At 38.4% G+C, this 144,179-nt stretch overlaps 6 protein-coding genes and 2 long non-coding RNA genes across 11 annotated transcripts; 4 read left to right on the forward strand and 4 right to left on the reverse strand.

Annotated features, from left to right (window-relative positions):
• The first annotated feature begins 3,897 nt into the window (after nucleotides 1-3,897).
• On the forward strand, nucleotides 3,898-13,875 carry LOC104107190 (tobamovirus multiplication protein 1-like). 2 transcript variants are annotated; one of them, XM_070182128.1, is made up of 11 exons: nucleotides 3,898-4,174; nucleotides 4,700-4,790; nucleotides 4,871-4,923; nucleotides 5,779-5,871; nucleotides 5,949-6,020; nucleotides 11,218-11,290; nucleotides 11,391-11,436; nucleotides 11,563-11,626; nucleotides 12,120-12,173; nucleotides 13,335-13,412; nucleotides 13,506-13,875. In XM_070182128.1, the coding sequence occupies exons 1-11, from the start codon at nucleotides 4,043-4,045 to the stop codon at nucleotides 13,596-13,598; spliced, it is 849 nt and encodes a 282-aa protein (XP_070038229.1). In that variant the 5' UTR covers nucleotides 3,898-4,042; the 3' UTR covers nucleotides 13,599-13,875. The 2 variants fall into 2 exon arrangements, with proteins under 2 accessions (XP_070038229.1, XP_070038230.1); XM_070182129.1 differs by lacking the exons at nucleotides 13,335-13,412; nucleotides 13,506-13,875 and adding an exon at nucleotides 12,298-12,464.
• A 3,666-nt stretch (nucleotides 13,876-17,541) lies between these two features.
• LOC104107183 (polyadenylate-binding protein RBP45-like) lies at nucleotides 17,542-22,566 on the forward strand. Of its 2 annotated transcripts, none has more exons than XM_009615920.4 (7): nucleotides 17,542-17,997; nucleotides 19,145-19,613; nucleotides 21,241-21,296; nucleotides 21,372-21,502; nucleotides 21,578-21,674; nucleotides 21,760-21,936; nucleotides 22,214-22,566. In XM_009615920.4, exons 1-7 carry the CDS (start codon nucleotides 17,683-17,685, stop codon nucleotides 22,214-22,216), a joined length of 1,248 nt encoding a protein of 415 aa, XP_009614215.1. In that variant the 5' UTR covers nucleotides 17,542-17,682; the 3' UTR covers nucleotides 22,217-22,566. The 2 variants fall into 2 exon arrangements, with proteins under 2 accessions (XP_009614215.1, XP_018629945.1); XM_018774429.3 differs by having other exon boundaries at nucleotides 17,575-17,997; nucleotides 21,763-21,936.
• A 17,119-nt stretch (nucleotides 22,567-39,685) lies between these two features.
• LOC138896799 (uncharacterized) lies at nucleotides 39,686-42,729 on the forward strand. Its single transcript, XR_011410217.1, has 2 exons — nucleotides 39,686-39,825; nucleotides 42,101-42,729. It is a non-coding gene; the product is annotated as an uncharacterized lncRNA (long non-coding RNA).
• LOC104117370 (uncharacterized) lies at nucleotides 40,696-44,074 on the reverse strand. Of its 2 annotated transcripts, none has more exons than XM_070182130.1 (2): nucleotides 43,922-44,074; nucleotides 40,696-42,683 (listed from the first exon to the last, which is right to left on the reverse strand). In XM_070182130.1, exon 2 carries the CDS (start codon nucleotides 42,680-42,682, stop codon nucleotides 41,096-41,098), a length of 1,587 nt encoding a protein of 528 aa, XP_070038231.1. In that variant the 5' UTR covers nucleotide 42,683; nucleotides 43,922-44,074; the 3' UTR covers nucleotides 40,696-41,095. The 2 variants fall into 2 exon arrangements, with proteins under 2 accessions (XP_070038231.1, XP_070038232.1); XM_070182131.1 differs by lacking the exon at nucleotides 43,922-44,074 and adding an exon at nucleotides 43,532-43,834.
• Nucleotides 44,075-66,364: 22,290 nt separating this feature from the next.
• Nucleotides 66,365-73,657, reverse strand: LOC138896800 (uncharacterized). Its single transcript, XM_070182132.1, has 2 exons — nucleotides 73,145-73,657; nucleotides 66,365-72,919 (listed from the first exon to the last, which is right to left on the reverse strand). Exons 1-2 carry the CDS (start codon nucleotides 73,307-73,309, stop codon nucleotides 71,645-71,647), a joined length of 1,440 nt encoding a protein of 479 aa, XP_070038233.1. The 5' UTR covers nucleotides 73,310-73,657; the 3' UTR covers nucleotides 66,365-71,644.
• A 4,783-nt stretch (nucleotides 73,658-78,440) lies between these two features.
• On the forward strand, nucleotides 78,441-78,948 carry LOC138896801 (uncharacterized). The gene is made up of 2 exons (XR_011410218.1): nucleotides 78,441-78,570; nucleotides 78,723-78,948. It is a non-coding gene; the product is annotated as an uncharacterized lncRNA (long non-coding RNA).
• A 2,963-nt stretch (nucleotides 78,949-81,911) lies between these two features.
• LOC138897126 (uncharacterized) lies at nucleotides 81,912-82,571 on the reverse strand. Its single transcript, XM_070183084.1, has one exon. The coding sequence runs from the start codon at nucleotides 82,569-82,571 to the stop codon at nucleotides 81,912-81,914; it is 660 nt and encodes a 219-aa protein (XP_070039185.1).
• Nucleotides 82,572-85,694: 3,123 nt separating this feature from the next.
• On the reverse strand, nucleotides 85,695-94,629 carry LOC138896802 (uncharacterized). Its single transcript, XM_070182133.1, has 2 exons — nucleotides 92,613-94,629; nucleotides 85,695-92,387 (listed from the first exon to the last, which is right to left on the reverse strand). The coding sequence occupies exons 1-2, from the start codon at nucleotides 92,775-92,777 to the stop codon at nucleotides 90,867-90,869; spliced, it is 1,686 nt and encodes a 561-aa protein (XP_070038234.1). The 5' UTR covers nucleotides 92,778-94,629; the 3' UTR covers nucleotides 85,695-90,866.
• Nucleotides 94,630-144,179: the final 49,550 nt, after the last annotated feature.

The raw sequence follows: 144,179 nt of genomic DNA on the forward strand, positions 1-144,179 counted from the left end.
AATTCGGAATATGAATCTGGTTCAAGTTTCTGGTTTTTTGATAAAGTTGCAGAGAGGAGAGGAGATCTTCGACCACGGTTGAAGGAGATCTTTTGAGGAGGGACGGAGTGATGGAGGGGATCTTTTTTCACGAATGAGGTTGCAGATCACGCGATTAATGCGTGATGCAACTTTTATATTTTTCGTCAGGGGGTATAATTGTCATATTATTATGAATTTTTTCTCAGGTGGCTACCAAATCAATAATTTTAAAAAATAAGGTATAAGTTAAATGATGGCACAAATATAGGGTACGGCTGCAAATCCCAAAAGAATTGTGCTCAATATAAAAGGAATATTTCCATATTTGTTTATTTGCAAACGAAAAGTGTGTATCTTTGAGTATCTGTGTATTTGTTCTTTTTCCGATAATGTTTGATGCATAATATCTGTATAGTAGATAATTACTTGTTCATTTATGGGCGGTATACAAAATTTTAAGTTACCATTTTATTTGGAAATAAATCACATATATGATGTGTATGGTAAACATAAATGATGACACCAAAAGGATAAATAGTTTATTACAATTGATTAAATAACACTTATATAAAAACAACATATCTTTAATCTTAGTCACATGTAGTTAGTTATAAAACCTTTTTTTGCCTAAATTATAAATGCATTGACAGTCAATAGATCCAACACTACTTTGCGGAAAATATTCATTAAGTGTATATAAAAGTTGAAATATATTATATAATACATCACTTGAAAATAATATAAAATAAATTTTATTTAAATAAAAAATGTCTGAAAATCTGTACAGCCTCAGATCTAAAACCTGCAAATGAAAGTCAAACTACGATGATAGCTTGCGCAAGATTGTGCTTATGATATGTAATATGTTGAGTCTTTTAGTTGATTCCGCAAGTGTGACATATAGCACTTTTGATAATTAAAAAAAAAGCACTTTTGCTTCAAAAAGGTTTAGTCAAACGGGCTAATAGTTCAGAGATAAATATTACTCCATCCCTTTTTATATAGATGATACAATTCGCTTATCGAAAGTAAAACTGTGTGAAATTTGATCAATATTTTAAAGTATATTTTTTCTTAGCATATTCACATAAGAATAATTTCAATTTATAGTATTTTTCATATAATTTTTGAATATCTAAATTATAGTTTTAAAATATTGAGTTAAACTAATTCAATTTAGCTTCAAAATTTAGTCAAACTAACTCTCGATAAGCGAAATGTGTAATCTAAATTAAAACAGAGGGAGTATTTATTTATTTTTCCTGCATTCTCTAACCTAAAACAAGCTCTTTTTATCTTCTTAATACGATAGTGTTCGGGTTAGTTTGTATGCGATTTGACTATTTCCTTGTATACTTGTCACTTTTTGCGAACTCTCTACATTTTTCATTGAATTGTATATTTGTTAGCTTCCACGATATAGGTATCGAGTAACTCTATTTAGAATTATTTCATTGACAATTTGAGTACTTGCTACCTACTGCGAGCATATGTATTAAATAACTCCTCCTAATAAGGTTTAGGCATATAAAAAAAATCTCCTACTCCTATTTTTCATATCGATTAGATTTTGAACTCTTATTTTTAAAATTTACACTCACTTAATTAACTTTTAGGGGCGATACCCATGTTTTTCAATAAGTGAATTTCAAGAAAACATGCAGTAAGGTATTATGACAATTTTCAATATCGTACTACTACATCAAGCTAGTACGTTGATGACAATTTTCAATATCGTACTACTACATCAAGCTAGTACGGAGTAATAAATAAAAATAAAAAAACAGCTAAACAAAAGACTTCCATGTTGTTGTTATTTACGGCTTGTTTGGATGATTGTTACATTTTTTATTATATCGTATTGTTGCTTTAAATACAATGTTTATTTTAATCGTTACTTAAATTTTATTGTATCGTATCATTAAATTCGTCGTTATGTAACGGCGAAAAATGTTACTTTATGGAACGATCGATTTGCTGTGGTTGCGCTGTTTCCTTATTTTTTTCTCTCATCTTGTTCTTTGTTATTATTAAATACGGCAAAGGGCCAAATATATTCATGTACTTTCGAAAATGATCTAAGAATACCTCTCGTTATACTATTGGGTTATCTATACCCCTGCCGTCATACTTTGGAACAAAAATACCCTTATTTTGGATGGAGTGCCACGTGGCGACACCAGATTTAAAACGACCCATTTTTTTTATCCGATCCGTTTTAAAGAAACCCACCACCCGACCCATTTTTAGGAGGGGTTTAATTGATGAGGAAGGAGGAGGTCCAATCGAAGAAGACATTAATCTATTATCTGTTATCTGTCAGCTTCCCCCCCCCCCCCAAAAAAAAAAAAACACTCACAAGATAGGCAAAACAACACTTGTGTATTTATGCCTACTCCAGGATTGCAAAACAGTCAAGGTTCATTTCCAGACTTTGAGAACCCTTACTCTAAGCAGGAAGCAGACCCTGATTTAAGGCCTAAGGTTATACATCTCATAAACACTTACTAGACTCCAACAGAGGCAGCAAAAACTTATACCAACTGGGACCAGGCAAATTAGCTTCAGAGGTTACCATACGGGAATTAGTATTCCAACAAATCTTCCATATACACCAGACAACTTAATTTGGAAGGGCAAAGCTGCTATGACTACAAATCAGTTGGAAGTTGAACGTCAAAAAAGGATTGGAAAGTTGAAGCCAATGAAGGGACATTTTCAGTAGTTTATTAATTTATGGACAATAGTCTTGTTTTGGTTGGTTAATTTGGTGATGTAATTACTGCTTATGACAGTACATTTTTATTGTTCTTAACTTGGTGATGTGATTACTGCTTATGACAGTACTCTTTTATTGTTTTAAACTGAGATCTTCAATTATTTTTGCAGTTTCTACCTTGGTTCTTGACTATTTTTGCAGTCATACTCCAGTTTTCCCTTTAATATGATCTTTGCAGCTCTTTTTTTTTTGTCCTTTTTTTCTTTGCTTTGTGTAAGATTATGCAAATCTTTTTTATTGTTATCTACGTCTAAAAGAGTTGTAATAGCTGCTCGGATTACAGTTGGTATAGCTCTTGTGCTAGTTGAATCATTTGCTTCTTAGCAAAGAGATGAAAATATAAGGTTCATTAAGTCTGAAAAATAAAGGCACTGAAGATAGAAAGGCATATCCATTAGTGTTAAGATTTCACCATGTTAAGATGGTAGAAAAGCATATTCATTACAAATAGACAACTTAATGTTTCATACACAAGATACAAAATTACATAAACAAACGATTCTCGTCAACTAATATTACAAAGACTTGAGAATTCATAAAATGAGGGCTTTTTACGTTAGGTTGTATTTTTAAGTGGGGTGAAAATTGGGTCGGGTGATGACTTCTTTAAAACGGATCGGGTAAAAAAAAAAGTGTTGTTTTAATCTGGTGCTGCCACGTGGCACTCCAGAAAGTTATTTTTGTTCCAAAGTATGACGACATGAGTAAAGATAACCCAATAGTATAACGAGGGGTATTTTTAAACTATTTTTGAAAGTATAAGTATATATTTAACCTTTAACGTATTAAAGATTCATATTTTATCCTTTATCATACTTTTTATATAATAATTATACTCCATATCATTTTTTTTTTTATTTTTTTTTTTTTAGTAATCTTAGTAAGTTTATTCTTGCAATCTATGGAAACTTTGTATTCTATTGAACAATACAACACAATACCTATTATCATCACCAAAATCTAGAAACAACTCATAAATCCTCCGCAAACAAACTGAACCTCCATTCTTCCTTTTTTCCACCATCCCTTCTTCCCCCTGTACCCCCCCCCCCCCCCCAAAATTGTTCTTTTTCTAGTTGTCATATCATTCAATCTATAGCACGTGAACACGTTCTTCAGTTTTCTCTCTAAAATCTTTCACTCTTGTTCTTTCAAATCTTTGTAGTAATTCGCATCAAAATTCTCTGTTTATATCTGTTTTTTACTTTGTGGGAAGACAAGAGGGAATACCCAGAAGCTGAAATGACAAGAATACCACTTGAATTTGGTTTGAGGCCAAAGTGGTGGGAAGAGATCAATGAATCAGTTGAATGGCAAGATGGAATTTTCTACTCTCTATGTTCTGCCTTTGCTCTTGTCTCCTCCGTTGCCCTTGTAATTATTCTCTCTTTCTCTTTCTCTTTCTCTCTGTATTATGATTACAAGAAAGATTATGTTTTGAATTTAAATTGGACGTGGGTAATTTTTTTGATAAGGAAATTGGACGTGGGTAATTGTCAAGAATTTGTTTTTTTTTTTCCTGGATTTATCAATCTCAGTGAAGTTGGGGAGTTAAAAAGATAACGTCTTTTTGATTAAATTGCTGTTTAGTTGATGATACAAAGTTCAATACTTGCTGCAGATAGGGATGTTTGGTAGGTAAGGTCTTGGGATTCTGTGGAAACTGAATACTGGGGTTTAATTTTTGGTTTTGGTTTTGTTTGTTGGCTTGTTTAGTTTACTGTTGTTATTATCGTTATTATTATTATTATGGGGTTTGGGGGGGGGGGGAGGGGGGCTTGGTTTCATTAGTTGATGGATGTATTTTACCTACTTTTGTGGTGTATCAGATTTACTTTCTCCATGATTCTCAGTCGGTTGTAGAACTTCTGGTTGAGTATATGTGTTGACCATGTGCAGATTCAATTAATTAGAATACAGTTGAGAGTACCTGAATATGGTTGGACTACACAAAAGGTTTTCCATCTCATGAACTTTGTTGTAAATGGAGGTAAGACATAGTTAGCTAAATAATATGTTGTAATTTTTGCATCAGTGAATTGATTTTAAATATAAATCTACTTTCCTCAGTTCGCGCTATTGTCTTTGGATTTCACAAACAAGTGTTTTTGTTCCATCCCAAGGTAAGTTCTTTGGATTATCCGTGATGTTTTTTGTTGTGACTTTAACAACTATAGTTCTGCTGTGTTCATGTTCTGTTTCAATAGCATTTGACAATGTATAGTTACTTGAATAAATTGCCTGTTTTTATATTCAATTTCCTCCCAAGTTTCTTTACCTATTTTAATTTTGTTGTTTCTGAAGTTAATATCCCGCTGACTGACTAATCTTATAGTCTACTAGCAATATACTGTCAATAATGGCCGGCTTTTAATGTTTAATCTGTGAGCTTATTTAATTAAAATTTGTTTAGATTCTTTATTTCATATTACTTCTGAAGATTATCGTAACTACTCCATCTTCTTCAGGTCTCAACTATTGGGAATAGTTGACTGCTAAAATTGGACAAGCACTTTAAGTTTGTGGATTCTTTCGCGAACTTTAGCAATTTAGTTGCTACCTTCAACATTTAGCTTTAAAACCTATTAGTCCCCTATGAGCTCTATACTAGGAAAACATTTAGTCCACGGATAGCACCTTGATAACCACATGACTGTTGTTTTCTATCACTTTACTTAAAATTATCTTTTTTCTTTGTCTTGATTATATTGATGCATAAATTAGTAGCTATCACCAAATTAGCTGGGATCAAAGTGTTAGATGGACCTAAAGGCAAGAAAATACGAAAATTTACATAGAATAAGACTGCAGTTTGCAAATGTAACTCCAGGACTCATTGTGGTGACAGCTGTTTTACCCATTATGTTTTTGGTGTTAATGATGTGAGAAGAAGAATTTAATACATACCACTACTGCCTCTTGAGCTGCTTCGCTATTGTTTCCCGGTCGACGTTAACATTTACTCCATGTTCAACCAGGTGCTTACTTTGGTATTATTGGATTTACCGGGCCTACTTTTCTTCTCAGCATATACACTTCTTGTTCTATTTTGGGCTGAGATATATCACCAGGCAAGTGAATCTGTAGCATCCTGCAGGCATAATATTGACCTGTCAATTCTAAAATTTGCGCTTGTATAAATGAGCAGGCTAGAAGTTTACCAACAGATAAGCTGAGGACCTTCTATATTTCAGTAAATGGTGTAATATACTTCATACAGGTTTGCTATATGCTTCGCCTCTTCATTTAATAGTAGCCTTTCTTTGTTACTTAGTAAGGATATATACTGGATTAGACGACAACAACAACAACAACAACAAACTCAGTGCAATCCCACAAGTGGGGTTTGGGGAGGGTAGTGTGTACGCAAGCCTTACCCCTACCTTGTGAGGGTAGAGAGATTGTTTCCGATAGACCCTCGGCTTAAGAAACACAAACAGGAAGCAACCAACAATGGCAACACAAGAAAAAACAAAGACACTATGTGTAATAACAAAGATCTAAAAGTAAGAAGTACAAGAATACTACTAACAAAACTGGTAAGAATAACAAAGATCTAGGAGCATGAAAATGTAAGAATAGTACTTAGGGGTGGCAAGTGGGTCGGGCCCTAAACGGGCCGGTCTCGTGGGTCGCGGTTCCGGTCCGGTCCTTAAATAACGGGCTAAACGGCCTTTTGTAGGAACCGGCCCAGGACTGGGCCCACAAACTCATGGTCCCGGGCTAAACGGGGCGGTCCCGCGATCCCAACGGGATAAATGGGCCCAACGGCTAAGCAGTGATTTTAAAAATAAAAAAAAATAGAAATTAAAGACAAAAAGATGTTAAAAAATATTTAAGGCAATGCCTTGTAAATTTATTATAGAATTGTGATCTAATTTTTTAAATCAAATTTAAAGACAAAATATTGTAAAAAGATATTCAAAGCCATGCCTTATAATTTTATTATAGCAATAGAAAACATGGCAATATCTTTCTTAGTGTTCCTCCCCTATGGAATGAGCACAACAACCTCAATATTTTTTGACAAATTGTAACAACCTCAATATTTTTTGACTATTTTTTGGAATAAAATGAGCAATAGTAGCAAGTATAGAAGAAAATTAGAGAGTGATTGTGATAGATTAATATTAATTTTGTAAGAAAATGAAAGAATGAGGGGGTATTTATAGTTGAAAATAGGGAAAAAGTGTAATAATAAAAATTTTGGGGTTAAATAGCTATTTTTTAAATAGCCAACGGCTATTTTTTAAACCCCCAACAACTCTTTTTTTCAAAAGCCAAACGACTATTTTTTTAAAAAAAAAATATCTGTTGGGCTCGTTTGGCCCGCCAAGGGACCGAACCGGTCCCGGTCTCTTGGCGGGCCAAACGGGCCCGGTCGGTTCCTAGCTAAGAACCGGCCCACGAGACCGGCACGAGCCCACCTCTAGCGGACCCACTTAGCCCGCGAGCCTGGGCCGGTCCCGGTCCGGCCCACTTTCCACCCTTAATAGTACTAATACTACTGGTACGATTAGGAGAAACTCTCAACTACCTATCAACCTACAATCCTAATTCTCGACCTCCACACTTTTCTATCGAGGGTCATGTCCTCGGTAAGCTGAAGCAATGTCATGTCCTGCCTAATCACCTCTTCCCGTTACTTCTTTGGCCTACCTCTACCCTTCCTCAAACCTGTCATGGTCAACCTCTCACACCTCCTAATCGGGACATCGATGTCTCTCCTCATCACGTGCCTGAACCATCTCAGCCTCGATTCCCGCAATTTGTCTTCCATAGGGGCCACTCCCACCTTGTCCCTAATAACTTCATTCCTAATCTTATCTTTCCTGGTATGCCCACACATCCATCTCAACATACTCATTTCTGCTAGTCTCATCTTTTGGATATGGATTTCTTGACTGCCCAACACTCAGCACCATACAGCATAGTCGGTCTAACTACCACTCTGTAGAACTTGCCCTTAAGTCTTGGTGGTACATTCTTATCACACAAAACACCAGATGCGAGCCTCTATTTCATTCATCCCGCTCCAATACGATGTGTAACATTCTCGTCAATCTCCTTGTTGCCTTGGATAACAGACCTAAGGTGCTTGAAACTATCTCTCTTGGGAATGACTTGTGTAACAAGCTTCACGTCCACTTCTTCTTCATGCGTCCCCTTACTGAACTTGCACTCCAAGTATTCTGTTTTCGTCTTACTCAACTTAAAACCTTTAGACTACAGGGTCTGTTTCCAAACCTCCAGCCTAGCATTAACCCCGCAACGTGTCTCGTCAATCAGCACTATATCATCTGCAAATAACATACACCATGGCACCTCCCCTTGGATTTGTCGCGTCAACACATGAGCAAATAAAAATGGGCTAAAAGTTGATCCCTGATGTAACCCCATCAACACTGGGAAGTAGTCCGAGTCTCCTCCCACAGTCCTCACCCGAGTTTTAGCACCATCGTACATATCCCTAATTATCCTAGTGTACGCTACTAAGATGCCACTAACTTGCAAACATCTCCATAGAACCTCCCTCAGGACGTTGTCGTAGGTTTTCTCTAGGTCAATGAACACCATATGCAACTCTTTCTTCCACAAGATGAATGGCTTCTGTAGTTGACCACCCTGGCATGAATCCGAACTGGTTCTCCGAAATAGACACACTTTTCCTCACCCTCCTCTCCGCCACCCGCTCCCAAACTTTCATAGTGTGACTCAACAACTTGATACCCCTATAGTTGTTGCAATTCTGGACATCCCATTTATTCTTGTACACCGGGACCATCAAGCTCCACCTCCATTCATCGGGCATCTTCTGCGTCCTAAAAATGACATTAAACAATTCAGTAAGCCACTCCAAGCCTGCCCGACCCACATCCTTCCAAAATTCTACCGAAAATTCGTTTGACCCAATCGTTTTACCCCTACTCATCATCCGCATCACCTTAAAGCGCCTATAAAAACCAAAATCTCGTTGGCTCTCTGAGTTCTCCAACTCCCCAAGCACGATGTTCCTGTCCCCATCCTTGTTCAAGAATTTATGGAAATATGTCCGCCACCTAAGCCTAATAGACGCCTCATCCACCAAAACCTTACTATCCTCGTCTTTAATACACCTCACTTGATCCTGGTCACGAGCCTTCCTCTCTCTAACCTTAGCTAACCTATATAGTCTCTTGTCACCGCCTTTACTCTCCATCTCTTCATACAAGCGCCCAAATGCTGCAGTTTTAGCCGTCGTGACCGCTAATTTCGCCTCTTTCTTAGCCTTGTTTTAGCACTCCCTATTCGTCCTCCTCGCCTCCTCGACTGCGCTCTCCACAAGCTTCAGATATGCTGCTTTCTTGACTCCTACTTTTTCTTGGACTTCTTTATTCCACCACAAGTCCCCTTTGTGACCTACCGCATATGCATTTGTGACCCCTAACACCTCTCTAGCAGCTTCACTAATACAATTCGTTGTCGTGGTCCACATACTACTCGCGTTCACTACTCCTCCAGACCCCCCATAACCACCAACTTCTCCCCTAACTCATGAGCTTTGTCCTTAGTCAAGGCTCCCCACTTGATCTTGGGTTGACCATAAGATGTTCTCTTCTTCCTCTTTCTCTTAGTCTCCAGGTCCATTACTAAGAGCCTATGTTATGTCGATAGACACTCACTCGGGATAACCTTGCAATCAGTGCACATGCCTCTATCATACTTCCTGCAGAGAAGGTAATCAATCTGAGTCTTGGCCACCGTACTCCGGAAAGTGACCTAGTGGTCTTCCCTCTTCTGAAAACACGTGCTAGCTATCACCAAATCAAAAGTTTTAGCGAACTCCAACAATGAAATTCCTGCCTCGTTCCTACCTCCAAAGCCGAACCCGCCATGCACATCGTCATAGCCCCTAGCAGACTCCCCAATATGGCTATTAAATCACCTCATATGAAAAGCTTCTCGGTAAGTGGGACACCACGAGCCACCTCGTCCAAATTCTCCCGGAAGTGCCTCTTGACCTCCTCGTCCAAGCCCGCTTGAGGCGCGTATGCACTAATCCCATTTAAAGTGAACCCACCAGCCACTAGCTTAATAGTCATTAGCCTATCGTTCACTCTCCTAAAATCTGCCACTAGCAACCTGAGATCCCTATCAACTAAAATATCTACTCCGTTCTTGCCCCTAACACCTCCTGAATACCACAATTTAAATCCGTTAACTTCACGTGCCCTAGTACCCAACCATCTAGTCTCCTGGAGGACCTGGACACACGCTATATTAATCCTCCTTTTCTGGCTGCCCCACCCAAGGACATGACCTCACTCTACCATCACTCGCTCCAGCCTCAATAATCTAAGGGATACTAAGCTAGTACTACTACAACACGCAACAAGGTAACTAAAAGAATATAGTCTTCAACTTAAGGCACTAGTAGAAAGCAATTACAGAAAAGCAAGTAATTGATGCAAGTGAATGCGTTGTAAACGATAAAGACAAAGAAACAATACAAAATAAATCAAATTATATAAAGAGAGAAAGATACGGAATAAAATCAAAATATATGATGACAGAGATACAGAATAAATCAAATTATATAAAGAAAAAGAAATCAAAATATATGATGACAAAAAGATACAAAATAAATCAAAATATGTAAAGATGGAAAGTATTGGAAGATGTCTAGCCGCTGCCTCCACCCACACTGAACTTTGTTTCAGTGGGGACCGCTACTGAAGCCTGCTGTAACGCCTCCTTGTTGGGTACGTCGCCGGATTATGCGCCGGCAGTGACGGTAATGGGAAGGCCAGGAGGGGTTGCCGGATATGATGCCGGCAGTAGTGCCTTGGGGAGAGAGAAACAGGGGGAAAGAAAGAGAAAAGCGGTGGGTAATAGGGGAAAGGCAAGGAGAAGCCGGCGGTGGGTTCTTGACTGCCCTTATTTAGGGCTTAGAGAGTCAGAGGGGAGAGGGGAAAGGGGAAAGAAAAGGTGGAGGGGAGAGAGAAGAGAGAGAGAGAGATGAAAGAGGAGAGAGGAGAGGGCTTACCTGCAGGAGAGTGCTGGTCGTCGTCGGCGAGTTTAGCCGGAGCTGCTAATAGCAGATAGAGAAGTCGAAGAGAGAAAGACCGGGTTTCAGAGATCTTTCTATACTGGATTAGATATTGGTAATTAATTTTTTTAATGTATTTATTTTGCTTCCGAGAATGTTAATAATACTGGACTAAATTTAGCCTTGAAACAGGGATTACATATTATCCTAATTCCCGGTATCTTCCATTCTGTTAGGAATAGAGCGGTTATAAAGATAAAGTAGTCCGTTATTCTTGATTTCTAGGTGAATAGCCTAACCGACTCCCTTGCACCAAAGTTGACGCGCTACTCGAGTCTCTTAGACTTCTGTCTTAGTATATAAAACTAAAAAAATGGTTTTGCATCAGGCTTGTATCTGGGCGTACCTCTGGATAAACGACAATAGCACTGTGGAATTCGTTGGGAAGATATTTATAGCAGGTGAATCTTTATATTCAGTTTCTTATATATACTGAAGGTTAGAACTGTTTTCAGAGTTTACTTTCTCATTAATCTTATCATTTCATTACATTTGGTGCAGTTGTATCATTTATTGCTGCATTAAGCTTTTTGCTGTATGGAGGAAGGTGAACTAACTGCTAATTTCTTGGTGTATTTATCTTCCTAAGCCATACAACCGTGCTACATTGACCTTAGTCCTTAGACATAACTGATTTTGTATACTTTTCCTTATGGACTTGTACTATCATCAGGTTATTTTCTATGCTGAGACGCTTCCCCATTGAATCTAAAGGGAGAAGAAAGAAGCTTCATGAGGTTTGCGCTTCACCATTTATCTTCTTACTAGGTGGATGCTTGGTGTTTTCTGGATCGATGTAGTGCAGTAAATGCATGCATGTAATTTTGAATTCTTTCCTCAAAAACAAAATTCTCCCCTGTTCCCACCAGTTGGAAAAATTTGCTTAAAATTTGGAAGTCTAGGAGTAGTGATGGTTTTCTCAATCTCTTCTGGGACTTTCAGCTATATCATAAATGTTAACTTGCTGTAAAGCCATATTTTATCGAAGTATCTTCCTAAGTGGAATAGAATAAGATTTAGAAGTCCCACCGCTATTCTCTTTAATCTGATGCACTTTTGTCAGTTGTGAAGTCTCACTTAGGTCAATTGAGTTGAATGCATGCATATATATTAGTATAGATTATCCTTCTCAAAGAAAATATTAGTATAGATTGTGCATGGCGTTACAGTTCTCAAGATCTCTTACTCTATGGTGGTTCTCATGGACATGACATATGCGTATGATTGCAGGTTGGATCTGTAACTGCCATTTGTTTCACATGTTTCCTCATTAGATGCTTTGTGGTAAGGCTCTTTTTCCCTCTCCTTTTCTCTCCTAAATACTATTAGCCTTTTATTTTTGTGCCATTTAATGGCCTCCTAGTGCCATTTTAATTTGCAAAATTGTGAATCAAAACCACTCTCTCAGCTCGCACAGGGCGCCGAGGTTTAATTGGTTGCTTTTGCAAGTCAGAGGTGAAATGTGTGGCTATTTTAATAGGGAAGAGATCCAAAGTTACCCCTGTACTATTCGAAATTGCTCAATTTTACTCTCCGCTACACTTTTGGTTCATTCATACACTTGCCGTTAGAAAATTGTTTCGTTATTTGCCTTTGCCAGTAACAGATTTCAGAGGTGAAATGGATATCTCTTGATCGAAGTGTTCAAACGACTAAAGGATAAATTGCTGCCTCTTCAGCTGAAGCCTTTTTTTATATATAATTGTGGTGTCCGGGCCAGCTTGCGCGCACCTTGACTAATTTTACGGGATACTTGCTCAGGTGACTCTATTCACCAAGGCTTGGACAGATGGGTAGAATCACCTAGTATTTTTTATCTCCACTGGGAATTGAACTTGAGACCTCATCGGCTGAAGCCTTGTGGATTGATTGTAGGGGATTTTGGCTTGTCAGACCAACCATCTTCCCGTTCCTGAATAATCGTTTCCGCTCGTCAGAGAAAAAAGGTCCAAATTTATCCAGCAACTTTTGACTGCGGTTTAAAATTACCCTCAGGTTGGAGCTTCATTAGGCATCAAGGGCAAAACTGAGACCTAATCCTAATGGCAAGGGTAATATTAGATAAAAAATTTAACGGATGCCAAAGTTGCTCAATTTCGGATGTAATTTTGACCCTTTTCCCCATTTTAATATTATAAGAGGTGAGTTATGCTCACCCTCACCACCAATCTCACCTCCTGGAGAAAAGAAAAATTAGGACACTATCACATAAAGGCGCCAAGAGTACAAATTTGAGATAGAAAATGGTTAGGTTCAATAGCCACTGTTGCTTTGAGCTTTAGAGTCAAACTCCCCTTAATCCTTTAGTAGCAGTTCCTTACTTTCTGAAGTATTATATCCAGCCAATGATCAAATCCTCTTTCAAATGCCCCCGAGTTTTAATCTATATGACACCTGCTTTAATGAATGCATAGCTTCTTTATTGCTGAATCTTTCTCACTGCAGGTTGTGTTATCGGCTTTTGATGCTGATGCGTCACTAGATGTCTTGGATCATCCAGTTCTAAATCTGATATACTACATGGTATGCAATGTTTCATTTTCCAGGCTCCTTGGATACACTCTATCCCTCCTTGAGTCTCTCTCTCTCTAAGATCACGTTATTCTGTGGTTTCAGCTCGTGGAAATTCTTCCATCAGCTCTTGTGCTGTACATCCTGCGGAAACTGCCTCCAAAAAGAGTATCTGCTCAATACCACCCTATCCGTTAGCTGCAGCAGAATTATATCTTCTGTCCTATAATTTCCCGATGGTTGCAGCAATCGAAGTTAGTGGAATTCTGCTGGAGGCATGGAGCTGGAGAAGAGGATCAAGGAGTGTAAATCGTGGAAAGTCATAGAATATCTCAATTCTTTCGCCAGTTACAGAGAGCTGTCGTCCTTACAGTTTTGTTACTTTGTGGTTTTGAGGTTTTTGAAGACGGAAACTTTAGACTTTTGTATATTTGTGGAACAAAGAAGATTAAGAAAATTAGTCTCGTCACTTCAATGTGGTTGATTTTGTCCTTGGTTTCATTAAGAAAATGCTAGTTTTTCATAAAAATTCGAAATTTAGCTCAAAAATCGTTCGTGGGGCCCACGTCTCGGAACCCGATAAAAGTTACAAAATATGAACGCTCATTCAACCACGAGTCCAACCATATAAATTTTACTCAAATCCGACATCAACTCGACCCTCAAATCTCCAAATTAAATCAGGAGGGGTTTCAAACTTTTCCAACTTAATTCACCAATTAAATGATAAAAACAATCATGGATTCAGGTAATTTAACAAATATTGAGTTAAGAACACTTACCCCATTGTTTTCCTTGAAAAACTCTCGAAAATCACCTCTTCCCGAGCTCTAATCCGTCAAAAATTGAAAATTCAGAACTTAAACTCTCTGCCCAGACATTTGCTTTACGCGATCGCGAATATTCCCACGCGATCGCGAAGAACAATTTTCCATCGCCCAGATTTAACTCTACGCGATCGCGGATTTTCTCACGCGATCGCGATGCACAACATCACAGACCTACGCGATCGCGAAGTACAACCGAGTGATTTCCATTTCTGCCCAATTTCCTCTACGCAAACACGATCTTCTTCATGCGTTCGCGAATAACAAACTCACATGACTACGTGATCGCGTCCCGCTTCACGCGACCGCGAAGCACAAAATGTCACTGCCTCACATTAACCCTACGCAATCGCAGATATCCCTACGTGATCGCGTAGAACAAAACCCCCACTGACCAACCAAGCCTACGCGATCGCAGACGCATTCACGCGATCGCGTAGAAGGAAAACAACATCAGATATCAGAAAATTCCAACAGTTGTTCAAGTCCAAATTTTTGATCCGTTAACCATCCAAAACTCACCTGAGCCCCTCGGGACCTCAATCAAATATACCAACAAGTCCTAAAATATCATACGAACTTAGTCGAACCCTCAAATCACCTTAAACAACGCTAAAACCATGAATTACACCCAATTCAAACCTAATGAACTTTGAAATTTCTAATTTCTACAAATGACTCCGGAACCAAATATACAAATCACGTTCGTATGACCTCAAATTTTGCATACAAGTCATAAATGACATAACAGAGGTGTTCAAATTTTCAGAATCGGATTCCGACCCCGATATCAAAAAGTCACCCACCGGTCAAACTTCCCAAAAATTAAACGTTCGGCATTTCAAGCCTAATTCCACCACAGACCTCTAAATAATTTTTCGAACACGCTCCTAAGTCCAAATCACCATACGGAGCTATAGAAACCATTAAAATTCAAATCCGAGGTCGTTTACACATAGGTCCATATCCGGCCCACTTTTCTAACTTAAATTTTCAATTATGAGACTAAGTGTCTCATTTCACTTCGAATTCCTTTCGGACCCGAACCAACTAATCCGGTAAGTCATAAAAATAACTATAGAGAATAAATTGAGTAGTAAATGGGGGAATATGATTATAATACTCAAAACGATCGGCCGGGTCGTTACAGAACATAATTGCATATGATTTTAACATATCTATGAACATAATTACATATGATTTTAACATAACTAGTTTTGAATCAACAATCCATTCTTAATCAAGGTCTCGAGTTTGAACTTGAGAGTGGAAAAAATATTAGTAGGGTGCAAATCCATATTAATCCAATAAGGCAGAATGGCGTGATAGACACTTGTACTTATTCGCGTTTGTCATCCTGATCCTTGTACTCAACGAAGTTTCATCCAGACACTTATAGTTGTTCAAAATCAATGTTTTAAACCCCTCTCATCTCGCGTGTTCTTCAAATCCCTGACATAAATGACACATCAGTGTCCCAGTCACATTTTTTTTGACACATCATCATGAATTTATTTTTCATATTTTTGAAAAATAAAAATTATTCCACCATCTCCTCTACCACCTTCCTCCTCCCTCACCATCTTTATTCCCCACCATTCCCTTTATCTTTACCAACACCTTCAAAACGACCCACAAGTAATAATGTTATGTTACAAATAATCAAGAGAATAAACTGATAAAATTTTATGTATTTAGCCCCAAATCGTAAAAATTGCCTAACCACTAAAAGAATAGTCCATTAGAAAATAACCATCCAAAAGACTTTCATCACCAAAAACTTCACCCAAAACTTTGTCGAAAACATGTTTTATCGACAATCTTCTTCCACTATTTTTATTAATTTTCTTTGCAAAAGCTTGTGTTAAAAAGTTGGGGAATGGGGATGTGGGAAAGAATTTTTTCCAAAAAATGCTGCAAATCTGGCGGTGATTTCGGATGTCTAGGGATATTATTGGTTGATGAAGAGGTGGAGGAGGAGGACTGCGTTGCAATGGGTTTAATGGAGAAGGAGGGATAACGTGCAGATATGTTTAAAATACTGAGGCAGAACGTGAAAGAGAAGAAGCACCCTTCTTTCACTTTTTAATTTAATGTTTGTATTTTTTTTTTCTTTCCTTTTTTTAATTATTTTCGATTTAAATATAAATATTCACGCTCTTTACATGTGTGCAATACACGTATTTTGTCAAATTCAGCTGTTAAGTTGCCACATAGACTTGGTCAACGGTCAGATATGTTTAAAATACTGAGGCAGAACGTGAAAGAGAAGAAGCACCCTTCTTTCACTTTTTAATTTAATGTTTGTATTTTTTTTCTTTCCCTTTTTTAATTATTTTTAATTTAAATATTAATATTCACGCTCCTTACATGTGTGCAATACACGTATTTTGTCAAATTCAGCCGTTAAGTTGCCACATAGACTTGGTCAACGGTCAGAGATGTTTAAAATACTGACTTTGAACACTTATAAGTGTCTGGATGAAACTTTGTTTAGTACAGGAACCGAGATGACAAACACGAACAAGTATAAGTGTCTACAAGACTGTTCTCCCATCCAATAATCCAGATTTTAAGAGCCCGTTTGGACATAAGAAATTTTTCCCTTTTTTTTCAAATTTTTTTTTTTTTTTTCGAAACCAGCGTTTGTTCATACAATTTTTAATTTTCACTTGAAGATACATTCTGGAAATTTTCGAAAATTTAAAAAACTCCAAAAAGTCATTTTTTAAAATTTTCACTCAAATCACTCACAAAACTTCAAAAATAACCCAAAATTATATTCATGTCCAAACACAACTCTAAGAGCCCATTTGGGCATAAGAAACTTTTTCCTTTTTTCAAAAAAAATTCACTTTTTTTCGAAATGAGCGTGTGCTCATAAAAATTCTAATTTTCACTTGAAGATGCATTTTGAAAATTTTCGAAAATTTGAAAAACTCCAAAAAGCTATTTTTAAATTTTTTACTCAAATCACTCACAAAACTTCAAAAACAACCAAAAATTATATTCATGTCTAAACACAACTCTAAATTTCAAATACCATTTTCACTTAAAAAAAATTTTCCCCCTATTTTGGAATTTTATAATTCTTATGTCCAAACGCCCATTAAATTTCAAATACTATTTTCACTTGAAATTTTTTTTTCACCTATTTTGGAATTTTATAATTGTTATGTCCAAACGCCCACTAAAACGGATATGGAAACGGAGTGAAAAACAAAAAAAAAAAAAAAAGAGAAGAAAAAGCCTTAATTATTGTGAGAATTTATACGTATTTCCATATTTAGAAGTTGATATGGGTCAAAACTATCACATCACCAAGGAACAAAAGCCGCGCATGCCCATAATACCCTTTCACTTGCATCATACAAAAATCTCTCTCCCTTCATTATCTCTTTTGTCCCCCTTTCTCACATCATCCACACATAGGGTTCCGCTAGGGTTTGAACAAAATGCAACCCGCAAGTTCAATGGTTCCACCACCAATGGCGGCGGCGCCACAGTACCAACAACAGTGGATGGCTCAGCAGCCGCAACAGGCGCAGCCAGCGTACCAGGTTCCGCCGCCTCAGCAATCCGGTTACTATTATCAGCAACCGCCGCAGCAAGGCGGAGCACCACCACCTCAACAACAACAACAATCTCAATATACGGCATCTGCGGCTCAGCCGACCAGTGCTGATGAGATCCGTACACTTTGGATTGGAGATCTACAGTTTTGGATGGACGAGCAGTACCTCTATAACTGCTTCGCACAGACTGGAGAGGTATTCTATGTGTACTCAAAGCTTGTGAAATTACATTGCTGTCCACTTTTCGTTATTGTTATTAGTTACATTACAAGTTAGTATTGACATGTTTATATGCTTGCTAATGATTCTGTTCAGATTATGTTAGATATTAAAATAAGTGCTCAATCTGAACTAGCTGGCAGCCTATATGAATGATAGAACTTACCTGCACCGGGTGTTTACACTGATCCAATTAATGCAAGACACGTGTCTTTAATGTGAAAACTACTATACGTTTTATGGGGAAGATTGAATCTTTTTTATAATTTTGAGAATTGATAAGTGTTTGCTGTGGTCATATGCTTTTGGATTGATTATTACTGAGTGTCTTGTATATTTATTTGAGGAAAGTGAATACTCTGCAGTAGAGTTTATATGCAGTAACCTTTTCCCCAAAAAGTTTAATTTTCAGTAAAATTTTCTCAATAAAGTTTATATACAGTACTAACTTGTATTCTGTTGTTTGCTAAATGGTAGTTAACTTTAAGACAACTTTAAGCAGAGTTTGTTGTGAGAGAACCTTCTTTTGTAATTTCCTCTAATCATGTAACTGGTGTGAGGGAAAATATTCTTAGAAAATGCTAGTGGTTTGGGTGGTAATGACTAAAAAGGGCACATCTTTTTTTGATAACCAATTGCTGTTGATTTTGTGAAAAGGCTAGTCCATTGGTTTTGATGTCCTTGTATGCTGTTATTGGACCAAAAAAACATTGAGCCTTAAGTTATTTATATGATATTAGTGCTATCATTAGTTGGTATCTTTGATTCAATAATTGAGTAGTTTACTTACTGGTACCAGCCAATGTGGACTCCCTTGGGGAATTGACAGTTACATCTCACCAAAAATTATTTTTGTAAATGTTTTACCACTAAATTGGAGATTTTGATAATTGGGGGCTTACACTTTGATATACACCTTGTGCTGCAAATTTGTGCTTGCCTCCCATAGTGGATACCTTTACGTTCATGCTTGTAAGCATATGCAGAATTAGTTTTCTTCTTTTGCTATACCGTGCACAGAAGTTTTGCAACTATTAGCAGTCTTCTTCTTTCCCCTTTCTCTGCTTTTTCCCCTTTGGTGGTGGTTGAGTGAGAAAGCATTAACTGTTAGCTGGTTATGCAGGTGGTCTCTGCTAAAGTTATTCGTAACAAGCAAACTCAACAATCAGAGGGTTATGGCTTTATTGAGTTTAATAGTCATGCAGCTGCTGAAAGGAATCTACAAGCATACAATGGCACCTTGATGCCTAATATTGAGCAAAATTTTAGGCTCAACTGGGCATCACTCGGTTCGGGTGAAAAACGTTCAGATAATGGTCCTGAATACACCATATTTGTTGGAGATTTGGCAGCTGATGTCACTGATTACATGCTTCAGGAGACATTCAGGGCCAACTATCCCTCAGTCAAGGGTGCCAAGATTGTAACAGATAGGGCAACTGGACACACAAAGGGTTATGGATTTGTTAGATTCGGAGATGAGAGCGAGCAATTACGTGCTATGACTGAGATGAATGGAAAGTTTTGCTCCACTAGGCCCATGCGCATTGGTCCAGCAGCTAACAAGAAGAGTGCGGGTGGTCAGATGCAAGGTATTTCCATGGCCATGTTGTAATGTGCTTGAGTAGTTAAGAACAATGCATCTCATCCACCTTGCTTGATACTTGTGTTATTCCTAGCGTCTGAATCTTTGATTTTGTGCTAATTTGTCATAAAGAGCTCGAATTTTGAATTTTGCTAGCTTGAAGATGCTGTTGGTTTATTTCGGGATCGCTAGTTCTCTGTTTTGGTCTTACTCAGCTAAATGGTGTTTGTATGTTTGCTGTCATTCGGTTATGCTCTTGAGTTTTTGAAGAGAAGTCCAGCGTATAATTTCATTTCCTTCAAGTACTAAAAAAAACTTCTCTTTGAAGTATTTAATCTTATAAAACTCCGGTTGTCTCGAAGCAGGGTAATGGAAGGTTCTATCGTTTAGAGCCTGGAGCTTGTTTCAGCTGAACTGATTACCTTTTAGGGCCTGGTGTTGTGTAGGTCAGTCATCTAAATGTGGTTAAATTTTCTCTTTGCCGGATCCTCTCAGTGTTGACTTTTTTACAACTCCAGTTTTTTCTGTTTACTCGGGTCTCGTTCTTCGGATTATTTTGTCTTTACTATTCAGCCATTTTATTCTTGTATATTGATATACTTTAATCAGCCACTACTGTCATTTTTATTTTCACTGTACGGTACCCTCTAAGCATTGTGTCGGTCTCAATTGTCAAATTAAGATGTTCTGGTCCTTTATCTACAGACATCTTAATTTTGCTTCATTTACCTCATGAATTTGTCCTAGAGAAAACCCCTCACGAAGGATGGTGTTAGGGATGTTTTCAAATATCTCTCAATTGCCCGCAATTGTTCTTTGAATGGATTGCAAACGTTGTATTTCAAAAGCACCTTTAGATCCCTAATTTATTGTGTGTTTGACATAAAAACGATGCTGATATTTGAATTTGCAGAGAATGAAGAGATGATTGGCATCTTTGTGTCCTTCCTCACATAGGACATCTACTTCATGTGATTATTCCTCTCTTTTCCAATCTCTGTTGTGTTAGGCAAGCAGGACATTTAATTCATGTGATTATGCATGTTTCTCTTCCATCCAATCCCCACTCTTCCCCCAAGCAAACTCAAAAAAAAAAATAAAAAAAAATCGAGTATATACTTGAGAAAGTTGAGATGTTAATTTTACTTTTCTTATCCAGATTATCAGACCTTGTGTCTGTTTAATATTGAATGCAGAGTGGAGTACCACAATTTTGATATATATGACGAAACCATGTTGAATTAGCCTGACCTTTGATGAACTAAATATGTGTCTAGCATGTGTGTTGCACATCTGATGCAATTTCTGCCTTATTGGGTTTGAGGGGGTTATTAAGTTGCTATCCCTTCTCAAAATTTTGGTTGCAATACAATTTGTTCCTTTGATTCCTGGTCTTTGTACATGTCAAAGGACAATCACATATGCCATATCTTCAATCCCATGCAATACTGTTCTTTAAGATTTGTGGGTGCTCCTAGGTGAAGAAAATCTTAATCCCATATTTTCTGAGACAGTTGCTTTTACTTTTGTTTTTCAACTGCTTATTTTTTTGCTTTGGTGTACAATGTTTATCTCATGTTACACATCATTAAAGTTCTCCACCCTACCCCTCACCTTTGCTCTTTCATTTGCAGCTTCATATCAAAGTCCCCTTGGAACTCAAAATGAGGATGACCCTACTAATACGACCGTCAGTACATCTCTTTATATCAGCATTCAACGTTTTCTCTCAAACTGTACTCATATTAAACAATATCAATTGCAGATTTTCGTTGGAAACTTGGATTCCAATGTAACAGATGATCATCTCAGGCAGGTTTTTGGACACTATGGGCAATTGCTTCATGTTAAAATACCAGTAGGCAAGCGTTGTGGTTTTGTTCAATTTGCTGACAGGTACAGTAACACACCTTCTGAAGTTTGTCAATTTCGGTGATAAGAAAACTAACATACTTGCCATTATTATGGCAGAAGTTGTGCTGAGGAAGCTCTACGAGCTTTAAGTGGAACTCAGCTGGGCGGACAAAGCATCCGCCTTTCATGGGGTCGTAGTCCTTCAAACAAGCAGGTTAATAATTTTGTCCGAGTGTTACTTTCTGATTTCTGCTGTATCCATTGTGCTGGCATCTGATATAAGATATTCACTTTTTCAGCAGCCTCAGGTTGATCCGAACCAGTATGGTGGTTATTATGGGTATACACCAGGATATGAAGCCTATGGTTATGCCCCACCTGCCCAGGATCCAAATATGTACTATGCCGGCTATGCAGGGTATGGAAATTATGCCCAACCTCCACAGCAACAGCAGCAAATGTCGCAGCAGCCCCAGGTACTTGCCAAAACATTTGAGCTCTTTATCTTGTATGCCTATGTTGATGTAGGGAATGACATTGAATATATGCACATGCTACTAGGAGTGTGAAGACATACCTTGTATGTTATATCATAGTTTGTAGTCTCCTATTCGATTTCTTAACCTCCGTGTAACACTAGGTGAAGAAAATGAGGTGCTAGAGAAATAGAATCTAAGAAGTTACTCAGCAGCAATTTGTTCATCATATTGCATTTGAATCCTCATTGCTATAAAATTGAATTATATTTTGCAGTAATTTGCTGGTCAAATGATTGCTGAGAGCTTCCCGTCATGGTAAATCATTGTTGTTGAAAAGCGGAGAACATGTCAGTTGAATGCAGAGGTAGTATAGTTTGTTATCTGTAGGTTGGTTCTTGGAGATGCATTTATGTTCTGGCCAGCTGTCTGTTTCAATAGCTGGCTTCTTTTCTATTTCTTTTTTCTCGCTATATTGCACATGTGCCATTTTTGGTTATATGTGTGATCTAGCTATGTTAAAGACCTCAGAGAGATCAAGGGCATCTTTTTATTCTTACGTGGTTTTGGTACGTCAGATGGTGTGTATTTTGATCTGTTATGGTACTTGTATTTCTAATTTTTGTTCTAGATTTGGTCTTGTTTACCATTTCTTTTAAATCATAACATCTTGCTGGTTTATTGCCATCTTTTACTTTAGATGGCTTGTCAGTTTTATTCTGGTATCTGCTTTAGATGACATCATTAAAGATGTGTGATTATGAATTTGCAGTCATCTTCTACATTAAGGTCGGTTACTCTAGTTTGAGACGATGTTGTGTATTTAGATGGTACTTATTTTGTTTTTATCCCTGGTGCAACATAAATTTCATGGATTTCTAAATGCTGTGACATGTCATGGAAGTAGTAGAAAAGGTTCAGTAGTTCCCGTGCTTGTAATTTTATGGAATAAACTAGTAAATTTGCCCGCTCGGTCGTATATGATACCAATAGTTTAAGTGTTATCTAATTAAGAAAAATTCAATTATTAAGAATATAAAATATCAAAGTAAAATTTAAATTAGATAAATTTTATCTTAAGACTACTAATTATGAAATAAAACATATTTCGATTATAATTATTCGTATATTAAAAGATGAGATTATATATAAATGAAATGCAAACTTTTTTTTATTAGCAACAAAATGTCTCGTATATGATATCAAAATAAATTTAAGTTTTATCTAGTTAAGAAAAATTCAAATATTAAGAATATAAAAAGTTCAAACTAAAATTAAAATTGGATAAATTTCATCTTAAGACTACTAATTTCGAAAACAAACTTATTTAAATTATAATTATTCGTATATTAAAAGATGAAAAATATATAAATGAAATACAAACTTTTTTAGTAACAACAAAAAGTCATTTGAGAAAAGACCCTTGCTCTATCAACATAATTGTCTTGTTCTTGGGTAGTACATACCTTGTATTTAAAATAAACAGTCAAATTACTAATATAAACATCTAAAAATAGATTGTATAAATTTAAATAGTTCAAATTAAAACTTACGATGAAACCTAGAGGTAAAACAAAGGAACACAATTGCAGCTTATCTTGATGAAAACAAACCTCTTTGGTTGCAAGGGTATTAGAGAAAACAAAGAACTTTTTTCTAGTAAAAAGAAGATGTTTACTCTTGCCCAAACAATTAGCACTCGTACAAGAAGTATGCTCTAGCAACCATTCTTTCGGTTCATTATATGAACTTATTTCTTTTACAAACCAAAAATCAATGAAAAATGTATCTATATTTTTCTCGATAAGCAAATTAAAGAATTAAAATAAAAAGAGATAACCCATCAACACAACAAAATAAATGCCTAAAGTAAAAGTACCGAATTATTCATGTACTTAAAAAAAATGATTTAACCGGTGATGCCTTTTGACCATACTTCCCACCATCGATTTCATCAGCCTTTTTTCATGCATCTTCTTATTATAAACTTATGTGTATATTTATTCATACGTATGTTGCAATCATCATATTCACACAAAAACCTTAAGTTTGAATGAATTAATAGCATCTAACATGGTTTAAGATTAATTCCGGATAGCCTCTTGATGTGTGGCTATAATTCCATAGTTTCGTATATTATGTACCTTGCATTTACATGCTTTAATGATAAATTACACTTTATTTGTGCATAATGGAGTCTATTTTATGTGTAGGTGAATTGGAGATGAAAGTAGAGCAAAAGGGATACTTAAACGTTGAAAGTGTGCTCGAGAACAGTGAAAAGGAGAGACCAGGCTTTAGCCTGGCGAGGCCAGCCTAAGGCCAGGCTGGACCAGGCTTTAGCCTGGCGAGGCCAGCCCAATTCCAGGTGTTAGGCTGGCGATGCCAGGCCTAACGCCAGGTCCAATCTGAGTTTTGAAGACTTAATTCATTCCGGGTTTGACTAGGACCCGGCCCACACGTTTAGGGTTTCTTCTACACATATAAATAAACCTAAAACACCACTTGGAGACCAGTTTTTGGAGCAGCCAAAACGTTTTTAGGAAGCTAGAGGCAAGAAGAGCTTGTGGAATCACTCCTTGGAGTTAGAATCATCATTTTTACATCTTTTCACCTTTACTCTCTATTTTGATTATGCACAATATTTGGGATATTGTTATTATGAGTATGAGTAGCTAAATTCCTAATCTAAGGTTTTGATGGAACCTATTGAAGGATGATTTTCTTGTTATGTTAATATAGATTTGCCGTAGTATTTTCTCTATTTGTTCAACTATATTATTCTTGTGGTTGATTGAAAGGCCTTCAATTAGCTGTGCCTATTTAGTATGTATTACTCGGGAAAGAGTGCATATTTAGGTAGTTATTGAACAACATCACTCCTAAACGTATATGAGGGATCAATACGGAGGTTTAAAGGTGGGTTTAGGGATAACGAAACCTTGGTGCGATCTGAGTGAGCTGTGCTTAATACTAGCTAGCGTAATTCGGGAGAATATATCTAGTAATTGTGGTAATTACTCGGGAGAGAGTTACAACAGTTAGAGTGCTCATGATCGGTAGAGAAGACTTAGGCAAACTTGTAAAAAACGTAGCGGAAAAGATTCCGACAATACGGGAAATCACAACCTTAGGTCATTCCAATTCTTGTTTACAACCTGTTCGTAGTTAGTTGTTAATTATTATATTTTAATTACGTGATATTTAGTTAGTAAAACCTAATCCGTTACTTAAATCCTTTTGAAGATTGATTGTGTGAATTTGTGCGAGTCTAGTAGCTGTATTTGATAGGTTAATTCCTTGTGGGATTCGACTCCGGACTTGTTAGCCGGAATATATTTGCAACGACCGCTTAGTCCTTTTTATAAGGCATAGTTGGGCGTGATCAAATTTTGGCGCCGTTGCCGGGGAGTTAACGGTATTAATTACAGCTAAAAGAAGTGCTAGAATTCTTAGTGTAGTCAATTTTCCCTATTCTAAACCAAATACATTGAAATTTAAACGTTTGTAGTCTTGGGTGTTACAGGTGCATGCCTAGGTATTCCTCAAGAACTGGTGAACTGCTTGAAGCGATATCAGATCCTGAGAAAGTTTTCAAGGCACTAAATCGTGCAAACAAGATAAGCAAACAACAACGAAACTCGAGAGAACAAATCGAACCAAACATGGCTGACGGAATAGAAAATCCAATAAACAACAGAAACAATAAGAATGAACCAAACATTCGGGGTGTGGTGCCTCTTGTACCAGAAACAACATTATATGATTGGGCACAACCTACCGCCGACAATCTGGCAACCGCAATTGCAGTCCCTCAGATACAAGCAGAATCATTCCAAATCACAAATAACGTGCTACATTTGTTTTAGAACAAGGGACTGTTTTCTGGGTCACACATTGAAGATCCTCAGCAGCACTTGAAGAATTTCATGTCAATATGTTTAACGCAAAGGCAACCCAACGTAACACCGGATGCAATAAAGCTTTTGTTGTTCCCATTCTCGCTGACAGGAGAAGCTCAGACTTGGCTTAATTCGCTCCCCATAAATTCCATCACTACTTGGGAGGAATTAGTCAAGCAATTTTTGAACAAATTCTACCTACCAAATAAAACTGCCCAACAGATTGATGATATATTGAGCTACAGGCAGAGACCAACAGAATCACTACAAGAAACATGGGAGAGATTCAAGGGCATGTTGGTTAAGTGTCCACATCATGGTATCCCAGATCAGATGTTGGGGCAGAGATTCTACATGGGACTGGCTGACAGCTTAAATGACAATGTTGATGCTTCAGCGGGTAGAGCATTTCTGAGTAAAACATTCCCAGAATGCAAGATCCTACTTGATAAGATGGCACAAAACTCAGGATGGATGACTAGAGCTTCCACGATCACTCCGGTAGTTCACTCAGTGGCGTTGGATCCAAACAACTCCATAGCTGAGAATGTGGCCACCCTAATGACACAAATGAGTATCCTCACCAAAAAGATTGATGAATCGGGCCAGAAGCAGCAAGTTCACATAGTTGACACAACTAATGGGGGCTTATGTACACCATGCATTAACCAACCATATGTTTGCTCGTGGAATGCGGAAGGTGACAACCAGCAATATCATGAAGATATGAATTATGTAGCCAACTATGGGGGACAGAGGCAAGGTGGTTTAAATTGGGGTCAACATAATCAACAATATAGACCAACGCAGCAGTAGTACAATAACAACAACAATGCTGGAGCTATGAGACCAATGGGTCAAGTTGCGCCTTACCAAAGGCAACAAGGTTACATCCAGCAAAATCAGCAGCTGACTTATCAACAACCTCAACAACAACAGATTATGAGACTAGAGGATGGGTTTACTAAACTTGAGGGAATGCTGCAATAATTGATTGGGTCCACGGGAAAAATGCAACAGAGGGTAGACTCGCATGAATCAGCAATAAAGGGTATTGAGATTCAATTAGGACAGATTTCTATGGCCCTAAACAATCATCCCTAAGGGGCGTTACCTACAGATACACAAGTCAATCCAAAAGAACAGGGCCCAAAACAGCTTATGGCAGTGAGTATACGAAATGGTAGAGACCTAGATCTGGAGCAAGAGATGGCTCACGAAAGCCGGCCTATTGAAACACTTGTGCCTGTACCCATTGAGATATATGACTCAACAGGGTTAACAGAGGTAATGGTACAACATGCGCCAGCCGAAACAAGCAAGGAAAAAGAAGTCGCGAAGGAAACTGAGTCAGAGCAAGAGAAGGCAGCAGAAACAGTGCCAGAGCAGCTTCAAAATCAAAGCACATTAAAGAAGCGGCTTCCAGCACCCTTCCCCCAAAGATTGGCCAAATATCAAAAAGATGAGCAATATAAGAAATTCTTGGAGATGTTGAAGCAAATTCAGGTAAACATTCCATTGATTGATGCCTTAAAGGAAATGCCTGGTTATGCAAAAATGATGAAGGACTTGATGTCTCGTAAGTTCGACTTTCAAGACTTGGCCACGATTACAGTGACTCAGACATGTAGTGCTGTTGTGACAAGACTCATAGCTGAGAAGTTATCTGATCCAGGGAGTTTCACAATCCCATGCACAATAGGCAACTATGCGTTTGCTAAGGCACTTTATGATTTGGGGGCAAGCATAAACTTGATGCCCTTGACTATCTACAAAAGGTTAGGCATTGGAAGAGCTAGACCCACGTCTATGTTGTTACAGCTGGCCGAGACAGTGAAGAGGCCCTCTGGTATCATTGATGATGTATTAGTACAGATAGGGAAGTTTGTTTTCCCAGCAGATTTTGTCATTTTAGACTGCCGGGTTGACGAGGAGATTCCCATAATTTTGGGAAGGCCATTCTTGGCCACTGGGAGAGCCCTAATTGATTGTGAAACTGGAGAGCTAAAGATGAGATTGAACGATGAAGAGATAACGTTTAATGTGCAAAAATCTATGCGGCGACCTAGTGAGTTTGCTAACTGCTCTATGATAGAAGCTGTGGATGTGATCTTGGAGGAGGAAGATGAGACTCTGAATGCAAAAGACCCTCTAGCAGCATGTCTTATGAACTTAGAAGAAATTAATGGTGAAAACTCGACAGAGTGGGTTTTGGCCCTTGAAAGGCGAGGGTACTGGAAAAGAGAGCTCTAATTCGAGCCCTTACACTTAGAAGAAAGAAAAACACCTCCAGCTAAGCCGTCAATTGAAGAGCCACCCCAGTTGGAACTAAAACCGTTACATTTTCACCTTAGGTACGCTTTCTTGGGACCTAAATCCACTTTACCTGTTATTATCTCATCCAGTTTGTTAGATGTGCAAGAAGAACAACTTTTGCAGGTGTTAATGGAATGCAGGACTGCAATTGGTTGGACCATTGCAGATATTAAGGGGATCAGCCCGACATTTTGTATGCATAAGATTCTATTGGAAGATGGGCACAAACCTTCCAGAGAACATCAAAGAAGGCTGAACCCCAACATGAAAGAAGTGGTGAAGAAAGAAGTGATCAAGTGGTTAGATGCGGGAATCATCTTCCCAATCTCTGACAGTAATTGGGTTAGCCCAGTTCAGTGTGTGCCAAAGAAGGGTGGAATGACTGTAGTGCCCAATGAGAATAATGAGTTGATCTCAACTCGTACAGTTACGGGTTGGAGAATTTGTATGGATTATAGAAAACTGAACACAGCCACTCGGAAAGACCATTTTCCTTTACCATTCATTGACCAAATGTTTGATGGACTAGCATGGAGGTCTCACTTCTATTTTTTGGATGGTTATTCGGGGTACAATCAGATTTCTATAGCCCCTGAGGATAGAGAGAAGACATCATTCACTTGCCCGTATGGTATCTTTGCCTTTTGGAGAATGTCGTTTGGCCTATGCAATGCACCGGCCACCTTTCAGAGGTGTATATTAGCTATTTTTACTGACATGGTTGAAGATATTATGGAAGTCTTTATGGATGATTTCTCTGTGGTAGGGGATTCATTTGAAGACTGTCCGCACAATTTAAGAAGAGTATTAAAAAGGTGTGTGGAGACAAATTTAGTGTTGAACTGGGAGAAGTGCCATTTTATGGTACAAGAAGGTATAGTGCTGGGGCATCGAGTGTCCAATAAGGGTATTGAAGTTGACCATGCTAAGGTTGAGGTGATTGAGAAGTTGCCACCGCCCACTTCAGTTAAGGCAGTAAGAAGTTTCCTTGGGCACGCCGGGTTCTACAGGCGATTTATAAAGGATTTCTCAAAAATTGCTAACCCCTTATGTAAACTCCTTGAAAAGGATCATTCTTTTGTGTTTTCTGATGACTGCAGGTTAGCCTTCGAGGAGCTGAAAAGGAGACTGGTGACTGCACCAATCATTATTGCACCCAACTGGGAATAACCATTTGAGCTCATGTGTGATGCAAGTGACTATGCTATAGGAGCAGTCATGGGGCAGCGGAAGGACAAACTGGTGCACCTAATTTACTATGCAAGCAGAACGCTGAGCGGTGCACAACTCAATTATACCGTGACTGAGAAAGAGATGTTGGCTGTGGTGTTTGCATTCGACAAATTCAGGTCTTATTTGATTGGTTCAAAAGTGATTATTCATACTGACCATGCAGCACTTAGGTACCTGATAGCAAAGAAGGAGTCAAAGCCACGCTTGATCCGTTGGGTTCTTTTGCTACAAGAATTTGATTTGGAGATTCGCGATAGAAAAGGGGCAGAGAACCAAGTGGCAGACCACCTTTCAAGGTTGGAGGGAGCTGAAAAGAAAGTCGAGGTAGAAGATATAACTGAGACATTCCCAGATGAACAACTGCTAGTAGTGATATTGGAGGAAGCGCCATGGTATGCAGACATTGCAAACTATCTAGCAAGCGGTATTATCCCCTATGATCTTTCCTCTGTTCAAAAGAAAAAGTTCTTTCGTGACTGTCACATGTATTATTGGGATGAGCCTTACCTGTTCAGAATTTGTGTTGATAACATAATCCGGAGATGTATCCCCGATATAGATCAATCTTCTGTTTTGCAGGCTTGTCATGCATCACCAGATAGTGGCCACTTCGAAGGAGTAAGGACCGCCACGAAAGTGCTATAATCAGGCTTCTACTGGCCGACAATGTTCAAGGATGCACACTTATGGGTGAAAGGTTGTGACGAATGCCAACGAACTGGGAATATTTCCCGTCGACATGAGATGCCTATGAACCCAATTCAAGAGGTAGAAGTGTTTGACGTGTGGGGAATCGATTTCATGGGGCCTTTCATCAGCTCATATAGAAACAAATACATACTCGTAGCTGTGGACTACGTGTCAAAATGGGTGGAGGCTGCAGTGCTCCCGACGAATGATGCTAAGGGAGTAATTGGCTTTTTGAGAAAGAATATATTCACCCAATTTGGCACTCCAAGGGCGATAATCAGTGACGGAGGCACTCATTTCTATAATCGAGCCTTCGCAAAGCTATTAGAAAAGTATGGTGTACGTCACAAAGTTGCCACCCCATATCATCCTCAAATGAGTGGGCATGTAGAAGTGTCGAACAGAGAGAGAAAGAATGTTTTGACAAAGACTGTGAATGCTACAAGAACAGATTGGGCAAGAAAGTTAGATGATGCACTCTGGGCCTATCGTACAGCTTTCAAAACTCCGATTGGTATGACGCCATATAAATTGGTATTTGGGAAGGCATGTCACCTACCAGTGGAGTTGGAGCATAGAGCTTTATGGGCACTGCGACAGTTGAATCTTGATATAGAAGCTGCGGGCACAAGTAGAGTCACAGAGCTGCACGAGCTTGATGAATTTCGTTACCACGCTTTTGAGAGCACAAGATTATACAAGGAGAGAATGAAAATAATGCATGATAAAAATATTCTTGAGCGGAGTTTTAAACCCGGAGATAGGCTATTGCTATACAACTCGAGGTTGAGGTTATTCCCGGGTAAGTTAAAGTCACGATGGTCAGGACCATTTAGTGTGGTGAAGATTCACCCCACCGGAGCCATAGAGATTGCTGCATCAAATGACTCTCGCACGTTTAGAGTCAATGGGCACATGTTAAAACATTATTTGGGCATGGAAGATGTGAAGGTAGTGTTGGTGACTCATTTGCTCGAGCCACCAAGGTTAAGTGAGCCTTAAGTGCAATAATTTGCGTCGTGCCACGACATTAAATCAGGCGCTCGTTGGGAGGCAACCCAATTCGTAGTTGATTTTTAGTGTAGTTAGAATTTTTCCTTGTTTTGGTTTTGTTTTTAGGTACTAACAAGTTTGCAGGCGAGTTGGGCAAGTCGAACAGTGTTTCAGCATCACCTGACGGACAACAGGCGCTGGGCTGGCGACGCCTGGCTAACGCCAGGGTTTGCTTCGACTTAGGCTGGCGACGCCTGGCTAACGCCAGGTACTGGGCCAGGTGACGCCAGGTAAGTTATTTCGGCCGATCTCACGTTATTTTAGTCGTACCTCCTCACATTACACCTCCCTTAAACACTGAACACAATACTCACAACCCTAACCTCACTTAAACCAAAACATATGAAGCTTTAGAAAAGAAATTCACAAACACACATCTTCTCATCAATGATGCTCTCAACCAAACACACTGCATGAATTGCCCTCACCCACAAACACTCAACAACAAATTGCCATAGTGGTGTCCCCCATCCCCATTGAAGTCAAGTTTAGTCTTGCTATTCTTTCACACTAATCAGAAATTCTCAGGCAGCTTCTTCCATTCAAAAGGTTCAAAGGTATGATTTCACTTCTTCCCTTTGCAATTTCGACAGAGGTACATGTATAATATTACACAAAAAATAAAAAAAATTAAAAAAATTGGTGGTTGTTCTTCATTGTGGTATTGAGTTTGTGTACCCCAACCCCATGAAACCTCATAGGAATGGTGCTGCGATTATGAAAACATGTGGTAGTACGGAACCCCCAAGCCGATTTGGGAGGATGATGCAATCCCTCATGTACGTAAGAAATACCATGGCACTATTGCACATTAAGTGTTTGATATAATGCCTCAATCGCATTCCTTGTCCCCATTGGAGCCCGAGCCTCCGGAATTAATAGACTAGTGTTATGAAGTCATACACCACGATAAAATCTTAAGTGTGGGGTGGCTCGCGGGTAACCCATGTATTGTTCTTTGATTCTAATATTAAGGAAAGACGAGGTGAAGTCTGAGTAACCTCGGGAAGTCGGGACTTATGTGTGTAGTGTGTAATGCAGTTTTATCTGACTACTGCTTATTTGTGTAGGAACAACGATGCCTCCCAGAAAAGACACCAAAAAATCCAAGGCTACTCCCACTGCGCCGGCTAAAGTAAAGGCGACCTCAGTACCTCCCCCAAAGAAGAGAAGGGGGGGGGGAGCTACCTCCAATCTAAGTGGAATACAAGCTGTGGCAGCTATAGCAGCTATGCGTCAACAATCACAAGGCCAAAGGGAGTTTGGCATCAACAGCATACCACCACACACTAAGGATTGGTACAAGCGTTGTAGGCCTAAACATGTACACCCGGAAGCAGCTATCAATGAACACAGCTTGAAAGCAAAGTATCAGGCAATTTGGAGAGGTATTCAAGATATGGGGTTGAGCTATGTATTCAAGAACACATGGAACATTAATCTCAACTTAGTCCGAGAATTTTATGCAGGGTTTGATCCGCAGAGTACTAAAAAACTGGTGCCGATTCGTGGACGATTGATAGATTTCTCACCCACGGCTATATGTAACTTTTTAGGTGCTCCGGATATTCCTGTGGAGCCATTAGACCACTTCATTCGCCGGCCTACATACAGAGAGTTAAGACACATGCTTTGTGGTGCCGATTCTACGGCAGCATGGGTCCGGGATAAGATAACTAATCGGCATAAGAGGTTTCCCAAAAAGAAGATGAGGGCGGAGGCTCAAGTGTGGCTTAAACTGATAAATGCACGGCTCCTACCGTGCAATCATGACACACTCATTAGCCGTGAGAGGACTTGTGTACTCTACTTCCTCGTGACGGGTCAAAGAGTAAATGTGGGTCATCGGATCCGCTACCAGATGTCTGTAGTCAGAACGAGTAAAAAGATCGATCAAATGTCATTTGTCAATTTTCTAACTCAGTACTTAAGACACGAGGAGGTTGAGGAGGAGCTAGAGTTTGACCACACCATTGATCAGCCCCTACGACAAACAGACATCACTAGCCTCCGACTGAAAGAAGAGATTGCCATGACTTCATTGACAATTACCGAGCGCAACGCTCGGGATGATAGTTTTATGGCCCATCTCTATGGGATGATGGATTTGCAGCTAAGGATAGGAGGTCGACAAGCCACATCTGAGGAGAGGACTGAATTGGAGCACCGGTACCCGCTAAATGCTCATGCCCAGCAACTGGTTGGGTTAGGAGATGGATATAGACTACCCAATGATGAGGATATCAACACACCAGAGCAGTCTGAAGCTGAGCTAGAGCAGTCCGATGGTGAGGGAGATGATGATAATGAGGAGGACGAACATGATGAGGAGTGGAGAGCTTCAGAGGATGAAGAGGTTGCTTGATCAGGGAGTCTCTTCACACCCTACTCATTTTTTGTGTTTTGTCATTTTGTGCATGCAGTGAGGACATTGCATGATCTAAGTGTGGGGTGGGGACTTGTACATGGTTAATTTTAGTCATTTAGTTATTTAATGTTAATTGTGTTAGTATGTGTTGTTAGTAGTTTAGTAATTGATTTGGCTGAATTTTTTTTTTTTGTGTGTGTGTGCAGGTAGTGTAGTAATTCCCCCTTGGTTTTTCTTTGGGCCGCGGTTCTTTTCCAGGGGCTTTTAGTTGAACTGGGCGTAGTTAGTTTTAACTTTCAGGAGTAGGAACAACGAAGCTGTGCATTTAATTGTAGAAATATCTCTTAGCTTTGTTATGCCTTGAGAATAGTTAGCACTAAGGTTGTGACGCTTAGGCTCGGTTTTTGACTCTCGCATAAGTACCTTAAATCGTAGATTCCTAATTTTGCTTAGCTTCTTTGACTGGAGTGTCACGATAAAACCAATCCTGAATTAGTTATGTGCCATGCGTGTGTGAGTTTTGTATGTATTCTGTGCATTGCATTTGATGTCTAGAACTTATCCTCTGTGTGTGCAAAGCGAAATAGTAGTCTTGTTCAGTCTGAGAAGTGATATAGGCATTTCTTTGTTAAGCCAGATATATATAGTTTACCCACCTAAAAGTTATGTAACGTAGTTAACCCCTTTGAGCCTGTAATCCTGTTTCTTTGGCAACCACCACACTACAAGCCTTACCCAATTGTTTGAATTAACCGTCTATTTGAACCTTTTCACCTCGAATGAGCACCTGAATTGTTATGAACTTTGTAAAAGTTAAAGTATGGGGTGATTGGTTTGATTTTTGAGTGGAACCAATGAAATAAGGAGAAAGGTGAATTGTTTTGAAAAAGTAAGAGCTGCTTGAATCGAGAAAAAAAAAAGAAAAAAAGAAAAAGAAAAGAAGAATAAGAGAATATTCGTTGAAAAGCGGCGAATCTTAATGTAATTATGCTTAAAGAAATATGGGGTAATATAAATTGAAGTGAAGGTGGAATGTTTGGTTTGGCACAAGTATGGGATGTATGTTAAAGTATATGTATTAAAGTGCTAAGGGAGGTGTAGTCACTCATATCCAAATGTATCATACCCGACCCGCAGCCTACATTACAACCAATGAAAGTCCTACTTGATCTTAGACTGAATGAACTCGATTCGTAGAGTATTACACTACGGGCAAGCCTATGGTGCATCATTTGTAGCATATGAATGTTATTTCTGAGAGTGAATGAATTTTGTCTATCTTGAGTTCCTATGTTCTTAAAAATTCATTGTGTGTGGAACTAAGCTCTTTGATTGGGTAAGGGCACATGACTCATAAAGGAAAGGTAATGTTGTTGATATCCATGTCAGAGTAAGTAAGTGAATTGTAAATAAGGCATGGTATTTGTGAGTCGAATCTTGAGGCGAAGATGTCACACTTGTGTGATTAAACTGTTTTAAAAATTTCTTGGTATAATGAGTTAGGAGAATTGCTTAAAAAGGCAGTATCTATAAGTGTAGTTTGATTGCTCGAGGACGAGCAATGTTTAAGTGTGGGGTATTGATGTGTGGCTATAATTCCATAGTTTCGTACATTATGTGCCTTGCATTTACATGCTTTAATGATAAATTATACTTTATTTGTACATAATGGAGTCTATTTTATGTGTAGGTAAATTGGAGATGAAAGTAGAGCAAAAGGGATACTTAAACATTGAAAGTGTGCTCGAGAACAGTGAAAAGGAGAGACCAGGCTTTAGCCTGGCGAGGCCAGCCCAATTCCAGGCGTTAGGTTGGCGACGCCAGGCCTAACGCCAGGTCCAATCTGAGTTTTGAAGACTTAATTCATTTCGGGTTTGACTAGGACCCGACCCACACGTTTAGGGTTTCTTCTACACATATAAATAGACCTAAAACACCACTTGGAGACCAGTTTTTGGAGCAGCCAAAACGTTTTTGGGAAGCTAGAGGCAAGAAGAGCTTGTGGAATCACTCCTTGGAGTTAGAATCATCATTTTTACATCTTTTCACCTTTGCTCTCTATTTTGATTATGCACAATATTTGGGATATTGTTATTATGAGTATGAGTAGCTAAATTCCTAATCTAAGGTTTTGATGGAACCTATTGAAGGATGATTTTCTTGTTATGTTAATATAGATTTGCCGTAATATTTTCTCTATTTGTTCAACTATATTATTCTTGTGGTTGATTGAAATGCCTTCAATTAGCTGTGCCTATTTAGTATGTATTACTCGGGAGAGAGTGCATATTTAGGTAGTTGTTGAATAACATCACTCCTAAACGTATATGAGGGATCAATACGGAGGTTTAAAGGTGGGTTTAGGGATAACGAAACCTTGGTGCGATCTGAGTGAGCTGTGCTTAATGCTAGCTAGCGTAATTCGGGAGAATATGTCTAGTAATTGTGGTAATTACTCGGGAGAGAGTTAGAATAGTTAAAGTGCTCATGATCGGTAGAGAAGATTTAGGCAAACTTGTAGAAAACGTAGCGAAAAAGATTCCGACAATAGGGAAAATCACAACCTTAGGTCATTCCAATTCTTGTTTATAACATGTTCGTAGTTAGTTGTTAATTATTATATTTTAATTACGTGATATTTAGTTAGTAAAACCCAATCCGTTACTTAAATCCTTCTGAAGATTGATTGTGTGAATTTGTGCGAGTCTAGTAGCTGTATTTGATAGGTTAATTCCTTGTGGGATTCGACTCCGGACTTATTAGCCGGAATATATTTGCAATGACCGCTTAATGCTTTTTATAAGGCATAGTTGGGCATGATCACCTCTCTAATTAATTGCTTATTAGAAGAGGAAAAATTAGTTTGTTAAAATCCAAGAAACATTACTTTATGAGTTTAACCCGTCCATAAAGTTTGTTAGAATCCAAAAAATATTACAAAATGAGTTTATTATAGTACTGATCTCTGCACTAAACGTCAAATACAAAAAATAAAGTTTTTTTTGTCATTATGTCAACAAAAAAAATATCAACAGGGAAATTTGAACCAATATGAAATTAGCCACACAAAAAGGAAAAATGAAAAAAAACACATCGAGAGTCTTGTGTTAAGTCGACCCCTTCATGACTTGCCTCAATACTGCTAACATTCTCATTGCAATGCGTCTCTTTATGTTGTGCTTCATCTGCATCCAAAAAACCAACCAAAATAGTCAACTTTCACTATTTGTATAATAAGCAGAGTAGATAGAAAAGAGAGAAACCAAGAAAACCTTGAAGTATCAAAACTGCCAAAACGAGCTTTGTGTTTCATTTTGTACTAACAACAACAACAACCCAGTATAATCCCACTAGTGGGGTCTGGAGAGGGTAGTGTGTACGCAGACCTTACCCCTACCCTGAGGTAGAGAGGCTGTTTTCGATAGACACTCGGCTCCCTCCCTCCAAGAACTCCCCACCTTGCTATTGGGGTGACTCGAACTCACAACTTCTTGGTTGGAACATAAATAAATAAATAAAACTAACCAGAGTAGTCAATTTTCACTATTCTCAAATCATAAAATTATGTTGAAAAAAAAATCATAAAATTATTATAAAGTAGAATTATATAAAGAAAAGAAAGTAGACCTTGAAGTTGCAAACAGTTTCAAAGAGAGTCCTTCCATAGTTCCATTGAGAGAAGAAAATAATGCAGTTATGCTGGATGTTGAGTGCACTTAAATAGGAACGATGGAGATTAGATATCAGAATGGATTGACTTTTGAAATTCACTGCTAATGATCTTGTTACATAGGGGAAGGGGAAAAAACGTTTCAAAAAATTATGATCTTGTTACATAGGGGAAGGGGAAAAAACGTTTCAAAAAATTTATAAAGCCCTTTTAGTGAGGAGTTTTCTTCACAACGTATGGAAAAAGTGTAACTGAATGAATCTGAAAGGTGACATCTTTACGAAAAAGAAATAATTACATAACAGAAAAATAAGGAGAAAACTGAGGAAAATGCCAAATAAATGAGAGAAGAGATAAATAGTAATCCTAGCTTGTGAGGGGTGCCAACTGCCAAGTCATCATCCATTTGCTCTCCTTTATATATAGATATAAATTGTTCACTTGTCAGGTCCATATATCATTCGTCTAAAGCACAGTTTCAATGATCTGCAATGACTATGAAGTTTAGTCACTACTTTATAGTTCAAAGAATATGGTTTTATAATATACCAGGAAGTTGTCACATTATCATGTTTCCTCTTATGGTTAGATATGTTTGTGATCACGCCCAACTCTAGTTCTAAAAAGGATAAACGCTCGCTGTAAATATAATCCGGTCTAAAAGTCCGGAGTCGAATCTCACAGAGAACTAAAGCTTAGCTATAGCTTTTTAATATCACTAACAAGACAAGTTTGAATAATTTTTTAAATTATAAAGATTGAGATTTATATTTCTAACGAATTAACTAGCAAATACTAGAAAGCGGTAAAATTATCAACTAACGAGACAAAGGGTTGGAGACTAAATTAAGGAGGTCTAGAGTTATGATTTCCCTAATTGTCGGAATCTTTCTAGCTATGTTCCCAACAATTTCGCCGATGTATTCTCTACTGATCGTGAGCACTTTAGGTACCGTAATTCTCTCTCGAGCAACTACAACAATTTACTAGACATATTCTCTCGAACTACGCTAGTTGGTTTCATTGAACCGCTCACTATGACCGCGTCAAGACTTTGTTATTTCTAAACCTACCTTTAAACCCACTGTATTGATTTCTCACATACGTTAGGAGTGACGTTGTTCAACAACCACCTAATCCTTTCTCAAGCAACACATAATAAATAGGCACAGTCAATCGATGACCATTCAATCAACTGAAATAAATACGTAGTTGAACAAATAGATAAATTCAAAGGCTAAATTATATTAAAACATAACAAGAATTCATCCTACAAAAGGTTCCATCAAAACCCTAGATAACAAATTAGCTATTCATAATAGTATGCATAACTATAATACTAGAATTCATAACCAATAATAGAAATAGGAAGAAGGAAGTGAGAAACTTGTAGAAGAATTCTCCGCCTTGCTCCTAGTGTGTTCTTGCCTCCTTAGGTCAAATCCCCAGTCCCCTTAGCCTCCTTAGGTCTTCTCCTACGTGAAAAAGGACACTTTTTCAGGTCAGGACGAACACTGGGTAAAATCCGCGGCCAGATCCGCGGCCGCGGATTAGACCGCGTTTTTCACCCTGTTCTGTTTGAAATTTGGAAAAACATAAAACATGGAAGTTGTAGCCCTTTGAATTAGATTTCCAACCATATATTGTGGAGCCCAAATGGAGTTCTTAGCAAAAAGTTATGTGTATTTTACTAGACAGTACGCAATATGCTTACTCGATTCTTCGTTCGTTCTTAATTATCATCAGTTGATCCCCGAACACGATCCCGGCTTAATTCCTTGGGCTTTTACTCAGACTTCAAAGCTCCAAATCACTTGAATTCATTCCCTAATATCTACATAGCTCGGAATCACTCCTACAAGGCATAAAACACACAATTAGTGCAAAACACTAGCGATTAAAGCTCAAACTCAATTAAAGTACAGTAAATTAGAGTGTAATAAGCGAATAAAATACGTAATTATAGCCTATCATCAGTCTGCTACTTTGTTGTTAGACGTTGAGAACTTTCTTCTCTTCCAGCTCATGAGAATGACTGAAGTGGCAAGATTTCCAACCTAACAAAGCTGGTGTAACAAAGACCCATGTTATCACATTATTCCTGGGCAACGATCTAGCAATTGTAGCCTCAAACAAATAGTTGGTTCGATTAGATTGATCGGGGTCTGATATGTAGATACATGATTTCTCTAAGCTCAGTCAGTTTACTGTTGCTCTGATTGGCAACTCCTGGAACCTCTTCAGCTTTTACACCTCTTTGGAAAGCGATAAGATGGTCTGTCGCTCCAAGCAGAAAGCGATAGAGAGTCCTGAACTTGCTCAAAACGCAATTGGAAAGCGAAGCCTTTCCTTTCAATCCAAGCCGGTGAAGGTCTACTTCGTCATAATCAAAAAACCATAAAGTGGAGACACTTGTGCAACAGTTTACTATCATGATTATCTATCAGTTCAATTTATTGAAGATCTAGTTTGTCCTCTATGGAGCTGGATTCATGAGAAGTCTCATTAGATTTTATTAGATGTGTAATCTACATCTTTCTAGCTAGAATTCGGCAGAAGAAGAAAACAAAATGAAAAGGGGAACTCTCATCATAACCGAAAGAAGAACTTGAGGAAGTGGGAAGTAAGAGTTGACACATGAGCTAAAAGCAGAACTAGTAAGCCAAATATATAATTGTTAATTTTATTTAATTCTATTTATTTGTTAATTAACTAAGGCAATAGCTTCTAATTCTCTTAAGAAGATGGCATAGAAATTGATTGAAGATGCAGCATCATACATAAGTTCTTTTGGGGAGAATTTAATTCCTGAACTTCTACATTTCTTTTTCAATTGGAGTAGTTCCCCTCATAATAATGGAATTGAAACAACCAATTCATTAACCTGCCCAGTAAAGGGGAATTTCTTTTTGGGAAAATCGTTACAGTAAAAGGAATCTAACGTGCAACCCTAAGTAGACAGAATATTATTATTAGAAAAGAAGATATAATGACAAATATGTGATCTTTTAAGGTGTCACTTTTTTAAGTTCTATCCCTTCTCCTATTTGTTTGGTAAAGTTCAACTTTTACACACGGACAATGTAAAATAATTTTTACACTATCAAGTCACCTAGAAAATAATTACATGTAACCTGGAAGATACGAAAGATTACCCGCTACAATATGTTAAAAGACGCTACAAGAACACTAACTACACCTCAATTTCAAGCAAGTTATGGTTGGTCATATGAATTTTCACAGATCATATCGCTCCATTTAAGCTCACAAATATAGTCAAAAGTAGAGGGGTGCATTTTTTTCCCGAAATATTTTGAAACGTGGAATCCAGCATGTCAAGATTTTGACTGGGGATATAAGTTATGCTAATAATATAAAAAAGTTTTATATTGTTGGTGTATGTAAGTTAAATCCTTTAGGATATAAATGTCACTTTTCATTATCTTGGTTAGATTGTAAATTTATAATCGAGGAATCCATATCCCAAGTTCCAAAATGATAGTCATGTGGCTATCTAACTCTACTCAGCCACCAAAGTAACACTCCATAGTGATGGGAAAAGCATACATAATTGGGATGATTGAGGTCAGTGATTCCAGAAAAGTCTTGCAAAATAAAAAGAAAAAGAAACCAAGTCTAACTTGAAGATAAGGCTCTAAACTATCAATCAACTGCTTATAAAGGGCAGCCCGATGCACAAAGCATCCCACGTTTACGTAGGATCGGGAAAAGGGCTGCACCCCAAGGGGTGTGATGTAGACAGCCTACTTGACGCAGCGTGAGTGGCTGGTTCCACGACTCGAACTCATAACCAATAGGTCACACGGAAACAACTTTACTGTTGCTCCAAGGCTCCCCTTCAGTCAGCTGCTTACAGAGAAAAAAGATGAAAAACAAATCTTGTTTTATCTTTACTTATAAGCTGCTTCAAGGTTGGCTTTGTTGGCCTTGGTGAACAATTTCCAAGTTGCTGTTGCCACCATCACAACTTTTAGTTTGAGTTTCAACTTTTGCTGATTGATCAGAATTTCCTGTCTCTGCCTCTTCTTGCTGTGATGCTAACTGAGAACCTAACACAAGTTTGTCACCAGCATCACTTGCTTCCTTGGTTTCATTTGATGCAGCATTTACTCCTAACTCAACTTCAGTTCCAACATGAGTATTTTGAGATTCCTCATTCTTTGAGTAACTCAGCTTTTCCATCATGAAGTCCATTGAAGTCTTAATCGATTCTGGAGCTGCCGCTTGAGTTTCACTAGTAACCACTACTTGGTTGATATCAGCATTTGGATTCTCACTAGTAGCCTCAGGCATCTCAACATAATGTAGTTTCTCCATCATATGTGTATGGTTCTGTTCAATAATTTGAGTTTCAGCAGCTTGTGTTTCTTGGGCAACAGAGTTAAGTTCCGCAAATAGACTACTTTGATTGAATTGATTCTGTTGGTTTTCTTGTCCGCTTTGCGTCCATTCCTTCATTTGAATGTCTTCATTCATTGGAGAAAGCCCTTGGAAATCGACTTGAGTTTGAGCGTTTATAGGAGCTCGGTGTATCTCAAGTTTCTTCGCTTCACAGTAAACCAACTCTCCCGGCTGAAGTAACGTTTGCATATACGACTGCTCATGATTCGTTTGCTTATCATTCTTGGATTCAGATTCGATCGATTGGTGGTCCACAGCAGGCTGAAATGTTGAGCCCATAACTTGGTTTTGAGCCTTAGGTCCTTGATTGCTAGTTCCTTCACTAGCTTTTGGTTCTAATAAGGATTCTGAAAACATACCTTTAGTTGGTTCTGCATTTATTTCAGCCCCTTGTGATTGGTTTGTGACTTCAAATACTTGCATTACTTCATCCTGTTCAACCATTCTAAGATTTTCCATTGGAAGGGTGGATTGAGATTGGATTTGTCTTTGATCTTGATTTTGCTGCAGCATGATTTTACTCCGCAGCTCGTTAGATACCATAACAGTGTCAGATTGAGGTGCCATAACAGGAGCAAATTGACTGTTATTAGGTACAAATGTTGCACTTGACATTGGCTTAGAAGGTAAAACTTGTGCTGGTGCAACATTTGGCTGCTTTTCTTGCAGTAGGTTTAAAAGTGGTGTAGCAACCTGATTTCTGTGATACATTGCAGCTGAAGGGACAACATCATTTGCTGGTGTAATAGGAGCAAATCGCCCCGGCTGGAAAACTAATCCGCGGAGTGTGGTGGCGCTATTACCTACGCGTACTGAGATGAAGTACCCTGCATCAAAGCAACCGTCAACAACACCAGAAACCATCTGTCCTATAATGTTGTTACCACCAACAATGCCTCCATCTTTTTGGCTCACTTCAACTGCATTTTGTTGAACTTTTTTAATGGTTTCAGGTGGTGGAGGAGTCATTGAAGATTGTAAATTTCCTCTTTTAGCAACACCTCCATCTTTGCGTGGGCGGCCTCGCCTTCGCTTTGCTGGAAGGATTGTTGGAGCAGTGGGATTATTATCTTGTGTAGTTTGCTCATTCATCCTGAGTAAAGTATATCAAAATTTTATCATTGAGTCATTTACAGGAACTACTATAGTAACAACAATTGCGCCTCAGTCCCAAACAAGTTGGGAATCCTCACTCCATTCATTTAGCTACAGAACTATGCAGTGTAATAAAAGGCAATAATTTCTTTTATGGAATCAAGACCAGTATCAAACTATGAATAAATAGACAAAAATTAAAAAAGTATGAGATAAAGATTAAAAACAAAAAACATACAGAAAACCAAGATGCAAATTAACTAAATAACTTCAAAATACCATTACTTATTTGGTTTTAGCAAGGCAAGGAGAAAATGACTGGTTTGTTGCTACCTGCATAGGGTATTTCACTATAAATTATCTTATGTGGAATCAATATAGCCCCTTCAACCTTTAAGTTCATGGGAGAATAAATTAAAACTAAAGGAAATTTCAAGTAAATAAATTAAACGGCAAAAAGTGAACCTCAAAAAGAAAAAGAAAAAAGTTCAGTTGAATGGAGACAACATTACAGTTGAAATTTGAAAAGATGAAATACAACTCGAAATTTGACTATATGAATTCTCAATGTCCATTCTCCTCCTTTTAAACCAATTTTGGAAATAAATAAATAAATAGGATTTTTGTTCACGAATAGTGATCATCCAATCTCATGAGACACAAGCCCACCAGGTCCTGACTTAACTTGTCGTCAAACATCCAGGCGTAGATAAAAAAAGATGAATGTGACTAAGTAATCAGCTATGTCAAAATACATCCAAATCTTGATATCACCTATACATATAATTATCCTTGTTGAATTGTATGATAGAGATTTTGAATTAGTCAAATTATGAATTTCATCACCTTTTCCAATTGTCACACCCTATTAGCAAGGGAACTAGGGATCTTCTTCACTTTGGCTAATAAATCTATTGAATGAACGAATCAATGAACATGTAATAATACATTATATATTAGATCTTGAAGAAAGACGATAAAGAGAGGAGATCAAAAGGATTTCCTTAAAAGACCAAAATTTCCCTATATAAGCTAGGGTTAAAAATTCATATGCACATAATAATACATTTCTATCATTTCTTTCCTAAAAAATTCAATTTAAAGCAGATCTGTTATTCCACGTTTTTCACGTTTGCATGTATCAAGAATGTTAATAAATCAATTCATTGTATAAGTGCATTAATGTTTTACCCTAAAAAATTGATGTACAAGCCATATGAAGAAAATGAAAATTACCTGTTTCTATATCTCACAAAAGAATTGATGGCGATAGAAATTCGTTTGAAGATCTAAAATAAATTATGTTTTTGCTTTCGAAGGAATTTCTTTTCTCCTTTGTTTTTTGAGATCCTTTTTTAATTAAAAATTTTATGGGTCGGGTAAGCCCGTGAATACTGAGAGAGGAAAGATAAAATAAAGGCGAGCTTTTGGTGGGATTGTAACGCCTCAAACTAAGGTCATGTTTGTTTATTCAAGATAAAAATGTCAGAATCTGAATACATATTTCTTGTTATTAAGATGTTACATTTACATCTTAATACGAAATAATTAAGATTATTTATTTTTTCGCCATATGAATGTGTGTAATTTATTTTTATTAAAAAACTAATAAATGTTAAATTTAAATAAAAAAATACCTATAAATTACATACATCCACATAATATTAGAAGAAAATCAATTTACATGGCGCTATAAAAATTATTTATTTGATAGACAAATTATAAATTTAATGCTGATTGTCGACAATAATAGTTGTATAGTGGTGGTTGGCGGTGATTATGGTTGTAAAGTGGTGGTTGATTGTGGTTGCAATTGGTGATTGTTCAGTAGTGATCAGAGGTGATTATTGTGAAATGGGAATATAACTAAAAGTATATCACAAAATTGCACTGGTTATCCTCTTAAGGAACTGGCCTTTAAATATTTTTTCTATTTTGATTTTATTACAAAAGTAAGCTTCTTCTTTATTAAAAATACCATAATTCTTCAATATTGGAAGCATAAAATTCTTGTTTGGGTAGAAACTGAAAGTTAATGGTTGATTATTGTTAAAATCGTTCGAGCGTTGATAATTTGTGCTTAATTTTTCGTTCAAATATTGAATTAGTGATTTGTTTTAAAAATATCAAAACTCCATTGTTAGTCCTTAGAAAGTGTTGAAAAAGACAAAGTAGGTCTTCATGATTTTGGTGTTATTTGACTAAATTATTTGTTTGAGGATCGTTGGTGTTGGTATTTGGAGGTTTTGTTTCAAATTTGAGATCATTTGGAGCAGATCTGGAGTTGTTTGGACGAAATTGGAATTGCAGTTTCAAAGAACACTTGGTTAAACAACACAAATAAATTATGCCAATCGGGTAGACTTTGATAAATAATTTAATAGATAGGTCAATAGCAGATAACATAAAGTCATATGCCAATTTGGTAGAATTTGATGAACAATTGAACAAGTACAAAATCATGTCAACCCGATAGAATTTGTGAAAATTTTAACAAATAGGTCGAATGTAGATAACACAAAGTCACACCGATATAGTAGAATTTGATGAACAATTGAACAATCATAATGTAACGACCCGGCCGGTCGTTTTGAGTATTATAATCCCGTTTTCCTATTTACTGCTCAATTTATGCTTTATAGTTGTTTTATGACTTACCGGGTTAGTTGGTTCGGGTCCGGAAGGAATTCAGAGTGAAATGAGACACTTAGTCTCATAATTGAAAATTTAAGTTAAAAAAGTGGACCGGATATGGACCTATATGTAAACGACCTGGAATTTGAATTTTGATGATTCCAATAGTTCCGTATGGTGATTTTGGGCTTAGGAGCGTGTCCGGAATATTATTTGGAGGTCCGTAGAGGAATTAGGCTTGAAATGCCGAATGTTGAATTTTTGGGAAGTATGACCGGGTGGTTGACTTTTTGATATCGGGGTCGAAATCTAATTCTGAAACTTTGAATACCTCTGTTATGTCATTTATGACTTGTATGCAAAATTTGAGGTCAATCGGACGTGAATTGATAGGTTCCGGAGTCGTTTGTAGAAACTAGATATTTCAAAGTTCATAAGGCTTGAATTGGGGTATAATTCATGGTTTTAGCATTGTTTGAAGTGATTTGAGGGTTCGACTAAGTCCGTATGATGTTTTAGGACTTGTTGGTATATTTGGTTGAGGTCCCGAGGGGCTCGACTGAGTTTTGGATGGTTAACAAATCATTTTGGCCTTGGTGAGATTGCTGATATCTGCTGCTGCATTTTTTCGGATTTTCTCTTCCGCGTTAGCGAGTGGGCCCTCGCGTTCGCGAAGAGGAATTTCAGGCAGGCAGAATTTACTCTTGGCATTCGCGAGGGGGTCTCGCGTTCGCGAAGAGGAGTTGGGTTGTACATCGCGTTCGCGTTTGGGGTATCGCGTTCGCGAAGGGAAAAACAATAGTGGGCATGGGTTTTTGCTTTCGAGTTCACGAAGGGGAGCTCGCGTTCGCGAAGAAGGGCTCCGTAAAGCATCGCGTTCGCGAGCAGTGTCTCGCGTTCGCGAAGAGCAAATGTTGGGAAGCACATTTTGTGCTTCAATGCGAGGGACCTGTCGCGTTCGCGAAGAAGAGAGGTATGGATATAGAGTTTAAGTTCTGAAAATAGGACTTTGTCCCATTTTCAGTTTTTGACGGACTTGAGCTCGGGAAGAGGCGATTTTCGGGAGTTTTTCAAGAAAAACAACAGGATAAGTATTCTTAACTCAATATTGGTTAAATTACCCGAATCCATGGTTGTTTTAATCATTTAATTAGTGAATTAAGTTGGAAAAGTTTGAAAACCCTCTTAGTTTAAATTGAAGATTTGAGGGTTGAGTTGGGGTCGGATTTTGATAAAATTAGTATATTTAGACTCGTGGTTGAATGAGCTTTCGGATTTTATAACTTTTGTCGAGTTCCGAGACATGGCCCCCACATGCGATTTTTGAGCTAAAATTCGGTTTTTTATGGAAAATTAATATTTTCTTATGGAGTTAATTTCAATAAATTTTATTGACTGAAACGAATTATTTGTGACTAGATTCGAGGCATTCAGAGGCCGATTTGCGAGGCAAAGACATAACAGAGTAAATAATTTCACGCTCTGAGGTAAGTAATAGTTATAAATCTGGTCTTGATAGTATGAAATCCCGAATTTTGGTATCATGTAATTATTTTGAAGGTAACGCACATGCTAGGTGACAGGCGTGTGGGCGTGCACCGAGGGGATTGTGACTTGGTCCGTACCGGAAACTTTAAAGTTGAATAATTTATTGTTAGCTATATGCTCTCTATGTGTTGATAAAATTTGACTGTAAATCATGTTAGAAATCATGCTTAGGCTATGTAATAGTACTGTTCGGACCCACAGAGGTCGCGTACTTGTTGAATTGCCTGCTAAATGCTATATGTACTCAGTCTCAATTTTTACTTGCACATTTTATCTAAGTCTCTGTTATTATTATTGATACATCATATCATTGTTGTTTCGGCTGATTTCATGATTATTGAGAGCCCGAGAGACTGGAGAGATTTATGACTGAGTGAGGCCGAGGGCCTGATTGTGAGATATTGATACTATAGCACGTGAATTATCCATGCAATACGTGAGTTGTCCGTACAGCACGTGAGTTGTCCGTGCAGCACGTGAGTTGCCCGTGCGGATCCTTATATTATACTATAGCACGTGAGTTGGCCGTGCAACACGTGAGTTGACCGTGCGGATCCAGATATTTATATTATGGCACATGAGTTATCCGTACAGCACGTGAGTTGTCCGTGCAGATTATAGCGCTTGGGATATAGGAGCCCCTCTGGAGTCTGTACACTCCCGGTGAGCGCGGGTACCCATTGAGTGTGAGTGATGAGGGCTGGGAGTCCAGTGAGTGATTGTTGTCCTGAGAGGTTGTACTTGATTTCCGTTTATTGTTGCACCTAGTTTCTATCTGTCATTGTTGTGAAATCTCTGAAAGATTTTATATACGGATTACATGAACATGAATTGTATAAAATTAATTTGACATTAAACTGCCAAAATTTGAAAGCATGTCTATTCTTTGCTAGAACTACTGAATATGAACTGTAGCTGTATAGCTCGTCACTATCTTCAGTTCTTTATTTATTATTGTTACTTACTGAGTTGGTTGTACTCATACTATACCCTGCACTTCGTGTGCAGATCCAGGTGTTACCAGACATAGTGGGTGTTGATTCTTCCGTACAACTGATTTTCAGGAGATTTTGAGGTAGCTGCCGTGTTTCGCAGACCTTGTCTCTCCTTCTCTGTCTCCTTGTTTACTATATTTGATCTCAGACTATTATAGACCGTATTTTCCAGACTTGTATTCATATTAGATGCTCATGTACTCAGTGACACCAGGTTTTGGGGAGTGTTCGTGTCAGTATTTATGAGATTTTGTATTGTATTAAATTATTGTATTTTCAAACTTAAGAGAAATTGTGGTTTATCGAGATTATCGGCTTGCCTAGTATTGATATAGGCGCCATCACGACAGATTGGGATTTTGGGTCGTGACACACAAATTTCTGCCAACCAGGTAGAGTTTTTGAATAATTAACAATATAGATAAAATAAATATAGCATTAAATTTACCAATTCGATAGAGAAATTCCTACCAAACAATAAGTATCTTTAGGACCAGAAATCATTTTCTAAATACATTCAAAAATGAAAACAATATTTAAAGACCAACATTTTATAGAACTATTCCGGTCAATCACCCAAAGTGTATTTGTAATGGGCTTTATTGTAACTAGGGGTGTTCATGGTTCGGTTTGGGTCATTTTTTCCCTAAAAAGAAATCAAACCAAGTAAGTCGGTTTTTCAAATATTGGAACCAAACCAAACCAATTAAGTCGGTTTTTTATCGATTCAGTTTTTGTCGGTTTTTCGGTTTTTTCGGTTATTTATCATTTTTTTTTTTAAATATGAGACATACGCTACCAAACGCATATTCCGGCAACTATATTTTCAATGTAACACTATCAAACTAATTGCTCTTTGAGAAATCTATCATTTACCGAGATATATTGATAATAATTGACTCAAATAGTGATGGATAATTTAAGTACTCAATTAAAAATTGATTATTTTTAACATGAAATAAATTCTTGTACTTAGCAAAAGAAAACTACCAATCAAACTAGAAGGCAAAGAATTAGATTATTATAATAGCAAAGAACTAGACCAAAAATACAAATGACTAATATGTACTATAAAATTTCATAAATTTTATATAAAAATATACATATATATAGGTGTAATAATAAACTTATATAGCTACTTTTATAGTCGGTTTGGTTCAATTTTTTTCGGTTATTATTTTTTATTAAAACCAAAACCAAACTAAATTTGATCGGTTTTTAAAATTTAAAACCAAAACCAAATCAAATCTAAAAAGTATCGGTTTTTTTAGTCAGTTTGGTTCGGTTTTTTGTTTTTTTGTGAATACCCCTAATTGTAACCATCAAATCCCAATGGGAATCTTATGAAAAAATTCAAAATAAGTCCTAACTTACCAATCTTTAGCCATTAATCATAAATTTATCAAAACTAGCCAAACACATACAAAAATCGAAAATCCAAATTAATAAGGATTCTTTCTCTTCAAGAATCACACGCAAAGATTTCTTTTCATATTTTTAAGTATGATAAGCAACATTATATTCATGACGGAAAAGAAATTTCATGGATGATATAGCAAACAAGGTGATGAAATACAAAAAAAAAAAGAAACATATACAAGATTTCAAAAATCTAAGCACAAAGGGACCCTTTTCAATGGGTATGATTGAAATTCATTGAAAACATATAGATGAATCAATATACAAAATTTGAGGAAAATTGAAAGTGATTTGGGCTGATTTGGTATCAAAATTCGTAGGAAAAATCGACTTCAAAATATTCTTCTGCGACATATGTATCAAACATGTATCTCACACACAGGTATACATAGATATACACGTGATACCCATTTGATACAAATATGATACATATGTGATACACAAATGATACACGGTGTAATACACATATCATCTTTTTCCATGTTCATCTTCTACTTCGAATTTTCAATTCAAACTACCTCAAAACTCTACCAAATTATCCCAAAACTGAGATTTTAACTCCGTAAAATGTATCCAATTTATTCCAATAACACCCACTCAAAGAAAGCAAAAAATTGATATTTTTTAGTTATAAATAAGTAATTGGCTAATATTGGTAAAATTTTATGAATTGATTAATTTTTGTTACTAACTTACTTATGGGTTGATATAACTGGTGATTTCCCCTATCCCAACTAGCAAGGATTTATACTACAGATTAATTTCCTATATCTTCTAATTCAAAGTGGTGACTTCTCGTAGTTAAACCATCTCAGTTTCTCAAAACTCTTCCGTTCCTTTCTTTCATTTCAATTGGAATAACGTTTATTATTATTATTATTATTAATAATAATAATAATAATAATAATAATAATAATAATAATAATAATAATAATAACGTCTCAATTTCAAATAAGTTAGAGTTATTTATATGAATCCTTACTGATTATATTTGTTCAGTTAAATTCAACCAACATTATACAAAGCAATCAAATAAATATAAGAAGTATGAGAATAAAATTATATATTTTTTCTACTGGAACAACTTTTAATTACTACAAGGAAGTAATTCCATTTCCACAATCCTTCAATTATCCCTTTACATAGAGGAACTAACTTCCAGATTGGAATTACGTTATCCCAAATGTATAAGCTGATGACCACTGCACAAACAATATTCATCAAGTCACTATTAGTTGTTTACCCGTAAAACAGTACAATTGAATTTATATGTGATTTATAGACTTAGCGTTGAAATTGAGATAAGACAGTAGCTAGCTTGGTTCCGGGAGCAGAGCTTCCGAAGGCAGTGATAACAATATTAATAAGCAAGAAATAAAATGTTATTGAGCTTTTGAATAGTATATAGCATAAGTTTGTCAGAAAATTCATATCCCTCTAATGGTTGTTGAACTTGCTATTTATAGCTGCACCTTGGGAACAAGGTCATAGGATCAAGCCCCTCTTAAATGACAATTATGGGAGCCATTGAAGAATGTATAACGGTAGGCTACGAATGACATATTCTCTATAATGGACTATGTACTTAATAGTAAAGAATATTCTTCACTGAATGTTAGCGGGTGACAGTCATTTATTTGTCTTTATGAGTAACATTCCTTTCGGGTGCAATCGAGATTACTGCCCTCAGATTTGATTTCCACCTGCCTTGCTTTACATCTGTCTTCGGCTCCACGTGTCGCTCTATTATGTGAGAATTTAATATGAACATATTTTACCCTATACAGATAATCCCCCCGCTTTCCGATCGCACATCCTTGTGTCACCGGAAAGTTGGTGAAGCTACCAATACCTTTCTTGGCGGGAAGTTCTCTGACCCCCCTCTAAAAAGTTTCTGACGCTTGATTAGACGCACGTGTCTCCGCAATTAATACCCCGAACATGAGTTATCCCATGATTCAGCAATACTTTCATCTGTTTTCGAGGTAATCATGGTCACGATTTTAGCCGCCTATTCCTTTACTTATACACTTCAATCATCTTCTTTTACACTTCACAATTTATCGAACTCTCTCAAACTTTCTTTACTCAACTCACTCTTGCTTTCAACTTCCTTTAACCTCCTTCTCCAGAGAAAACCCTTACTTCGTTCTGCTAACTATGGCCTCCTCTTCCAAAAACTCCAATTTTTCAAAGTACAATGAAAGCACTAATGATGCTGCTGCTCCTATGGTGAGCACCATTATCCCCCAGAAAGCTTTCTACGGCTAAGGACTTCGAAGAGAAGTTTCCTTCTACTAACTCCCGCACATGGGTTGTTGGTGTATATCCTTCTTCCATCCGTCCTTCTAGCATCTCTGCTTTGAAGGAAGACCGTGGTTTCCATGATTTGAACATCATCGCTCCTGATCTAGTGGAGCGGGTAACCTTCCTTAAGAAGGGTTTTACGTATGTTTACACGTACCCCTTCACTTTTGGCCAGTTCTCATTCAGCGATGGGCTTGACTCCGTTATCTTGGAGTTTTACTCCCGTTACCAGGTCTGCTTGGCACAGGTGAGCCCTTCCGTGTGGCGGACGGTAGCATGTCTTCGACGTCTATGCCAGAAGACCGGGGAAGAGCTCTCCCTGGCTCAACTGAGGAACCCTTATTCCCCCAAGATTTTCCGTGGGGGAGTGATAAATTTCAGCAAACGTGGTCACCATGCTTTGCTCACGAGCATGGATGATGACAACAACCGCAGATGGATGGAGCGGTTCGTTATAGTTACCAACTGGAACATCATCCCATCCACAACTCCATCCTTTCCTGAATCATGGAATCATACACGTAAGTTCAACGTCTGTCCTTATTTCTGGTTAAAGGTTGTTCCATTCTATCACCGATCCTTCTTTTTTCATTATTTCAGCAATTCAGTGGACACCACCAAGGGTTGAAGGCTTGGACCAGTGGGTCCAGAAGATTTTGGACGTCACCACGTCCGAGACCTATCGATGGAAAGAACTGGACCTTAAGTACGGGTCGAAGGCCAAAAGCCATGGTAACTTGAACTTACCTAGTTTTTATTTCACATATAGGAAAATTGTCTAACTTCTCTTTTCGTTGAATTTAGGTCTTCCGCAGGGTTCTATTACGTCCCTGAGGAGGACGTTTTGGCTAATCCCGCAGATGCGACAAGGTTGCTGCAGGAGGCCTTCGTTCGAACGGGTTTCGTCAGACCTGCTCCCGGTGCAAGTGCTTCTTCTCGGAGTCCCCTCCCGGCCGAAGAACAAGCAATAAAAAAGGCAACATTCTTCTATGGCCGAGGGTAAAAATAAAAAGGCGAAGAGCGCCGCGTCCGAGCCATCCACACACACTGTGGTGATCAGTGATGATGGAGGAGCGAGTGATGAGGGTGCTTCGCTACATAGAAGACGACGACCTTCATCAACTCAATAGAATGCTCAATATGTTGAGCTAGTTACACCAACCAAGGACGACGTCCAGGCGCTCTGGGGAGGAGGGGTGTGTGTGATATAGTGGAAGATGCCAACTCTCGCTTCCGAGTCCCAGTCGCTACTCCCGGTACCGTGAGGTTGGGTATCGATTTTTGTTCGTCTTCGGTTGATGAGCAACTAATAACTAGCAATGCTTTTGCCACAACTGCTTCTCAACCTACAATCCCATCGACTTCATTTGCCTCTTTGCCAACCTTGCCTTTGCCACCAGGAACTACTACATCATCTCCATCGTCTGCAGACACTTGAGATGAGGATGTCACTCCTCCCCAGTCCTCAGTCCGTGGGAGTTTGGGGCATAACTATTCGGCCCCTTCCACAGATCCTTAGAGGAGGAGGATCGTCTCCCTATCGATCTCTACCGAGTGCCATCTGCTGTCCCGGCCGGTGGAACTTGCCAACTACCTGAAGCCTCTGGCTTCAGAGAAATATAGGAATAAAATACATTCTCTCTCAGGGGAGTGTATGGTAAGCAATTCCATGACCAACGTAGCAGCGGTATGATCTTTATTCCTTCTACTGTTTTGTCTAACTTTGATTTGAACTTTTGTTTTGCAGGTTAACTTCCTTGTTTTCAAGGGCCTTCAAAGTTTGATCCTTGATAAAGAGAAACTTACCTCTGAGAGGGATCAACTGTTGGCTGAGCGGGATCAAATTGCTACTCCCGGAACTGGAAGCACAAGTTGCCGAGATCGTTGAGTTGGGGGCTTGGTTGCAGCAGAGAGAGTAAAAGGTAGTGACCCTCAGCCAAGAGACCACATTGTTAAGGGTACAATTTCAAGAGGCCAAGGCAAAGTGGTCCGAGGTCCAAAATGTTGTTATTGCTACTGCCGATTGTGAGGTTTCCTCCACTAAAAGAATAAATAATTTGGAGGCAGCCTTGAACTCCAAAGCTGAAGAGGTTGCCGCTACAAAGGAGAAGCATGCTTAGATGGAGGATAAGTATAAGAAGGTCATGGAGCATAATAAAGTTTATAACTCCACTATCCGTGGCCTTGATGTTAGCCTTCAAGCCGCTAGATCCGAGCGAAATAACCTTTAGACCGAGGTTGACCAGCTTAAGGAAGAGCTTCTGTGCCGAGAGGCTTCCCTCATTGTTGAAAAAACATATTCTATGTACAACATGAGGAGAAAAACATTGGAGTCAACTGCCTGAAGGGGTCTCCCGGTCCACCTGATTCGACTGATGCCTCTGGTTCCTATTGTGAGTTCTTGAGAATTGAAGAAGAACTTGAAAAGGATGATGATGAAGGTCAAGGCCTCGAGCCGGTGGTAGATCCGCCTATTTCTCCTAGGGCGCAAATGATTCTCTTCTCCTAGATTCTGGGGATGCAGTAGTTTAGATTTTTTGCTTTCTTTCCTTTTTGTTTTTTACTTCATACTTTTGTACTTCTGGGGCTTGGAACATTGTTATATAGATGTACTTTTTCATTTAAGTATTGTGCAAGTTTTACTCTTTGCGTCGAGTTATGCAAGGCATCAGGTGCATTTTCCCCGATAGCATTTAGATTCCGGGCATAAGTTCTTTCGGAATCAACCCTTTACTGTGAGGGTTTCATAAGAGAGGGCCCTCTTATGTTTACGGTGCTCTTAAAGAAGACGTCTCCTGTTCATTCCGACACTAGAATTTGAAGTACTTGATTAACTTTCAAATGATAAATTTAATTCATCGTTCGGACAATAAACAAGATAAAAATAAAAGGACTTTACTTTATTCCTTCCATTTTCAAAAGTACATAAGCATTCGTTGTGCTAAAAATAAATTGTCATTACTTCTGGCTATTTGTACAATTTGTTTCTACGGGGCAAGCCGCGTAGTCCCCGGTCTCGATGATAAAACTTTGTTCCCGGATTTTGTAGTCTCGGTTGATGTGGCGGTCATGTTGCCGTATTCTCATATCACTCCCAGTGTTCGAATGCGAATAATGCGAATTTGAACACTGGAAGTCTTGCTCCTTTGAAGATTCCACTAGTGAATGGTTGGATAATCTTTGGTTCGATAGCAAGCTTCGCTTCGAATTAGGAACTTTGCAACAGAGCCAAAGATTACCTAACCACCCCCAGTGACTTGTAGTCGTGAATGGTCGGGTTACCTTTGACCCGATAGCAAGTGTCACGATCCAAAATCCACTATAGGCTATGATGACGCCCAACATCGCTGTTAGGTAAGCCAATAATTAATTATTCATTTTATCATTTTTAAAAATCATAAATCTTTCTTGGATAACGAGGTTGGTGTATTAAAATAAATCGTAGTTACGTACAGTTTCGTTAAAATAATAAGTGAAAGTGAATCAGTGTAAAACAATCCATAACAAATTCTAGAACGCCCCCAAAATCCGGTGTCATAAGTGCATAAGCATTTACCTTAGTACAATAATAATACAATCTCAGTCCAGAATGTAAATAAGACAGTATAAAGTAAATGGTACGATGGGGACTCTGTGGGCTGCGATACGTAGCCTGGAATGTAGCACACCATAAAGTCTCCTCAGCAGTTGCGCCTACGCGCAAATATGACCACCAATTGAACCTGTCAGATCCTGCACATTTAGTACAGAAGTATAGTATGAGTACGTAAATCAACACGTATCCAGTAATTATCTAGCCTAACCACGGAGAAGTAGTGACGGGAGGTCGACATTGACACTTACTAGAGGTCTAACAAACAATATAATAAATCATAAGTAGATGTGAAGCACACAACATTAATGGGGTAAATCTGTAAGTTACTTAATCTTCCAAATATTTCTTTTAAAGTATGAATTTTCAGTCTTGTATTCTACCTCAACAACTCAGATGTATCAAGTACCAGAATAAATGGATAAGAAGTACCATATACAATGGCGGGTGTCAGTGGAAAGATAATCTCGTGAATGTTCGGATTGCCAGCAATATAATGCACGATTATGCCGAGGTCGTTCAGTCCGATCCAGAATAATCTGTACACTGTTGAGGGTCGAGCGACGCGAACCATAGATGCATCTACTATACTGGTGAGGCATTCGGCCCAATCTACAAGAAAGGAGGAAGTTATCAAATTACGAGTCACGTGCTTACAAAATAGTACATGAGCACAAAGTGAATATAATCTTTACCACTCAATGTGATAAGGCTCGGCCTAGTATACATATATTTATTCCTAAATCAATTTCACTTATAAATTCAATTAATTAAGCCAGCAGAATGAGTTCAAATAATTCAAATATTACATGATAAAGTCCTAAGTTTACCCGGACATAAACATGCTTTAGCTACGTATGGACTCCGTCATCTCGTGTTTACGTAGCACCCAGAACTAGTAGCACATAACAATTACATTACCTAGGGGTAAGTTTCCCCCTCACAAGGTTATACGGGAGACTTACCTCGCTCCGAGGTTCCATAACCGGCTCCAACGCCTCTTTAACACCTCAAACCAAATGCCCATCGATCCGAACTAGTCAAACAATCATGAAAACCAATAAAAATATATCCTAGCATCATAATTAATTAATTTACAACAATTCTCAACTCCGCTCGAAAAGTCAATAAAGTTAACCCCCAGGCCCACGTGTCCGGATTCCGAAAGTTTTCGAAGACAAACTTTTCCCAAAACACCACGAACTCAAATATATATAATTTATTTCAAATTTCATGTCCAATTTCGTGGCCAAAATCCAAAAATACCAATTTTTAGGTTTTCTACCAAATCCCAAATTTCTACTAGTTTCCATATTTAAATCTATATATAAACCATATATTTAACTCCCAGTATCCGGGAATTACTTACCTTGACATGGATGATGAAAGTCTTCCATCCAAGAGCTCCAAAATCACCCAACCAAATGAAAATGTGAGAGAAATGAGCTAAGTCTCGGATTAAAAATACCCCACTGCCCAGCGATTTTTGCACCTGCGGACGAATTTGTCGCACCTGCGAGCTCGATTTTGCGAGACAAAGTTCGTTCTGCAAAGTGCACTACCCAGCTGCTCCATCGCACCTGCGGCAGAATGTACGCTTCTGCACAAACGCAGGTGCGAGCCACCACTGCGCTTCTGCGCTTCCCATCGCTTCTACGTTGTGAGAGACCACATTTGCGATCACGCAGGTGCAGGAATTTCTTCGCACCTGCTACCACTGCCTTGCCCCTTCCCCAGCAGCTTCTACGACCTTAATGTCGCTTCTGTGAAGTCGCATCTGTGACCAAGGCTTCGCAGAAGCAATTGCACCAGCAACAGAAAAATCCCAGCAACTTCAACAACGCTCAAATCGATCCGAACTCCGTCCGAAACTCACCCGAGACAATATACCAACACGTCCCAAAATGCAATACAAACTTAGTAGAAACCTCAAATCATGCCAAACAACATCAAAACTATGAATCGACGATCGAAATATTTCTTTAAATTTTCAAACATTCAAACTTCGCCGAACGCGTCCGAATTATACTTAAACAGTTAAACATCCCGGAATGACGCCAAATTTTGCGTGCAAGTCGGAAATCATGATATGAACCTATTCCAAGTACAAAATCATCATACGAACCTATTGGAACCTTTAAATCCCGATTCCGAGGTCGTTTACTCAAAAATCAAACCTTAGTTAACCCTTCCAACTTAAAGCTTCTGAAATTAGAATTTTCTTTTTAAATCAAGTCCCAATTTCCCAAAATTCAATTCCGACCATACGTACAAGTCATAATACCTGAAATGGATCTACTCAAGGCTTCAAAACACAGATCGATGCGCGAGAACTCAAAACAATCAGTCGGATCATTACATTCTCCCTCACTTAAACATACATTCGTCCTCGAACGTGCCAAAAACTGCTCCGTAGTTGTCCAAAATCATTGTTTCACAGCTCGCGCACCTACCCATGCCACCACATCCCATGTGAGCATGTTAGCTCGAGTCAGACTGAAGATTCTTCCTATTATCTTAGCCAACAAGCTTTTAGAACCAAATTCCAACATCCGAAATTCTCCACGGGACCCAATTCCAACATACGAACACCACATCAATGACCACACACTGTATCAACATGATCATGCTCCTCCGTTGAAATCATGCCATGCACCGCATAAGTCGTTTGACCATAATAGCATTCTCCAACCACAATAGCTGAAATTTCACGAATCCGATGCCCACAATACACATGTAAGCCCGGTTCCAACTCTTGCAACACTGCCACGACGAAAGAGACGTGTAGGAACTTATAACCACCTACCGAATCAACAAATCACAGAATCCCTCCTCCTGACAAGAACCATTACCTCATTCTGAACTGAATAACGATATTTGCTCTTTAATATACCTTATATAAATCTGATTGTACTGATTTCAGGTCCAATAATCTCGTCTCACCCAGTACAAGCTGCTCAAGCAATAAGCCACCTCAAACACTGACCAAGATCGCATATGACGTTATCAATGCGCCGATAAGCCATAACTTGAATATGACACATGAGGAGGAATAAACTCTGGAAAAGAATTACCCAGTCCGAGTAACGAATAAAACAACCGAAAAGATGCTATGAACCTTTCTCAGAGAATGAGAAAAAAAAATACACAGAAATAAGTATAGGGAACTGTATTCAACACCTCACTGTTGCGGCGTGCAACCCGATCCACACATGTTACTGTTGTGGCATGCCACCCGATCCAAACAACATACCCATGGCGGCGTGCCACCCGATCCAAACAATATGCCCGTGGCAGAGTGTCACCCGATCCACACATAACAATCAATAAGGAAACATGCATCAAGCCGAAATGCTTATACTTACGAAATGACCGAATATCGACCACCAACAAGCCAAGTGCATAATACAACCTTGGGGAGACGGGTAGTGCCATACACTATAATAACCCAAGAACGACCAAGGTACAATAAATAACATGCATTTCAGATCCATCTTGCTCATATAACACCACAAGCTACACGGGATCACAATACATGTGCGAATAATCAAGCTGCCTCACAACCCACCAAGCACAATAGAGTATTACATGGAATAGCTGACGACGTGAATAACATCCAACGATCAAAGACTCCTCCGTAAGCAATGCTATGCTGAATGAACACATCTGGCCTGATATAGAGCACACCTTCACATTAGACCCACCAACGGACCTCAAGCTGATTCCGATCATCCCATACTGGGCCAACAACCTTTCAAGGATCCACAATGGCCCTATTCATGACACACACGAGTAGCCGTCCACTCTGGAACAAACTCCCACTGTCCACAACAAAAATGAATCGAGCGTCTTTCAGGCATAAACTCCCGCATTAGCGATAATACTAGAATCCCCATACTTGGTTTCAATCCTTAACAACCAAGTGACTAACATGCCACGCTCATACGATCTTCCTGTAGGTTATAGTCCCACGACCTTCTGCACCAGATAGCAATGTCTGCACCTCTATACCACCAACCGTACTAACACTGTAAAGAAAATCATGAATCCGCAAATCAATACACAATGCCTCTTCCATGGAATACCATTCTGAGGCGACACTGAGATTATGCCAGCTTACTCTAAACATCTGAATTCTTCCCTGCCCATCCGAGCTCGTGACATTCTTATCAACACCGAGCCGCAACCTTGATCCTAAACTTCCAATTCCCATGCCGTTCACTACACCCATCATGCCGCTACGCAAGAGTACAAGAATTCATCATAACTCCTGAACTACTAGTATCATGAACACTTCACTGGCTAGAAACCTTCCACTTAACTCATTTAAGAAGAACCGTTGCAACACGCAGCTGAATTCCCATAACCTCATAAAATACAAACCCCAAATCGTGGTCTAAATCGCCATAACTCTTCCGGGGTCCATTTACACATAACAAGGCCATTTGAATCAAATGTCTCCCAAATCAATCAAATTGTGGCGGCTATCACGCTCGCACATACATCCACAAACCACCTGTATAACTTAACAAGCCGAAGGAACTGATCACTGCTACAATTATGCTGATTCAAACCATTACTAACCGATCCCACTTCTTCCAATTTACTCTTCACTTGCCTTAGAAATAATAATAGCTCAATTTCAAAACATGGCTAAAATCAACAACACTCATCCTGAGTAACCCAATCCACGAGACCACATCGTCTCGATACCTATGAATCATTTCATACCCTCCTTATACGCACAATAACATTTCCAATTGGTATACCCATTCTAAAAGATCCTCTACGAATCTAAAGTTATTTTTCTCCCATTTCTCCAATATGCACTGCAAACCCGATGATAACATAGTACACTCCAAGTCCCTTTCATAATCCAGTGCAAAAACTCGATCCTTAACCACCCAACGGACCCGAAATCCTTGGGCACTGCACTTTAATTCTTGAACCCACTAGAACCGTTGTTGAGAGTCACCCACTCTGACCCGGTCCCGAAACTCAAATGCTCTGTTAGCACATGAACACTCCCAAAGAAGCAACCAGATGAATTCTTTTCCTTGTGCATCACATCCGCAAGAAGCATAAACTCTGAGTCTTACCAAAATATGCACACGAATCGATAAGGCCAAATATAGAACACATTCATCAAGTTCTTTGTTCGAACTACCCCTGATGTTTTCCTTTCTTAGTCGTAAATAATCCACCAATGTACAGGTAACCAGAAATCGCACAAGCAGACAACCACGTGATCTAATTGTCTATGGTGGGCTCCCTCACTTAGCTTTAATCTACAATCACACAAATCTAGAACCCACAAAGATTCCTCTTCCTCAATTACCATGACCTTGCACCGTCAACGCAACAAATTTCTCAAAATCTCATGTTAAACCTTCCATTAAACATCCCAAATTTATCAGCCACAATCGCATATTCGACCTTCTGTCGGGTAGTAAGTAGAACTCTTCGTAGAAACTTTATCAAATCACACAACAGCTAACCTGCTCATAGGAGATAACCCACATGTGAAATTCCATACTAACATATTCCAATGACGCTGCACTGGGTACATCTACCGTGAAATTAGTAAACCCTCCCGAGCATATGCTCGCCCACTAATTGTAAGAGTTTGTTCATTCCCCATAGACATCAGTTGAAACTCTGACAATACATTCCAAACACGAAGTCATGTTGTATCCCTAAAACGATAATCAAGTTTTCACACCCCTCTTCATTTCAAGCAAACTCATTTCTGCCATAGTCAATCTTCCTCAATACAACAGCCACCATCCCAAGTGAAATTCATAGACCTAGTCACTTTCCACCATGATTCCAAAATTGTCCTAAGCTTTCTTGAGGCATGTGGCTATCCTGCCACAAAATCCATAGGCTACTTTCCCACTCCTACTTCAGTTAAACCATCTCCTTTAAACAACCTCTCGAACTCTTCTTTTCATACTTGACCTGCTAGAAACTCAACCACCGCGAGGCACCTCCCACCATGTCCTTCCTCATCCTTTGCTACCCAAATGTTGCCTCAAATCAAAATCCATCTTTGTAGTACCTGAACTAATAGATTTCTACTAGCTCTAAGCCTCCTCAAAGATCATCTTTCCCGAGTCATCCGCATTAGAAACACTAATTCGATCCCTAAACCGCTACACACCGCCATCGCTGACAACCGCTTCTTAGGCACCATTTCACAACACCCCGCCCCGAAGGTAAATCAAAGAAGACCATAACACCGGCGAGCCTTAATGCATTCAAAAAAGGACGATGACACCACATCACAATTGATATTTCTACCACGCCCAAAAATATCAAATATCATTACTCCATCAACCAAAGCCTGAACATCCATAGTACGATAGCCTTTCCTTCGCTGGAATTAAATGCCGAACCTCTAAACCATGCACTGATAAATCCTCCTTTCGAGTCATTCACTACCTCGACATATAAACAAGCACCCTACCATCACACCAACACTGTGCGATAATAACACATGAACATCATAATAATATGTGCATAGCCTCGAAACCATAAGAAATACAGATACTTGGCTAAAACGATAGAACACCCTATCGCAAGGCGACGATAATAGCCTGCCCGAATACGCATGGAGAAACATTTGCACCACGTCTGCAGTACCACTATGACTCCTCGATGCCCAATTGATAACAGGCGCTGCATGTCGCATAAGATTGAGTAGGAAGGAAATGAAGGCATAAGCTCCAACGGAATCAAATCGAACAAAGAGGGAAATCAAGAAGAGACCTGTAGCCTCTCGAAGATAAGTACAGATGACTCCGTATCGATCCGCAAGACTCTACTAGACTTGCTCATGACTCGTGAGACCCAAGTGAACCTAGAGCTCTGATACCAAGCTGTCACGACCCAAAATCCACTATAGGCCGTGATGACGCCCAATATCGCTGTTAGGCAAGACAACACTTACTTATTCATTTTATCATTTTTAAAAATCATAAATCTTTCTTGGATAATGAGGTTAGTGCATTAAAATAAATTGTAGTTACGTACAATTTTGTTAAAATAATAAGTGAAAGTGAATCAGTGTAAAACAATCCATAATATATTCTAGAATTCCCCCAAAACCCGTTGTCACAAGTGCATGGGAATTTACTAAGAAGTACAATAATAATACAATCTCTGTTCGAAATGTAAATAAGATAAGATAAAGTAAATGGTACGATGGAGACTCTGTGGGCTGCGGTACGTAGCTTGGAATGCATCTCACCATAAAGTCTCCTCAGCAGCTGCGCCTACGCGCCAAAATGACCACCAATTGAACCTGTCAGATCCTGCACATTTAGTGCAGAAGTGTAGCATGAGTACGTAAATCAATGCGTACCCTGTAAGTATCTAGCCTAACCTCAGAGAAGTAGTGACGAGGGATCGACAACGACACTTTCTAGAGGTCCAAGAAAGCAATATAATAAATCATAAGCAGATGCGAAGCACACAACAATAATGTGATAAATCTGTAAGTTACTTAATCTTCCAAATATTTCTTTTAAAGTATGAATTTCTCAGTCTTGTATTCTACTTCAACAACTCAGATGTATCAAGTACCAGTAATAAACGGATAAAAGGTACCATATACAACTCCAGACGTCAGTGGAAAGATAATCTCCTGAATGTTTGGACTGCCAGTGATATAATGCATGATTATGCCGAGGTCGTTCATCCCGATCCAGAATAATGTGTACACTGCCGAGGGTCGAGCGACACAAACCATGGATGCATCTATTACACTACCGAGGCGTTCGACCTACTCAACTAGAAAGGAAGGAAGTTACCGAATTACGAGACACGTGCTTACAATACAATACATGAGCACAAAGTGAATATAATCTTTACCGTTTCTCAAATTACTTGCCAACAACTCAAGGTGATAAGGCTCGACCTAGTATACATATATTTATTTCTAAATCAATTTCAATTATAAAATCCATTAATTAAGCCAGTAGAATGAGTTCAAATAATTCAAATATTACATGATAAAGTCCTAAGTTTACCCGGACATAAACATGCTTTATCTACGTATGGACTCTCATCACCTCATGCGTACGTAGCACCCACAACTAGTAGCACATAACAATTAGATCACCTCGGGGTTAGTTTCCCCCTCACAAGGTTAGACAGTAGACTTACCTCGCTTCGAAGTTCCATAACCGGCTACAACACCTCTCTAACACCTCAAACCAAATGCCCATCGATCTCAACTAGTCAATCAATCACGAAAACCAATAAAAATATATCACAACATCATAATTAATTAATTTACAAAAATTTCCAACTCCACTCGAAAAGTCAATTAAGTCAACCCTCTGGCGCACGTGCCCGAATTTCTAAACTTTTGAAGACAAACTTTACCCATAACACCACGAACTCAAATATATATAATTTATTCCAAATTTCATATCCAATTTCGTGGTCAAAATCCAAAAATGCCAATTTTTAGGTTTTCCACCAAAACCCCAAATTTCTACTATTATTTATGTTTAAATCGATATATAAACCATGTATTTAACTCACAATATGCGAGAATTACTTACCTTGACATGGATGATGAAACTCTTCCCTCCAAGAGCTCCAAAAATTACCCAACCAAATGGAAATGTGAGAGAAATGGGCTTAGTTTCGGATTACAAACACCCCACTGCCCAGCGACTTTCGCACCTGCAGACGAATTTGTCGCACCTGCGAGCTCGATTTTGCGAGACAAATCTCGCTTCTACGAAGTGCACTACCCAAATTATCCATCGCACCTGCGACAGAATGTCCGTTTTTGTGCAAACGCAAGTGCGAGCCGCCATTGCGCTTTTGCGCTTCCCATCGCTTTTGCGTTGCCAGAGACTGCATCTGCGATCAAGCAGGTACGAAAAATTCGTCGCACCTACGACCACTACCTTGCCCCTTCCCCAATCACTTTTGCGACCTTTATCTCGCTTCTGCAAAGTCGCATCTGCGACCAAGGCTACGCAGAAGTGATTGCACCAGCAACGGAAAAATCCCAGCAACTTCAACAAGGCTCAAATCGATGCGAACCCCATCCGAAACTCACATGAGCCACTCGGGGCCTTAAACAAATATACCAACACGCCCCAAAATGCGATATGAACCTATTCAAAACCTCAAATCATGCCAAACAACATCAAAACTATGACTCAACGATCAAATCCTTTCTTTAAACTTTCAAATATTTAAACTTCGCTGAACGCGTCCGAATTATACTTAAACATCCCGGAATGAAGAAACATTTTGTGTGCAAGTCGCAAATCATGATACGAACCTATTCCAAGGCTTGGAATCCCAAACGGATATTGATAACACCAAAGTCCACTTCAAACCAAACATAAGAAATTCTTAAACTTTCAAAATGCTAACTTTCTACGATAAGTACCGAAATACTTTCGGGCCACCTAATACTCAATTCGAACATACGCCAAAGTCCGAAATCATCATACAAACCTATTAGAACCTTCAAATCTCGATTCCAAGGCCGTTTACTCAAAAGTCAAACCATAGTCAATCCTTCCAACTTAAAGCTTCCGAATTTAGAATTTTCTTTCCAAATCAACTTTGAATATCCCGAATTTCCATTCTGACCACATGTACTAGCCATAATACCTGAAGTGGAGCTACTCAAGGGCTCAATTCAGTATAAGCGGTGCTCATCAGCAATAGTATCTTTGAGGTGTACCATATTCCAGTTGCTCGGCAACTTTACTCCGTATTGATTTTTCAACTCGTATGATCCTTTCCCGGTGACAGCTGAAACTCGGTAGGGGCCTTCCCACGTTGGACCTAGATTTCCTTCATTGATCTCCCAGATGTTTTGAGTTAAATTCCCCAAGTATCCTACTTTTAAATTACGGAGATTAGTTCTTCAATTGTAGTATCTTTTCATTCTTGTCATACCTCCTTTTTCCCGAAGGGGGGATTAGGGGTAGGGAGTTTTTCCAATTAAAGTGACATAAATCGAAATGAGATTATTTATTTATTTATTTCAGAGTCGCCACTTGGGATAATTCATGGTGTCCCAAGTCACCGATTTATTTTAAATTTCAAATCGAGGAGATTGACTCTTATTATGGTCTGCGAACACAGAAGACCGAGTAAGGAATTCCGTTAATCCGAGAGAAGGTGTGAGGCACTCCCGAGTTCCGTGGTTTTAGCACGGTCGCTTAACAATTAATACTTGACTTGATTATCTGAATCATTACATGTTTAAAACCTATTGTGCTTTTTAGCTTTCTGGCCGCTTTTAATTATTTATAAAATTATTTTTGGAACAAGTCACGATGCCGTACACTTGTCATTTTGACACACGTCGCAAACCGCGCCACATGAAATGCACTCGCGATTTACGGCATACTTATTTTTATTATTGTTAGAAGTTATGGTCGGGTCACATGAAATGCATACCTGAATGGAATTTACGTATCATGACCATGCCACGTGAACCGTACCCATGGCCACGATAATTTATTTAAACTTGCCTAAAGTAAACAACGATATTTATGCATTTGGATATTTTCGAAGTTTGAGATTGCATGTGAGGACATCAAGAAGTATGGATAAGGTTTATGAAATGAGTGCAGATTCATTTATCCTACGTTGTGTTATCATACAAAGATTGATGACACTATCACAGCAAATATTTTAGTATAAGAAATCAGCAAAAAAAACAATTGAATTGGTCTGTTTGATCTTTTGGATAGGATCACTAAATACATTATGGCATTGAATTTATTAAGAAGCACCACAATTGAAATCATATTACATTGTGAACCATTTGGTGAACACGTATTCACTCGGCTGGCAGGGCCAATTAACCTTAAGCCCATTTGACTCTGTAACTTGAAAGTTCTGCAGTCAAACTTGCCGTAACTGGTACATACGGAAATCAAACATTTTGCAACAATTCCAGTTCCATATCTTATATTTAGACTTTGAAGTTATATATGAACAATTGAAAATTTTGAACTATGACTAAGTGTACAGAGATGTGCTAATTCTATATAACCATTCTGCAAACAACCCAGGTTCATATAGTTTTCGATCAATTTATAAACATACAAACCGAACCAAGAAAGCAGTCTTCACATGCATAAGAACAATAAATTTTCAAGCTCGATAGAATCTATTCGACATATTCTGGCATAAATCAACAAATCAACTTTATAGATCAATGTAACTGCAAGCTTTTGTGTGTACCTCAAATGCAAGATAAAACAGAGAAACAATGCCAAATAAAGGCAAAGAGAAGAAGAAGAACACCCAACACACAGGGACAGCAACAATCAACAACTTCTTATACCCCACAGCTCGAGAATCCCAGAAACATACACAGCGACAACTCACAGCTTTGATTTTAATTCCAGGAACAGCTTGAGAATCACAAAAATATGCAGCAACGTTGCTGACTCTTGCTTTTTAAGATGTGGGGAGGGGGGATCCGATTCTATGTTGAAGATGATGAAGGTGAGATAGTAGTCCTTTTCTTCAGAGCTGCTGGGATTTTTCTTTTATGTGGGGAGGGTGCGCCACTGCTAAGGGTTAGGCGTCCAAAAAATCAGGGGAAGGGTCTGTTAGGGTGTAGAAAATTAGGTTTTATTTTTATTATAAAAGGGTTGTGGGTTAGGGAATGGGTAAATGGGTTGAAGGGAGGAGTGGACTGTCAGAAATTGGGCTCAAGTTTAGGCCAAATTTGCCTTTAAAGGTGGCCCTTTAACTCTACAAAGCTAAAATATTAATTTCTTTTCCTAAAATATCATACCATAAAAATGTAAAATCAATCCTAATTAATTAAAATATCTATATTATGACATGAAACTATTTTTGTATTTTCAAACATATGTTTTAAAATTAAAACTAAAAGTTGACTGAAATCCTATTAAAAATAAAAATAAACAATTTGTTTTTGAAATATTCCTTTTAAAAGTTACGCGGGTCAAAAATTATATGCTTACAGCTGCCCCTCTTTGCTTGGAAACACGGAGAGTTTTCGGAGCAAAGAACAATAAGCAACGTAATTGATTTATGACCCGACGCTTATTCAAAACGAAACAAAGACGGACAAAAGATTGTGACCGAGCCCTGGTATCTGAGCTGCCTACATATCCTTGGCTTAAAAGGAATCAGGTCACGTGTAGTTCAGAGGTGAATGTAGTGCTGGAGTGTGCGGAGAGGATGACAGAGTCGAGTGAGGTGCCGTTCCGTCGAGGTTCCGGTCCGCGATCCTGTTATTACATCAAAATCAAAAATAAAAAAGACTAAACAAGCCTGTTAGCTATGGGTTACAAGATTCCTATCTATGAGTCTTTTGAAGCTTGATCTTGAGTTTTGGCTGCTTCTTCATGCAGACTCTGATCTGAACCTCGATGCTTGCTAGCTGCAGGTGCTAGTTCATTCTTCTTCGGCTTTTCGGATCAAGATGGGACATGCAAAGCTTGCGACTTCAATCATGTCTTGAGCAGCCCATATCTTTTCATCTGCTTCTGCATTTTGAATTCACCTTTTTTTTTTCTTTTATTCTGGATTGAGACTTCTTCTTTTGGTCATCCCGGACTGTCAACTTGCATTCTTGAGGCGAGTTTCTGTACTTCTAACTTGAATTGAATTCTGAAATGACTGCCCTCGTTCTTCAGGTGGGCGCCTGCAACTAACTTGAAAATTGAAACAAATTCCCTCATTCTCCAGGTGGGTACCTGATGTTGACTTAACACTTAAAATAAATTTTCTCGTTCTCCAGGTGGGCGCTTGATGTTGACTTAACACTTGAAATAAATTCCCTCATTCTCCAGGTGGGCACCTGCTATTGACTTAATACTTGCAATAAATTCCCTCATTCTCTAGGTGGGTGCCTGCTACTACAGCAAAACGAAAACAACAAAAGAAACTTTTTCTGCCCCAGTTTACACTAGGAAGATTTGTGAGTTATTAGCAGAACTATAAATTACCTATGCTATTGATGAAAGATGCAATGATGAGAGTAAAATTGAAGACTTGACTAGGATGTGCATCTCTTAAAGAAATAAAAATCTGAAAAACTCAAACTAGGAAGTGCGTCTCCTAAATTTGAGATTGAGCTTGCGGAAAACTATAAACTAAGCTTGACTAAACTAAAAACTGACCCTATTCTCTAGGAGGGACCCCTGATTTCAAGAAAACTAAATATTGATAACTTAAAAAAACTAAAAATTGACCTTTGTTTTTTTTTCAGACTTCCCTTCTTTTTTTTTAAAACTTATTATCCTAGGAGAAAATTCATCAGACTAGGTCTTTTTTTTTTTTTTTGGGTATCTTTGAAGAAAGATTCATCAGACTAAGATTTCTATCCTAGGAGAATGTTCATCAGACTAGGTCTTCTATCTTATGAGAAAGATTCATCAGACTAAGACGTTTATCCTAGGAGAAAATTCATCAGACTAAGTTTTCTATCTTAGGAGAAAGATTCATCAGACTAAGACGTTAATCCTAGGAGAAAATTCATCAGACTAGGTTTTCTATCTTAGGAGAAAGATTCATCAGACTAAGATTTTGATCCTAGGAGAAAGTTCATCAGACTAGGTCTTCTATCTTAGGAGAAAGATTCATCAGACTAAGATTTTTATCCTAGGAGAAAGTTCATCAGACTAAGATTTCGATCCTAGGAGAAAGTTTATCAGACTAGGTCTCTTTTTTTGTATCTTAGGAGAAAGATTCATCAGACTAAGATTTCTATCCTACGAGAAAATTCATCAAACTAGGTCTCTAATTTTGTATCTTAGGAGAAAGATTCATCAGACTAAGATTTTTATTGGGAGAAAATCTATCAGACTAGGACTTTTTATCCTAGGAGGAAAAATGTGAAGAGCAATGGCAATATTTTATGCACACTAGCAAGACAAATAAAGGCAAAGATTTGAGAAACTTCCCTTTGTTGGCTCTTCTCTTATCTTCTTTTTTTTTTCTTTTGAACCACTTTCCTTGCACTGCTTTGTTCCTGTTTCAAACAAAGGCAATTTTGTCAGTTTAAAAAGTGGTGGTCGGTTGTGGCCTTGATTCTTGGGCAGCTTGGATTTTGCTCAATTAGCTTGAGTCGGTTTCAAGAGACTTTTTGCTTTCCATCAACCCTGATCGTTTCACACCCAGCACTATTTGTATTTGTGGCTCAATCAGCCTTATCCCAAAAAAGAGATTTCTTTTCTTGGATAACCTTTTCAGATATCTTGAATGGCTTTTGCTTTTGGAGCAATTTTGTCTCTCAGAGAGAAGTGTCTTTTGCACAATGTGCACACTTCATAGTCATTGTTCGGTACTTCAGACAATCTCTGATTAACCTTGAGGTTAGCTTTGCTTGCTTTACCCGAATAGGTTGACAATAGTCTTTTGGGGGGGGAGCCTTTGCATGAATCCTCAATGCATGTTGACTGTAACAACTGAGTGTGCTGGCCAAATTTACCTTGTGCAACTGAAAAGCTGGTAGCAGATTTTGAAATATTTTCTTGCTTGTTTTGACAAGGACTGACTCAAAGCAAAGGACATCATGATGCGAAGAAACAATATTAACAAGAAATGCCCCTGTCGGAAGGACATAAGGAAGAGTTTTTTTTTGTAACTAACCTTAATGATCATGACATGCATTTTGGACTTAACTGTCTGATCTATCCAACTGACCAAATCTTCCCTTTTACCATTCTTATGACTTTGAAGTCGGGCTTGTTCGTGCCAATCCTTTGCATCAGTTTCACGACTCACTATCGACTAATGGTGCCCCGAGGGGTTTTCACCAACAAGTCTCTCTCATTTATTCATCTCTGCTTACCGTCGTCTTACAGTGCCCATGAGGGTTTTCACTAGTAAGACTCTCTCATTTTTTATTCTTTATTTTTCTTTATTTTTCTTTGTGTGAGCAACTCGACAGTGTTCTACGTCGTGTGACAACTGCTGCTCTTTGCATGCGTTTCTGGGCATTCTTGAAGGCATATCGGGAGGTCTTTATTTGGAAGGTTTTTTGGATAGGGTTGGAAAGATGGGTCGGCATGGAGGCTCTAAGTAGACTCAATATGATGGGTTGTACACTTTACAACTCTTGGAATCGACTCTTTCAAAAGTGAAATAAAATCTTTGCCTCAGTTTCAGATATTGGGGATTTTTGGATTTTTTTTTTTTTTGAATTCTTATTTGGTTGGACCGAACCGTGTAAGGCTGCCTACGTATCCCTTTTAAAGGAATCAGGTCTAACGTAGTTCAAACATATGACCTAATATTTTTTTTTCATCTTTCATTCTTTTTCTTTTTCTTTCTTTTTTCCTTTTTTTTCTCATTTTTTCCTTCTTTCTTCTCTTTTTTTTTCAAAACAAACTGCCCCAGCTTCTATTTTCTAGGGGCATGGATGTTCGAATGTTCTTTTTTCTTTTTCTTTTTCACTTGAACTTTCTAAGAGTTGCCCCAGTTTGTACTCTTTGGGCATGAACTTTTTTTTCATTTTATTTTTTTTTGGACTTTTAACTCTAAACTTGATTCCAAAAGAGGGTGGTCGAAGAAAATAAAAAGGCTCAAAAAGGGTAACAAAGGGTATAAAGTGTTTAGGTAGCACAAAAAAGGGCCTCCCAGACTCGAGCACGCCAAACATATTATCTTTTGCGGTCACAACATTGATGACCATGTTTGTCTTCTTGGTTTGTCGTGGTCGAAAGACACTTTCCATCCCTTAATGTCAAACTTTCCAACAAACTTCAATTGATTCTTTCCCAAACCCGATCTTCACCATGATTTGAAGGTAAAACTTACTCGAGCTTAATTCCAAAGTGTTTCGACTCTTTGTTCAACCTAAAAAATATTTTTTTTTTCCGGTTATCCGATTCAAGATTAAATCAATTTTCTAAGATCTGGCCAAAAGTTTCGCATGCAGGTCATGTCACTAGAACTAGCGGCGAAAGAACTAAGCATAGAATGAAACAAAGACAAACTGTATTTCATTGAATAACGGATAGAAGGATTTGACAATAAGACAAACAAATTAAAATCCGAGTTACGACCCTAAAATAACCCGGCTAATGAAAATAGCAACAAAACGAACAGAAAAGACTCACACAAACAAAATAGAGGGATAGAAGGGTTTGACTCAATAAAACAAGTAAAATCCGGATCATACCCTAGAATAACCCAGATAATAGAAAAAACATCAAAACAAACTACCAAGATTCCTTCCTAGTGAGGAGGGAATGACTTTTCAATTGCTAAGCTTGACATTTGGCCACAAATTTGCTCATCAGAATCACCATGGCCTTCTCCAATTTCAGTCGGCAAGTTCCCGAGAGGATTCTCATACTCCATGTCACCACACATCATCCCCACAAAGTGTGCATCATCATGTGCATATAAAGGATTCTGCGTGATATTCTGGGTGTCATTATCTTGGATCATTATCAGTTTTTCCTGGATCATCCTTTCTATTTATCTTTTCAAATCCTGACAACTTTCAACATTGTGCCCCTGGGCATTGTAATGGTATTCACACCTTTTAGAAAGGTTAAAGTTTCTTGCACGGGGGTCCATATGATTTGGAGGAATAGGTGCAATCATGTCATAATGCTTTAATTTCTCAAACACACTTGCATAGGACTCTCCTATTGGTGTAAAATTATCTTTCAACCTTTGTTCTCCTCTATACCCCTGGCTTCGTTGTGGGTTATAGGGCATTTGAAAATTTTGTGGAGACTGGTGGAGATTTTGCGGTGCTGGTGCTCGCTTTCTGGGGTGTCTTGGTGGCTGGACAACATACTGAAATGGAGCAATAGAGTATTGTGGGTTCTGAGGTGGATAGTAGTGCTCAGGGGAATCATCGGAAACCTGATGAGGCTGCTCATACCTTCGAGATGTTCTCCTAGGACCTCTTCTCGACCTTATTGTCATCATGGCTTCTTCATCCTTCTCATTCATGTCACTAAAATTATCAGATTCAATCTTTATAGCCTGAGTTGCAGCTTTGAGAACTGCTTGACTTATAATTTTGCCTGTCTTAAGGCCATTCTCAACCATTTTCCCAATTTTGATTGCTTCCAAGAAGGATTTGCCAACTGCGGACATCATGTTTTGAAAATAATCTGGCTCTTGAGCCTGAAGGAAGACAGTGATTAGCTCGTGGTCATCCATGGGTGGCTTAACTCTAGCTGCTTGCTCCCTCCATTTAATGGCATATTCCCTGAAGCTTTCAGTCGATTTCTTCTTCAAGTTAGCAAGGGAATTGCGGTCTGGGGCGATGTCGATATTGTACTGGAATTGTCTGACGAAGGCCTGGGCCATGTCATCCCAGACATGCCAGTGAGAGGTTTCTTGATCCATAAACCATTCAGAGGCTACCCCTGTCAGGCTTTCCCCGAAATAAGCCATTGCTAGTTCTTCTTTTCCCTCCACACCTCTTAGTTGATTGCAATACCTTTTCAAGTGGGCTATGGGGTCTCCGTGTCCATCATACTTTTTAAATTTGGGAGTCTTGAAACCAAGTGGCAAACGAACACCGGGGAACATACATAGATCTTTGAAGGCAATACTCTTCTGACACGTCGACCCTTGCATGTTTTTCAACTTTTGTTCTAAGCTTTTCACCCTTTGGGTCATTTCTTCTTGTGCCATCTTTCGGGTAGGCTTCTCAATCTTTGAAGGAAGATCAAATAGATACGAGTGGTACTCAGGAGAATGGTATTGTTCTTGATGGGTAGCAAATTGTGACTCATGACTTTTCTTTTATACCACTGTTGGCTGTGGGATAGTGAAAATGGGCATAACAACAGTGATTGTCTGATTGGTTGCCAATGGCACACTTTCGGAGCACGCAACAGAAGTTCCTGCTGTAGTCGTACATTTGGGATAAATACTGAACCCAAATGGATAGGATCGATCAGACAATGAGGCAGGAGTAGTAATAGTCGAGATGTGTGTGAATTTTGGGAAAACATGAGAAAAGGGTGGTCCTTGACCATTGGCCGATGCTTGACACATTTCAGTCATTTGCTGTTTCGGTATTCTATTTTCCTCAACCACAGTAGACTCTTGTTGAACCCTCTGACCCTGAGTCTCTTGACCACTCGTAACAGCTTCAATGTCAGTTGTCAATGACATTTTTCCTTTGGATCTTATGTTGATAGCTTACCACAAACCGACCACCTCAAACTTTCTTCTATGATTCAAAACAAGAGACACGTTAGAATGGACTCAGTCGGTCCTTATTATCATCATCATTTTTTATTTTCATTTTCATTTTTTCATTTTTTTTGGTCGATCGAACCTGATGTGGGTTGCCTACGTATCATGTGGGAACATGAATCAGATCGTGCGTAGTTCGGGAAGATCAAGAATAAAGGAAATAAACTAACTCTTTTTTTTCTAATTTCCGAAAGAAAGACTTATAAAGAAGAAAGAAAATATTTTTGGATTTCGATTTATTTATTTTTTTTTTTGAATTTTTTTTTAAAAGAAAGACTTCTAAAGAAGAAAGAAAATATTTTTTTTTGAATTTCGATTTTTTTTCCGGAATTTCGAAAGAAAAACATCTAAACAAGAGAGGAAATATTTTTTGGATTTTTAAAATTTTATTTTGAATTTATGAAAGAAATACTTCTAAAGAAAAAAAAAATTGAATCTTGAATTTTCTTTTCAATTTTCGAAAGAAGAATGAAAATACTTTTGGATTTTGAGAAGAAATTAAAAAGAAAATGTTTTTGTATTTTTTTTAAAATTGGGGTCTAAAAGAAAGACTTTCTACAGAAGGAAGTAAAGGAAAATATTTTTGAAATTTTTTTTTTTTTGAAAATTGTGGGCCGGAACCGATGAGGTTTGCCAACGTATCTCACATCCGGTGAGAATCAGACCCGCGTAGTTCTGCAATTTTGATGCACAGGAAAATATGATTTGTTTTGAAATGATTCTCTTTTTTTTTTTTGAAATTTCGACAGAGTAACGAGATTTTTGAATACCGAAATTATCAAAACCAAGTATTTTTCTATCCTACCTCACTCTTGGTTTTTCTCTTCTTTTTTTTTTTGATTTTTTTTTTACTCAAGAAGTCGGTCAACATACAAGCCAAGCAAATTAATGCACAAGTAGCACGTAAAAAATGCATCAGGATGGTCCTTTAATTTTGGGTACACCTGTCCTAGACGGACCCAACCCCTGTGTTGAGTCCCCTAAGTCAAATGCACGTGATGCAAGCAAACGTACCTACTAGGAATCCGGCATGAGACTGTGTTATTCTAAGTTTAAATCCTGGGTGTATTGTTCTAGACCTGGCTTACCCGAGCGGACAACTCGAGCCGGGAGGGGGGCAGCGAGGGGTAGCGTACCGGGAATACAGAAGCTTCACCGGCTTTGCAACTTGTCCGAACCTCATTCTAAAATTAGGATATGACTCTAACAGAAAAGAAGTCACACGAAGCGCATGCTTCCCAGAAGATTTAGAAGACTCAGAGAGAAGAAGGGCTTCGGAACAGTTTATATACAATTCACAGAATATCAAAGCGGTAAAAAAAAAAGCGGCATTTAGCACATTAGGCTCAAACACGTAAAAATCAGACAATCATGAAAGTCAATCATAACAGCTATTCTAAGCTCGAATTCTGAACCCTGAACCAGAGATTCTGGGTTCGTTCCCCAGCAGAGTCGCCAGAGCTGTCACACCTCCTTTTTCCCGAAGGGGGGATTAGGGGTAGGGAGTTTTTCCAATTAAAGTGACATAAATCGAAATGAGATTATTTATTTATTTATTTCAGAGTCTCCACTTGGGATAATTTATGGTGTCCTAAGTCACCGATTTATTTTAAATCCCAAATCGAGGAGATTAACTCTTATTATGGTCTGCGAACACAGAAGACCGAGTAAGGAATTCCGTTAACCCGAGAGAAGGTGTGAGGCACTCCCGAGTTTCGTGGTTTTAGCACGCTCGCTTAACAATTAATACTTGACTTGATTATCTGAATCATTACATGTTTAAAACCTATTGTGCTTTTTAGCTTTCTGGCCGCTTTTAATTATTTATAAAATTATTTCTGAAACAAGTCACGATGTCGTACACTTGTCGTTTTGACACACGTCGCAAACCGCGCCACATGAAATGTACTCGCGATTTACGGCATGCTTATTTTTATTATTGTTAGAAGTTATGGTCGGGTCAATGAAATGCACACCTGAATGGAATTTACGTATCATGACCATGCCACGTGAACCGTACCCATGACCACGATAATTTATTTAAACTTGCCTAAAGTAAACTACGATATTTATGCATTTGGATATTTTCGAAGTTTGAGATTGCATGTGAGGACATCAAGAAGTATGGATAAGGTTTATGAAATGAGTGCAGATTCATTTATCCTACATTGTGTTATCATACAAAGATTGATGACACTATCACAACAAATATTTTAGTATAAGAAATCAGCAAAAACAACAATTGAATTGGTCTGTTTGATCTTTTAGATAGGATCACTAATACATTATGGCATTGAATTTATTAAGAAGCACCACAATTGAAATCATATTACATTGTGAACCATTTGGTGAACACGTATTCACTCGGCTGGCAGGGCCAATTAACCTTAAGCCCATTTGACTCTGTAACTTGAAAGTTCTGCAGTCAAACTTGCCGTAACTGGTACATACGGAAATCAAACATTTTGCAACAATTCCAGTTCCATATCTTATATTTAGACTTTGAAGTTATATATGAACAATTGAAAATTTTGAACTATGACTAAGTGTACAGAGATGTGCTAATTCTATATAACCATTCTGCAAACAACCCAGATTCATATAGTTTTCGATCAATTTATAAACATACAAACCGAACCAAGAAAGCAGTCTTCACATGCATAAGAACAATAAATTTTCAAGCTCGATAGAATCTATTCGACATATTCTGGCATAAATCAACAAATCAACTTTATAGATCAATGTAACTGCAAGCTTTTGTGTGTACCTCAAATGCAAGATAAAACAGAGAAACAATGCCAAATAAAGGCAAAGAGAAGAAGAAGAACACCCAACACACAGGGACAGCAACAATCAACAACTTCTTATACCCCACAGCTCGAGAATCCCAGAAACATACACAGCGACAACTTACAGCTTTGATTTTAATTCCAGGAACAGCTTGAGAATCACAAAAATATGCAGCAACGTTGCTGACTCTTGCTTTTTAAGATGTGGGGAGGGGGGATCCGATTCTATGTTGAAGATGATGAAGGTGAGATAGTAGTCCTTTTCTTCAGAGCTGCTGGGATTTTTCTTTTATGTGGGGAGGGTGCGCCACTGCTAAGGGTTAGGCGTCCAAAAAATCAGGGGAAGGGTCTGTTAGGGTGTAGAAAATTAGGTTTTATTTTTATTATAAAAGGGTTGTGGGTTAGGGAATGGGTAAATGGGTTGAAGGGAGGAGTGGACTGTCAGAAATTGGGCTCAAGTTTAGGCCAAATTTGCCTTTAAAGGTGGCCCTTTAACTCTACAAAGCTAAAATATTAATTTCTTTTCCTAAAATATCATACCATAAAAATGTAAAATCAATCCTAATTAATTAAAATATCTATATTATGACATGAAACTATTTTTGTATTTTCAAACATATGTTTTAAAATTAAAACTAAAAGTTGACTGAAATCCTATTAAAAATAAAAATAAACAATTTGTTTTTGAAATATTCCTTTTAAAAGTTACGCGGGTCAAAAATTATATGCTTACAGCTGCCCCTCTTTGCTTGGAAACACGGAGAGTTTTCGGAGCAAAGAACAATAAGCAACGTAATTGATTTATGACCCGACGCTTATTCAAAACGAAACAAAGACGGACAAAAGATTATGACCGAGCCCTGGTATCTGAGCTGCCTACATATCCTTGGCTTTAAAGGAATCAGGTCACGTGTAGTTCAGAGGTGAATGTAGTGCTGGAGTGTGCGGAGAGGATGACAGAGTCGAGTGAGGTGCCGTTCCGTCGAGGTTCCGGTCCGCGATCCTGTTATTACATCAAAATCAAAAATAAAAAAGACTAAACAAGCCTGTTAGCTATGGGTTACAAGATTCCTATCTATGAGTCTTTTGAAACTTGATCTTGAGTTTTGGCTGCTTCTTCATGCAGACTCTGATCTGAACCTCGATGTTTGCTAGCTGCAGGTGCTAGTTCATTCTTCTTCGGCTTTTCGGATCAAGATGGGACATGCAAAGCTTGCGACTTCAATCATGTCTTGAGCAGCCCATATCTTTTCATCTGCTTCTGCATTTTGAATTCACCTTTTTTTTTTCTTTTATTCTGGATTGAGACTTCTTCTTTTGGTCATCCCGGACTGTCAACTTGCATTCTTGAGGCGAGTTTCTGTACTTCTAACTTGAATTGAATTCTGAAATGACTGCCCTCGTTCTTCAGGTGGGCGCCTGCAACTAACTTGAAAATTAAAACAAATTCCCTCATTCTCCAGGTGGGTACCTGATGTTGACTTAACACTTAAAATAAATTTTCTCGTTCTCCAGGTGGGCGCTTGATGTTGACTTAACACTTGAAATGAATTCCCTCATTCTCCAGGTGGGCACCTGCTATTGACTTAGTACTTGCAATAAATTCCCTCATTCTCTAGGTGGGTGCCTGCTACTACAGCAAAACGAAAACAACAAAAGAAACTTTTTCTGCCCCAGTTTACACTAGGAAGATTTGTGAGTTATTAGCAGAACTATAAATTACCTATGCTATTGATGAAAGATGCAATGATGAGAGTAAAATTGAAGACTTGACTAGGATGTGCATCTCTTAAAGAAATAAAAATCTGAAAAACTCAAACTAGGAAGTGCGTCTCCTAAATTTGAGATTGAGCTTGCGGAAAACTATAAACTAAGCTTGACTAAACTAAAAACTGACCCTATTCTCTAGGAGGGACCCCTGATTTCAAGAAAACTAAATATTGATAACTTAAAAAAACTAAAAATTGACCTTTGTTTTTTTTTCAGACTTCCCTTCTTTTTTTTTAAAACTTATTATCCTAGGAGAAAATTCATCAGACTAGGTCTTTTTTTTTTTTTTTGGGTATCTTTGAAGAAAGATTCATCAGACTAAGATTTCTATCCTAGGAGAATGTTCATCAGACTAGGTCTTCTATCTTATGAGAAAGATTCATCAGACTAAGACGTTTATCCTAGGAGAAAATTCATCAGACTAAGTTTTCTATCTTAGGAGAAAGATTCATCAGACTAAGACGTTAATCCTAGGAGAAAATTCATCAGACTAGGTTTTCTATCTTAGGAGAAAGATTCATCAGACTAAGATTTTGATCCTAGGAGAAAGTTCATCAGACTAGGTCTTCTATCTTAGGAGAAAGATTCATCAGACTAAGATTTTTATCCTAGGAGAAAGTTCATCAGACTAAGATTTCGATCCTAGGAGAAAGTTTATCAGACTAGGTCTCTTTTTTTGTATCTTAGGAGAAAGATTCATCAGACTAAGATTTCTATCCTACGAGAAAATTCATCAAACTAGGTCTCTAATTTTGTATCTTAGGAGAAAGATTCATCAGACTAAGATTTTTATTGGGAGAAAATCTATCAGACTAGGACTTTTTATCCTAGGAGGAAAAATGTGAAGAGCAATGGCAATATTTTATGCACACTAGCAAGACAAATAAAGGCAAAGATTTGAGAAACTTCCCTTTGTTGGCTCTTCTCTTATCTTCTTTTTTTTTTCTTCTTTTGAACCACTTTCCTTGCACTGCTTTGTTCCTGTTTCAAACAAAGGCAATTTTGTCAGTTTTAAAATTGGTGGTCGGTTGTGGCCTTGATTCTTGGGCAGCTTGGATTTTGCTCAATTAGCTTGAGTCGGTTTCAAGAGACTTTTTGCTTTCCATCAACCCTGATCGTTTCACACCCAGCACTATTTGTATTTGTGGCTCAATCAGCCTTATCCCAAAAAAGAGATTTCTTTTCTTGGATAACCTTTTCAGATATCTTGAATGGCTTTTGCTTTTGGAGCAATTTTGTCTCTCAGAGAGAAGTGTCTTTTGCACAATGTGCACACTTCATAGTCATTGTTCGGTACTTCAGACAATCTCTGATTAACCTTGAGGTTAACTTTGCTTGCTTTACCCGAATAGGTTGACAATAGTCTATTGGGGGGGAGCCTTTGCATGAATCCTCAATGCATGTTGACTGTAACAACTGAGTGTGCTGGCCAAATTTACCTTGTGCAACTGAAAAGCTGGTAGCAGATTTTGAAATATTTTCTTGCTTGTTTTGACAAGGACTGACTCAAAGCAAAGGACATCATGATGCGAAGAAACAATATTAACAAGAAATGCCCCTGTCGGAAGGACATAAGGAAGAGTTTTTTTTTGTAACTAACCTTAATGATCATGACATGCATTTTGGACTTAACTGTCTGATCTATCCAACTGACCAAATCTTCCCTTTTACCATTCTTATGACTTTGAAGTCGGGCTTGTTCGTGCCAATCCTTTGCATCAGTTTCATGACTCACTATCGACTAATGGTGCCCCGAGGGGTTTTCACCAACAAGTCTCTCTCATTTATTCATCTCTGCTTACCGTCGTCTTACAGTGCCCATGAGGGTTTTCACTAGTAAGACTCTCTCATTTTTTATTTTTTATTTTTCTTTATTTTTCTTTGTGTGAGCAACTCGATAGTGTTCTACGTCGTGTGACAACTGCTGCTCTTTGCATGCGTTTCTGGGCATTCTTGAAGGCATATCGGGAGGTCTTTATTTGGAAGGTTTTTTGGATAGGGTTGGAAAGATGGGTCGGCATGGAGGCTCTAAGTAGACTCAATATGATGGGTTGTACACTTTACAACTCTTGGAATCGACTCTTTCAAAAGTGAAATAAAATCTTTGCCTCAGTTTCAGATATTGGGGATTTTTGGATTTTTTTTTTTTTTGAATTCTTATTTGGTTAGACCGAACCGTGTAAGGCTGCCTACGTATCCCTTTTAAAGGAATCAGGTCTAACGTAGTTCAAACATATGACCTAATATTTCTTTTTTCATCTTTCATTCTTTTTCTTTTTCTTTCTTTTTTCCTTTTTTTTCTCATTTTTTCCTTCTTTCTTCTCTTTTTTTTTCAAAACAAACTGCCCCAGCTTCTATTTTCTAGGGGCATGGATGTTCGAATGTTCTTTTTTCTTTTTCTTTTTCACTTGAACTTTCTAAGAGTTGCCCCAGTTTGTACTCTTTGGGCATGAACTTTTTTTTCATTTCATTTTTTTTTTTTGGACTTTTAACTCTAAACTTGATTCCAAAAGAGGGTGGTCGAAGAAAATAAAAAGGCTCAAAAAGGGTAACAAAGGGTATAAAGTATTTAGGTAGCACAAAAAAGGGCCTCCCAGACTCGAGCACGCCAAACATATTATCTTTTGCGGTCACAACATTGATGACCATGTTTGTCTTCTTGGTTTGTCGTGGTCGAAAGACACTTTCCATCCCTTAATGTCAAACTTTCCAACAAACTTCAATTGATTCTTTCCCAAACCCGATCTTCACCATGATTTGAAGGTAAAACTTACTCGAGCTTAATTCCAAAGTGTTTCGACTCTTTGTTCAACCTAAAAAATATTTTTTTTTTCCGGTTATCCGATTCAAGATTAAATTAATTTTCTAAGATCTGGCCAAAAGTTCCGCATGCAGGTCATGTTACTAGAACTAGCGGCAAAAGAACTAAGCATAGAATGAAACAAAGACAAACTGTATTTCATTGAATAACGGATAGAAGGATTTGACAATAAGACAAACAAATTGAAATCCGAGTTACGACCCTAAAATAACCCGGCTAATGAAAATAGCAACAAAACGAACAGAAAAGACTCACACAAACAAAATAGAGGGATAGAAGGGTTTGACTCAATAAAACAAGTAAAATCCGGATCATACCCTAGAATAACCCAGATAATAGAAAAAATATCAAAACAAACTACCAAGATTCCTTCCTAGTGAGGAGGGAATGACTTTTCAATTGCTAAGCTTGACATTTGGCCACAAATTTGCTCATCAGAATCACCATGGCCTTCTCCAATTTCAGTCGGCAAGTTCCCGAGAGGATTCTCATACTCCATGTCACCACACATCATCCCCACAAAGTGTGCATCATCATGTGCATATAAAGGATTCTGCGTGATATTCTGGGTGTCATTATCTTGGATCATTATTAGTTTTTCCTGGATCATCCTTTCTATTTCTCTTTTCAAATCCCGACAACTTTCAACATTGTGCCCCTGGGCATTGTAATGGTATTCACACCTTTTAGAAAGGTCAAAGTTTCTTGCACGGGGGTCCATATGATTTGGAGGAATAGGTGCAATCATGTCATAATGCTTTAATTTCTCAAACACACTTGCATAGGACTCTCCTATTGGTGTAAAATTATCTTTCAACCTTTGTTCTCCTCTATACTCTTGGCTCCGTTGTGGGTTATAGGGCATTTGAAAATTTTGTGGAGACTGGTGGAGATTTTGCGGTGCTGGTGCTCGCTTTCTGGGGTGTCTTGGTGACTGGACAACATACTGAAATGGAGCAATAGAGTATTGTGGGTTCTGAGGTGGATAGTAGTGCTCAGGGGAATCATCGGAAACCTGATGAGGCTGCTCATACCTTCGAGATGTTCTCCTAGGACCTCTTCTCGACCTTATTGTCATCATGGCTTCTTCATCCTTCTCATTCATGTCACTAAAATTATCAGATTCAATATTTATAGCCTAAGTTGCAGCTTTGAGAACTGCTTGACTTATAATTTTGCCTGTCTTAAGGCCATTCTCAACCATTTTCCCAATTTTGATTGCTTCCAAGAAGGATTTGCCAACTGCGGACATCATGTTTTGAAAATAATCTGGCTCTTGAGCCTGAAGGAAGACAGTGATTAGCTCGTGGTCATCCATGGGTGGCTTAACTCTAGCTGCTTGCTCCCTCCATTTAATGGCATATTCCCTGAAGCTTTCAGTCGATTTCTTCTTCAAGTTAGCAAGGGAATTGCGGTCTGGGGCGATGTCGATATTGTACTGGAATTGTCTGACGAAGGCCTGGGCCATGTCATCCCAGACATGCCAGTGAGAGGTTTCTTGATCCATAAACCATTCAGAGGCTACCCCTGTCAGGCTTTCCCCGAAATAAGCCATTGCTAGTTCTTCTTTTCCCTCCACACCTCTTAGTTGATTGCAATACCTTTTCAAGTGGGCTATGGGGTCTCCGTGTCCATCATACTTTTCAAATTTGGGAGTCTTGAAACCAAGTGGCAAACGAACACCGGGGAACATACATAGATCTTTGAAGGCAATACTCTTCTGACACGTCGACCCTTGCATGTTTTTCAACTTTTGTTCTAAGCTTTTCACCCTTTGGGTCATTTCTTCTTGTGCCATCTTTCGGGTAGGCTTCTCAATCTTTGAAGGAAGATCAAATAGATACGAGTGGTACTCAGGAGAATGGTATTGTTCTTGATGGGTAGCAAATTGTGACTCATGACTTTTCTTTTATACCACTGTTGGCTGTGGGATAGTGAAAATGGGCATAACAACAGTGATTGTCTGATTGGTTGCCAATGGCACACTTTCGGAGCACGCAACAGAAGTTCCTGCTGTAGTCGTACATTTGGGATAAATACTGAACCCAAATGGATAGGATCGATCAGACAATGAGGCAGGAGTAGTAATAGTCGAGATGTGTGTGAATTTTGGGAAAACATGAGAAAAGGGTGGTCCTTGACCATTGGCCGATGCTTGACACATTTCAGTCATTTGCTGTTTCGATATTCTATTTTCCTCAACCACAGTAGACTCTTGTTGAACCCTCTGACCCTGAGTCTCTTGACCACTCGTAACAGCTTCAATGTCAGTTGTCAATGACATTTTTCCTTTGGATCTTATGTTGATAGCTTACCACAAACCGACCATCTCAAACTTTCTTCTATGATTCAAAACAAGAGACACGTTAGAATGGACTCAGTCGGTCCTTATTATCATCATCATTTTTTATTTTCATTTTCATTTTTTCATTTTTTTTGGTCGATCGAACCTGATGTGGGTTGCCTACGTATCATGTGGGAACATGAATCAGATCGTGCGTAGTTCGGGTAGATCAAGAATAAAGGAAATAAACTAACTCTTTTTTTTCTAATTTCCGAAAGAAAGACTTATAAAGAAGAAAGAAAATATTTTTGGATTTCGATTTATTTATTTTTTTTTTTGAATTTTTTTTAAAAGAAAGACTTCTAAAGAAGAAAGAAAATATTTTTTTTTGAATTTCGATTTTTTTTCCGGAATTTCGAAAGAAAAACATCTAAACAAGAGAGGAAATATTTTTTGGATTTTTAAAATTTTATTTTGAATTTATGAAAGAAATACTTCTAAAGAAAAAAAAAATTGAATCTTGAATTTTCTTTTCAATTTTCGAAAGAAGAATGAAAATACTTTTGGATTTTGAGAAGAAATTAAAAAGAAAATGTTTTTGTATTTTTTTTAAAATTGGGGTCTAAAAGAAAGACTTTCTACAGAAGGAAGTAAAGGAAAATATTTTTGAAATTTTTTTTTTTTTGAAAATTGTGGGCCGGAACCGATGAGGTTTGCCAACGTATCTCACATCCGGTGAGAATCAGACCCGCGTAGTTCTGCAATTTTGATGCACAGGAAAATATGATTTGTTTTGAAATGATTCTCTATTTTTTTTTGAAATTTCGACAGAGTAACGGGATTTTTGAATACCGAAATTATCAAAACCAGGTATTTTTCTATCCTACCTCACTCTTGGTTTTTCTCTTCTTTTTTTTTTGCTCAAGAAGTCGGTCAACATACAAGCCAAGCAAATTAATGCACAAGTAGCACGTAAAAAATGCATCAGGATGATCCTTTAATTTTGGGTACACCTGTCCTAGACGGACCCAACCCCTGTGTTGAGTCCCCTAAGTCAAATGCACGTGATGCAAGCAAACGTACCTACTAGGGATCCGGCATGAGACTGTGTTATTCTAAGTTTAAATTCTGGGTGTATTGTTCTAGACCTAGCTTACCCGAGCGGACAACTCGAGCCGGGGGGGAGGGGGGGTAGCGTACCGGGAATACAGAAGCTTCACCGGCTTTGCAACTTGTCCGAACCTCATTCTAAAATTAGGATATGACTCTAACAGAAAAGAAGTCACACGAAGCGCATGCTTCCCAGAAGATTTAGAAGACTCAGAGAGAAGAAGGGCTTCGGAACAGTTTATATACAATTCACAGAATATCAAAGCGATAAAAAAAAAAGGTGGCATTTAGCACATTAGGCTCAAACACGTAAAAATCAGACAATCATGAAAGTCAATCATAACAGCTATTCTAAGCTCGAATTCTGAACCCTGAACCAGAGATTCTGGGTTCGTTCCCCAGCAGAGTCGCCAGAGCTGTCACACCTCCTTTTTCCCGAAGGGGGGATTAGGGGTAGGGAGTTTTTCCAATTAAAGTGACATAAATCGAAATGAGATTATTTATTTATTTATTTCAGAGTCTCCACTTGGGATAATTTATGGTGTCCTAAGTCACCGATTTATTTTAAATCCCAAATCGAGGAAATTAACTCTTATTATGGTCTGCGAACACAGAAGACCGAGTAAGGAATTCCGTTAACCCGAGAGAAGGTGTGAGGCACTCCCGAGTTCCGTGGTTTTAGCACGCTCGCTTAACAATTAATACTTGACTTGATTATCTGAATCATTACATGTTTAAAACCTATTGTGCTTTTTAGCTTTCTGGCCGCTTTTAATTATTTATAAAATTATTTCTGAAACAAGTCACGATGTCGTACACTTGTCGTTTTGACACACGTCGCAAACCGCGCCACATGAAATGTACTCGCGATTTACGGCATGCTTATTTTTATTATTGTTAGAAGTTATGGTCGGGTCAATGAAATGCACACCTGAATGGAATTTACGTATCATGACCATGCCACGTGAACCGTACCCATGACCACGATAATTTATTTAAACTTGCCTAAAGTAAACTACGATATTTATGCATTTGGATATTTTCGAAGTTTGAGATTGCATGTGAGGACATCAAGAAGTATGGATAAGGTTTATGAAATGAGTGCAGATTCATTTATCCTACGTTGTGTTATCATACAAAGATTGATGACACTATCACAACAAATATTTTAGTATAAGAAATCAGCAAAAAAAACAATTGAATTGGTCTGTTTGATCTTTTAGATAGGATCACTAAATACATTATGGCATTGAATTTATTAAGAAGCACCACAATTGAAATCATATTACATTGTGAACCATTTGGTGAACACGTATTCACTCGGCTGGCAGGGCCAATTAACCTTAAGCCCATTTGACTCTGTAACTTGAAAGTTCTGCAGTCAAACTTGCCGTAACTGGTACATACGGAAATCAAACATTTTGCAACAATTCCAGTTCCATATCTTATATTTAGACTTTGAAGTTATATATGAACAATTGAAAATTTTGAACTATGACTAAGTGTACAGAGATGTGCTAATTCTATATAACCATTCTGCAAACAACCCAGATTCATATAGTTTTCGATCAATTTATAAACATACAAACCGAACCAAGAAAGCAGTCTTCACATGCATAAGAACAATAAATTTTCAAGCTCGATAGAATCTATTCGACATATTCTGGCATAAATCAACAAATCAACTTTATAGATCAATGTAACTGCAAGCTTTTGTGTGTACCTCAAATGCAAGATAAAACAGAGAAACAATGCCAAATAAAGGCAAAGAGAAGAAGAAGAACACCCAACACACAGGGACAGCAACAATCAACAACTTCTTATACCCCACAGCTCGAGAATCCCAGAAACATACACAGCGACAACTCACAGCTTTGATTTTAATTCCAGGAACAGCTTGAGAATCACAAAAATATGCAGCAACGTTGCTGACTCTTGCTTTTTAAGATGTGGGGAGGGGGGATCCGATTCTATGTTGAAGATGATGAAGGTGAGATAGTAGTCCTTTTCTTCAGAGCTGCTGGGATTTTTCTTTTATGTGGGGAGGGTGCGCCACTGCTAAGGGTTAGGCGTCCAAAAAATCAGGGGAAGGGTCTGTTAGGGTGTAGAAAATTAGGTTTTATTTTTATTATAAAAGGGTTGTGGGTTAGGGAATGGGTAAATGGGTTGAAGGGAGGAGTGGACTGTCAGAAATTGGGCTCAAGTTTAGGCCAAATTTGCCTTTAAAGGTGGCCCTTTAACTCTACAAAGCTAAAATATTAATTTCTTTTCCTAAAATATCATACCATAAAAATGTAAAATCAATCCTAATTAATTAAAATATCTATATTATGACATGAAACTATTTTTGTATTTTCAAACATATGTTTTAAAATTAAAACTAAAAGTTGACTGAAATCCTATTAAAAATAAAAATAAACAATTTGTTTTTGAAATATTCCTTTTAAAAGTTACGCGGGTCAAAAATTATATGCTTACAGCTGCCCCTCTTTGCTTGGAAACACGGAGAGTTTTCGGAGCAAAGAACAATAAGCAACGTAATTGATTTATGACCTGACGCTTATTCAAAACGAAACAAAGACGGACAAAAGATTGTGACCGAGCCCTGGTATCTGAGCTGCCTACATATCCTTGGCTTTAAAGGAATCAGGTCACGTGTAGTTCAGAGGTGAATGTAGTGCTGAAGTGTGCGGAGAGGATGACAGAGTCGAGTGAGGTGCCGTTCCGTCGAGGTTCCGGTCCGCGATCCTGTTATTACATCAAAATCAAAAATAAAAAAGACTAAACAAGCCTGTTAGCTATGGGTTACAAGATTCCTATCTATGAGTCTTTTGAAGCTTGATCTTGAGTTTTGGCTGCTTCTTCATGCAGACTCTGATCTGAACCTCGATGCTTGCTAGCTGCAGGTGCTAGTTCATTCTTCTTCGGCTTTTCGGATCAAGATGGGACATGCAAAGCTTGCGACTTCAATCATGTCTTGAGCAGCCCATATCTTTTCATCTGCTTCTGCATTTTGAATTCACCTTTTTTTTTTCTTTTATTCTGGATTGAGACTTCTTCTTTTGGTCATCCCGGACTGTCAACTTGCATTCTTGAGGCGAGTTTCTGTACTTCTAACTTGAATTGAATTCTGAAATGACTGCCCTCGTTCTTCAGGTGGGCGCCTGCAACTAACTTGAAAATTGAAACAAATTCCCTCATTCTCCAGGTGGGTACCTGATGTTGACTTAACACTTAAAATAAATTTTCTCGTTCTCCAGGTGGGCGCTTGATGTTGACTTAACACTTGAAATGAATTCCCTCATTCTCCAGGTGGGCACTTGCTATTGACTTAATACTTGCAATAAATTCTCTCATTCTCTAGGTGGGTGCCTGCTACTACAGCAAAACGAAAACAACAAAAGAAACTTTTTCTGCCCCAGTTTACACTAGGAAGATTTGTGAGTTATTAGCAGAACTATAAATTACCTATGCTATTGATGAAAGATGCAATGATGAGAGTAAAATTGAAGACTTGACTAGGATGTGCATCTCTTAAAGAAATAAAAATCTGAAAAACTCAAACTAGGAAGTGCGTCTCCTAAATTTGAGATTGAGCTTGCGGAAAACTATAAACTAAGCTTGACTAAACTAAAAACTGACCCTATTCTCTAGGAGGGACCCCTGATTTCAAGAAAACTAAATATTGATAACTTAAAAAAACTAAAAATTGACCTTTGTTTTTTTTTCAGACTTCCCTTCTTTTTTTTTAAAACTTATTATCCTAGGAGAAAATTCATCAGACTAGGTCTTTTTTTTTTTTTTTGGGTATCTTTGAAGAAAGATTCATCAGACTAAGATTTCTATCCTAGGAGAATGTTCATCAGACTAGGTCTTCTATCTTATGAGAAAGATTCATCAGACTAAGACGTTTATCCTAGGAGAAAATTCATCAGACTAAGTTTTCTATCTTAGGAGAAAGATTCATCAGACTAAGACGTTAATCCTAGGAGAAAATTCATCAGACTAGGTTTTCTATCTTAGGAGAAAGATTCATCAGACTAAGATTTTGATCCTAGGAGAAAGTTCATCAGACTAGGTCTTCTATCTTAGGAGAAAGATTCATCAGACTAAGATTTTTATCCTAGGAGAAAGTTCATCAGACTAAGATTTCGATCCTAGGAGAAAGTTTATCAGACTAGGTCTCTTTTTTTGTATCTTAGGAGAAAGATTCATCAGACTAAGATTTCTATCCTACGAGAAAATTCATCAAACTAGGTCTCTAATTTTGTATCTTAGGAGAAAGATTCATCAGACTAAGATTTTTATTGTGAGAAAATCTATCAGACTAGGACTTTTTATCCTAGGAGGAAAAATGTGAAGAGCAATGGCAATATTTTATGCACACTAGCAAGACAAATAAAGGCAAAGATTTGAGAAACTTCCTTTTGTTGGCTCTTCTCTTATCTTCTTTTTTTTTTCTTTTGAACCACTTTTCTTGCACTGCTTTGTTCCTGTTTCAAACAAAGGCAATTTTGTCAGTTTTAAAAGTGGTGGTCGGTTGTGGCCTTGATTCTTGGGCAGCTTGGATTTTGCTCAATTAGCTTGAGTCGGTTTCAAGAGACTTTTTGCTTTCCATCAACCCTGATCGTTTCACACCCAGCACTATTTGTATTTGTGGCTCAATCAGCCTTATCCCAAAAAAGAGATTTCTTTTCTTGGATAACCTTTTCAGATATCTTGAATGGCTTTTGCTTTTGGAGCAATTTTGTCTCTCAGAGAGAAGTGTCTTTTGCACAATGTGCACACTTCATAGTCATTGTTCGGTACTTCAGACAATCTCTGATTAACCTTGAGGTTAGCTTTGCTTGCTTTACCCAAATAGGTTGACAATAGTCTTTTGGGGGGGAGCCTTTGCATGAATCCTCAATGCATGTTGACTGTAACAACTGAGTGTGCTGGCCAAATTTACCTTGTGCAACTGAAAAGCTGGTAGCAGATTTTGAAATATTTTCTTGCTTGTTTTGACAAGGACTGACTCAAAGCAAAGGACATCATGATGCGAAGAAACAATATTAACAAGAAATGCCCCTGTCGGAAGGACATAAGGAAGAGTTTTTTTTTGTAACTAACCTTAATGATCATGACATGCATTTTGGACTTAACTGTCTGATCTATCCAACTGACCAAATCTTCCCTTTTACCATTCTTATGACTTTGAAGTCGGGCTTGTTCGTGCCAATCCTTTGCATCAGTTTCATGACTCACTATCGACTAATGGTGCCCCGAGGGGTTTTCACCAACAAGTCTCTCTCATTTATTCATCTCTGCTTACCGTCGTCTTACAGTGCCCATGAGGGTTTTCACTAGTAAGACTCTCTCATTTTTTATTCTTTATTTTTCTTTATTTTTCTTTGTGTGAGCAACTCGACAGTGTTCTACGTCGTGTGACAACTGCTGCTCTTTGCATGCGTTTCTGGGCATTCTTGAAGGCATATCGGGAGGTCTTTATTTGGAAGGTTTTTTGGATAGGGTTGGAAAGATGGGTCAGCATGGAGGCTCTAAGTAGACTCAATATGATGGGTTGTACACTTTACAACTCTTGGAATCGACTCTTTCAAAAGTGAAATAAAATCTTTGCCTCAGTTTCAGATATTGGGGATTTTTGGATTTTTTTTTTTTGAATTCTTATTTGGTTGGACCGAACCGTGTAAGGCTGCCTACGTATCCCTTTTAAAGGAATCAGGTCTAACGTAGTTCAAACATATGACCTAATATTTTTTTTTCATCTTTCATTCTTTTTCTTTTTCTTTCTTTTTTCCTTTTTTTTCTCATTTTTTCCTTCTTTCTTCTCTTTTTTTTTCAAAACAAACTGCCCCAGCTTCTATTTTCTAGGGGCATGGATGTTCGAATGTTCTTTTTTCTTTTTCTTTTTCACTTGACCTTTCTAAGAGTTGCCCCAGTTTGTACTCTTTGGGCATGAACTTTTTTTTCATTTTATTTTTTTTTGGACTTTTAACTCTAAACTTGATTCCAAAAGAGGGTGGTCGAAGAAAATAAAAAGGCTCAAAAAGGGTAACAAAGGGTATAAAGTGTTTAGGTAGCACAAAAAAGGGCCTCCCAGACTCGAGCACGCCAAACATATTATCTTTTGCGGTCACAACATTGATGACCATGTTTGTCTTCTTGGTTTGTCGTGGTCGAAAGACACTTTCCATCCTTTAATGTCAAACTTTCCAACAAACTTCAATTGATTCTTTCCCAAACCCGATCTTCACCATGATTTGAAGGTAAAACTTACTCGAGCTTAATTCCAAAGTGTTTCGACTCTTTGTTCAACCTAAAAAATATTTTTTTTTCCGGTTATCCGATTCAAGATTAAATCAATTTTCTAAGATCTGGCCAAAAGTTCCGCATGCAGGTCATGTCACTAGAACTAGCGGCGAAAGAACTAAGCATAGAATGAAACAAAGACAAACTGTATTTCATTGAATAACGGATAGAAGGATTTGACAATAAGACAAACAAATTGAAATCCGAGTTACGACCCTAAAATAACCCGGCTAATGAAAATAGCAACAAAACGAACAGAAAAGACTCACACAAACAAAATAGAGGGATAGAAGGGTTTGACTCAATAAAACAAGTAAAATCCGGATCATACCCTAGAATAACCCAGATAATAGAAAAAACATCAAAACAAACTACCAAGATTCCTTCCTAGTGAGGAGGGAATGACTTTTCAATTGCTAAGCTTGACATTTGGCCACAAATTTGCTCATCAGAATCACCATGGCCTTCTCCAATTTCAGTCGGCAAGTTCCCGAGAGGATTCTCATACTCCATGTCACCACACATCATCCCCACAAAGTGTGCATCATCATGTGCATATAAAGGATTCTGCGTGATATTCTGGGTGTCATTATCTTGGATCATTATCAGTTTTTCCTGGATCATCCTTTCTATTTCTCTTTTCAAATCCCGACAACTTTCAACATTGTGCCCCTGGGCATTGTAATGGTATTCACACCTTTTAGAAAGGTCAAAGTTTCTTGCACGGGGGTCCATATGATTTGGAGGAATAGGTGCAATCATGTCATAATGCTTTAATTTCTCAAACACACTTGCATAGGACTCTCCTATTGGTGTAAAATTATCTTTCAACCTTTGTTCTCCTCTATACCCCTGGCTTCGTTGTGGGTTATAGGGCATTTGAAAATTTTGTGGAGACTGGTGGAGATTTTGCGGTGCTGGTGCTCGCTTTCTGGGGTGTCTTGGTGGCTGGACAACATACTGAAATGGAGCAATAGAGTATTGTGGGTTCTGAGGTGGATAGTAGTGCTCAGGGGAATCATCGGAAACCTGATGAGGCTGCTCATACCTTCGAGATGTTCTCCTAGGACCTCTTCTCGACCTTATTGTCATCATGGCTTCTTCATCCTTCTCATTCATGTCACTAAAATTATCAGATTCAATCTTTATAGCCTGAGTTGCAGCTTTGAGAACTGCTTGACTTATAATTTTGCCTGTCTTAAGGCCATTCTCAACCATTTTCCCAATTTTGATTGCTTCCAAGAAGGATTTGCCAACTGCGGACATCATGTTTTGAAAATAATCTGGCTCTTGAGCCTGAAGGAAGACAGTGATTAGCTCGTGGTCATCCATGGGTGGCTTAACTCTAGCTGCTTGCTCCCTCCATTTAATGGCATATTCCCTGAAGCTTTCAGTCGATTTCTTCTTCAAGTTAGCAAGGGAATTGCGGTCTGGGGCGATGTCGATATTGTACTGGAATTGTCTGACGAAGGCCTGGGCCATGTCATCCCAGACATGCCAGTGAGAGGTTTCTTGATCCATAAACCATTCAGAGGCTACCCCTGTCAGGCTTTCCCCGAAATAAGCCATTGCTAGTTCTTCTTTTCCCTCCACACCTCTTAGTTGATTGCAATACCTTTTCAAGTGGGCTATGGGGTCTCCGTGTCCATCATACTTTTTAAATTTGGGAGTCTTGAAACCAAGTGGCAAACGAACACCGGGGAACATACATAGATCTTTGAAGGCAATACTCTTCTGACACGTCGACCCTTGCATGTTTTTCAACTTTTGTTCTAAGCTTTTCACCCTTTGGGTCATTTCTTCTTGTGCCATCTTTCGGGTAGGCTTCTCAATCTTTGAAGGAAGATCAAATAGATACGAGTGGTACTCAGGAGAATGGTATTGTTCTTGATGGGTAGCAAATTGTGACTCATGACTTTTCTTTTATACCACTGTTGGCTGTGGGATAGTGAAAATGGGCATAACAACAGTGATTGTCTGATTGGTTGCCAATGGCACACTTTCGGAGCACGCAACAGAAGTTCCTGCTGTAGTCGTACATTTGGGATAAATACTGAACCCAAATGGATAGGATCGATCAGACAATGAGACAGGAGTAGTAATAGTCGAGATGTGTGTGAATTTTGGGAAAACATGAGAAAAGGGTGGTCCTTGACCATTGGCCGATGCTTGACACATTTCAGTCATTTGCTGTTTCGGTATTCTATTTTCCTCAACCACAGTAGACTCTTGTTGAACCCTCTGACCCTGAGTCTCTTGACCACTCGTAACAGCTTCAATGTCAGTTGTCAATGACATTTTTCCTTTGGATCTTATGTTGATAACTTACCACAAACCGACCACCTCAAACTTTCTTCTATGATTCAAAACAAGAGACACGTTAGAATGGACTCAGTCGGTCCTTATTATCATCATCATTTTTTATTTTCATTTTCATTTTTTCATTTTTTTTGGTCGATCGAACCTGATGTGGGTTGCCTACGTATCATGTGGGAACATGAATCAGATCGTGCGTAGTTCGGGAAGATCAAGAATAAAGGAAATAAACTAACTCTTTTTTTTCTAATTTCCGAAAGAAAGACTTATAAAGAAGAAAGAAAATATTTTTGGATTTCGATTTATTTATTTTTTTTTTTGAATTTTTTTTTAAAAGAAAGACTTCTAAAGAAGAAAGAAAATATTTTTTTTTGAATTTCGATTTTTTTTTCCGGAATTTCGAAAGAAAAACATCTAAACAAGAGAGGAAATATTTTTTGGATTTTTAAAATTTTATTTTGAATTTATGAAAGAAATACTTCTAAAGAAAAAAAAAATTGAATCTTGAATTTTCTTTTCAATTTTCGAAAGAAGAATGAAAATACTTTTGGATTTTGAGAAGAAATTAAAAAGAAAATGTTTTTGTATTTGTTTTAAAATTGGGGTCTAAAAGAAAGACTTTCTACAGAAGGAAGTAAAGGAAAATATTTTTGAAATTTTTTTTTTTTTGAAAATTGTGGGCCGGAACCGATGAGGTTTGCCAACGTATCTCACATCCGGTGAGAATCAGACCCGCGTAGTTCTGCAATTTTGATGCACAGGAAAATATGATTTGTTTTGAAATGATTCTCTATTTTTTTTTGAAATTTCGACAGAGTAACGGGATTTTTGAATACCGAAATTATCAAAACCAGGTATTTTTCTATCCTACCTCACTCTTGGTTTTTCTCTTCTTTTTTTTTTTGATTTTTTTTTTACTCAAGAAGTCGGTCAACATACAAGCCAAGCAAATTAATGCACAAGTAGCACGTAAAAAATGCATCAGGATGGTCCTTTAATTTTGGGTACACCTGTCCTAGACGGACCCAACCCCTGTGTTGAGTCCCCTAAGTCAAATGCACGTGATGCAAGCAAACGTACCTACTAGGGATCCGGCATGAGACTGTGTTATTCTAAGTTTAAATTCTGGGTGTATTGTTCTAGACCTGGCTTACCCGAGCGGACAACTCGAGCCGGGGGGGGGGGTAGCGTACCGGGAATACAGAAGCTTCACCGGCTTTACAACTTGTCCGAACCTCATTCTAAAATTAGGATATGACTCTAACAGAAAAGAAGTCATACGAAGCGCATGCTTCCCAGAAGATTTAGAAGACTCAGAGAGAAGAAGGGCTTCGGAACAGTTTATATACAATTCACAGAATATCAAAGCGGTAAAAAAAAAAGTGGCATTTAGCACATTAGGCTCAAACACGTAAAAATCAGACAATCATGAAAGTCAATCATAACAGCTATTCTAAGCTCGAATTCTGAACCCTGAACCAGAGATTCTGGGTTCGTTCCCCAGCAGAGTCGCCAGAGCTGTCACACCTCCTTTTTCCCGAAGGGGGGATTAGGGGTAGGGAGTTTTTCCAATTAAAGTGACATAAATCGAAATGAGATTATTTATTTATTTATTTCAGAGTCTCCACTTGGGATAATTTATGGTGTCCTAAGTCACCGATTTATTTTAAATCCCAAATCGAGGAAATTAACTCTTATTATGGTCTGCGAACACAGAAGACCGAGTAAGGAATTCCGTTAACCCGAGAGAAGGTGTGAGGCACTCCCGAGTTCCGTGGTTTTAGCACGCTCGCTTAACAATTAATACTTGACTTGATTATCTGAATCATTACATGTTTAAAATCTATTGTGCTTTTTAGCTTTCTGGCCGCTTTTAATTATTTATAAAATTATTTCTGAAATAAGTCACGATGTCGTACACTTGTCGTTTTGACACACGTCGCAAACCGCGCCACATGAAATGTACTCGCGATTTACGGCATGCTTATTTTTATTATTGTTAGAAGTTATGGTCGGGTCAATGAAATGCACACCTGAATGGAATTTACGTATCATGACCATGCCACGTGAACCGTACCCATGACCACGATAATTTATTTAAACTTGCCTAAAGTAAACTACGATATTTATGCATTTGGATATTTTCGAAGTTTGAGATTGCATGTGAGGACATCAAGAAGTATGGATAAGGTTTATGAAATGAGTGCAGATTCATTTATCCTACGTTGTGTTATCATACAAAGATTGATGACACTATCACAACAAATATTTTAGTATAAGAAATCAGCAAAAAAAACAATTGAATTGGTCTGTTTGATCTTTTAGATAGGATCACTAAATACATTATGGCATTGAATTTATTAAGAAGCACCACAATTGAAATCATATTACATTGTGAACCATTTGGTGAACACGTATTCACTCGGCTGGCAGGGCCAATTAACCTTAAGCCCATTTGACTCTGTAACTTGAAAGTTCTGCAGTCAAACTTGCCGTAACTGGTACATACGGAAATCAAACATTTTGCAACAATTCCAGTTCCATATCTTATATTTAGACTTTGAAGTTATATATGAACAATTGAAAATTTTGAACTATGACTAAGTGTACAGAGATGTGCTAATTCTATATAACCATTCTGCAAACAACCCAGATTCATATAGTTTTCGATCAATTTATAAACATACAAACCGAACCAAGAAAGCAGTCTTCACATGCATAAGAACAATAAATTTTCAAGCTCGATAGAATCTATTCGACATATTCTGGCATAAATCAACAAATCAACTTTATAGATCAATGTAACTGCAAGCTTTTGTGTGTACCTCAAATGCAAGATAAAACAGAGAAACAATGCCAAATAAAGGCAAAGAGAAGAAGAAGAACACCCAACACACAGGGACAGCAACAATCAACAACTTCTTATACCCCACAGCTCGAGAATCCCAGAAACATACACAGCGACAACTCACAGCTTTGATTTTAATTCCAGGAACAGCTTGAGAATCACAAAAATATGCAGCAACGTTGCTGACTCTTGCTTTTTAAGATGTGGGGAGGGGGGATCCGATTCTATGTTGAAGATGATGAAGGTGAGATAGTAGTCCTTTTCTTCAGAGCTGCTGGGATTTTTCTTTTATGTGGGGAGGGTGCGCCACTGCTAAGGGTTAGGCGTCCAAAAAATCAGGGGAAGGGTCTGTTAGGGTGTAGAAAATTAGGTTTTATTTTTATTATAAAAGGGTTGTGGGTTAGGGAATGGGTAAATGGGTTGAAGGGAGGAGTGGACTGTCAGAAATTGGGCTCAAGTTTAGGCCAAATTTGCCTTTAAAGGTGGCCCTTTAACTCTACAAAGCTAAAATATTAATTTCTTTTCCTAAAATATCATACCATAAAAATGTAAAATCAATCCTAATTAATTAAAATATCTATATTATGACATGAAACTATTTTTGTATTTTCAAACATATGTTTTAAAATTAAAACTAAAAGTTGACTGAAATCCTATTAAAAATAAAAATAAACAATTTATTTTTGAAATATTCCTTTTAAAAGTTACCCGGGTCAAAAATTACATGCTTACAATTCTGTGTTTTTGGGCCGCCATACTTATATGCGCCAAGTCCTTGCATTCATCGAGCAACTCCAATCTAACTAATAATGCTTCGTTATTTGCTTCTTCATCTGCCCGGAAGTATCTCTTGGTAGGTTCTCTTACTTCCACCGGGATCAAGGCTTTTGCCCTGTATACGAGAGAGAAAGGTGTCTCCCCCGTGCTCTATTTGGTCATTGTTTGATATGCCCATAGTACTCCTAGTAGCTCTTCGGGCCATTTGTCTTTGGCCGCTTCCAATGTCTTTTTGAGATTTTGGATAATCACCTTGTTTGTTGATTCTGCTTGACCGTTTGCGCTCGGGTGATAAGGTGATGATGTGATTCTTTTGATTTTCAGGTTTTCAAGGAAGTTTATGACCTTTGCGCCTGTAAATTGTGGCCCGTTACCACAGGCTATCTCGTTTGGTTTTCCGAACCTGCAAATTATGTTCTCCCACCGGAAATCTACCACTTCGCGCTCGCCGATTTTCTGGTAAGGACCGGCTTCAACCCACTTAGAAAAGTAGTCAGTTAAAATAAAAAAAATCTTACCTTACCGGGACCGGTAGCAGCGGATCGACTATGTCCATACCCCACTTCATGAATGACCAGGGTGACAGAACCGAGTACAATAACTCTGTCGGTTGGTGCACCAACGGTGCATGGAGTTGACACTTATTGTATTTTTGAACATAATCCTTAGCGTCTTTTTCCATCCGAGGCCAGTAGTATCCTGCCCTAATTAGCTTTAATACCAACGAGTCTGCACCCGAGTGATTTCCACAGATCCCTTGGTGAATTTCTCTCATGATGTAATTAGCTTCGGAGGCTCTAATATTTGGAATAATTCTCTATATTTTGATAGTAGTTTAACCTTATTGTCAAGTGTTCTTGAATAGTTTAGTGGTTAAAACTCAACAAAATTATGCCTAATTGATGATCTTTGGTTGATAGGGAGTGAAAAGAAGAATTGAAGGAATTTTTAAATTTTTTGGACGAAACTCTACTCAAATTGAAGAAAAGGACAAAGTACAAAAACAACACATTTTCCCTCTAATGTGCACTCAGCGTGCACTCATCTAGACAAGATCAAATGCAAAGCGCACGGTGCGCGCGAGCAGAATGTTTTGGCGAAATTATAAGGATATTTTGGTCTTTGGAGAAAATTTTACATGATATAAAAGCTTCTTTTCACCTCCCCAGCCAGAATCTCGACCTGGAAAGAAGAGAACACTACTTTTGAAGCAAGGGCTTAGAAGAGTCCAAAAACCATCCTAATCGAAGATTTGAAGAGTTACTCTCGACTTTTCAAATTTTTTGTTTATTATGGAGATTGATTTGAGAATAGTTATTATGTTCTTTAGTACAATCATGAGTAGCTAAATTCCCTATCTAGGGTATTGATGAACCCGTTGTTGGATATTTTTGAGTAAATATTCCTGAATTGTTGGTACTTATTCTATTTGTTTGGATGCGAATTTAATGAATTCAATTGTTTGAGCTCACAATTATTTATACCCTATTTCTTATTATTCTCGGGATAGATTGGGTCAGTCAAACAACTGTACTTTGGGCGGAGTTAAGGAATTACTTAACCTTATTTAGAATCGTTATGGGGACATCATGATTCGATTGTGACCTAGAATTGGATGAGTTTATTATCTTGATTATTTTGGGAAGAATGGTATTGTTAGTAGTTGGGAAACTCTAGCGAATAAATTTAGGTCCAATGTTGATAGAATAATGTCAAACAAAGTTTCCGGATTTCACTCAGAGTTAGCCCGACAATTGGGGGATTCTCTACCTTAGGCCTTTTTATCATCTACAAATTACTTAAGTTATTCTCGACTTCTTGTTTAGTTTGTTGTTACTTAGTCGAATCTAATTCATTAGTTAATATCCACAAAATCCAAGTATATTTGTCCCTCTTTGTTCAACTTAGATTATTTAGTAATTGAGTCAACTAGAACGCTTCATAGCTCCCTGTGGGATTCAACCCCGACTCATAGTTGGGTAAATTATATTGCATACGACCGCAACATATATCTTATCGAGATGTATTTTGGACGTCATCAATTTTGGCGCCGTTGCAGGGGAGCTAACAGTTGAAGTTTTAGTTGATAAAATAAAATTGCTAAGTGTTTAAAGTTGAACTTTTTTATTTTAAATTGCCAAGTATTTAGGTTGTTTGGGAAGTAAGCATACGTGCTTTGATCCAAACTTGTGAATATTTGTATAGTCATTTTTCTTATCTTTGTATAATTTCTTGTTTATTTTTCTCATTTATTTTCTTTGTTTTTTTAAAATGGCATCATATAATAAAAATTGGCTGGATGGTAGTTGTTCATACTTTGATGACCCGTGTCCTTATTATGGACGACCACACTCCTGGCAAAGTTGTTTAAATTCTCCTGGAGGTGGATTGTGCACATAATCTCAAACTTATGAGTGGAGTATATGCGATAGGTGTGGTGGTAAAAAAGGTCATTTAGGCAATTGTGCTTGTTTGTCCTTCCCTTTATTGAACCCCCACTATGATGATTCTACTTTTGATTTTGACATATATAAGGCTTTGGGTGTGGAAGAAAATGAGCGTGGGAAAAATGGAGAATTCAAACTCATGATGAAGTGCCTATGTGAAGAAGGAAACCAAGAGCAAAAAGGCCTTAGAAGAGATCTTGGAAAATAGTCTCCAAAATAGTTTGGAGCTTAAATTAAGAATTAAACATCCACCAACCGACTCCATGCTTGTTCGTGATACAGTAAAAAAAATTAGAATTAGAGTCAACCGACATAATTGAAAATAGGATTGAATATGACTCTAGTTCGGGGTGAAAAGAGGATGTCAAGATTGGGACAAAATTATAATTTGGAGGCTTGATGTCTCATTCCAAACATTTTTTAACATTGGAGTTGTGTGGTGATATGGGAATTGAACCACATGAAATAATGAGGGATTGAAAAGAGGAAAGGCAAGGGTCGTACATTTTAAGGTCCGAAGGCGCAAGACGACAAAATGATATTCCTCACATGAAAGCCAAGAAATGTAAAATAAAGCAAAATGCATGCGACGTTTTCATCTACTTACCACCCCTGGCGCTTGTGGTCACAAACTTGAGTCCAAGTTAGGCTCTCAATTCATATCCTCCAAGTGGAGAGAAAAGTGTAATGAAACTTGTAGGAGCAGCAGAGTTAGAGCGCTTGTTGACCTCGCGGCGCAGGGTTTCACCCCCCAGCTGCAATTTCTCACTCCCAATCCCATGTCCCCTGTTATTCTATGCCGAGATATGATCGCTACTACTACTTTTGATTCTACTACTGGTTCGAGGTCAGAGGATGGAGCCACTACTGATGTGACAGTTTAGGAAAGTTTCTCTACACCCTACTTATTTTATTTGTGTGCATTGGGGATAATGTACGATCATAAGTGTGGGGTGGGAGTCTGCTATGTTTGTGATTTTTTTTATTCTTCTTCTTGGGTTTTATTTTTCATGGTTCTTTCCCAATAAGCTATTTTTTTGAACCGGGCATTTTTACAATATGAAAATAAAAATTTGTTTTAAGGAAAGTTCGGAAGCTTGATATGCAGCCTTCTCTGAGAGTCACCAAGTATGCTTGAATTTGTTTTTCCATCTCATTCTTGCATATTGAGAGTTGAAATTGAGTGAACTCTGAATTCCATGTACATAGAGTGGTGAGTTCTAATTGAGCATTTCCAAGTTCAAATTTGAGTTTAGAACTTGCCCGACTTGTTGTTTGAGGCAAAATCCTAGGATGTTCTCAAGTTAGGAAATGATTGTAGGCCATCTTTGTCTAGTCACACGAGCCTAAATTGACCTACCTACAATTATAAATTACCCCTAGATAACCCCTTTATGCCTAATGATATGTTCACTTTCTTTTCTTTTGATAGCTAATGATGCCCCTTAGCATGTAAAGTTAATTGCATAAATTCTTAGTCTATTCCCTAATGGCACGCGTCACTTGAACATTGTGAAAGTACTTAGTGTGTGAAGGAAGTAGTGTGAGAAACAAAAGAAAAGGGATGTCAATTGTGCTTTTTAGTGCAAAATAGAAGCAACATTAATGACAAATCTTGTGTTGCTGATGTGTAACTAAAGTGTGAATTTTATGAACATGCCTAGAAAATTATTGAAGATATGCACAACCTTAAGAGATATGTATGCAAGGTAGGGGGTGCATCAAGGAGGCATTGTTGGTTTTGAAGTTACCATACAAAGATGGTTATGGTTGGACTACTATGATCAATGGCTTGACAATACATGATGATGTTGGTAAGTTCTTAGCTTTTATGTGTAATTTAGAAAGGGAGAATGTTATTCAAAAAAAAAAAGAAAGAAAGAAAGGAAATGTACTTAAGTATCATGTGATGGTAGTGCCATAAGGAGTTGAGACATTGTTGCCCATATTATCCTACATGTCCGTGAGCCTACATCACAATCATAGAAAAGCCCTACTTGATCTTTACTTGAGATGCCTACATTAGTGGATAGCAACAAAATGTGCAAGCTTATGGTATTGCTCCATGTGCATGTGAAAATTCATTGCTATGTGTGAGAGTTCTTAATTACTAATTGCCCCATTGTTAAGTGATTAATTACATGGTGTATGAGTTTTGGGGCACTTCTTTGCTTGTAAGGTACATTGAAATTTATGTGGTCATGAAGTTGCGATTTTCAATGTGTGAGTATGAGTAAAAAAAAGGATCTCTGAATTTCATGGTTAATCTCACTGGAATCTGCTTGTTGAGAAGTTTTGAACTGGTTTTGATTGTTTATGTGTTAAGATTGAACCATTTTTCTTCTTTGCCTGAGGACGAGCAAAAGTCTAAGCATGGGGTATTAATATTTGGCATAATTCTCTATATTTTGATAGTAGTTTAACCTCATTCTCAAGTGTTCTTGAATAGTTTAGTGGTTAAAACTCACCAAAACTGTGCCTAATTGATGCTCTTTGGTTGATAGGGAATTGAAAGAAGAATTGAAGGAATTTTTGAAGTTTTGGGACAAAACGCTGCTCAAATTGAAGAAAAAGACAAAGTGCAAAAACAGTCCATTTTTCCTCTAATGTACGCTCAACGTGCGCTCATCTAGACAAGATCAAATGCAGAGCGTACGGTGCGAGCACGGACATAATTTTCTGAGCGAAAATTATAAGGATATTGTGGTCTTTGGAGCAAATTTTACACGATATAAAAGCTTTTTTTCGCCTTCCCAGCCAGAATCTCGACCTGGAAAGAAGAGAACACTACTTTTGAAGCAAGTAAGGGCTTGGAAGAGTCCAAAAACTATCTTAATCGAAGATTTGAAGAGTTTATCTCAACTTTTCTTATTTCACGTTTATTATGGAGATTTGTTTTGAGAATAGTTATTATGTTCTTTAGTACAAACATGAGTAGCTAAATTCCCTATCTAGGGTATTGATGAACCAGTTGTTGGACAATTTTGAGTAAATATTCCTGAATTATTGATACTTATTCTATTTGTTTGGCTGCGATTTTAATGAATTCAATTGTTTGAGCTCGCAATTGTTTATTCCCTATTTCTTGTTATTCTTGGAAAAGATTGAGTCAGTCAAACAACAGTACTTCGAGGTCAATTAAGAAATTACTTAACCCGATTTAGACTCGATATGGGAAACATCATGATTCGATTGTGACCTAAAATTGGACGAGTTTATTATCTTGATTATTTTAGGAAGAATGTTGTCGTTTGTATTTGGGAAACTCTAGCGAGCAAATTTAGGTCCGAGGTTGATGGAATAATGTCAAACAAAGTTTCAGGATTTCACGCAGAGTTAGCCCAACAATTGGGGATTCTCTACCTTAGGCCTTTTTATCATCTACAAATTACTTAATTTATTCTCGACTTCTAGTGTAGTTTGTTGTTAGTTAGTCGAATCTAATTCATTAATTAATATCCACAAAATTTATGTATATTTGTCCCTCTTTGTTCGACTTAGATTATTTAGTAATTGAATCAACTAGAATGCTTCATAGCTCCCTGTGGGATTCGAACCCAACTCATAATTGGATAAATTATATTGCATATGACCGTAGCATATCTCTTATCGAGGTGTGTTTTGGACATCATTAGGCTCCTAACCATAAGACCAACGGGCCTTGAAAAGATTTTCTAAACAATTGCCCTCCCCTAAAGCAGTATCGAACTGCTTTCCTGCGCAACGCCTGAGATGCCTTGGGATATTCAGGTAGCTTTTAGTGCCCAAGATAGTCAATGATCTCATTTCTCCAGTACTAGACCAAATATGTCGCGTTTACTTCATAATAGCCGTCTACGTCCAATACCGAATGCATAAGATGTACGATCGTACCGGAGTTCGACCCCTTCATTTCCGTGGACGATCCCAAATTAGCTAGTGCTTCTGCTTCCGCGTTTTCTTCCCTCAGGATATGGGTAATTGACCATTCCCTGAACCGTGCGAGCAGAGCCTGGCCTTTCACTACATATTGTTGCATGCATTCCTCTTTGGCTTTAAAGATCCCGTAGACCTGATTTACTACCAATTGGGAATCATATTTGATTTTTATGACCTGGAGTCCAGTCCCCGGGCCAGCTCGAGTTCTGCAATCAAAGCCTCATACTCGACTTCATTGTTAGTCAGAGGAACAATTCTTATGGCCTGCCTTAGGGTTTCTTCCGAAGGCGTGATTAGTACTACATCGAGCCCGGACCATTTCATATTGGAAGCTCCGTCCATGAACAAGGTCTAAACTCCTGACATCGATTCCGACACCATCACTGCTTCTTTGGTACCCAAAGGCAGCAGTCCCAGACTGAAATCGGCCACAAAGTCAGCAAAAACATATGACTTAATCGCAGTTCTAGGTTTATACCCTATGTCAAATTCACTCATTTTGATTGCCCACTTGGCTAGTTGACCTGATAGTTCAGGTTCGCGAAGGATATTTTGCAGGGGAAAGATTGTCACCACGGCTATCAAATGACATTAGAAATAAGGCCTAAGCTTCCGAGCGGCAACCACAAGAGCTAAGGTCAATTTTTCTAGATGAGGGTAGCGAGTTTTCGCTCCCGTTAAAATTTTACTAACATAATAAATAGGAGATTGCGTACCTTCATCTTCATGGACTAAAATGGCACTTATCGCTAGCTCTGAGACCGCTAAGTAAATAAACATCTGTTTGCCTTCTTCCGATTTCAAAAATAATGGAGGGCTCGACAAATACCTTTTCAAATCCTTTAGAGCATGCTGGCATTCCAGAGTCCATTCAAAGTTATTCTTATTTTTGAGAAGTGAAAAGAAGTGATGACATTTTTTCAAAGACTAGGAAATGAATCTGCTTAAAGCGACCAGTCTTCCTGTCAGCCTTTGAACCTCTTTCACATTTGATAGCTGGTCATGGATCTCCTCGATAGCTTTAATTTTATCGGGATTAACTTCGATCCCCCTGTGCGACACCAGAAATCCTAAGAATTTACTAGAGCTGACTCCGAATGCATACTTTTTAGGGTTAAGTTTCATGTTGTGCTTCCTTAGGATGTCAAAGGTTTTTTGCAGATGTTTAAGATGATCACCTGCGTTCAAAGACTTAACCAACATATCATCTATGTAAACGTCCATAGTTTTCCTATTTTTTTCTCAAACATTTTGTTTACAAGCCTAAGATAAGTTGCTCCGACGTTCTTAAGCCCGAAAGACATCACATTATAACAATATGTGTCAAAGTTCATTATGAACAAAGTTTTTTCCTGATCCTCCAGGTTCATCTTGATATGGTTGTACCCGGAATAAGCATAGAGGAAACTCATCAACTCGTGCTCGGCCGTCGCATCAATCATTTGATCAATATTTGGCAGTGGGAATAAATCTTTTGGGCACGCCTTATTCATATCCTTATGATCTACGCACATGCGAATTTGTTATTCTTTTTTGGTACTACTACTAAGTTAGCTAGCCAGTCAGGATACTTTACCTCCCGGATTGAACCGATATCAAGCAATCAAGTTACCTCTTCTTTGAAAAATTTATTTCTAACCTCGGCAATAGAGTGTTTCTTCTGCCTTACCGGAGGGATGTTTGGATAAAAGCTTAACTTGTGCACAACCACTTCTGGCGGGATACCTATTATATCTGTATGCGACCATGCAAAACAGTCAACGTTAAATTTAAGAAATTCAATAAATCCTGACCCGAGCTTGGGGTTTAGCCCTGTCCCCAAGTGGAACTTCCTCTCCAAGAATTTCTCAAACAATGCGACTTGCTCAAGTTCTTCCACTATGGATTTGGTTGCGTCCGTTTCTTCTGGTACCTGGAAATATCTTGGTATCGGATAGGATTCCGATGACTCCTCCCCCTGTTGTCTTCGTACGGCTCGGGAGAAGGCATCGGTTCCTGTAATTGCTATGTTGCATGCTCCATCTATTTGCTACTGGAAACTGAGATCACGTTCATCTCCCTTGCTGCTGGTTGATCTTCTCTTACTTGTTTAATTCCCTCCGGAGTTGGGAATTCAGAAGTTGATGGTATGGTGATGACAAAACCTTCATATCGTGAAACCATGGTCTTCCAAGAATGATATTGTAACCCATATCACCGTCTACTACTTTGAAAATGGCCGTCTTCATTACCTCTTTGGCATTCGTGGGTAGCAGTATTTCCACTCGGGTTGTTACGCTTGCCAAATTGAATCCGGCGAGGAGCTTTGTGGACGGAATAATGCTTCCGGTTAGCTTGTCTTATTCTAGCACTCTCTATTATATAATGTTGGTTGAACTCCCTGGGTCCACCAAAACACGTTTAATATTAAAATCTAAGATATTAAGAGAGATTACCAAGGCATCATTGTTTGGCAATAGGAGTCCATCTGCGTCCTCCTCCGTGAAGGTGATGTCGTCCTCAACGACTTCCTGGACTCTCTTGCTATGGGTCAACGATACTTTTGTCTTTTTTGCTGCCGAAAAAGTTACACCATTAATCTCGTTCCCCCAGAAAATCATGTTGATCGTCAGACAAGGGGGATCTTCTCCTACTTTCGAGGGTTCCGCATTATCCCGGTTACGACCATAGTTGTTTTTGCCCCGATTGCTTAATAACTCTCTGATATGCCTATTTTCCAGCAATGTTGCCAACTCCTCGCGTATATGTCGGCAGTCCCCAGTCCGGTGGCCATTGGTCCCATGGTATTCACACCATAAATTAGGATCCCTCTAACAGGGATCAGATCTCATTGGCCTCGGGAACCGTACTTTCTTAATATTCCTCACAACCGACAGTAGTTCCACCACACTGACGTTGAAGTTGTATTCAGATAACTTAGGGTAGGCGGAGTCTGAGGAGCTCGATACCTCTTTGTCCTACAATGATATGTTATTCCGGGCGCGATCATCTCTCCTATCGGTAGCAAACCTATCCGCTGACGGAAAACCTCTGCCGCATCCTTCGGCCCTTTCGTAGGGAAAAAACCGATCTTTAGAAGACCGTTGATCTGCGTGGAAATCATCCTTCAATTGTGCCTTATTCTTCTCCCGGTCCCGACCCTTGGTTGATGTTGGGAAACCGAGCTTGGCGTCCTTAATTCTTATCTTCGACTCGCAATGGTTGTGTATATTTTCCCACGTTATTTCTTGAAACTCGAGCAAACTTTATTTTGGTTTCCAGGAAGCGTCAGAACTCCTCGAATTCAAACCTTTAGTGAATGCCTCAGCTGTCCATTCGTCCGGCACGGCCGGTAGCAACATCCTTTCCTTCTGAAATCTGGTCACAAACTCCAGCAATAATTCAGACTCTCCTTGTGCAATTCTGAATATGTCGGCCTTTCGGGCCTGTACCTTCCTGACCCCGGCATGTGCCTTGATAAAAGTGTCTGTGAGCATCTCGAAGGAATCTATTAAGTGCTCGGGTAAAAGCAAATACTATGTCATGGACCCTTTCGTGAGGGTCTCTCCAAATTTCTTCATTAAGACTGACTCAATCTCATGCAGAGCTAAGTCGTTTCCTTTCACCGCTATTGTATAGGTGGTGATGTGCTACTAAGGGTCCAAAGTCCCATCATATTTTGGCTTTTCCGACATCTTGAACCGCTTCAGGATCAACTCCAGTGTCGTGCTTGGTTTGAATGATAACTGGGTGTATTTCCTTTAATCTGGTCCTTTCAATACTAGAGGTGCACCCGGGATTTAGTCCATTTGGGCGTTTATTTCTCTCATAAACCGCATGAGTTGTGTTTTAAAGGGATCATTATCATTGTTGTTACCGGATCCGCTACCGTCCCCCCCCAACCCTGTTGAAGCCGACCTCACCTCTTGGGGTATTGTTATCAACCCTCTATGTTGATTGGTTTGCGGGAGCACCGGGAGGAACTGGTCATTATCCATTCGCATTGTTGGAAGCACCTGACAATGCCAGGCTCAACTCCGTCATGACCTGATCCTGTCGCGAGAGATGGCCGATAATAGCCTTTTGTTGCTCCCTCAGGATTCTTACTGTTTCCGCGACGTGCTCGTCCTCTGCATCATCGGGAGTTGCCTCCCGAACATGTCGTGGATACTGCCCGCCATAAATCGGCGTGGCCTTATCCCCCTCGTTGTGGGTATCACTGATTGAGTCTTCGTGTTGAGGCTGATTTCCTTAGGCCTCAATGTTGTGTGCGATGTTGACATCGTTATCTGCTATTTTTTAATGTTTTTTTGCTAAGAAACAAAGAATCAAACAGGTTAGTAATAGATGCAAGGATTAACTCAATTACGCAACTGTCTAAGCCCCACGGTGGGCGCCAAACTATTTACCCGTAAAACGGTATAGTTGAATTTATACGTGATTTATAGACAAACGAATCGGTTTGATCCCAAAATGATAAATAAATTAAATAAGAATACACGACTTATCGTTAAAATTGAGATAAGATAACAGATAGCTTGGTTCCGGGAGCAGAGCTTCCGAAGGCAGTAATAACAATATTAATAAGCAAGAAATAAAATGACATGAGCTTTTGAACAGTATATAACATAAGTTTGTTAGAAAATTTGTGCCCCCCTAATGGTTGTTGAATTCGCCATTTATAGCTGCACCTAGGGAACAGGGTCCTAAGATCAAGCCCCTCTTAAATGACAATTATGGGGGCCATTGAAGAATGTATAGCGGCATGCTACGAATGTCATATTCTCTATAATAAACTATGTACTTAATGCTATAGAATATTTTCCATTGAATGTTACCGGGTGGCAAACATTTATTTAATTTGTCTTTATGAGTAACATTCCTTTCGGGGACAACCGAGATTACTTCCCCTGGACTTGATTTTCACCTGCCTCGCTTTCCATCTATTTTCGACTCCGCGTGTCGCTTTATTATGCGAGAATTTAATATGAACATATTTTACCCTATACATTAGTCAAACTGATAAAACAGTTATCCCAACTAATTGTACTTCAGAAGTTTGTTATTTCGTATTCATTTACTTGACGTATAAATATGAATGTTCTGCTTATGCACTTCACCTCCTAATTTTCCAACTCATCACTGGCTGAAAAAATTGAACTTTGTCAAATAAATTACCTCGCAAGCCAAAATTTAATTTAATTACTTTAATCATCATGTAATTAACAATTTTTAAACTGAAAATTTTAAATTCTAATGACATGCTTTTCTGTTTCATCAATCCTTCAAAAAATCAAAAGAATTCCATAACAAGCTAATATGCCATGCATATTGAAGACATGGGCGGAGTTAGAGTACATGTTATGGATTTGGCCGAGCGTTGTAATTTTGGTCCAAATTATATTTGTCTTAAGAAATTTATTAAATATGAATAAATTCTTAACTTAGCACCCAATAAATTAAAAAAATTATAACTTTGAACCCAGTAATATCAAACCCTTGCTCCGCCTCTTTCCGAAGACAATGTTTATACTTCGAAGTTAAATGATCATTTTCCACAAGATAAGATTAAGAATTGACAAGCTAGTATATAACATGTACTCCTATATAATAAAATTTTCATATTAAAATCATAATGTAACAAAATTTAGTTAACATCTGATTAGACACTGACGTGTAGTGAGCTACATAATTTAAGAAATTAATGCAGCTGTTTTTGGTCTGCCTTGTATGCTCTTAAATTATTCTCAATTATTGATAACTCTCAACGTGTGCGATAATTAGTTTATTAATTACATTTGGTAAATAAAATCATTTACTTACCACCAAAAAAAAAGAGTAGCAAATTAATAACTCTAGAAAACAAACTATAACTCTGGAACGACAAAGAAAATCCACTTGAGAAGGAACAAGAAGCTTGTTGAAAAGCGACAGTAAGGATAAGATCACAAAAAATTTGGTTGGAAAAGTGTGAATCACGTCATCGAATTTCTGAATTCCACGTTATTTTGTACAGTTGTTTGTAGTGAAGATGAAGCTAAATTAACAGCTTATAACTTGCATAGACAATGACCCTAAATTAAAAAAATGAGGTTGATATAGGCAGAGGCAAAATCAAGAGGCAAAATCAAAATTTAAATTTTATGGGCTTTGAATTTGCAATCGAATTCATAGTTTATTTTAGCTAATAAGTTTTTAATTAAATATTTATATATTTTTACTGAATTTTCTAATATTTATGCAGAATTTAAGCAAAATTGATTAGGTTCGAATCCTTACTTATTATTTTAGTTCCATCCCAGGATATAAGCAGGTCTTTTATAAATAATTGTCACTTTCAGTGTTGAACCAAATTTGGCGACGACGAAATCTGACAACAGAATCAACTACCAAAACATATAACTGTACTCGTCCAAGTAGTAATAGTACGAATTAATTTTTTATTGTAAATCTGGATTTACTGGATATATACTGATGATTATTGGATCGACATTGATTCGATATTGTGAGTCATTTAATTCATAGTAATTAGGGTTTGTGAGAGAATAGAGCGTATAATTCTACCCTACGCACGAGCGAAGTTATTTATAATCGCGATTGTTACGTCAACAAGGTCTGTAAAGTTCCAATTTAGGCAGGCTAAATTATTTTTTGCACTACGCACTATAGAAAACATATTACTGTCATCTTATTTGTAAATAACATTTAGTTGGGAAAATATCAATACGAATTGGATGATACTAATCGTATATATTAAAATTCCATTTGATTTGTTATACTCTTCTCTTATGATTTCAATTTCGACGCAAAGAGAAAGCCTTAAATTGTGGTCAACAGTCTAAGTCAACAAAAGCAGGGGCGACTAAACCGCAATACTTATTAAGGTTTTGTATAATTGTCTTTTCAAGAACTTTTTTGACATAACTCCATGTGTTTGCTGCCACTGCTAAAGAACTGTCAAAAAGAAATATCAACCGAAATCGGTCGGAATCGAATAAAAACCGACCGATTTCCGATCGTTTTCAATTCGTCGAAAAAATAATAGTCGTTAACGGATATCGACCGCAGACGGTCGATATTTCCGACCGAAGTCGGTCGATAATTTTCAACGCACTTTGACCAAATATTCTGACACAAAATAAACTTTCCAACCGAATTTGGTCGGTATTCTTGAAAATAATTTTTAATTAATTTTAAAATTAACGACCGACTTCGGCCGGAATTTTAATTATTCATTTTTTTAAAAATTGTTCAATTCTGACCGAAATCGGTCGGTATTATTAAAATATGAAAAATTTAAAATAAAAAGTTCCGACTGAAGTCGGTCGGTATTGTTAAAATATTTAATATTTAAAATAAAAAATTCCGACCAAAGTCGGGCGGTAAATTTAAATTTTAGAGAAATCAATTGAACATTTTTCACCGACTTCGGTCGGTAGGCGGTCGATTTTCTGGGTAAGTTTTTGGCAGAATATAGCTGTTTTATAGTTGTACCACCTTCCAACAACCAATCACCTATAATGACAGCATTACATTGATGCCATTCAACCAATAACAACAACAAGAACAACAATCAAAACTATATTAACAAAATATCATCTCCATCTCCACTAAACTATATTAACAAAATATCATACCCAACAACAAAACGTTTCACAAGTTAAAAATTCAAACATAATTCAATGTGTGTTTTGTACTACATCATCTCCATCTCCACTACTAGAAGTTCATCGTCGGCATGGTTCGAAGGATCCCGACGAGAAGGAGACACATCTGGGGAAGGCTCACGAGACCGGAGAATAGGAAAAGTACCACTTGCAATAAGATTGGCTAGCTAACCTTGAAGGACATTAAATTGTTGGTCCCTCTTTTCTAGCTGAACTTGAAAGGTATCAAATTGTTTATCTCTCTTTTGTTCTCTAGCCTTTGCCTCTTCAAGATCTGATGTCAGCTTTGCGATCTTCTTCTCCATAGACGAGAGAGTCGACCTATCAATTGCCTCGCCCTGGGCGGAGGTCCCTATACCTTGCAAACCCGCCCTATAGCGCTGAAATGATCTCTCTGGAAGGCCGTATGCTATCCCCTTTTCAGGATCACCGACAACATACAACCATATCTTCTGCGTTTCTTCGTCTGAAAGGGGTGGTCGTTCACCTTTCTCATTCGACGGCAAACTTTGAGTGTACTCCTCCACATTAGTCATGTAACGACCCTTTATTTAGAAGATAGAAAATTATTAACTATATAATATTATTGATGGTAGACTATAATATTATATTTTAGTCGCTTATTGCACTCTAGTTTACTGCACTTTAATTAAGTTTGAGCTTTAATCTCTAGTATTTTGCACTAATTGTGTGTTTTATGCCATGTAGGAGGATTCCGAGCTATGTAAATGTTATGGAATTAATTTGAGTGATTTAGAGCTTTGAAGTCTGAGTAAAAGCCCAAGTGATAAAGCCGGGATCACGTTCGGGGATCAAGAACCACGTCTGGATATAAAAAAGCAAGAACAATTTTGTACTCTGAGAATTTTCCACACCCACGCCTGTGCAATTTTTACAGAGTAGTTGTCCTATTTCGCGCAGGAAAAAGGTGTTTTCGTCTCGGCCCGACCCTACTTGGTATAATACATGAAAAATATTATTTTTGAGACTTTTGACACATCTAAGACCTAAGGAGTCTAAGGAGGAGGTGGAGGAGCAAAAACACAAGGAATTCATTCAATCCACACTCAAGACCAGAGTTTGGATCGTTTTATGTTTTTCTTTACTTTAACCATATTTGTGATGAACTACTCCATACCTATGGAGTAGTTCCCTTTAGGGATTGATGATTTGGTGTATTGATATTTTTTTGTGGATATTAACTCTAGTTTTATGTATTGAATCATTTTGGGTGTTTTAATTGTTGCATCTATATTCATACGTTCATGTAATCGAGAGAGGCATACCTTGTGATATCTTTGTATTATCTTATAGGTTGAATTCATTAATTCTTCTTAGTAATAGAAAGAGGCTAGTTGAATCATTGATTAAACCTAGTTAGTAGGATAATCGAAAGAGGTTCTCCTAAAGACCAATCCACTACGAATTCGTGCATATCTTCACCGAGCTTAATTTGGTTCATATTGTGAGGTTGAGACTTAATCGAGAGAGGAGATTCTACTAAACGTTTGAACTAATAATTGAGTGAAATCGAGAGACTCACTTGAACATCAGAAGTGATTTAACTAGAGTTAAATCCGCAGACATTTATCTTGCACCTATCTAATCAATCCATATTTCCCCCTATTGATATCTTCCTCGCTTACTTTTGTTTCAATTGTCATTTGTCAATTAGCTTTAGATTCTTAGTTAATTTTAGATTTTAATCACATAAGTCTAAACTGTTAATTATCTTGGATAGCAATCTAAGATAGAAACTATGATAATACTGTTTAACTCCAATCCCTGTGGATACGATATTATATTATAATATATTCGACTAGCGAGCATATTAAATTGTGTGTTTTGCGCTCGTCAAATTTTGGCGCCGTTGCCGGGGATTGGCACTCAATATAGTGTCTGAAATAGTTTGTAGTTGTAATTCAGGAATTTTTTATTTTATTTTATTTTCGCCTTTCACGGTTGGCGTTCTTTGACTGTGCGCAGGCTACAAGTTAGATGGTGCATGGCTCGATCTTCTAGGAAGGAAGTGCTACCATACGAACCCAAAATCAAGAAGGTTGGGTAATCCTCAATATAGAGAAGGTTGGGTAATCCTCAACCAAAGAAACTATGGGGGGAGATGATGATAATGTTGATTTGGCAGCAAGAGAGGCAACCCAGCAAAGAGAAAAAGCTGCAAGGGATGCGGAGGAAGCTGCAAGGGATGCGGAGGAAGCTGCTCTTTGAAATGCACAACTTGTCTATGAAGAGGAGAGGGCTCAACGAATTGCTCAGAATCAACCCATGGGTAATTGACACCGGCCTCACGTAGAACATTGAGTAATGTAGCTGGAGGCCCATTGATGAAGAAGACTCCAGAGGAGATAGTCATAATTCTAGATGAGTTGTCTGAAGATGCAAACCAGTGGCCTTCTGAGAGTGCTGAAAAAAGAAGATAGACAGGTGTTCACCGGGTTGATGCTAACACATCTGTGCAGGTATAGCTTGATGAAATGGCAAAAGAAATACGGAGGTTGACCTTAGCTTCGATACAGAGTGAACCTCATGCAGCATGTGATATTTGTGGAAGAGGACACCCTATTCATGAGTGTCAAGCTTCAATTGAGGAAGTTAATGCTGTGGGGAATTATAATTTTAATGCAGTGAGTCAGAAGCACCCCGGGTTTTCATGGAGTTCACTTGTGGGAACTGCAAATGCATGGAAACAAAAAAACTCCAGATTCCAGGTACAAGGAGCCCCAGGCTCCCAAAATCAGCAGAGGCCGCAGTTCCAGCCTTAACATTCCACTCAGCCGGGGCTAGAAGATTTAATGAAGTCTTTCATTGTCAAGACTGACGAGAGATTAGATGCTCATAGTGCACCTATCAAAGAACTTGGCACATGGTTGCAAAACTTGGAAAAAACAAGTGGGGAAAATTGCAATTGTATTGTCTGAGAGAATTCCAGGTACTCTACCAGCTGATACTGAGAGGAACCCCAAAGAAACAGTGAATGCAGTGACTTTGAGAAGCGGACAAGTGTTGAAAGATCCCACTCTAGTCCAAAAAGATGTGATACCTGAAAAAGAAAGTGAGGAGTAGTTGAAAGATGAAGTTGATAAGAAGAAGAAAGGCAAGAAGGGAGCTGAGAAAAAGAAGAAGGAGGAAACTTCAAGAAGGGAGGAACATGAAGAGAGAAAGCACATGCATGCTCAACCTTTTCCCCAAAAGTTTTATAGAGAAAGGGTGGACAAGCAGTTTGAGAGATTTCTAGATATGCTAAGACATGTTAATGTAAATTTGCCATTCACAGAAGTTCTCTCACAAATGCTAGATTATGCCAAGTTCTTGAAGGAGATCCTTACAAAGAAGAGGAAGATAGAAGAGACCTCGGTGGTGAAGCTCACAGAGCATTGCAACGCAATCTTGCAAAATAAACTCCCACTAAAGTGTGGAGATCCAGGGAGTTTTACTATAGTTTGCTCTTTAGGCACTCTTAATTTTGATAAGTCTTTTTGTGATTCAGGTGCCTCAATTAATTTAATGCCTTTGTCTATTTACAGGAAGCTAGAGAATGAGATTGGAGAGATAAGGTCTGCACCAATATCTTTGCAGCTGGCAGACCAAACAACTATCATACCCGAGGGGATAATGGAAGATGTCTTAGTTCGGGTAGATAAGTTTGTATTTTATGTAGATTTCCTAGTGGTGAAGATGGAAGAGAACAAAGAGGCCCCCCTTATCTTAGGAAGACCATTATTAGCAACGGGTAGAGCAATATTAAATATACATGATAGAAAACTCATGTTTAGAGTGGGTGAAGAGACTATGACGTTCGAGATGAATGCAGAGTTGAGGGGTGATAAAGGAGAAGCCAACTGCAAGTCTTGAGTGGAAAGTGAAGAGTTCGAAGGAGAAGGCTCCAGTGATTGAAAAAGATAAGTGTGGGGTGTACTCCAAGAAGGTTGAGAAGAAGCTGTCTGCATGGATGTGAGCACTAGTTCGGGCAAGACGAATGGAGCCCGACTTTGATTCAGACCCTGACTAGAGATTCAGGGAAGTTTCCTCTACCTTAGGCCTTTTAATTGTGTGTCATGGGGACATTCCACAACTTAAAGTGTGGGGTGGGGGATATTTGTATGTTGTATGTATATTAGTTTTAGTTTGTTTTGCTTTTTAATAGTTAAAATAAAAAATTTTGAAAAACAAAAAAAATATAAAATATTTACCTTTCCTATTTTTCCCGAAGATGGATATAATTCGACGGGTTTCTTGAGGGATTAAAGGCGAAATAAAGACAAAAAGATTTTCTCTTGTAGGTACTGCATTAATTCCCCTTTGGTTTTTCTTTGTGTCGCGGTTCTTTTCGAAAGTTTTTATTTGATCCGGGTATAGTTAGTTTTTATTTTTGTTAGGATTAGGAAACAATGTGCTATGATTTGTATTGAAGGCAATGTCTCTTAACTTTATTATACCGTGAGAATAGTGAGTGCTTTAGTTGTGACGCTTAGGCTCAGTGTTTGACTCTTGCACAAGTGCCCTAAATTGTATGATCTTAACTTTGCTTAACTACTTTAACTAGAGTGTCTTGATAATCCAAAATGGAGTGAGTTATGTGCCATGTGGGCGTGAGGTTTTGTGTACTCTGTGCATTGCATTTGATGTCTAGAACTTGCCCTGTGTGTTTACAAAGCGAAATAGTAGTTTCATTCAGTCTTGAAAGTGATATAGGCATTTCTTTGTTGAGCCAATTATATGCTTTTGCCCTCCTAATTATTATATATCTTAGTTAACCCCGTTGAACTTGTAATCATATTTCTTTGGTAACCACATTACAAGCCTTACCCATTTGTTTGAATTGACCATTTACTTAAACTTTTTACCTCTCGTGAGCACTTAAAATTGTTATGAACTTTGTAAAAGTTGATGTGTGGGGTAGTTGGTTTGGCTTTTGAGTGGAACTAATGAAATAAGGAGAAAGGTGCATTGTTTTTGAAAAAGTAAGAGCCACTTGAACTGAAAAGAAAAAAAGAAAAAAGTTAATTGTATGATTGTGCAAAATATTCCATGATAATGGTAAATCTTGATGTAAGTGTGCTTAAAGAAGTTGGGAGTTAATGTTATGTAAAGGTGGAGTTATGCTTTGACATAAGTGTGGGGTTTTGGACGGTTAAGTGTATATATTAAAGTGCTTAGGGAAGTGTAGTCACTTTTATATCTAAATGTATCCTACCCGTCCCGTAGCCTACATTACAACTAATTAAAGTCCTACTTGATCCTTGATTGAATGGGCTCGATTAGTTGAGTAGTACACTACAGGAAAACCTATGGTTCATTTTTTGTAGCATATGAATGTTATTTCTGAGAGTGAGTGAATTCTTTCTATCTGGAGTTCCTAATTGTTCTTAATTTTAATGTGTGCAGAACTACTCTCTATTGTTGAGTGAGGGAACTTGATTCATGAAGGAAAGGTAATGCTTGACCTCTATGTTGGAGTAAGTGAGCGGGTTACAAATAATGCATGGTACTTGTGAGTCAATTCTTGAGGCTAGGATGTTACACTATTGTGCTTAATTTATGTTAATTATTCTTGGTATGATGAGTTAGGAGAGTTGTTTGAAAAAGGTCGTGTCTTTATAAAGTGTAGTTTGAATGCTCGAGAACGAGCAATGGTTTAAGTGTGGGGTATTTATGGTAGGCTATAATCTCGTATTTTAGTCACTTATCGCACTCTAGTTAACTGCACTTTAATTGAGTTTGAGCTTCAACCGCTAGTGTTTTGTACTGATTATGTGTTTTATGCCTTGTAGGAGGATTCAGAGCTATGTAGATATTATGGAATGAATTCGAGTGATTTGTAGCTTTGAAGTCTGAGTAAAAGCCAAAGGGATAAATCTGGGATCGCGTTCGGGGGTCGAGAACCACGTCTGGATATCAAAAAGCAAGAAAATATCCGTACTTTGAGAATTTTCCACACCCGTGGCACGTGGGGCACCGCATATGTGCAAATTTCTTATCATGTCAAATTACAAGCTCTTTGAAGTTTTCCACTAATGCCCTGCATGGCGCGTCACCCCATGCGATGCGCCTGTGCAATATTTACAGAGTAGTTATCCTATTTCGCGCAGGAAAAAGGTGTTTTCGTCTGGGCCCGACCCTACTTGGTATAAATACATAGAAAATCATTATTTTTGGGACTTTTGACACATCTAAGATCTAAGGAGTCCAAGGAGGAGTGGAGGAGCAAAAGCACAAGGAATCCATCATTCAATCCTCACTCAAGACAAGAGTTTGGATCATTTTATGTTTTTCTTTACTTTAACCATATTTGTGATGAATTACTCCATATATATGGAGTAGTTCCCTTTAGAGATTGATGGATTTGGTATATTGATATTTGTTTGTGGATATTAACTCTAGTTTTATGTATTGAATCATTTGTGTGTTTTAATTATTGCATCTATATTCACATGTTCATGTAATCGAGAGAGGCATAACTTGTGATATCTTTGCATAATCTTATTGGTTGAATTCATTAATTCTTCTTAGTAATCGAAAGGGGCTAGTTGAATCATTGATTAAACCTAGTTAGGAGGATAATCGAAAGAGGTTCTCCTAAAGACCAATCCACTACGAATTCGTGCATATCTTCACCGAGCTTAATTTGGTCCATATTGTGAGGTTGAGACTTAATCGAGAGAGGAGTTTCTACTAAACGTTTGAACTAATAATTGAGTGAATTCGAGAGACTCACTTGAACATTAGAAGTGAATTAACTAGAGTTAAATCCCCAGACATTTATCTTGCACCTATCCAATCAATTCCTATTTTTCCCCCATTGATATCTTCCTTGCTTACTTTTGTTTCGATTGTCATTAGTCAATTAGCTTTAGATTCTTAATTAATTTTAGTTTTTAATCAGATAAGTCTAAATTGTTGATTATCTTGGATAGCAATCTAAGCTACAAACTACGATAATACTGTTTAACTTCAATCCCTGTGGATATGATATTATATTATACTATATTCGACTAGCGAGCATATTTAAATATGTGTTTTGCGCTCGTCAATTATAAATATTAATTTCAAGTTATAGTAGTTATTAAACTTACATATGTAGTCTCCGCTCGGTCCTCGACCCATCTAGTTGGATCTGTCGGCGCCTTCTTCTTCCGGATGTGAGTCTCCATGAAGAACTCATCATGAGTCATCTTCCTCCCATATTTGTTTCCTACAAATATAATAAAATTGTTAACAAAATAAAAATATATAAATGTAGTTTGATAAAAATAGAATCAATTACTTTAATAAATTACCAGTAGTCTCCTCGCAGTCCCCATGCTCCGTGCACCCACACAGTGTAAGGAGCCACCCTTCTCAGATGCTCAGGCCTTCTTTCCCTGTTCACTCCTCTTCTCGAATTTCTCAGTATTCCACTGCCTCAACAGATCCTCCCATATGTGCGGTAGAACCCATGAAGGATTCTTGCTATTCTTCCGAGTAGAACAGAAGGAATCATATAGTCTCTTACTGAATTTGAACTAAAACTTTGCAAGAATGGCACTATTATGCCGGTCCTCCCAGGCAAAATTAGTTTGTAAATGAAGTGTGTAACATTAGATGAAATTATTGTTAATATAATGCTTTAATAGATAAGAATTATATTAAAACCGGTTGAAAATTTGCTCCACGAGCTCTGGTGGAAATTCACTCCAAGTCGTATAGGGTGCATAATACAACCGGCCAAGAGTTTTAGTGATTATCTTTGTAGTCTGATGACTAGGTATGAACCCGCAACACAACAACTACATTAAATATACAACACTGGCTATTATGTTTAAAAGTAATAAGTAAATCTTACCCATCGCAAAGAAGTAACCGAGCAAAGTACTAAAAAGGTGATCGACAATAAAACATTCAAGATTATGTATATATATATATATCTATCTCTGTGTGTGTGTATGTATTGTTAAATATATGTAGATATTGTAAATAACAAATAATCTAACAATAATACCAATCGAAATCGGTCGATAATTTTTTTTATATATATATATATATATATATATAATTTTTTTTATATTAAAAAACCAATTGCCCTAGGACTGTAACGATTTGGCTGGTCATTTTGAGAGTTGTAGCCCCATTCCCCCATTTACTGCTCATTCTATAATTTATAACTGTATTATAACTTTTCGGGGGTAGTTAGTTCGAGTCCGGAGATATTTCAAAATGAATTGAGACACTTAGTCTCAAGGTTGAAAACTTAAGGTGAAAAGGTTGACCGGATATTGACTTATGTGTAAACGACCCTGCAATAGTGTTTTGATGATTCCAATAGCTCTGTATAGTGATTTTGGACTTAGGAGCATGTCCGAAATTTTATTTGAAAGTCCGTAGTTAAATTAGGCTTTAAATGGCTAAAATAGAGGTTTAAGTTTGAAAGTTTAACCGGGGAGTTTACTTTTTGATATCTGGGTCGAATTCCAATTCTGGAAATTTGAATAGGTCCGTTATTTTATTGATGACTTGTGTGCAAAATTTGAGGTCAATCGGACTTGATTTGATAGGTTTCGACATCGAATGTAGAAGTTGAAAATTCTTAAGTTTCATTAAACTTGAATTGGGGTATGATTAGTGGTTTTAGCACTGTTTGATGTGATTTGAGATTTCGGCTAAGTTCGTATGATGTTTTAGGACTTATTGGAGTATTTAGTTGAGGTCCCGAGGGTACTCGGGTGAGTTTTAGAAGATTAACAGATCGATTTTGGACTTGGAAAAATAGCTGAAGAATTTCTGGTGTCCTGGTCTGGTTTCCTTCTTCGCATTTGCGAGAAAGGTCTCGCGTTCTCGAAGGGTAACTGGGGCATGGGAGAATTTGTTCTCCGCGTTCGCGAAGAAGGGACTGCGTTCGCGAAGGGTGATGGCAGTGTTCATCGTGAAGGCATTCGCGTTCGCATAGAAGGGCGAGGCCAAGCTGGGGTAATGGGAATTATAGCTCCGCATTCACGAAGGACAAGTTTGGCAAGGCATCTCGTTCACGAGGTTGCCTCCGCGTTCGCGAAGAAGGAATGCCTGGACAAAGAGTTTAAGTTCTGAAAATTATTTTTACCGATTTAGAGCTCGAAGAGAGGAGATTTTTGGGTGATTTTCAAGGAAAACATTGGGGTAAGTGTTCTTAACTCAATTTTGGTTAAAGTACCCGAATCTATGATAGCTTTTAATATTTAATAGGTGGATTAAGTTGGAAAAATTATGAAAATCCCAAAGTTTAGATTGAAGATTTGAGGGTCGAGTTGATATCAAAATTTAGTGATTTTGATATGGTTGTACTCGTGGTTGAATGTACATTCATATTTTATAACTTTTGTCGGGTACCGAGACGTGGGCCTCACATGCGATTTTTGAGTTAAATATCAGATTTTGTTGGAAAATTAGTATTTTCATATGGAATTAATTCCAATAATTTGTATTGACTGAATCAAAATTATTATGACTAGATACAAGGCTTTCGGAGGCCAATTCACGAGACAAAGGCATAACAAAGTAAAGAATTTCATGGTTCAAGGTAAGTGATTTATTTAACCTTGTGTGGGGGAAATTCCTGTAACGACCCAGCCAATCTTTTTGAGTATTACAGCCCCATTTCCCCATTTACTCCTCAATTTATGCTTTACAGTTATTTTATGACTTACCGGGTTAATTGATTCGGGTTTGGTGAGGTTCTGGAATGAATTGGAACACTTTGTTCCAAGGTTTAAAGCTTAAGTTAAAATAAAGACCGGATGTCGACTTATGGGTAAACGACCCCAGAATGGAGTTTTAATGATTCCAATAGCTCCGTATGATGATTTTAGACTTAGGAGCGTGTCTGAAATTTTTTTTGGAAGTAGGTAGTGGTATTTGGCTTGAAATGGAAAAAATTAAATTTTTGAGAAGTTTGACCGGGGAGTTGGCTTTGTGTTATCGGGTCGGAATCCAGTTCTAAAAATTTTCATAGCTCTGTTATGTCATTTTCCGGCGTCGTTTGTATAAATTGGAAGTTTCAAAGTTCATTAGGCTTGAATTTATGTGTGATTCGTGTTTTAGTGTTGTTGGATGTGATTTGAAGACACGACTAAGTTCGTATGATGTTTTAGGATTTGTTGGTATATTTGTTGGATATTTTAGGATTTTTTTTAAGACGACTAACGGATCAATTTTGGACTTGGCATTTCAGCTGAAGAATACTAGTTTTCTATCACTGGTTTCCTTCTATGCGATCGCGTGAGAAGGTCCGTGATCGCATAAGCTTGTTGGGCAGTGGTGAGATTGTTCTATGCGATCGCGTGAAGGAAACCGCGATCGTGTATGTTTGGCCAGGCGGTGCTACGCGAACGCGTGGGTAATGCCGCGTTCGTGCAGGGAAATGAAGCAGAAGTGGAGGTCACACGTTTGTGCTTCGCGATCGCGTGGACGAGTCTGCGATCGTGTAGGTTTGTGCATCAGTGATCCGCGTTCGCGTGGATTCAACCGCGTTCGCGAAGGCTAAATTTAGGGCCAGTTTCTTTTGTGCTTTGCGATCGCATCAACTAATCCACGATCGCATAGGGTCAATTTTTGGTAGTGGAAATGTGTGCTTCGCGATCGCGGGACTTGGGCCGCGATCGCATAGAAGAAATGACTGGGCAACGAGTTTATGTTTTGAAAATGGGCTATTTTTACCGATTTGGAGCTCGAGAAGAGGCGATTTTTGGGAGAGTTTCAAGGAAAACAATAGGGTAAGTGTTCTCAACTCAATATTGGTCAAATTAACCTAATACATGGTTGTTTTTAACATTTAATTGGTGAATTAAGTTGAAAAATTGTGAAAACCCTCTTGGTTTAATTTAAAGATTTGAGGGTCGAGTTGATGTCGGATTTGAGTAAAATTTATATGGTTGGACTCGTGGTTGAATGGACGTTCATATTTTATAACTTTTGTCGGGTTCCAAGACGTGCAATTTTTGAGTGTAATTTCGGATTTTGTGGAAAAAACATTAGTATTTTGATATGGAATAAATTCCTATAATTTGTGTTGATTGAATCAAATTAATTGTGACTAGATTCGAGCCGTTCGGAAGTTGATACGCACAAAATAGAATTTTTGGAGCATTGTTTAGCTTGCTCGACATTGGATTCGGCTTGTTTGAGGTGAGTAACTCTTCTAATCTTGGAGCTGAGGGTATGAACCCTGGAGAGATTGATGACTGAGTGAGGCCGAGGGCCTGATTGTGAGGATATTGATACTATGGCACATGAGATATCTGTGCAACACGTGAGTTGTTCGTGCGGATCCAGATATTGATACTATGGCATGCGAGTTGTCCGTGCAACACGTGAGTTATCCGTGCAGATCCAGATATTGATACTATGGCACGTGAGTTGTCCATGCAACACGTGAGTTATCTGTGCAGATCTAGATATTAATACTATTGCACTTGAGCTGTCCGTGCAGCACGTGAGTTGTCCGTGCATTTTATAGCGCTTGGGATGAAGGAGCCCCTCCGGAGTCTGCGCACACCCCCAGTGAGCGCGGTTGATATTATTGAGGTATGGATCTTCCCTGGACATGGATCTTGTCCGAAGCATTTTATACCTGGAGATGGATCTTCTTCTCTAGCTGGATTGGCCCTACTCAATACTGAGTGACTGATGATCAGTTGATGTGTATATTCCGGGATGGATCTTTCCTAGGCCGGATTGTCCATATACAGTAACGAGTGATTGAGCATGATGAGTGGAATGTGTGAGAAAGCAAGATTGAGTATTCTGAGAGTGTGAGTAAATGAGTTCATCTCTGAGATACATTGCATTGACATGCACACATGACATACATGCATAAAGATGTATTTTTCTCATGGTGTACGGTATCACGTCATTCATGACTTCTCACACATGTTGATATATGGGCATAGTGATGCATTGGTTTTACACTGGCTAGCTGGAAAGAAAATGAAACATATGATTTATTATTGAAAGGATTTTTTGGAAAATTACTGTTTTCAAACTTATTCATATTTTGGTAACTTCGGTAAACGACTTGGGATTTTCACTGATACACTTGAAAGGGAGAACTATTTTTAAAAGTCATGATATAGCTGAGTATTTATTCTTTTGAGTTACTACTTTCATTACTTGGTTTATGTTGTTATGAATTGTTTTGGTTATTGGAGTTGGACTCTGACCTTGGTACAAGCTCGTCACTACTTTCAACCTAAGGTTAGTTTTATTACTTATTGAGTACATGGGATCGGTTGTACTCATACTACACTTCTGCACCTTGCATGCAGATGTTGGCTGCTGATGTTGCTGTGCTCATTGGGAGCTTAATCTAAAGATGTACCTACGTTCCGGTTGTTGCTGCCTCTTGTTCATGGTTGCCTTAGATTCATAAAACTTTATTTATGTACTTTTCAAACAGATGATGTATTTACTTCATACCAACTTTGTATACTCTATTCTTAGAAGCTCATGATTTGTACTACCAGTCCTTGGGGAATGTATCAGATTCAGATATTTCTTTACTTAATTGCTTTATTAATTGTTATTGGAATTGGTTAGTGGTTAACTGGCTTACCTAGTGGGTTGGGTTAGGTGCCATCATGACTAGGTGGATTTTGGGTCGTGACAAGGTGGTATCAGAGCTCTAGGTTCATAGGTTCTACAAGTCATGAGCAAGTGTCTAGTAGAATCTTGCGGTTCGGTATGATGACATCCAAACTTATCTCCGAACTTGATTAAGCTTGAAACATAACTCTTTGAATTCCTTCCACGCATTCGTGTGCGCATGTGAGCGCTCGGTATCAGCCGTGTATCGCCGGATTATGATTTCAGGGATGACGTGCGAGATGCGTATTCTGTGTTTTTATGATGGGCTAGTCTGGAGGACTTGAGGCCAGGTTTGGACCGTAGCTTAGGCTAGGTAGATTCAGTTGTAACTTGTACATTTGGACTCATATGTCTGGTTAATGAGTTTGGACTCGGATAGACTAAGTGATTGCATAGTAATTGTGACTGCGAAAGGGTACAACAAGATACCAATTTGAGGCTAAGCAAGTGGATTATCCCTTGCGAAGTAATCTACGTAGGTGTGTTCCTTATAAAATGAGTGGAGAGTTTCTTTTCTGCCAGCGGGGCGTATGTGTGGAGGTTTGAATTTAAAGCTGGTTGACAAAGTTGACTTGACTGTCAAGAGAATAAATGCAAACTTAGTGGATGATTGAGGTATTTTATGGTTGGCATTGTATGAGCTTGAGAAGAATTTTCGTTGGACTGACTATAGTATTATGGCAGCAATAAAGTATGGGTATTGTGAGTTATGATGTGTTTTAATCTATGGCTTTGAGCCAAGTGGGGGAGCCTGCTATTGACAATTCAATTGATGGTTATATGTTAAATTCTAGATTGGTCTGAGGCATACTTGTGGATTAGTTATGACTTGCAGAGGTTGAGATCGAGGATGACTCGAGTACTGAAATTTCTAAAACAGAATATATCGCGCTTTATGGGTATATGAAAATCACGAGGTGAGTGAGTTGTTATTTGTGAATAGTGTAGTGCGCACAGAGTTTGATTTTGATCAGTGGTGTTAAGGCAGGATTACCTCTTTGAGTATTGCTGTGCTAATGGGGCACGTGTCTTTCACCCTATTTAGGCGGTGCAATTTAGATTTGAGCAAAGTGAGTGACTCTCAAGAAGGTTCTAATGAATTCAAAAAAATATATAAGTGGCAAATGAAAATTTTTTGGATTGGTATATCGCTAGAATCGGATAGTTACATTGGATGGTGTCGGGACTTGCAGTAATTCTATATGACTATGGATTCTACATTTCAGTATAAGAAAGGGGAAGAGGAACAATGTTAAATTCACATAAGGTATTTTTAGAGTGGGTGTTTCGGTTGTGGTATTTATAGGGGTAATTATGATCTGGTGAGACTCTACAGATGTTTTGGTGGCAATATTCTTGGGTTTTGGTGACCTATGTGGTTTGGTCGAGTTAGAGGAATTTAGTTCTAATAGCTTGGTTATGTGCAGATGGATTTCAAAGTGTTCTTGATGGTTTCTACCATGGTTTGAACCGGATATTTTCTACTGGTGTGGGAAACGGGTTGTGTATTGTGATTTCCTCCTGGAAGGAAGCAAGAGAAAGGTTTCTAACTAACTAGGTATGTATTTTGCTTGTGACTCAGAGTGTTAATGGGGTTCTCATGTTTTCATTGGATGGCCTAATAGAGGCTGTGCATAGAGTGAGATTGTGATTTGTATGTGTAAGTATACGATTCAGTTTCAAAAGGAAGGTCATGAGTTTATGGAGCACAACTGATTTCAGATATTGGCACTAGTGGTATTATCTGAGAAGAGTGTACATTCATAAGGGCACACTATGTTTTGACTTACGGATGTTTTGTTGGTATTGCGGTATTCGTTTGGTTAATTGACTGCTGATATTCAGATTTTTGCTATGTGGCACGGGAGATATAGAAGTATTCCTCATGGGATGATCATACACAAAAGATGTGTTAGTCATTCTAGTGATGGAGTTGGGATCAATTACGGTGATTTATGTGCTCGATGAATTTGGAGACTGGGAGCTCTCATAAGCATATTGTTTCGGGTTGCGGCTTGTTTGAAGTGAGTATTTTATTTAAACTCAGTGGAGGCGCTAGTTGCGTTAATTATTTGTGATAGATACGCGCTATAAGTGTGTATATACGTGAGGTTTGAGCCAATGTACGGGCATCAGGGCAAGTATTTATACTCGAAAGAATGCTTAGGCTATGATATGCCTAGAATTGATTGTTAAGCGTAAAGTTATAACATTTCTCATGTTCTTACCTTTGTTGAGAACTATCTGGGCTACACTTGAGGTTACAAAGAGGCTAATTCCCTGAATAAACGGGGTAATCACTATTTCTGCGTTAAATTGCCGATTTGAAGTGTGATAGCAGACTTTGCACATGCTTACACTATGGCGTGTTATTTATACCAGTCCAGGAGCATGAGAATCTTATTTCATTATCATATATAAGTGTACTTGTTTAATTACTCCTGTATGATATGCTGGGACTGGAGGCCTGTGACCATGCCAGGCGATTCATATTATTGGCACGTGAGCTGTCCGTGCCATGTGTGGGAATTTTATTTCTATGATAATTTATCCGATTCATTAATTTCCTTTCTCTACAATTGTGCACATGAGCCTACGGTTATCTTCTTCACGAAATTTGAGGAGTTGGTTGTAACATTGTGGTTGTGGTGGTGCTTGTTGAACTTGCAATACGGTTCTCTTCCTTGAGACATCTCCCATATTTGGGTACACTAATTGCGTATATGTGACTGGAGTTATATTGATGTGGTGTGTCAGTTGGATAGTTGCATTTAATAATGTAAGGTCATTGGACCTAAAATGGGTACTATCATGTTTGATTACAGTATATTCAGAAGGATAATATTGAAAGTCGGTTTAGCAAGTGATTATGGTTCTGGTTGGGGCAAGAGAGCTCCATGACTTGTTGATCTGATAAGGGGTTACAAGATTCTGCGTGTGTCTTTTATTATCAACAATGTACAAAGGTGTTGGGATGAGGTTTTGTTCGATATGTGATTTAATGCTAGTACTTGGTTGGTTTAAAGTAGTTACTGTGATCAGGAATGGTGCTACGAGAGGGGGAGTTGTGTAATATGCTGGGTGATTATATCTATGATTATAGTTATAGCTCGATGCAGCTTGTTTAGACTCATACCATGTGTAAATGTAAGATTCGTATCTTGAAAAGAAATCCTGAAGGTTGGGAATTGAATTCCAAGGTTTTTGGGCTAAGGTTAAATTAATGATTTTCAGTTGTATTGTGTTGTCAGGCCTATGTGGAATAGGGTGACGTGGGATCACCCCCGGGTACGTGCGTAGTAAGATGAAATAGAGATTTGATGGCTTGGAAACAACTCATGGCACGTTCGTGGACTAACGTATGTTTAAGTGGGGGAGAATGTAATGACCCAGCCGGTCGTTTTGAGTATTACAACCCCATTTACCCATTTACTGCTTAATTTATGCTTTACAGTTATTTTATGACTTACTGGGTTAATTGGTTCGGGTCCGGTGAGGTTCTGGAATGAATTGGAACACTTAATTCCAAGGTTAAAGCTTAAGTTAAAATAGTGATCGGATGTCGAATTATGTGTAAACGACCCCGGAATGGATTTTTGATGATTCCAATAGCTCCGTATGGTGATTTTGGACTTAGGAGCATGCCCGAAATTGTTTTGCAAGTCCGTAATGGAATTTGGCTTGAAATGGCAAAAATTGAATTTTTGAGAAGTTTGACCGAGGAGTTGACTTTTTGTTTCGAGAAGTCCGTTAGGTCATTTATGACTTGTGTGCAAAATTTGAGGTCAATCAGACGTGATTTGATAGGTTCCGGCGTCGTTTGTAGAAATTGGAAGTTTCAAAGTTCATTAGGCTTGAATCTATGTGTGATTCGTGTTTTAGTGTTGTTGGACGTGATTTGAAGACACGACTAAGTTTGTATGATGTTTTAGAACTTGTTGGTTTATTTGGTTGAGGTCCCGGGGTCCTCGGGTGAGTTGCAGATGGCTAACAAATCAACTTTGGACATGGCATTTTAGCTGAAGAATGCTGGTTTTCTGTCACTGGTTTCCTTCTATGCGATTGCGTGAGAAGGTCCGCGATCGTATATGCTTGTTGGGCAGAGGTGAGATTATTCCATGCAATGACGTGAAGGCAACCGTGATCGCATAGGTTTGACCAAGCTGTGCTACGCGAACGGGTAGGAAATGCCGGGTTCGCGTAGAGGAAATGGAGCAGAAGTGGAGGTCACGCATTTGTGCTTCGCGATCGCGTGGACGAGTCCGCGATCGCGTAGGTTTGTGCATCAGTGATCCGCGTTCGCATGGATTCAACCGCGTTCGCGAAGGCTAAATTTGGGGGCAGTTTCTTTTGTGCTTTGCGATCGCATGAACTAATCCACGATCGCATAGGGTCAATTTTTGGCAGTGGAAATGTGTGCTTCGCGATCGCGGGACTTTGGCCGCGATCGCATAGAAGAAATGACTGGGCAGAGAGTTTAAGTTCTGAAAATGGGCCATTTTTACCGATTTGGAGCTCGAGAAGAGGCGATATTTGGGAGAGTTTCAAGGAAAACAATAGGGTAAGTGTTCTTAACTCAATATTGGTCAAATTACCCTAATACATGGTTGTTTTTAACATTTAATTGGTGAATTAAGTTGAAAAATTGTGAAAACCCTCTTGGTTTAATTTGAAGATTTGAGGGTCGAGTTGATGTCGGATTTGAGTAAAATTCATATGGTTAGACTCGTGGTTGAATGAACATTCATATTTTATAATTTTTGTCGAGTTCTAAGATGTGGGCCCCACGAGCGAATTTTGAGTGTAATTTCGGATTTTGTGGAAAAACAATTAGTATTTTGATATGGAATAAATTCCTATAATTTGTGTTGATTGAATCAAATTAATTGTGACTAGATTCGAGCTGTTCAGAAGTTGATATGCGTAGAATGAAATTTCTGGAGCATTGTTTAGCTTGCTCGACATTGGATTCGGCTTGTTCGAGGTAAGTAACTCTTCTAATCTTGGAGCTGAGGGTATGAACCCTGAATATATGTGTTATGTGTTTGGTGTTGAGGTGACGCACATGCTAGGTGACAGGCGTGTGGGCTATGATTCTGTTATTTTTGTAGTACTGTGTAGTTACCTGAACTTGTCTATAATCATTAAATCTCTACGTACTAGAGTTATCGAGCTATGATTCATGTTAGAAGCAATGTTTAGGCTACATGTTTATTCTGTTGGGACCCACTGAGGTCATTTTTGCTATTGAGTTATCTGCTTTCATTGCATTACATACTCAATCATACGCATTCATATACATATCATATCTCAGTCTCTGTTGCTATTTATTGATACATCATATCATCTTTTTCGGGCTAGTTTCATAACATTGTGAGCCAGCGAGAGAGAGACTGTAGAGATTGATGACTGAGTGAGGCCGATTGTGAGGATATTGATACTTTGGAACGTGAGTTGTCCGTGCGGATCTAGATATTGATACTATGGCACGTGAGTTGTCTATGCAGCACATGAGTTGTCTGTGCGGATCCAGATATTAATACTATAGCACTTGAGCTGTCCGTGCAACACGTGAGTTGTCCATGCGATTTATAACGCTTGGGCTGAAGGAGACCTTCCGGAGTCTTCACACAACCCTAGTGAGCGCGGTTGATATTATTGAGGTATGGATCTTCCCTGGACATGGATCTTGTCCGAAGCATTTTATACCTGGAGATGGATCTTCTCCACGGGCTGGAGTGGCCCTACTCGGTACTGAGTGACTGATGATCAGTTGATGTGTATATTTCGGGATGGATCTTCCCTAGGCCGAATTGTCCATATACAGTAACGAGTGATTGAGCATGATGAGTGGAATGTGTGAGAAAGCAAGATTGAGTACTCTGAGAGTGTGAGTAAATGAGTTCATCTCTGAGATACATTGCATTGACATGCACACATGACATACATGCATAGAGATGTATTTTCCTCATGCTGTATGGTATCACGTCATTCATGACTTCTCACACATGTTGATACATGGGCATAGTGATGCATTGGTTTTACACTGGCTAACTGGAAAGAAAATGAAACATCTGATTTATTATTGAAAGGATTTTTTGGAAAATTACTGTTTTCAAACTTATTCATATTTTGGTAACTTCGGTAAACGACTTGGGATTTTCACTGATACACTTGAAAGGTAGAACTATTTTCAAAAGTCATGATTTAGCTGAGTATTTATTCTTTGAGTTACTTCTTTCATTACTTGGTTTATGTTGTTATGAATTGTTGTTGGTTATTGGAGTTGGACTCTGACCTTGGTACAAGCTCGTCACTACTTTCAACCTAAGGTTAGTTTTATTACTTATTGAGTACATGGGGTCGGTTGTACTCATACTACACTTCTGCACCTTACGTGCAGATGTTGGCTGCTGATATTGCTGTGTTCATTGGGAGCTGGATCTGAAGATGTACCTGCGTTTCGATTGTTGCTGCCTCTTGTTCATGGTGTCCTTAGATTCATAAAACTCTGTTTATGTACTTTATAAACAGATGATGTATTTACTTCATACCAGATTTGTATACTCTATTCTTAGAAGCACATGATTTGTACTACCAGTCCTTGAGGATTGTATCAGATTCAGATATTTCTTTACTTAATTACTTTATTAATTGTTATTGGAATTGGTTAGTGGTTAACTGGCTTACCTAGCGGGTTGGGTTAGGTGCCATCATGACTAGGTGGATTTTGGGTCGTCACAATTCCCCTTAGGATTGGTATTTATATGATAATTGTGATTGAACGTCGTGTACGCGAGGTGACGAGCGTGTACACGGTCTAAATGTGGAAAACTATGGATTAAATTTGTGTATATATCTGTTACACATTAATTAAATTATTTTGTCCAGTTATATTCATCATCATTGATCTTATATTTTAAATTTGCCTCACATTTTCCTGCAATTTGCTTTACGTGTTTAGTTGAAACTTTGTTTCTTTAATTTTGTGCTCATTATTTGAAAGTTGAATTTCTTAATTGAATTATTATTAATATGAAGAATTTGACGTTAAAAATTTGGTATTGAGGCAAGGTGTTAAATTTGTGAAATATTATTTTTGTTGAGTTATTCACTTCCGAATATTTTGTGAGATTTTGTATTCGTTGTGATTGAGCCGTGAGCTCCTTATTGTGGAAATAATATTGTTGATTTATTTTGTCAAGTTAAAATATTTGGGCACTTAAGGTGCAAATTGTGATATTGATACGCATGCGGTGGTATAAGGTCTGGGTGTTGAAACGCATGCGGTGAGATAAGGGTAGCTTTATACGCGTGGCTAGTAGGGGAACTACTAGAAGTCTTGCGGTGTGATAAGGGTGGCTAAAATACGGAATGCTATTTCGGAAAAAAAATATTTTCTTTAAAATTAAATGTGAAGGCTCCCGCGGTGATATAAGAAAATGAGATATTGTGAATTTATTAATGATTTGGGATTACGAGGCAGTACCTCGGGAGTGACCTTACTGATGTGTCTTTATGGCTTCATTTGCCTTTGGTTATTTTTGTGTTTTCCTTAAAGTTGAAAAATTCTATTTTCCTTCTGCGAGGTATTATTTGCCCTTATTCTGGTTAGTTAAATTGTTACATAGCCCCCTTACATGGTTCATTTCCATTGTCATTATTATTAGTATATTGTTAAACTTTTCACCCTGTGTTTTATTATTCGAGTAGGGCCTGACCTGACCTCGTCACTACTCTACCGAGGTTAGGCTTGGCACTTACTGGGTACCGCCGTGGTGTACTTATACTACGCTTCAGCACATCTTTTTGTGCAGATCCAGGTAATTCATTTCAGACCAGGTATCAGTGAATGACCCGTACGCGGAGACTTCAAGGTATATCTGCCAGCGTCCACAGATCTCGGAGTCCCCTTCTATCCTTATTATGTTATTTTTCCTTATTCTCTTTAGACTTTGATGTATAGAGACACTTAGAATAAATTCTTAGAAGTTTGTGACTTATTTTTACCGGGTTTTGGGAGTCGTAACTATTTGAATCGCGGTTTGATTTATTTTATATGTTGAGATTTGAGTTTCAGTTTTGTATTTTGCATAATTGATAAGCTTACCTAGTCTTATAGACTAGGTGCCATCACGACATCCTACGGAGGGAAATTGGGATCGTGACAAGTTGGTATCAAAGCTCTAGGTTCATAGGAGTTATGAGTGATAAGCAGGTTTAGTAGAGTCTCGCGGCTCGGTAAAGAGACATCTGTACTTATCTTCGAGAGGCTATGGAACTGTTAGGAAAATATTTATTTCTTTGATTCCTTATCGTGCGCATTTGTTGATTTTGAAATTCTAAACCATTATCTTTCTATTCTCTCACAAATGGTGAGGACATGCACAACTAGATCCGATGATCAGACACCCGCACCCCCTATTGGAGCCTCAAGAGGCCGGGGCCGGGGCAGAGGCCGAGGAAGACCATGTGGTGCAGCCAGAGCACCTGCACGAGCTGCTGTAGAGGAACCACTAGTAGCTCCAGTTGGAGAGCAGGAACGTGAGATGCCTGTTACTACCCCTGCACTTCAGGAGACTCTTGCTCAATGTTTGAGCATGTTTGGCACTCTAGCTCAGGCAGGATTGATTCCACTTGCTCCTGACACATCCCAGGCCTGGGGAGGAGCACAGATTCCCGCCACCCGTACCCCAGAGCCATGAGCCCAAGTTGACCATGCTCCATAGGTTATACCAGTGCATCCAGTTGTCCCAGTTTCGGCCTGAGGTTAGGGCAGCAGTTTCGGAGGGGGAGCAACTCAGGCTCGAGAGGTACAAAAAGTACCACCCTCCCACTTTCAGCGGTTTGGCTTCAGAGGACGCTCATGGTTTTATTGAGAAATATCACCGTATCCTCCGTACTATGGGTATTGTGGATTCTAGCGGGGTTTCTCTCACGACATTCCAACTTAGAGGAGCGGCCTACCAGTGTTGGCTAGCATACGAGTTTTCAGATATGTTCTTGAGGGAGTATATTCCTCAGAGTTTCAGAAAAGCATGGCGTACGGAGTTTTAGCAGTTGCGCTAGGGTTCTATGACCGTGTTAGAGTATGCAGTCAGATTAAGTGATTTGGATAGGCATGCACCGGCCTTGGTTGCTACTGTCCGAGAGTAGGTTTGTCAATTTATTGAGGGGCTCCATCCTAGTATCAGATTCAGTATGGCCGGAGAGCTGGAGATGGACATCGCATACAAGCAGGTGGTGTCAATTGCTAGGAGATTGGAGGGTATGTGGATCCGAGAGAGAGAAGAGAGGGAAGCTAAGAGACCTCAAGATTCTGGCACATATAACAATTCTTGTGCCCTAGCTACAGCTCGACATGGTAGAGGCTAGTCATGGTAGATGCTATGTGAGCCGTTATATTCATTCAGCACTTTCAGCTTCCAGCGGTATTCCGGCTACTCCCAGACCTCAGGTTCCATATTATGCACCGCCAGTGTCTACTGTACCTCCTACATGAGGTGTTTTCTACGGTCAGTCCAGCCGATCAGGCCCGAGCCGGTCTTAGCAGCCACGTCCTCCGAGGGCTTGTTTTGAGTGTGGTGACACTCGTCATATCATGAGGGATTGCCCCAGACTTAAGAAGGGTGCACCTCCACAAATTTCTCAGGCCCCTCAGGCTTCTCAAGACACGATTACTGCACCAATTTCCACTCCACTTGCACAACCAACTAGAGGTGGAGGTCAGACAAGTAGAGGTCGCCCTAGAGGGGGAGTCCAAGCTAGATATTATGCCCTTCCTGCTAGGACGGAGGCATTTGCATCTGATTATGTTATCACAGGTATTGTTCTGGTCTGTCTTAGGGATGCATCCATCTTATTTGATCCAGGCTCCACTTTTTCTTATGTGTCATCTTATTTTGCCCCGTATTTGGGCATAACCCATGATTCTTTGAGTTCTTCTATTTATATATCTACACCCGTGGGTGATTCTATTATTGTTGACCGCGTGTATCAATCGTGTTTGATTGTTATCATTGGTTTTGAGACCAGAGCTAATTTATTATTGCTCAGTATGGTGGATTTTGATATTATTCTTAGCCTAGACTGGTTGTCTCCCTATCATGATATCCTTGATTTTTACGCCAAGACGGTGACGTTGGCTATGCCAGGTCTACCGCAGCTAGAGTGGAGAGGTACCTTAGATTATGTTCCTAGCAGGGTTGTTTCATTTCTTAAGGTTCAACGAATAGTTGAGAAGGGGTGTGATGTGCATCTGGCCTATGTGAGAGATGTTAGTGTTGATACTCCTACCGTGGAGTCAGTTCCTGTAGTAAGGGATTTTCCTGATATATTTCTAGCGGATCTTCCGGGTATGCCACCCGACAGGGATATTGACTTTGGCATTGATTTGTTACCGGGCACTCAGCCCATTTCTATTCCACCAAATCGTATGGCCCCAACAGAATTGAAAGAAATTAAAAGAGCAGTTACAGGAGCTACTTGATAAGGGTTTTGTTTGGCCTAATGTATCATCTTAGGGTACTCCTGTCTTATTTGTAAAGAAGAAGGATGGTTCTATGCGGATATGTATTGATTACAGACAGTTGAACAAGGTTACAGTGAAGAACAAGTATCCATTGCCATGTATTGATGACCTATTTGATCAGCTTCAAGGTGCCAGAGTGTTCTCTAAGATCGACTTGCATTTAGGCTATCATAAGTTGAATATTCGGGAACCATATATCCCGAAGACTGCTTTCAGGACTCGGTATGGTCATTATGAGTTCCTTGTGATGTCTTTTGGGCAGACCAACGCCCCAACAATATTTATGCATTTGATGAACAGTGTATTTCAGCCCTATCTTGACTTATTTGTCATTGTATTTATTGACGGCATTATGGTGTACTCCCGGAGTCGGGAGGATCATGAGAAAAACCTAAGGACTGTGCTTAAGACTTTGAGAGAAAAAATGTTATGTACAAAATTTTCAAAGTGTGAATTCTGGCTTGAGTCAGTGGGATTTTTGGGTCATATAGTTTCATGCGAGGGTATCAAGGTAGATCCGAAGAAGATTGGGGCAGTGCAGAGTTGGTCCAGACCGTCCTAATCTACGAAGATCCGAAGTTTCCTTGGTTTGGCAGGGTATTATCGCCGATTTGTTGAGGGTTTCTCTTCTATTGCTGCACCTATGACCAAATTTACCCATAAGGGTGCTCCGTTCAGGTGGACCTAGGAATGTGAGGAGAGCTTACAAAAGCTCAAGACAACTTTGACTACAACTCCAGTATTGGTATTGCCTACAGGTTTAGGGTCTTCTACTGTGTATTGTGATTCATCGCGCATTGGTCTCGGCGCAGTGTTGATGCAAGATGGTAGGGTAATTGCTTATGCATCCAGACATTTAAAGGTACATGAGAAGAATTATCCAGTCCACGACCTTGAGTTAGCAGCTATTGTTCGTGTCTTAAAGATTTGACGGCATTATTTGTACGGTGTCCATTGAGAGGTCTACACTGATCACCGGAGTCTACAACATCTTTTTAAATAGAAGGATCTTAATTTTTGGTAGCGGAGGTGGTTATAGTTGCTTAAGGATTATGATATCACCAGTATCATCATCTCGGGAAGGCCAATGTAGTGGCTGATGCCTTGAGTCGTAAGGCAGAGATTTTGGGCAGCTTAGCATATTTGCCGGTAGCGGAGATGCCATTAGCCTTGGATGTTCAGGCCTTGGCCAACCAGTTTCTTAGATTGGATGTTTCCGAGCTGAGCTGAGTTTTGGCTTGTGTGGTTTCTCGGTCTTCTATTTATGATCGTATGAGAGAGCGTCAGTATGATGACCCCCATCTGCTTGTCCTTAAGGACACAGTTCAGCACGATGATGCCAAGGAAGTCACTATTAGAGATGAGTGTGTATTACGGATGCAGGACAGGCTATGTGTACCCAATGTAGATGGCTTGCGTGAGTTGATTCTCTAGAAGGCTCACAGTTCGCGGTACTCCATTCATCCGGGTGTTGCAAATATGTATCAGGACTTGAGACAACACTATTGGTGGAGGCGGATGAAGAAAGACATAGTGGAGTATGTAGCTCGGTGCCTAAATTGTCAGCAGATGAAGTATGAGCATCATCGACCGAGTGGATTGCTTCAGAAGTTAGAGATTCTCGAATGGAAATGGGAGCAGATAACTATGGATTTCGTTGTTTGGCTCCCACGGACTCAGAGGAAGTTCAATGCAGTTTGGGTGATTGTGGATAGATCAACCAAGTCATCTCATTTCATTCTTGTGGTTACTACTTACTCTTCAGAGCAGCTGGCGCAGGTTTACATTCGCGAGATTATCAGGCTTCATGGCGTACCAGTGTCTATCATCTCTGATCGGTGTACGCAGTTTACATCATGGTTCTGGAGAGTCATACAACGAGAGTTGGGTACTCGTGTGGAGTTGAGCATATCACTTCACCCTCAGACGAATGGACAATCCAAGCGCACTATACAGATATTGGAGGATATGCTTTGTGCTTGTGTGATGGATTTTGGGGGTACATGGGATCAGTTCTTGCCACTTGCGGAGTTTTCTTACAACAACAGCTAACAATCAATCATTTAGATGGCTTCGTATGAAGCCTTGTATGGTAGGCGGTGTCGATCTCCAGTGGGTTGGTTCGAACCGGGCGAGGCTAGACTATTGGGTACAGACCTAGTTCAGGATGCTTTGGAAAAGGTTAAGTTGATTCGGGATCGACTCCGTACAACATAATCTAGACAGAAGAGTTATGCGGATCGAAAGGTTCGTGATGTTGCATTCATGGTTGGTGAGCGGGTCTTGCTTAGGGTTTTGCCTATGAAGGGTGTTATGAGGTTCAGAAAGAAGGGCAAGTTGAGCCCGAGGTATTTCAGACCTTTTGAGATTCTCGAGAGAGTTGGAGAGGTGGCTTACAGACTTGCACTACCACATAGTGTCTCTGCAGTTCATCTAGTGTTCCATGTTTCCATGCGCCGAAAGTATCACGGAAATCCATCTCATGTGTTAGACTTCAGCTCAGTCCAGTTGGACAAGGATCTATCTTTATCGAGGATCCAGTGGCCATTTTGGACAGACAAGTTAGAAAGCTAAGATCGAAGAGCATTGCTTTAGTAAAAGTATAGTGGAGGGGTCATCTGGTTGAGGAGGTGACTTGGGAGACCAAACATGATATGCATAGCTGATATCCTCATCTTTTTACCACTCCAGGTATAATTCTAAACCCGTTCGAGGATGAACATTTATTTAAGAGGGGGAGGATATAGCGAACCAGCCGATTGTTTTGAGAGTTTAGCCCCATTCCCTCATTTACTGCTCATTCTGTACTTTATAGCTATATTGTGACTTACGAGGGTAGTCAGTTTGAGTCCGGAGAGATTTCAGAATGAATTGAGACACTTAGTCTCAAGGTTGAAAACTTAAGTTGAAAAGGTTAACTGAATATTGAATTATATGTAAATGACCCCAGAATAGAGTTTTGATGATTCCAATAGCTCCGTATGGTGATTTTGGACTTAGGAGCGTGTTCGAAATTTTATTTGGAAGTCCGTAGTTAAATTAGATTTTAAATGGCTAAAATAGAGGTTTAAGTTTGGAAGTTTGACCGGGGACTTGACTTTTTAATATCGGAGTCGGAATCTGATTCTAGAAATTTGAATAGGTCCGTTATGTCATATATGACTTGTATACAAAATTTGAGGTCAATCGAACTTGATTTGATAGGTTTCGGCATCGAATGTAGAAGTTGGAAATTCTTAAGTTTCATTAAGCTTGAATTTGGGTATGATTCATGGTTTTAGCATTGCTTGATGTGATTTGAGGTTTCCACTAAGTTCGTATGGTGTTTTAGGACTTTTTGGAGTATTTGGTTGAGGTCCCGGGTACTCGGGTGAGTTTCGGAAGATTAACGGATCGATTTTGGACTTGGAAAAACAACTGAAGAATTTCTGGTGTCCAGCTCCGGTTTCCTTCTTCGGATTCGCGAAGGGGAACTGTGGCAGGCGAGAATTTGTTCTTCGCATTTGCGAATAAAGGACCACGTTCGCAAAGGGTAATGACAGTGTTCATCGCGAACACGTTCACGTTCGAATAGATAGGCGAGGCGAGGCGAGGCTGGGGTAATGGGCATTAAAGCTTCGCGTTCTCGAAGGAGAGATCACGTTCACGAAGGAAAAGTTTGGCAAGGCATCGCATTCACGAGGTTGCCTCCACGTTCGCGAAGAGTAATTTTAGGCAGCACAATTTTGTGCTTCGCGAACGCGAGGGTCCTGTCGCGTTCGCGAAGAAGGAATGCCTGGACATAGAGTTTAAGTTCTTTGTCCCATTTTCCATTTTTACCGATTTGGAGATCGGGGAGAGGCGATTTTCGAGAGATTTTTAAGAAAAACATCGGAGTAAGTGTTCTTAACTCAATTTTTGTTAAAGTACCCGAATCTATAGTAGTGTTTAACATTTAATTGGTGGATTAAGTTGGAAATATTATGAAAATCCCTAAGTTTAGATTGACGATTTGAGGGTCGATTTGATGTCGGAATTTAGTAATTTTGGTATGGTTGTACTCGTGGTTGAATGGACGTTCATATTTTGTAACTTTTGTCGGGTTCCGAGATGTGGGTCCCACAGATGATTTTTGAGTTACATTTCGGATTTTGTTGGAAAATTAGTATTTTCATATGGAATTAATTCCAATAATTTGTATTGACTGAATCAAAATTATTATGACTAGATACGAGGCTTTCGAAAGCCACTTCAAGAGGCAAAGGCATAGCAGAGTAAAGAATTTCACGGTTCAAGGTAAGTGACTTGTCTAACCTTGTGTGGGAGAAATTTTCCTTAGAATTGGTATTGATATGATAATTATAATATGTTGAAAGTCGTGTACGCGTGGTAACGAGCGTGTACACGGGCAAAATGTGAAAAACTCTGGATTAAATTTATGTAGATCTCTGTTACACATTAATTAAATTATTTTATCCGGTTATATTCATCATCATTGATCTATTTTTTTTATATATTTTAAATTTGCCTGACATTTTCCTGCAAATTGCTTTACGTGTTTAGTTGAAACTTTGTTTCTTTTATTCTATGCTCATTATTTGAAAGTTGAATTTCTTAATTGAATTATTATTAATATGAAGTATTTGACATTAAAAATTTGGTATTGAGGCAAGGTGTTAAATTTGTAAAATATTATTTTTGTTGGGTTATTCACTTCTGAATATTTTGTGAGATTTTGTATTCATTGTGATTGAGCTGTAAGCTCCTTATTGTGGAAATAATATTGTTGTTGATTTATTTTGGCAATTTAAAATATTTGGGCACTTGAGGTGCAAATTGTGATATATTGTGATGTTGATACACTTGCAGTGGTATAAGGTCTGGATGTTGAAACGCATGCGGTGAGATAAGGGTGCCTTGATAGGCATAGCTAGTAGGGAAACTACTAGAAGTTATGCAGTGTGATAAGGGTGGCTAAAATGCGAAATGCTATTTCGGGAAAAATATTTTCTTTAAAATTAAATGTGAAGGCTCCCACAGTGATATAAGAAAATAAAATATTGTGAATTTGTTTATAATTTTGGACTACGAGGCGGTACCTTGGGAGTGCCCTGGTTGATGTTTCTTTATGGCTGCATTTGCCTTTGGTTATTTTTGTGTTTTCCTTAAAGTTGAAAAATTATGTTTTCCTTCTGCGAGGTATTAATTTCCCTTATTCTGGGTAGTTAAATTGTGACATACCTCCCTTACATGGTTCATTTCCATTGTCATTGTTATTAGTATATTGTTAAACTTTTCACCCTGTCTTTTATTATTCCAGTAGGGCCTGACCTGACCTCGTCACTACTCTACCGAGGTTAGGCTTGACACTTACTGGGTACTGCTGTTGTGTACTCATACTACGCTTCTGCACATCGTTTTGTGCAGATCCATGTAATTCATATCAGACCAGGCATCAGTGAACTACCTGTACGCGGAGACTTCAAAGTATATCTGCCAGCGTCCGCGGACCTCGGAGTCCCATTCTATCCTTATTATGTTGTTTTTCCTTATTCTCTTTAGACTCTAATGTATAGAGACACTTAGAATAATTTCTTAGAAGCTTATGACTTATTTCTATCGGATTTTGGGAGTTGTAACTATTTGAATCGCGATTTGATTTATTTTATATATTGAGATTTGAGTTTTAATTTTGTATTGCGCATAATTGATAGGCTTACCTAGTCATAGAGATTAGGTGCCATCATGACATCCTACAGAGAGAAATTGGGGTCGTGACAAGGGCGGATAAAAATAATAACAAAACTTATTTTGGTAGATAATATGCAAGTATGACCAGGTCTTAGTCAAAGATTGATCAATTTTCGACCGACATCGGTCGAAATTTTTATGTGTTAGACGTAGCTGTGTTTTTTTGCTATGAGACTACTATTTTCGACTAATGGTGGTCAGTATCTTTGTTAGAAATATATTTTTTGAATTTTTCTACCAATTTACCTATTTTTCGACCGATTTTGATCGGTAATCTGTGGACGAATTTTGCTAATTTTCTAGTGGTGTGCTTAACTTTCAAATTACAATGACTTTTATTTACATGTTAATTAAGCATTTAATCCTATATGGCATACAACTTTAAAAAGGTACATGAAAGTGCCTTTCCTGGCTTATTTTATTTTCAAGAAACAATAGTATAAATAGTTGATTTAATTTGTATCAAAAGGTAAAACAATGACTTTACTACATAATTTCATTAACTTGTCTATGCTTGAATAGGTAGATGAGTTAGTTTAATGAAGTCAGTATACTTCTGAACCCCAAAAAAAAGAATATTCAAATTATTTTTACAAAAGGTAAGGTGAAAAATATTGGTAACACCAAGGTAATTAAGAGCATAAATTTCATAATTGTCGGAAAAACTGAGTTTTATCTAGAAAGTAATAATATTGTCATGACTCAAATTCACTAAAGGTTGTGATGGCGCCTAAAGCCGCCGTCAGGCAAGCCAACAGTGATTTATCAACTTAATTACTCATTTTAGTAGTTTGAAATCAAAATTTTTATTAATTAAATAGTATGAAATAGAATTTACAGGGTAAATGATAATATTTACACGAACTTCAATGATGAACAATTTATAGGAACCCCCAAAATCTGGTGTCACAAGTGCATGAGTATCAACTAGGAAATATAATAAAGTACAATATTTGTCTGGAATACAAATTAGACAGGAGAATATAAATAACTTTGATGGAGACTCTGCAGGCTGCGGATTGTAACATAAAATGCAGCTCACGGTAAAGTCTCCGCAATAGCCGCGCCTCTATGCCCAAAAGACCACCAGATATATATGTACCCACACAATAAGTGCAGCAAGTGTAGCCTGAGTACGTAAATCAACGCGTACCCAGTAAGTATCTAACCTAACCTAAAGAAGTAGTGACGAGGGGTCGACATCGACACTTACTAGTGATCTAATAAGACAGATACAGTAGAAGTAAACATATGTGAGTCAGAGTAAATAAACGAAATAACAAGTATAAATACGTGGTACAATTCTCCTCTCAGCAATAACTCAAGCTCTTAGCTAGTATTTACCTTCTCAATCGGAGTATATATATAATAGACCTCACCAAATAGGTCGTCACAGTACAAATCAGGTAAACTCGCAGATATGATGACTTCTTGTTAATTATGATGCACAATTTAATAAGAGTATTTTATTGAAATGCTAAGACGTATGACCCGATCCCATCATAATATGTGCATTGCCGAGGGTCGAACGACACGAACCATAGATATATCTATTATATTGCCGAGGCGAATGGCCCGCTCTCATGAGAGTGTGATACATAATCCTGCCGAGGCGAATGGCCCGATCCCATCATAATGTGCGCACTGCCGAGAGTTGAACGACACGAACCATAAATGTATCTATTATACTACTGAGGCGAACGACCCGATCCCATTCGAGTAAGAAGCTTTAACGGGTCCTTGACCCCACTCATTAATAGATGTGTGAGTTATAAATTTTAAGGGAAACCTTTCGATGAAAACGCATAACGCGGGAGAAATTCATAAGAGGAGTACAATTATTTCACTGCTAATCATGAAGCTCGTCGAATCTCTACAATAACAAGTCTATCACTCTACACAAGTCTAGTCTCAAGTCGCAACATAAAATAATGGAATTTAATAGGCAAGAGACAACTCAAATAGTACAGTTATAGCATGGCGGGACCCTAAGTCTACCCGTACATAACATTAATCTAGTTACGTATGGACTCTCGTCATCTCGTGTGCACGTAGCCCCCGCAACAAGTAGCACATAGCCAATACATCACCTAGGGGTAGTTTCTCTCTCACAGAATTAGACAAGAGACTTACCTCGTTCCGTAGTTCCATAACCGACTCCAACGCCACCCTAACACCTCAAATCGATGACCGTCTTTCCAAAACTAGTCAAAAAATACGCGAATCCATAAATATATACTCTATTACCCATAATTAATCAATTTATAATAATTTTTCACTCCGCTAGAAAGTCGATGAAGTCAACCCCCGAGCCCACATGCCCGGATTTTAAATATTATCGAAGATAATCGTTACCCATAATACCACGAACTCTAATATATAATTTATTCATAATTCCATTTCCAAATCTGTGGTCAAAATCCAAAATAACCAAATCTCTAGGTTTCTTAAAAACTCCCACAATTTCTATAATTTTTCATGTTTCAATCCACATGTAGATCATGTATCTAACTCACAACAGTAGAGATCACTTACCTTATGAAGGATGACAAAAATGGGACTCCAAAATCACCCCCAAGGCCGGCTCGAATGAGAGAAAAGAGGTGAAATGAGCTAATACCCGATTTGGCTAACTTATACATTCTGCCCAGGTGACCTTCGCATCTGCGAAGCCAAAGGCCGCTTCTGCGACACCAAGTCCACTTCTGCGGAAAATACTGGAGGCCGCCCCTTCGCACATGTGGACAAGGTCCCGCTCCTGTGACATCGCAGGTGCGCAAATACCCCTCGCTCCTGCGCTCCACTCCGCTTCTGCACTCCAGGAAGCCGCATCTGCGCCATTGCAGATGTGGAAAAAGTCTCGCACCTGCAGCCACTGCCCAGCTCATCCAGTACCGCTTCTACGACGCAATTCCGCTCCCGCGATCACGCAGGTGCAGAAAACTTCATCGCACCTGCGACCCTAGTCCAATCCTACCCAGGTCGCTTCTCCGAGCCACCACTCCGCTCCTGCGGTCCTTCTTGCGCAGGTGCGAAAACACCAGCAGTCAAAATTCCCAGCCCTGCCTCAATTTCAAGTTTCAATCCGATTTCAATCCGTTTCAAACCCGAGGCCCCCGGGACCCGGTCCAAACATACCAACACATCCCACAAGATGATACAGACTTAGTCAAAACCTCGAATCACGTCAAACAACATCAAAATTACAAATCGATGGCCAAAACCTTTCTTTCAACTTTCCAACCTTCAAATTTCGCTGATCGCATCCAAATTACACTTAAACATCCCGGAATGATGCCAAACTTTACGTGCAAGTCACAACTTACGATACGAACCTATTCCAAGGCCTGTAACTCCAAACGGACATCGATAACATAAAAATCCACTTCAAACCAAACTTTCCATAATAAGCACCGAATTGCTCCCGGGTGATCTGATACTCAATCCGAACATACGCCCAAGTCTGAAATCATTATACGAACCTATGAGAACCTTCAAATCGCGATTCCGAGGTCGTTTACTCCAAAGTCAAACCTTAGCCAATTCATTTAACTTAAAACTTCCGAAATTAAAAAGTTTCTTTCCAAATAAACTGCGAACTTCCCGAAATTCAATTTCGACCACACGTACAAGTCATAATACCTGAGGTGAAACTACTCAAGGTCTCAAACCGCCGAACGACGCGTTAGAGTTCAAAACGACCGGTTGGGGCGGTACAGATATATAAGCATTTATATATGTGGTCCATTGTAGTGAATGATGATAAACTCTTTTCTCCTTTTAACAGCAAAGTAGTATTGCCTAATTGACTTCCTACCTTCTAGGGGCATCATTTTGCTTTACATTATGTATGTAAAACGAATCAATATTGACATGAAGCAAATATTCTCTTTATGCTTAATTGTTTATCATTACACATTTTACTATGATTCGCATGAGGATTTACAATGTCACATCAATCTGTTGGGCTCCGTCTTTCATTATGTGGGTTGTGTTTGTTTGGATCAACTTACAGCTAACGCGAGATAGATAGTATCTTTTATTAATATAAATATCGAGTAACGTAACTTTTCCTATCAAGTTGACTTAAATGGATAGAAAGAAATGTCATAACAATTTTTTCTGCCCTGAGATTTGAACCTCCCAAAATTTTTGCCTACATAGTTCATCGACTGCTAAATAATTAATTTTATATTTATTTATTATTTATTTGGGATGACGATGTGTTCCTCTCCTACCATTCTTATAAAATATCCCTTTTTAAGTGTAATTTATTTGTTAGCAGGGCCGGCCAGTCCCTAAAACAAGTGAAACAATTGGTTAGGCTCCAAGAATTCAAGGGTCCCAAAATTACAATTTCTCTATATATAGTACATAAATTATAAAATTATTTCTCATTATTGATAAATTTATTTCTCTATATCTAATAATCTAACTTATCATTTATTTTCCTCACATAGATTATAATCCACCCATCCAAATTTATATGAAGGTGTTTGACTGGATATGGAGTTTATGAAATAAAGAAAGACTTTAGAAATTTGTGATCTAAAACAAACTATAGAAACTTGTATGGCTAGAAATCATCTCATTAAGGGGTAAAAGAAAAATTTAACGTTGAATTATTACCAAATATGGGACTGACTAAAAAGAAGATGTCACATAAGTAGGGATAGAGGAAGTATATTTTATGGGTTCTGTCATTTCAGTTGTGATGCAATCAACGTTGAATTTGTTAAATTTTTTGTACTTTATAAAATCAAGTTCTCATTTTTTTTCATTCCAGATACTTACTTATCTAATTTTTCAAACTATGATGCTCATTATATATATACCAAAGTGAGAAGGGGATATAAAAAGTGAAAAAGTGATAGG

The sequence above is a fragment of the Nicotiana tomentosiformis genome, chromosome 8, assembly GCF_000390325.3.
Source record: "Nicotiana tomentosiformis chromosome 8, ASM39032v3, whole genome shotgun sequence".
NCBI lineage: Eukaryota > Viridiplantae > Streptophyta > Magnoliopsida > Solanales > Solanaceae > Nicotiana > Nicotiana tomentosiformis.

Excerpts from the sequence above, each read along its gene's own strand:
- LOC138896802 (XM_070182133.1), bottom strand. The coding sequence starts at position 92,777 with ATGTCATTGACAACTGACATTGAAGCTGTTACGAGTGGTCAAGAGACT. Across the intron at positions 92,388-92,612 it reads AAGGACCACCCTTTTCTCAT|TCACAATTTGCTACCCATCA; the intron begins GTTTTCCCAAAA and ends AAAAGTCATGAG.
- LOC104107190 (XM_070182128.1), top strand. The coding sequence starts at position 4,043 with ATGACAAGAATACCACTTGAATTTGGTTTGAGGCCAAAGTGGTGGGAA. Across the intron at positions 11,437-11,562 it reads TTTTTGCTGTATGGAGGAAG|GTTATTTTCTATGCTGAGAC; the intron begins GTGAACTAACTG and ends TACTATCATCAG. Across the intron at positions 12,174-13,334 it reads TCCTCATTAGATGCTTTGTG|GTTGTGTTATCGGCTTTTGA; the intron begins GTAAGGCTCTTT and ends TTCTCACTGCAG.
- LOC104107183 (XM_009615920.4), top strand. The coding sequence starts at position 17,683 with ATGCAACCCGCAAGTTCAATGGTTCCACCACCAATGGCGGCGGCGCCA. Across the intron at positions 21,503-21,577 it reads TTTGTTCAATTTGCTGACAG|AAGTTGTGCTGAGGAAGCTC; the intron begins GTACAGTAACAC and ends TTATTATGGCAG. Across the intron at positions 21,675-21,759 it reads GTAGTCCTTCAAACAAGCAG|CAGCCTCAGGTTGATCCGAA; the intron begins GTTAATAATTTT and ends TCACTTTTTCAG.
- LOC104117370 (XM_070182130.1), bottom strand. The coding sequence starts at position 42,682 with ATGAATGAGCAAACTACACAAGATAATAATCCCACTGCTCCAACAATC.
- LOC138896800 (XM_070182132.1), bottom strand. The coding sequence starts at position 73,309 with ATGTCATTGACAACTGACATTGAAGCTGTTACGAGTGGTCAAGAGACT. Across the intron at positions 72,920-73,144 it reads AAGGACCACCCTTTTCTCAT|TCACAATTTGCTACCCATCA; the intron begins GTTTTCCCAAAA and ends AAAAGTCATGAG.
- LOC138897126 (XM_070183084.1), bottom strand. The coding sequence starts at position 82,571 with ATGGCACAAGAAGAAATGACCCAAAGGGTGAAAAGCTTAGAACAAAAG.